This window comes from Rhipicephalus microplus, chromosome 2, assembly GCF_043290135.1.
Source record: "Rhipicephalus microplus isolate Deutch F79 chromosome 2, USDA_Rmic, whole genome shotgun sequence".
Classification (NCBI taxonomy): domain Eukaryota; kingdom Metazoa; phylum Arthropoda; class Arachnida; order Ixodida; family Ixodidae; genus Rhipicephalus; species Rhipicephalus microplus.
Window position 1 is genome coordinate 250,534,553 of NC_134701.1, and position 122,664 is coordinate 250,657,216.

The 122,664-nt window shown below is 46.5% G+C and overlaps 3 protein-coding genes and 1 long non-coding RNA gene across 12 annotated transcripts in view; 1 reads left to right on the top strand and 3 right to left on the bottom strand.

The window, feature by feature from the left end:
• LOC142776142 (uncharacterized) overlaps positions 1–8 on the bottom strand; it is a 12,359-nt gene extending 12,351 nt beyond the window's left edge. Inside the window, exon 1 of the mRNA XM_075879243.1 lies at positions 1–8. This exon is cut by the window's left edge and continues 282 nt beyond it. The gene's annotated coding sequence lies outside the window, so the exon portion shown is untranslated.
• Positions 9–44,413: 44,405 nt separating this feature from the next.
• LOC142776154 (uncharacterized) lies at positions 44,414–76,609 on the bottom strand. 2 transcript variants are annotated; one of them, XR_012887352.1, is made up of 3 exons: positions 76,470–76,609; positions 73,929–74,267; positions 44,414–44,689 (listed from the first exon to the last, which is right to left on the bottom strand). It is a non-coding gene; the product is annotated as an uncharacterized LOC142776154 (long non-coding RNA). The 2 variants fall into 2 exon arrangements; XR_012887353.1 differs by lacking the exon at positions 44,414–44,689 and adding an exon at positions 69,515–71,057.
• Synd (protein kinase C and casein kinase substrate in neurons protein Synd) lies at positions 73,980–101,684 on the top strand. Of its 7 annotated transcripts, none has more exons than XM_037421205.2 (9): positions 73,980–74,309; positions 76,443–76,685; positions 82,086–82,312; positions 83,042–83,162; positions 86,138–86,248; positions 89,011–89,228; positions 96,049–96,117; positions 98,391–98,551; positions 98,872–101,684. In XM_037421205.2, the coding sequence occupies exons 1-9, from the start codon at positions 73,980–73,982 to the stop codon at positions 98,982–98,984; spliced, it is 1,593 nt and encodes a 530-aa protein (XP_037277102.1). In that variant the 3' UTR covers positions 98,985–101,684. The 7 variants fall into 7 exon arrangements, with proteins under 7 accessions (XP_037277102.1, XP_037277103.1, XP_075735373.1 ...); XM_037421206.2 differs by having other exon boundaries at positions 76,443–76,664; XM_075879258.1 differs by lacking the exon at positions 96,049–96,117.
• A 6,096-nt stretch (positions 101,685–107,780) lies between these two features.
• On the bottom strand, positions 107,781–117,041 carry LOC119170146 (DNA repair protein complementing XP-C cells). 2 transcript variants are annotated; one of them, XM_037421203.2, is made up of 6 exons: positions 114,632–117,041; positions 113,541–113,766; positions 112,571–112,739; positions 109,224–109,317; positions 108,808–108,901; positions 107,781–108,071 (listed from the first exon to the last, which is right to left on the bottom strand). In XM_037421203.2, the coding sequence occupies exons 1-6, from the start codon at positions 116,794–116,796 to the stop codon at positions 107,976–107,978; spliced, it is 2,844 nt and encodes a 947-aa protein (XP_037277100.2). In that variant the 5' UTR covers positions 116,797–117,041; the 3' UTR covers positions 107,781–107,975. The 2 variants fall into 2 exon arrangements, 1 of the variants encoding a protein (XP_037277100.2); XR_012887342.1 differs by lacking the exon at positions 107,781–108,071 and having other exon boundaries at positions 109,224–109,328.
• Positions 117,042–122,664: the final 5,623 nt, after the last annotated feature.

Sequence of the window (122,664 nt, forward strand, 5' to 3'; positions counted from 1 at the left end):
CCTCGTTCTTTTACCTCTTTACTCTAGTTCTAGAAAGGCTTCAGAGGTAGTAGTGCGCGCTACCTGCAGTTTTTTTTTATTTGATAATAAAAAGATATTTCTGACGTTGAAGAGTTTAGTTACGCCAACTGCATGTGCCTTTAAAAGAAATGAAGGCAGCGCAACATAAAATTAGCACATATTTTTTAGTAATTCCTTAGTAGAGCCGATCTCCTTCATCATCGTATTTGTCTTGGAATGTTGCTGTTGCTGTGATGGTATGCTCAAGCTAGTTGCCGTGGCTGACGTTTTATTGTGCTGTGCTCCTCTAGTTTCGGGCCCAGTGCGCGCAGATTGTTCTGCGGGAATGAATCGCCGTAGTTTGTGTGAGTGAAACAAATTCACGCCATGCATACGTGCCCACGGTGCCCGTTTTCGTCGGCAAAGTTTTGCAAGGTCATATGGCACATCAGAGATCATCGCCACGATACGGATTTTTCTGTCATGTGTGGTGTGCAAGGGTGTGCAAAGACATATCACGAGTTCGAATCGTACCGGAGACACATTTACCGCTGCCATAGAAGCTACGTGGAGCTCGACGAGCCTCAACAGGGGAACGCTGCAGGAAGTGTTACACCGCGGCTGGATGCTACAACAGATGTCACTGCTTTCGACGACGCAGAATTGCCTTCTTCGAGCTCATTTGCCGAAGATACGAGCAACGGACAAGAAAGTACCTGCACTGTGACTGCACACGGTTCTTCTAGCTCTATTCACGACTTCACACTAAAAGTCAAGAAGCAGATGTGTTTACTTTTTTTTCGCGTAGCTGAAGTGCACAAGCTGCCGCACTCTATAACAGAGAGCATTTTTGCCGATTTCAAGGACACCTTTTTTGACATAATGAAGGCATTTGCTTCTCAAATACAACAAAACATCCCCTTAGATTCTGCTGGAGAAGATGTGCAAAAGTTGCTTGCTTGTGACTTTCTGGAAGATGTGTTCCAAAGTGCCAGCACGAAGTCACTCCGGGAAAATTTCGCAAAGGAACATCTTCCTTATGTCAAACCCGAGGAGCACATTCTTGCTGTTGGCGAGACATTTCAGTATGTGCCTATACCTCGTGTCCTCCAAAACCTGATGTTGTCCGAGACTTTTCGTGAACGTTTAGACCAAAGCTTCACAATTGGGCAGCCATCACCAGTTCTCCGAAGTTTTTTTGATGGTGTATTCTTCAAGGAAAAACTGTCGGCACTTCTGGAGAACGGGGCACAATACACTCTGTTTCTTGTTCTTTACAGCGATGAGCTCGAGATTGTGAACCCCTTGGGGTCAAAACGAGGCATTCATAAAGTAATTGTTGTGTACTTTAGTGTGCTCAACCTACATGCTCGTCACAGGTCACAGCTACGCTCCATACATGTAGCTCTTGTTGCGCCATACAGGCTTGTTGACAAGCATGGCATGAAGGCAATCTTGGAACCTGTTGTTTCAGACATTGTGAGATTGGAAGCAACCGGCTTTACAGTGCACATAAATTCAGCTACTGCTAAAGTCAGAGCAATTCTCGTTGCATTTAGTGGCGACAACCTTTCTATGAATAGGCTGGGTGGATTTACCTGTTGTTTTAACAGAGGGCGCCCGTGCAGGTTTTGCACTGCACCATATGCAACTTTTAGCTCTGTATTCCATGAAATGGATGTGCGAATTCGAAACAAGAGTTTGCATGAAACTCACATTGAAGGTGCTAGGGTGAACCAGCCACTAAGCACTGCACTTTATGGTGTGAAAGGTGAATCGCCCCTTTTAAACATTTGGTACTTTGATGCAACACTGCAGCTACCGCCGGACCTGATGCACGATGTGCTTGAGGGAAGCATACCTCACGTTTTAAAGCATGTTTTGCAAGGCCTCATCAGTACCAATGTTATTAGATATTCAGACCTAGATTGCATCACAGCATTCAGTTTTGGTGCACATGACAAGAAAAACAAACCACAAGCTGTCGAAAAACACTTTCTTACTTCGAAAACTCCATATAAGGGCACTGCATCGCAGAAGTGGTGCCTGTTTAGGTTTTTGTCCCTTATGATTGGAGACATTGTTCCGGAACTCAACGAGCACTGGGAAGTGTACTTGCTTTTCAAAAGGATTGTTGACCTCATATTTGCTGACAGCCTTCCACATGACCACCTTGCATGTCTGCAGGATGACATTCGTTACTTTTCATCTTCTTTTGAGATTCTGTACCCTGGCCACGTAATTCCGAAACTTCATTTCCTGGTGCATTATCCAAGACTAATCAATGAACTTGGCCCACTGAAGCAATACTGGTGTATGCGCTATGAGGCCAAACATCAGTATCTCAAATCCATTGCTGTGCGTAACCAAAATTTCAGGAATATTTGTAAGACAATTGCGGGGCGACACCAGTTATTACAGAGCTATGAACTCTGTAATTCAGAGTTTCACAACTCTATTCAGACAACTAAAGCCAGGCCTTTAAAAGAGAAAGATTTGCCCCCTTGCATGGCTGAAGTTTTCTCACCCGGCGTTCCTGTGTGGAAAGTTAATTCTGTGACTGTCGATCAGATAACGTACAAAGTCAAAGATGTGGTCATTCTGCAGAAAGCCATACTACCTAGTTTTGGACAGATCTCAGAGCTGTACATATATTGTGGAGATGTGTTTTGTCTTGTGAATGTGCTCGGGAATACAATGTTTGACAGACATCGTTGGTGCTATGTCGTCGAGAAAACATCAGAACAGAAACTTGTCAAACCGACAAACCTTGCATCATCACAGATTCTCGACCTCTACTTTGATTCTCGACTTGTGTTAAGGCCTGAAGTAATGCTGACTGGTTGAACTCGCAACACTCATCGTATGCAAGCTCAAAAGCTTGAGAAACTACATGCAATACATCGTCGTGCAGAACGTAGATACATACGGACAAAGTGCATGGATGATTAGAGGCTGGCTAGACGATTTGATATATATGTGGCGTTTAACGACCCAAAACCACCATATGATTATGAGAGACGCGGTAGTGGAGGACTCTAGAAATTTTGACCACCTGGGGTTCTTTAAGGTGCACGCAAATCTGAGCACACGGGCCTACAGCATTTTCGCCTCTATCGTAGGCTAACTAGATGCACTCAAAAGAAAATACGACGGCACATGAATAAACTGGCTTGGTGACGTTGGGCATCCTTCTGCGAGTCGTCGGATCCGTGAAAAGCCCCTATTTCTGATATGGAGAACTGTCCGGGCTCTTAGCACAACCTTTGGTCAGCGAGACCCATTCACATCTCTGGCACTTCACCTACAATGTAGATAGATTGACCTCGCAGAATCCTTCTGTCGAAGAATCGCCGTCAAGTCCAATTTCATGAAAACAAGAATAGCAATACTCGACAACCCGCTTCTCTCACGTGATCCCCGCATAGAATGCCCACTTTCTATGGATGAGGTAGAAGTGGCACTGGCACTGTGCAGACGTTCTTCAGCACCCGGACCTGACTGCATTGTGTACCCTTTGTAACCTTGGAGACGAATCTCGGAAGGCACTCTTATGCCTATACGATGACTCCTGGCAGACTGGTATGGTTTACCAAGCATGGAAGTCAAGTCGCCTCATTCCGCTTCTCAAAGCTGGTGAATCTCGTGGATATTGCCTCATACCGTCATATTGTGCTTATCAGTTGTGTGGGAACAACAGTGGAAAGAATTACTTTAACACAAATGAAGTGGTATTTAGAGCACTATGAAATTTATCTAGTATCCATGACTGGATTCAGGCACGGCCATTCATCAATTGACAATGTTGTTAATCTGGTGACATATGTTGAACACCAGAAAGCCTCTAAGAAACTGTGTGCTGCCCTGTTTCTAGACGTTAAGGGAGCTTAAGACAATGTCGCCCATGAAGCCATCCTTAGTGCTTTGGAAACAGTAGGTCTTGGTGGAAAGGTATATGTGTGGGTGTACAGCTACTTACAGCTGAGATCATTCTACGTGACGATGGTGAATGGCCCAACACCTGAGTATTGCAGTAGCCGAGGAGTCCCTCAAGGAGGAGTGCTAAGCCTTACACTTCGCAATATAACCCTCAGTGGACTAGTCGAGCACCTACCAACCACTGAAGAATTTTCTATCTACGCTGACTTCATCAGGTGTGACAAGGCTACAGCTTCGAGACTGCCTTCAGAAAACTGCCACAACGACGTCATGCTACGTTCGTAAACAAGGTCTCGAGGTGTCCTGCGGAAAATGTGCAGTGGTAGCATTCACGCGGAAACCGATGCCTGCTTACAGCATCTCGATTAACGGAGAACACATATCGTTCAGCAGAAGCCACAGATTCTTAGGAGTCATAATAGACAGAAACCTGTTGTGGACTCCGAACGCGAACTATGTGAAGAAGCAGTTGATCGCAACATTCACATGTTCAAATTCCTTGCAGAAGAGAAATGGGGAGTGCCCGTACCGTCCATGCTACAACTGTACAGGGTGCAGTTTATCGGATTCTTATGGTAGAGTTTAATTACAATATCTAACACAGGCAAGACTAACCTGCATAAAATTCAGAGCATTCAAGCCCAAGCACTCAAGATATGCCTTGGATTACCCTGCAGTGTTTCAACAGCTGAAACCATTGTCATTGCCCGAGATCACTAAATCAAGACACATAATATTACCGAGACAACGCGTATGCACCACAGGCATTATACCAGGACCCCTTCCCACCACCCGGGGAGCCTCGCTGCTGAAAGGCCCCGCACGACATACGGTGCCACTGTCTGCAAGCAATGCTCATCATTTACTGAGGCGTATGCACCTGCATCAAAGCCACTGCTTCCTCCTTGGGGCTTGAGTCGGCCACGAGTTTACTTAATGAGCCCAGGAATGCGGAGAAAATCTGACCTACCGACACATGCCCTAAAACAACTGAGTCTATTAGTACTGGACCAGACCTGCAGTAACCACGTGCACATCTACAGAGATGGCACGTCTACATCGTCTAGTTCATGTGGAGCAGTGGTTATACCATTACAAGAGGTAACTCTGCGTTTTAAGACTTCGCATGCGACGATGTTCACGGCGGCAGAACTCGAGGCTTTGCGCAGTGCACTAGAACTCGTCAATTTTGAAGAAAGACCAAGTAAATGGGCCGTGTTTTCTGACTCAAAACCAGCGTTACAGTGCGTGCCATCAGTTCACCGACGCGGATGCCACGGGCAGTTGACTTATCGAACCGTGAAACTTCAGCACCTCTTAATACAAAAAGGCCACGACATCGACTTTCAGTGGTTACCTGGGCATTGTGGCAGCAATGGAAATGATTCTGCAGATCATGCTGCTCACACATCAGATCAGGAAGTAAACAGTGTTTTGATTCCGCTTTCAAGAGCGGACGCTGCGAGGCAAATTCGCCAACTGGCTCGCAGTCTCACATTGACTGAGTGGAACACACCAAGCATACGACGTACCAGACTACATGAACATGACCCTTCACTACAACTCTGACCTGCACCCGGCCTACATCGACGTGACACTTCGCTTCTCTATCGTTTTTGACTGGGACTTGCTTTCACGAAAGCTTGTACCACGTTAATCGGAATGACTGATAGTGCAGCATGCGATGTTTGCAACACTGATGAAAATATTGAACACCTGCTGTTCTCGATTGACCTCAGAGAGACAAGTACTTGCCAACGCATTGCGGCGACTGAATGATCGGCCTCTTTCTGTGCAGGTGCTAATACAGCACCGTCCACATCCCTCGACAGCCCACAAGACAGTGAAAGCCCTCTTATGTTTTTTGAGGACTACGAGTTTGTGTGAATGCCTCTGACTTGCGGTAGAGTTCTACACGCCACAGTGAATTGACTGTCTGTCTTTTCCTTTTTCTTTTTCTTCTCTCTTTCTCATCTTTCTTGTCCCCTTCCCTAATTCCCCAGTGTAAGGTAGCTTACCTGATGTCTTTCTGGTTAACCTCCCTGCCTTCTACCTTTGGTTGCTTCCTTCCTTCCTCACTGTACGCAAAATGCTTGCAATGACAATAAACTTATTAATTTAAAATCATGTTTATTTGTTATATACTACCTACACATTACTTGCCACAGTTTGATACATATCCAACTGGAGGAAAAATTTAGGCAGAAGACATTTTGATATGAGTGCCAGGGTTTAATGTTGTACATTCATAATCAGTTCACCACGTTCATTATTTCTATCTATAAACATTTTGTAGTCCTCTCATAGAAAATTTCAAGAAGCATTATATCACATTGTGGACATGAACGTTTTCATAAAGTGTCATGCCAGCTACAACAAAACTAATGTAAAGTAAACTTGCTTTAAGTGAGGACTGCAATACTAGTCAACTGTTATTTCAGAACTTGAAGCAGAAATATAAGATGCACAGTGAATGCAGTTTCATAATTGCATACATGCCCAAGCTAAATTTAGCCAGAAAAAGTAACAAAAAATTGCATACAGACTATCACAATACAACCAAAATAATGCTTGTGGTTATTGCATGGAGAATATTGCGCTATTTCGTTGCTTCATTTAACACTGATTAATTAGGCAAGAATTATGTATCAGCTTTTGAGGCAATGAAGCTGGCCGAAAAAGTTTTAAATAAGATGTAGTTGATCGGTTTGTGAAACATCCCATTTGACTGTTTCTAACTTATTGTGCTTGAAGTATTGCTGTTCTCTGATTATTGCAGATGCCCGCGAAATAAGAAAAAAGTTTAAGTGGCGTGCCCGCTTACGCACCTTGAATACAGTGCTCCCTAATGTTCCGCGCGCAAACGACCCCTGTATTTGACCGAACGTTCTGCCACCGCGGCCGCTCTGCGACGATGGCTGTGGCTCTGCGACGACGCACCTGGTGGTTGCGAGAGCAAAAGTGATAACCGCTGCGCCTGCCTATCGCTGTTATGAGCCGCCGTGAACGAAGCATATAGCTTATACGTTAAAGGGCCATTAAGGATAACAACAATTTTATCTCATTAGTGAATTTCCAAAATCGGCGCGCTTGCCACGAGAAGACCCGCAAAAAGGAAGTGCGAAGAGAAAACACCTGAAGTTCCCGAACCAAACGCCTTGACGTGATAGAGTTTGATCGCGTCTACGAAGTCCTATGTAGTTCGTAATCAGTGAAAATGAAGTACATTCTCCACTGAGGGGGCCATCGGTATTACTTACCAAGTTTAATTGAGAATATCGTTTATCATTCACGCGAAAGTACAAAATATATACGTGGACTTTGCGGCGCAAAATTTAAAAATGGAACAGTGATCAAAATTTTCTCTTTTAGTAGACTCTTAATAGTGAAATTACGACATTAAGGTTCTCAGAGAGCAACTTATCAATCGAAACGATTTCATTGTTTCACTTCGTGAAACACATCGTGGCGCGAAAGTGAACACGTCACAATTTTTTTTGTAATTCACGGGCTCCTCATTAAGCTCATTATGGTGAAACAACGCCTTACTAAACGAAGGACGAGAAAATGTGCACAGGGCGCAGTAGCGAGTTCAGCGCAGGCAGTGTTTGCAGCATAAACTCGCCTAGCAATGACGTATACACCACCATGCGTTCCCTAGCAAGGTGTTGGAGGAAAGAAAAGTGGATAAATGCAGAGAAGAAGAAAAAAAAACTCATAGGGTCTCATGTGCTTTCACGTAAGACGAGTCGAAGACGAAAGCCATCATCTTGTTCATCTCCGTCGTCGTATTGATCCCTCCGAAAGCTTCTGCACCTAACGTGCATGGTTTTGCACATCATCCGTGATAGATCTACCTTTGACCAAGCTACAATGTCGTGTGATGACGTTATTTTGTAACGGGACGTGATAACGGCATAACGGCGTCACATATTTTGGCGATTTATGACGTAACATCAATAGTGACGTCATCACGACATAATTTCTCGCTTCACTTGTGCTTTGCCCGACGCCGCGGGACGCTGACGGTAACTTTTCAGTTCGATAAATCATCTAAGGCTATTTTGGCTCAAAAGAAAAAAAAACAAATTTCTGGGCATAGTGGGGTTCAAACCCAGGGGCCCATGGTCCGAAGAAGAGCGTCGTATCCAGAGGAACAAAGATAAACACGACAGCATAAAATTTCGGGTGACATGCAGTTAGACTCAAATATCAATTCCTCTAAAAATGTTGGCCGTATAAATTATATGCATTCAACCTATGATAAAAAAAAGTGAATATACGGGAAGGGTTTGAGAAGGTACGAGGGGATAAATGGCAAAATTTATTAAAATCTTTCACTCAGTGAGTGAATGCGTGTTTTTGCAGCACTGTGAAGGGTTATAAGCAAGGTAGCTTTTTGTTACTAACTCGAGTTAGTAACTAGGCGGTTTGGGTAGTAACAACACGCCTGTTGCTTTCAAGTTTGTAAAAGGTTAGTAACTGTCTCAGAGAGTTAGTAACAGTGGCTGTTACTAACATTTTCCTTCCAGTTACTAGGTTTTTACGAACTTTTTTTTAAGAGTGTAGTTGAGTATTACATGCGAAGCATTTCTTAGCAAACTTTGGCGTCTTTGCGCGTATCAATCTATATCTATCTATCTATCTATCTATCTATCTATCTATCTATCTATCTATCTATCTATCTATCTATCTATCTATCTGCCTGTCTGTCTGCCTGTCATCCGCTTATGTTTCGGTGCTCTCGTGGTCACCCCCCTTGACTTGGCGCGAATCAAAATTAGCATGGGAGGGTAAGATGGTTTGACGAATATGACGCGGTAGTCAAGGCAGGAATACTGCCACATTCCCGTCGCGTACGTGGTCAAACACTTCCCGCCAGGCAGTGACGCATACGCACGGGCGTGTATCTGCCGCTGGTATGCGGGTATGTGCCACAGGTGATTGACATGGTCCATTTTAACACGCGAGCGTTAAGAAATACCCGACATTGGTAGCGTCGACCCGACCAATGCAAAAATAAATGTCAGGGTCCCAGCTGGAATCGAACCCAAGCATTGTGCGTAGCAATAAAGCATTTTACCACAGAGATACGCCAGATCTCGGAACTACTTATCAAATATACGCTAATCGTTGTGAAACGTCAATAGTGGTTGCAGTGCTGCCTACCCAATTTAAAAAAAAAATACGTACGTACGCTTTCGACACAGCCGTCACGTCGGGTTAACGTCTATAGTGGTTAGTTGCCATGCGCTGAAGTTGATTTATGCAGCAGTGTCCAGGGCCAGCATTCTCGCGAGCATGAGCGGTTCATATCGGCTTCTGGTGTTGCTAATACGCATGTTCCAGTTTTCATCGTTGCAACTTTCCAACTTATGTCTGGCCCGTGTGCTCAGATTTGGATGCACGTTAAAGAACCCCAGGTTGTCGAAATTTCCGAATCCTTCTGCTAAGGCTTCTGTCATAATCATATTGTGGTTTTTGGACGTTAAACCGCACATATCAATCAATCATCTTATTTATTTGCGTGCAAAATTCGTACATATATTTATTGTCATTTCGTGATGTGTCGCTCAATAAAAAAAATACAATACGGTCACCTTCCCTATGCATGGTTCCCATAACGTCAGATTCCCAGGTACGTGGGATACCGATTTTTTATTGTGCATTGTTTCAGCAACACCAACAAACTTCGAAGTCACGTTAAGAACCGTAAGCAGCTCGAAACTTGCAACTGCACTTCAAGCAGTAAGCAGGCGGAACATCAAGCAGCAAGCTTGAACGAAATTAGCATATACACAGGACCAGTGCAGACTAACAACTGTCACAGCTCGATTTAAAGTGCTGTTCAAACAGAAAGACGTACGAAACGAGCGTACAAGTATACACAGAACAAGCGCGAACTACTGTCACACTTCTTCCTGCGTCGTGCGTCAGCAGTGGGCTCCTTTCGTTAACGCGGCCGCGGCAGCGTGCGAAGTGACTTTCGTCCTTTCCCGAATTACGAGTCTGATAAGCGCGCACGCGCGCGAAAGAGACCACGCTCCGTAGAGGTGGTGCTTCGTGGAGGCAATGACCTTTAGAGGGCGCCCAATGCGAGCTCGTCGCGCCATATCGCCACTGATAACGGAAACGCGCTAAAGTTCCCAAGTCCTGAAGACTGCCGAATGGTGTATGCTGTATATAAATGGCTTGCGGTTAGCAGTACAGATAACGTACGCACCGTGACGCGCCGTGGTGTAGTGGTTATCGCCGCGCGCTCAGAATGGAGTTTGTTGGTTCGATCCCGCGCTACATATGCTTTACCTCGGGGTTTTTTTTTTTAAGACGATAGTGTTTCTTGGGGACCTTCAACGCAAAAAAATTCAGTCTGTCTGTCTGTCCATTTGTCGGTTTGCCTACTCTTAACCGCATCGGGTACTTGAAACGGCCGACCCCATCCGCAGCGCCCACCAATGTTGCTCAAGATTCAGCGTTCATACCTGTGCAATTGTCAATTAAAAAGCAATTATTGAGCATGTCTGGGGGCACCATAACAACACGTATATATTCTGCATGTGTGTCTTTTACTAGAAAAGGCACATATAAGTAATTTTAAGGACCGTAGGGCTCATGCTGCGCTGACCATGCAATGCTTGCACGAAAATGCGAGTGTTTCCAACGCTTTGCTAAGACGAGATGGTGGTGGCACCTACCCGTCGCCTTCCGTTCTACACCTTATCGCCTCTGAGATGGGCGCGCGCACCCGTCTCAGAGCCATGCGCTTTGTTTTCTAAGAAAACTGCCAAAATGGTGCTCATATCTCACGTGTGACGTGACTTGATACGCTCGTTCGCCTCCGCTGCACGATGGAGGCATACTAACGCAGCGCCTCCAGAATAACATTCACCGATTTTCTTGCGCAGAACATCAAATAAATGTTTTGTTCACTCTCTCCACATGCAAGACTATCGTCTTTAGACGACATTTGCAGATTAACATGCAGATACGGGGCCAATTTTTTTCTTTGCAATCTCTTAGTATATATCTTTCAACGTCACTTCCGTCATGGAAGTACGTCAGCGGAGCCGTGGTGGACCCCGGCATGAAACACTTTCGTGTTAAAAAAAGCGCGAACGTTCTCAAGCGACTCAGCCGGCCGGTGGCACTATCTACTGCGAAAAAACAGTTTACACCGTGCAGTGTTACACAGCGCTGTGTCCTCTGTGGTTCGCGGTCCCGTATTTTGCGCTGTTCAGCCATTTTGTTTATGAGCACGGGCTTGGGTTAGGTTCGAATATCGGCGTCGTGTCAGCTATCTTTTCATGTCCTGCTTACGAAATGCTGGTTCAGAGACATATGGTTATGGCACAACTATGCAGTTAGACGCTTTGCTCCTGCCGTCATCATTATGCTTAAGATGTCCCGTCGGCCAGCGATTAGGTGTAATGACACGTGGTGGCCATAATGGCATGCTATAGTGATTACTTACGCTCGTCAAGGGCTTGTTCCTTGACGTCGTTAGTATCCGCATTCTGTATACAGTTGCGAGCTTCGCGCACCACATTCTTGCTAAAAAGGATCTTCCACTCGAAAGACGAATTAGTACTTAAGTACACAATATACCGAAGGTTTACGCTTGTATACTAAATCTTAGTTTCGAAATGGAGCACCTTTATATCGTTTATTTTATGATTGCCTAATATGTTTGGAATCGTGCCGTGTGCATTTTTGTCAAAATTGTATCGCTCAAATGCTTGTGCAGTTTGTCACCTGAGCCATCGTGTTCTTTGCAGCCGTATACTAATATCGAAATGCATGTGCAGAAATGCAGGCCTCCGTCTGGCTGCCATAGCAATAGTATCTGTAGGTGGGCTTGTTGGTGCTTAATTCTTACCGTAAAAGAACCCAATAGCTCAGGAAGGATGACAGACAGAATATTCAACGTCACTTCCGTGACGGAAGTACGTCAGCGGAGCCGTGGTGGACCCCGGCATAAAACACTTTCGTGTTAAAAAGGGCGCGAACGTGGCGACTCGGCCGGCTGGCTGCACACTCAAAGCTGCCTAAAGCAAACGCTCAACCGTGATATAACATACATATAGTTCTGTCATATGTCACTTCGTCGAACATTTTCTATACGGTCCGAGCGAAAGCTTGCGATTGAATTAGTGCCGCGGAGAAAAATTTTAACTTGCAGCTTAAGTGTGGTTTAATTGACACCGAGTGGTCCAGCCGAAGTGCCGATGTTAGTTCGATGCAGTGCATGAAAGCAAATTTACAATTTTTAGCTGCGCACTTTATAGAATATATATATATATATATATATATATATATATATATATATATATATATATATATATATATAATATTTCATTTTGCTGGTGCCGTGCTATTTTTGTTTTCTCGCCACTGTATGTACAGTAGCATTCAGTATGAGATACAACACGTTGTCTGTGGGTAAAGGGACCCCAAGCCTGAACAATGTCCCTGGCAAACGTAAATTTGGTTCAGAAAGTAACTGAGAGAGTTCAATTTACTATGGGTTTTTCTATGTGTAAGTGCTGGTTGGCAGTGTTTGCGCCATTTTAGAGCCCGTACAGACATCGTGTTGCAAGCCTTATTGAGCGCGACTGTACGCTTTTCAGAGTTGATCGTAGTACCCAGACCATTTTTCTGTATACGTATATACGCTGTCCACGTATTTTTCGACGCAACCCCCCCCCCTCCCCCCGTATAAGCTTGAACGTGCTTTCCGAGCGTGGGAATGTCCCCGTCCTTTTATAGCGCGTGATGTCAACGCTGTTCTTCGCCATCGTGCGGGCGTATGACGGACGGCACGTCGTCCCTGGCCCCGCCCTTGATGATCGGGGCGCGCTGCGTGGGCCTCGTCGATGGCGGCGCGCTAACGAACGCGTGTACTTGGCGTCCTTCTCCTCGCCGCTTTCTCTTTCAACGACGGCCGAGGGATGCGTGCGCTGCTCGTGCGTCGGTGTATTCTCTGTACGCACCTTGCCACCGCCCGGAAACGGACGCTCGCCCGCGTTGTATACGTGGCAGACCGGGTAGAGGTACACAGTGCACAGTATGTATATATACGTGCTGGTGCGTTATGTCACGTGATGCCTTTTTTTTTCTTCTTTTGCGCGCGTTCGCATTGTTTGGAGCCGTGCGTTACGCTCATTGAAAGCAGCATGCCTTTCGTGAGAAGCTTCTCGTGTGAAACAAGTGCATGATGGGCCGTGTTACACGCTTTTTCTCGCGCATTCGGGCCGTGATGGTGACACGTTCGCTGGGATGCGCTCGTCGAGCTGGAGGGCGGGCGGGGCGGTTGCTTTCTTTTTCGACACTACGGTATGCGTTGTTTATGGCGGCGTTTCTTTTTTCTTTCATTCAAATGGTATTGATTTTCTTGTTGAACGCTGTGCGCGTTCTCAAGGGACTATTCTTTGAGGAAATGGCGTCTGAGAGGGGATAAAAAGGACGGTTGCCGTTTTATAGTGAATAAAGGGACTGTCACTGTATGTGCAGTGCCTGTAAGATGCGTTACGTGTCGCGTCCGCCTTTTATACAGGGTCGGGCCTTAAGGCCGCCCCTATCTCTTACTTGTAAATAGCATGAATAAATGTTTTTCACCACCACGCCACCACCTTCTTCTGTATGTCGCTGTCAACCGTGCACTGCGGAGATCATGCTCGTTTGTACTTGCCCATACGCCGCTGCCGCAGAGAACTGGACTGTCACTGGTGATCGGTCGGCAGTCGAGTTTATCGCCGGTTGGCAACGCGACAGGGTTGTCAATCAGACACGCTGGGCATGTCGCTTGCAAAACAGACAATGCGGCTTCGCGGCGTATAGGTGGGATTGCATGGCGGACCTATGCGTACAGTTTTGTGACATAATGTTGTATATACATTAATTCTGTTAAAAATATATGGCGTTGGACTTCTCTCGTGGGTTCTTCCATGAATGATAGATTGTGCTTTGGCGTCTTGTTGTATTTAAGCGTCTTTGTAACGGCGTTCGATATTTTGAAAATATTTCGTTGTATTTACAAGTTCCTTCGTCTTGGGGAAAGTCAAGTGCCGTATAATGCTGGAAAATATCCGGCACATAAGGTATCCTTCATTGTATTCAGGTTGTATCGTTGTAGAGGTGTTTACTTCAAAAACAATATTTTGCCTACAAATTGTGTCGCGAGTCATTCTCAACGGTTCTGCCTCTTGATGAATTCTCACGGATTTCAGATTGGAGGCACGGTGTTCAGAGAAGTGTGCGCGCCACGGTGGGAACTGGACTTTTCTTCGACGTCATTGAACATGTAAGCGATTATTTTTAACATTGAAAAACTATTCGCAGTATATCATTCTTCTCGTGCGCCTGTCATTTAGAAACCATGCATACATGAATGGCTGGCTTTTCGTCTCCGTAACTTGGTACATGCCAAAGTCGCCGTAGGATGACATGAGTGTTTGACGAAAACGATGAACAGGCCGTCATTCGGAAATCGCACGTACATGAATGACTGGCTTTGCGCCCGGATTCACGCGCATTTTGCCTAACACGTCGGGTGCCTCGACCCGTTGCCCTGCAGATGGCTTACCCGCGTATAGCGTGAATAAACGTGTAGCAGGTGCGAAGCGCCGGAATATAGCGTTATTATTTCAACAGCTCGTACGTCATAGCTGCACAGCTGTACCTCTGTTACCGTAGCTTTGTTGGCACAAAGTGTGTATATCCTTTCTTTCGTTTTTGTTTTATTATTGTTAATGGTGGTAGGATGTAAACATTGGCTTCATGGAGGCCACCACAATGAAGTCGTCCATACATCCATCTACATTGCTGTGCAGCCTAGCCTGCCCCGCCGCGGTGGTCTAGTGGCTAAGGTACTCGGCTGCTGACCCGCAGGGCGCGGGTTCGAATCCCGGCTGCGGCGGTTGCATTTCCGATGCAGGCGGAAATGATGTAGGCCCGTGTGCTCAGATTTGGGTGCACGTTAAAGAACCCCAGGTGGTCAAAATTTCCGTAGCCCTCCACTACGGCGTCTCTCATAATCATATGGTGGTTTTGGGACGTTAAACCCCACACATCAATCAATCAATGCAGCCTAGCCGGGAAAATGCGCGCTTTATTGGAAGTGGAAGGTGCTGATTCTAAAACGAGGTGACGCGCGCTGATTTGTCGCGGATGATTCTTTCGTATATGTCAAGGGAACAGGCCACGATTTGGAGGCAAATCCAAACAGATTCCTTGCCCAGCCATCATCTAAAATTTATCCAGAAGAGATTACACCAAACTGCCGACGTTGCAGCTGCGTGAAAGCTACCCAATATCGCATTCTTTGGGAATGCGAGGGTAACCCGCCACCAAGAACAATGCTGCCAGCTTCCACCCTCGAGGCGTGGGAGTCACTCCTGTCGTCAGCTGACTACCGTCTTCAGGCAGAAGTGGTTAACTTGGCCGAAACGGTCGTGGCAAGCTTTTGGCCACCACGCTTCGAACCACCGGCAAATTAAGTTTACCGACCTTGCTATGCCATCAATAAAGTTCTCTCTCTCTCTCTCTCTCTCTCTCTCTCTCTCTCTCTCTCTCTGTAGAGCAATTTGACCTTGACTGCCGACAACTCCACGTGACGTGCAGTTAACAGGGTTATTGGGCGGGGCCAAGTGACGCTCCCTCGAATATATCGCTCTACGAACCAACAGTGAGGCATTGTCGTTGATAGTGTTCTGAGGTTTGAAGATGAGCTTATTTTTCTGTAACCCGCAGGGAAACATTGCTTAGCGTCGTTGCTTCCATACGATAAGAACGAAAAGACAGAGGAGATCATGCACCTTGTCGATATAAGTGTCCACGCCGCTGAGCGCCGGCCAGCTCTCCCTATTAGAAGTACCGGTCGGTACACGGCAGCACTGGCAACCCAACCCGTACACTAGAAGGATGGGTGTAGGCGAGATGGTGATTGTATTTGGCTGACTTATTCATTCATCTATGTGTATTGCGTATCTGTTCTTTTTCTGCGTCCCGTGTGTTTTTGAGGTTATATTACCGAAGCAGAATGGGTGCCTCACCTACAGTACAGGCGGTCGCCATATCACGGGACCTCTGTTGCCGTATTATGACCGCCTCTGTGCGTATGTAAACGGTTCCTTTCTTTTATCTTCGTGTTCTTTACCTCCGCTGCTGACCGCAGTGCAGGTGAGGTAAATATCTGATTTCTGATTTTTGTTCCCATATATATAATATATAGTAACCATTCGCAGTCTAAATAAAATAGATCAGGAGAAGATCAACTGAAGAGAGAAAGAGATACCCTGGTCAACAATTTTCCATCTCTGCTATTGTAGCAGTAGTGAACAGTTCCATAGTGAAACATGACGTATCGTAAATTCCCTGTACGGCTGTGGCATCTTGCCCATACTTGCATTGTAAGCGATCGCAGAACGCTAACCTCCGCTAAGTGAAAAAAAAAAAAAGAAAAAAAGAACCGGGCTTACTATATAGCGAGACGCGTCTTGTTTATTTCTATTTGCTTTCTGCTTGCGGGTCGGGGCAAGAAATTCTCTTCTACCACCTCGGCGATCTCTCTTGCCCGCAACCGCATTTCGCGCGCGCTTAGGAAGCGGTGAAAGGCTTCGCGGAGCCAGCAAGCGGACCGAAATCACGCAGCCGCGCCAAAGAAAGGGCCGGCCCTTCCGCGCCCGGCGCCTCCTTTTATGAAAGCGCGCTGGCCGTTGCTCTGATTTGCTTTCTTGTGTGTGCAGGCAGACACGCATCGCGGGAGACGGAAGTGCACTTACCAAACGACCTTTCCTTCAAGTTAGGCTCTTTCTTCTGCTGACTGATAAGCTGTCCTGGTCGACCTCTTTTCTTTCCCTCATTTGCTTACGTTCGTTCACGTTTTTTCCCCGCAACACTTTGGGTGTTTGTCGAAGTGCCTTGTCTGGGGGATGGTTGTGTTCGAAAGTCGGCGCTGGTATACGTACAGTTTAACACCCGTATTCCAGAACGCTTCGCCTTCACTTGAGAAAGCCGATGGGAGCGCCGTCTATAGTCAGGACAAGTCCCTGCATGTCAGCGATAGTCTGCTGCGATTCTTGAGCAGCGCAGTGTCATTTTCAGCCGAGTGGTGGCGCAGTGCTCAACTCCGTCAAGTGAAAGGTGGAAGTAGAGTCGAGGAGCGTTTGTAAATACGGGGGTAAGGCTTGTTCGTCGAAGGTCTTGTCGTGCCCGTAATGCGAATTCGACAAGGTAATTGGCGTGATAGACCTATATTGCGGAGCAGGTCTTTGGGGGCGTTCAGACAGGATACTTACGGTTTTTTTTTTTTCGCTTTTTATACTGGCTGCATCCAACGTGTATGCGTATACCACGCCGCGGCTGGTGTCCTCTCTGTTCCTCGCGCGTTCTCTACGACCCCGTACTGCACCTCAAGTGCCCTCCGTTCTTGAAGACCTTGCGCATTAAGTCGCTTACTCGTCAATGTTTGAAGGGGGGCTGTCCGCAAGTACATGCGTATAGGCGTGCAACGCACTTATTCAGGATCATGTGTATACGTATAGTTCAGGCTGGCTGTTACTTTGTCGAAGAGGCCTGGGAACTGAAGCCCTTCCATGTGTATACGTGAAGCGTAGCCTTGTTAGATAAGTGGATTACACTTCTCACTTTGTCTTATATTGGGTTATTACAGTGATCAGATCTGTGGTGTTTAACGTCCCGAAACCACCATATGATTATGAGAGACGCCGTATAGTGGAGGGCTCCGGAAGTTTCGACCACCTGGGGTTCTTTAACGTGCACCCAAATCTGAACACATGGGCTTACAGCATTCTACTAATATGCAGCCGCCGCAGCCGGCATTCGATCCCGCGACCTGCGGGTCAGCAGCCGAGTACCTTAGCCACTAGACCGCCACAGCGTCATTACGGCGACGGTGGTCTATTACGCGGTGGTCTATTACGGTGCGGTGGGTTATTACAGGGTTCAAACAGCCTAAGGTATATGTTTAATTTCTCGGCAGCTGCCGCGACTTCGAAAGGGAATGTTATTCGTCTTGGTGGAGTGACATGTTAGAAAGTATGTTTGCAACTCTGCAACGTGTATGTAATCTTTATAGACAGCCTTGCGGATATTGCTGAACGACAAAGAATAAATGAGATGCGTGTCTACGCAATGGACGTGATTTCTGTACCGGTACAAAAAGAGGAAGCGCGATCTGGCAGATTTCCTTGGATAAAATGAAATGCTCTATAAACCTCATTTGCATAAGAGCTCGTTATCACGGTTGACATCGGTGCTTTCCGCCGCTACTTCTTTCGCTAAACTGCCAGGGTGGTCAGCTATGTGTGTGCTCGGCGAAGTGCATCAAGAGTGAAAAGTGCCTCTGTTGATTGGAAGGACAACCATGCGTCTTCGGCGCCCTCGAAGGCATCTGTCTGGTCCTCCTCTTCAGCCTCCGTCGAGGTCGTTTTGAAGTCGCCCACCGCTCACGCCGTCACGTCCTCCTCCGCCAGCGGTCGTGCGTGCCTGCGCGTGACAGCTCTCGAAAAACGAACCGCGAGCTAGAAGACGTCGGCTGTTCGTAAAAGCGTTTGGAAGGAGTGTCACAATGACGTCTCGCTCGCTCCTCGCGGGAGCAGAAAGGCTTCGTGGCATCATCGATGGGCCTTCTCTCACTCCAGGCGCTTCCGGGTGAAAGACCAAACGTGAAAGAAGGTAAAAGGGGGGACTGTCTGCCCCGCGGTCGTGTTCACGTGACGCGCCTGAACGTTGCCGGCTGACCCCGATTGACGGGCACGTCGACGTCTCTTCCGGGGCGCCGCAATGGGATGTCGTCTATCAGGCGACGGTGTCCTCTCTTCGTACCGTATAGCCCGCTAAGGAGGTTGCGGAGAGTGTCGTGCACCCACGTATGTGTCGAATCGCGGTTGCTACTGCAGCCCCGCGCGGCATATGATAGCGGGCGAGCAGGCTGGCCCGGCGCGATTTATAAACGCCACATCGACGATAGGGACCACCGCTACCGAGGGACCGGCGGTCGCCGCAGCGCGCGTGCCGGGACGATTTATGGCGTGGCAGGCCGAATTCGATTCGTTTTGCCGCTGCACGTGGCCTTTGCTTCTTTTTCTTTCTTTTTTTTTTTTGGCCATGTGAGCGGCGCTTAGCGTAAGGTACACCGTGTGTGTAGCGAAGGGGGATTTGGTGCGTCGGTGGAAAAGGGTGCGTTGCAGAGGCCGGGGACAGGCCGTAAAAACGGAAGTTATCGTATGCGGTGTGAAGGACGCAAAGTGAAAACGTGGTTGTGGCTATGTAAAAAAAAAAAAAAACAAGGTAAGGCGAATGTAGGTGTGGACCACGGTATGCCTTGTTGTTTGTCAGTGGTTGTAATCATATCGCGATTTCTAGACGGACGCTGCTTTGTAAATTATATGCAAAGAGGCTTGAGGCTTAGGTCTTCGGGCAGGCTGCAGAGAAATATTGTACACCCTGTATACATGAGCTTGATATGCCACTTCGGTGTAGACAATTCTGACAAGAGGTTCACTGCACGTTTAAGTAGCGGGGATAGCTCACGCGTGGCTCGGTGCATTTGTGCAGTACGGGTAGCTTCAAGCGGCGTTTCGTTGTCGATGCACACGTACATTCTCCCGTTCTTTTCGTAAGCTCGCAGCTCGACTTACAACAGTATGGAGTCTGAGAAAATAATCCCGAGGGCTCGTGTTGCACGCTTTCTTCCAGTGTTGAAACCATCTTTCGGCGCCCTGATAAATGATAAGTAATCCGTATCCGTGGAGCCACCCTGCGGTGTTTTTTTTTTCTTCTTTTCACCTGACAGTGCTCTGTACCTATAAGTATGCGACAAGACTACTACGGTGCATGGTCTCGGTAATTATTGATGTGATATATTCAACCTCTCTTCTCTGAATGTACGAAGCCCCGCCGCGGTGGTCTAGTGGTTAAGGTACTCGGCTGCTGACCCGCAGGTCTTGGGATTGAAACCCAGGCTGCGGCGGCTGCATTTCCGATGGAGACTCAAATGTTGTAAGCCCGTGTGCTCAGATTTGGGCGCACGTTAAAGAACCCCAGGTTGTCGAAATTTCCGGAGCCCTCCACTACGGCGTCTCTCATAAATCATATGGTGGTTTTGGGACGCTAAATTTCACATATCAATCAATCAATCTGAATGTACAAAGTAAGGAAGGTGCAGTTTAGCATAACGTTTATTTTTATGCTCTATATATTTATTAAGATTTAGAATGCACCATGTAGTCTCTCATGGGCATTAGTGAAAGTCGCACGCCTGCGTCCGACCGTTGCGCAGCGTCATCATTCGCAGCCGCATGCGTGAATAGCTGGCGCATAGCACAAGTAAGCAAAGATGTATATATGGCACACGCCAGAGGGGACTCGCTCTCTGGATTTCGTGCCGACCGTTTGTGACCCCGTGATCTCCGACGACAGCGCAGCTCTGGTCGACTACTGGCTCGCCCTACGCCATCTCCTGACGCCGACAAGAGCTCTCGCCAGTGGTGCCCCGTCCTCGGACTCCTGCGACCGTCTCCATCTTTCCTATCTCCTTCTTACTTCCGTCGTTTTCTGTCGTTCGCTGTCCCTGCGCCTCGCTCTCTCCTTCCTCTCTCTCTCTTTTTACCTTTTAATCCTATTCTTTTAATCTCTCCTTCACCCCCATCCCTCGTGAGCTACTGTTGAGGTGTCGCGCTCTGATGCAAACAGTTACGGGGCTCTTTTTATCTTTTTTCTTCAAGAATCGCTTAAGAAGAAAAAGCACTCGCCAGAAAAAATGCAGTTATCGAGATTACCCAATTTCGTCGCTATAGCGCCGGCGTGCTGTGCGCGCGACTCCTTGGACACTGTCCAGCGAAGGGTGATTGTCCAGTCGATATCTATGTAATGTCCGCGCGGACAATTTTCTTATCTAAATGCTCCCTTGTTTTGTTAGCACATCGTCCGTCGACTCCTCTATACAGAAAGCAACGCGCGCACGTCACCGCAGGTGGTAATGTAAGCGGCAGAGCAGCGCGAACTTCTTCGGGAATCCAGCCGGAGGCCTTTTATTTAATTCGACACGTCCCATTACACGCTGTTTCGAAACGAGCGAGTTATCGGCCCCGTCGTCGTGTTGCGGCAAACGCGTGGCGTTCACTTCGTTACGCGCAATGCGCACGCTGTGTGCGGCGTGGCCGTTTCTCCTCGAAGCCGAGTCACCACTTGCAAGGGCGTCGCGATATTGTGTGTGCGGAATGGAATTCCAGCGGGGATCGGGCGCCATACCACTGCTGGATTAAGGCAGGCTCTAGGATGAAAGACGACGCCTCTACGACTAAACAGCACGCACACACATTCGCGACTCTTGCACTACTCCCTTCGTGGGGGGAGTGATTTTAAAAGAAGAGAAAAGTGAGCCCCGTAACTGTCTGCATCAGAGTGCAACACCTCAACAGTAGCTCATGAGGGATGGAGGTAAGGAGGGATTAAAAGGATAGGATTAAACGGTATAAAGATAGAGAGAGGGGAGAGTCGCGCAGAGACAGTGAATGACGAAAGTAAGGAGAAGATAGGAAAGATGGACACGGTCGCGCGAGTCCGAGAACGGGGCACCACTCGGCGAGAGCTCTTGTCGGCGTCAGAAGACGGCCTAGGGGGAGCCCAGTCGGCCAGAGCTGCGCTGTTGTCGGAGATCGCGGGGGCACAACCGGTCGGCACGAAATCCAGAGAGCGAGTGCTCCCTTCGTGTGTAGTGTGACGTGTTAGTAGAGGCGCACAGTGTTTTTCGCGAGTTTACGCGTGCGACGCTGATGAGTGTGAACAGAGCTTGCTCCTGGCTCGTCTAACGTATGCGTCTTTACTCGACGTTTGCTTTTGCGAGCGTGGACACCCGATTTGATAAAGTGTGCACAGATTTTTTTTTTTTGTGTGCGTGGAACGCATATAGCGTGAATGAAGGCAGCCGTATACTGCAGTGAAATTAGCGGTTGCAATTACCGTAAAGACGTCTTTCTGCAAGTTTGAGGCGTTATCATTTCGCGCGTCGATCTTTCCGAATGCGTTCGGTAATATTTGTTAGTCTCCGCTTGTTTTCGAATTTGGTCTACGCAATGTATGCAACGTTCGCCTGTCGTCGTGCGGGCACTGCACTTCTTCCCCGCTCGGTTGAAATGCGAAAGAAGGCGAACTGCTTTGAAACATGACATGCATAGAGAGCGATGCAGAGGGAGAGGGAGAGAGAACGTTCTTCGATTATTTTGAATATTCTGAGAGAGAGACTGTTTATTAGAAAAGCAGTGATTTTTGCCGGCGTATATATATATATATATATATATATATATATATATATATATAGAGAGAGAGAGAGAGAGAGAGAGAGAGAGAGAGAGAGAGAGAGATGGGGAAAAGAATGAAACGATTGCAGAGGACAGGGAAGCAAAATATGAAAAAGTAGTGACCAAAGAACCTGATAAAACTGCTCGCAATAAGGGTGGCAGGTAAACCGAGGCTTTTCTCTGTGAGATATCCTGTCAGTATCCTTCCGACAAGGCAACTTTCGGTGTAGTAATTGACTAGTGAGAGTACGACCCGACGCTGTTTTGAATGACCGCTCCATAAGCCTAACATGTTGCGCAACGTTAATTAAGCCCTCTATATATATTCCCTATATCGATATATTCTGTATACCTTCTATGCCCCATCTCTCGCCTTGTTTCGCATTTCGCGCCGTGTTTCTATCTCTCCACGAAACCTTTATTCACACCTTTCTTACCTTCCTTCTTCTTGTACTCTTCTTTTGGCTTTGTTTTTTTGTTTGGTTCGTTGTTACTTGCTTTGCAACGTCAGACGTGCAAATAGATGAATCCGTCCTCGATACGCACCGCTTTTCTTTGCTTTGTTTATGTACTCGTCTCGGTCTTTCGAGTATAATATGCAAGTCTTTCACGCGTGCGTGCCTCGCCGAGTGTTCGCAATTCGAGGGCGGCCCCGCTCAACCATGCTGGGCGGGAGGCTGCGAAGAACACCCTTCATTATTATTTTTATTAATATTACACATTCTCTCCTTTCCGTGTTTTTTTTCCCTAAGGTGACTGTGGGTGACCTCTCCTACATGTACGTTGCCACCTCCGGTCAAGACGAAGAGAGAGAGAGATGCACGTGCTCGGCCTTGTCCATTGTTCCCGCCGTCGGTCTCAGGAGCAGCCGCGTCGTGGTTTCGCAAGGAATGCGGCTCCCATAGCTCAGCGTCCGTGTAAACGTCGAGCCGTTCACCACCCTTCGGGGGTGGATGCGTGCACTCTGTGCGGGCTCGTGTCCCGAATCGCGATGATAGCCGTGCACTGCGGCGGTGACGGCGCCCTTATTATGTGTTGCACCTCCTCGTGATGTGCGGAACCGTTAGTTCGGGAGCTCGACTTGATCATTCTTTCACGTCCGTTGGTCGCGGCTAGTGTACTATATTTTTTTACGGTAAGGTTTGTATTGGTTTTGTATATTTAGGTTCGTATATGAGACCGAGCTGACGCCCAAGAAAGGGTACTTTAAATATGTGTCTGTTTTGCCAAATGTTGCCATAGCAACAGTATTTAGTAGCGCCAGTTTACCGTTTAGCGTAAACGGTGTGGTTTACCGTCAATGCTGAAACACCCTAAGTAAGTACCTAAGTAAGTACCGGTAAGATGTAGCTGTTGTATATACTAAAGTGCTTATTTTGGCTGGTTGGTACACGATCAACGAAGCCAAAAACGGCGCCAAAGACACGCCACTGAAAGAAACCAACAGTTGTAAGTCAGCGCTTCGTCCGTCTCTTTCACTGCAGCTTTGTTTTTCGCTTCTTTAGCTGCTATATAGCTTCCTTTGAGGGATAATGGCAATGTACCATTCATGATTTGAGAACGCTTGCCAAATGTTCTCCACCCCATTCTTATTCTTCTAGTTATTTCTAGGGGCTATCTTACAGTGTACTTTATATCACGGGAACGCGGTCTCTTCTTTTTTTTTTTTTTTTTGAACGCTCGACATGCGCGCCCCGAGCCACACGTGATGCCGCTTTTCGCTGAAGGTCCTGTTCGCCTGGCAGATGCAAATCCTTAAAGGAACACTAAAGTCAAATAACAATTTACGTCAGAGTGAAAGGAGAATGTTGGACAACATCTAAAATGACGATATTATCAACAGCAATGTCCTACTTACCGAGAAATTAAGATAGATGCACAAGAATACATGCACCGCAGTAGGATCGACATTCTCAAAATAATTCCGATGACGTCAGATGAACCGCCTACAATTTATCTCTAGTGATCGATCTAGCTGCACTAAATAAAGAATTTTCCGTGCATCAAGAGACGCAATAAAACGCTGATTTGTTCGTGTCTCTTTGATTCATGGGGGAAAAAAAAATGAACCGCCGGACGTTACTATGGGGAATGGCGCGATTGGTCCAAAAAATCAATTTTCGCGTGTTTACACTGTGTGTTTACACGCCATCTAGCGGGGCTCGGTATAGCCAAAACACCTCTGTGATCTCGGAGCCAATGGCAGGAAGTTGATGAGACTGTTGTTGCTGCTGTGGCGCCCACAGTTTTTGTTCTGTCTGCCAGTGTCGGCGACTGCGCAGTAAGGCCGGGCAACGTTGTGCACGGCAACAGTGACGTGAGTTGGTCCGCTCCTTGAGGCGGGCAATTTGAAGTGCGCCAACCCGATGCGGACTACTGAAACGTGATTTTATTTCAAAATAAGCCCTTCCTTGGCACAAAAGTGCCACTACGAGGTTTCTGGACAGCTATTTCAACAATCAACGTCGACTTAACGGTTGCCTTTAGTGTCCATTGTCCCTTTTAGTGTCCAGCCCTGTCCTTTAGTGCCCAGTGCTGCTTAACAAAGCAGCCCTGCCACCGCCTGCGCGTGTCGCTGCCGGCATTACTTCGAATTCAAGAAAGAATCGAAAATCACTGTAATATCAGATGGAGTGTTTTCTGATGTGAAAGATAGTCATAGTTTCCTGCGCTTGCTTTTTTCTTTTTTTGCCCCGAAGCGAAAGACCTTCGTGTAACTCCGCGAAATACCCCCTTGGGAAGTTTCTTGCCAGTTGTGCGTGCGTATGTAATGTGAGCGAGTGGTTTCTTAAGCAGTGTGCGCGTGGGTGAATATTTTTTTTCTTTGCATTTACGTTGTGGAGAGCGCCAGTTCGAGTTTTTTTCTTTTTTTGTTTTTGCTCCTTATGGCGGTCGGTGCTTAGTTTGCAAATGCGGCTTTGAAAGCGTGGCTTCTATATAGTTCCAGGCTCTCCCCACGGTCGTTTCACATGGTCCTGTAATTTATGGGCTCATAAAATTTGCGCTTGCTTGCTTGCGCGCGTATGTAGAGGTTTTCGTTGTCCATTAACTTCCGCGAGCGTAAATCGTGCTGAAGTATCATTTTTCCTCTATGTGCGCGTGGTCGTTATAGTTTGTCTAATTGTGATGGTTTTCGGTGGTGAATTTCTCAGTGGAGGTGCGTTTTTTTTTTTCTGCCAGGCCTCCCTCGGCTACAAAAATATGTTGCTGCGACTGCACTTGAGGACCGCGTGTTTAACCTAAGCGCACTTTAAAGGACCTCAGGTTGTGGAAATAATCGGTTGTCGCGTATAGCCTATAGCAGAGTCGTCTTGGAACGTTAAACCTTATGCATAGACCAACCAGCCATTCGCGACTTTAAAGGGGCACTGACACAACATTTTGCGGCCAAGATCGCTTGTGGGGTCGATTCCCAGGAACATTTGTATATCACCTGCAAAATATCAACTGCGAATATAGCTGGGAAAGTGTTTTAAAAAGAATTTTGAAGTTTTCGTCAGCGCTCGACTCCGTCGTGTCATTCGACACTCTCGAAGGGGACCCTTTGGGGACCCCGTATACTTCCCTCACGTCACCATGCTGCTGTCAACAAAACACATTATGATTACGTCATAACCACCATTTTTCGTTTGCCCCGTTTGTTCCCGCAGTCTATATTTGTCGGCGGCTGGTTGCTAGTGCGTGGCTGTGGCGCACGCTTAGAAAGTATTGTTTGGCGACATTGCAGTCCCGTTTCCTGTTCGAAAGTAATTCTTGATGCGGACCGTGTAGAAGTGTGGCGCAGTTCTGTGTGCTGACGTGGTCAAGGGCTGCACACGCTATGTGGAGACAGTAGCGCCCATTTTTTTTAGCTCTCTCAAACCGAAAAGGCTGATCGATAACGAGGGGCTTGTAACTAATTATCTGTCGCATGCTGCAGCAAACCTGTCGTGTCATGACTAACAGGCCCACAGCAACTCATCACATCACAACAGAAAAACGCCAGGCCAAAGTTGTTCTGTCAGTACCCCTTTAACTGTGGACACTGCTCTCAAAATAACGGCCTTTAATGGGACGCTGCTGAGCACAACGATTTTTGGGGTATTATTAGTAGAGTACAATTTCGCAATCCCGAAAGCGCCACTCTTACTGCGACACGATGCATGGTAAGCGAGAAAATGCGCTAAAACAAAACGCTGCTGGCGACGCCACCTTGCGATTCCTGCACCAAACATCGTGACATATCAAATTTTGACTGCGTCTACTGGGTCCTACGTAGCTTCCAGTCGAGGAAGTACACTGTAATCTTTTTGGATGCCGTAGACTTTGCATACGAAGTTTCGGAAAATTTCATCCAGCCAATGCCATCAAAATCCCGAAAATACATTTTGAAATTTTCTACGTCACGCGCTGAATCTTTGGCACGAAATTTAAAATTGAAACTTCAACCTTTATTTCTGCGTAATAATAAAGTTATGATAGTGAAACATATGACACCAGAGTTTTCAGAGTGTAGTTTGTCGATCTCCAAGTCAGTGTACCTCTTTAGTGCCCCTTTAAATATATATATATATATATATATATATATATATATATATATATATATATATATATATATATATATATATATATATATATATATATATATATAAATCTTCGCAGTGTTAGGAGTCAAACAGAATACAAGGTCTGGGGACTGGGATCGAGAATCGTGCAGGAATTTTCGCTGAAGACAAGGTTCTGTTGCCAAAAAAGTTTAGTGCCAGCGGCGTATTCTTCTCAGCGATTTCTCATCTTTTCTCAATACATGTATACAGCCGCGTCCGCGTCTGTGTAGAGCACGCGAGGAGCCTGTTTTCGCTCTGCGGGGCGAAACCTCGAGGCCGTTTCGGGCTCTGAAGTGCTGTATCAAAGCATGTGCGGCCTATAGCTGTGTCAGGCTGACTACATCAGAGCCCGACACTGCCTCGAGGTTTCGCCCCGCAGAGCGAAAACAGGCTCCTCGCGTGCTCTACACAGACGTGGCAGCGGCTGCACCTATAGCGCTGATTAAGTGCGGCCTTTACCTAGTTTGATGATTCGCTTTCGTCTCTGCTTAGTTTAATGTATTCGCGACTGCGTTTGCTGCCTAAATACATACTGTATAGGCATTGGTAAGTGTGAAGTGCCGCCTACATAGTGATCTACTCTACACCGACTTCGTGACCTGCTGCTGATGTCCAGCAAGCGCTTTTATCTATTTTTTTTCCTCGAGCACCAACCAGCACGCGGTGAAGCGCGCGCACTTGGACTTGGCACAGATTTTGAGCTGGCATTTATGGCCTCATTTGTGCTTGCATTATACGGTGGCCTGTGCAGTAATTCGCTCTCGGTTCGACCGCAGTATCGATGCCGCTATCTAAAGTGCGTGTCGTTATAGCTCGAGGCCGTTACCTGCGTGTCAAGACCGGAAAGTTAGTAAAGCATCTGCGACTGGACCTTGTCCAGTCAACATACGGAGTTAATTGTTTTCTATGTTTTCTTTTACGTATCATATTAAAAAAAAACATCCAAGATGGTTCTTGCGCGTCGCTTGAGCCAGTTGAGTTGCACTATTATAGTAAACCAGTTCAGTTGGTTCATATTAATTTCTCATGTTTTGTCTAACTAGAATAACTATACGCTCCGTGCGTTTAATGAAGAGCTTTAGCGCAGTAGGATTCGCATTGCACTTAGTTTGAGATGAGCTGATCCAGATATTAGCCTTCGCGCGTTTCGAGTGCCGTTCGAGAGATCATTCACTTTTCGTCTAAGCTCTCAGAGTCGCGATTTTCTCGGAAAGGACGGAGTTCCCCGCGTATACGCTTTTACGCGCGCGTATGTGGAAAGCTGAGGAGGAGGAGGAGGGTAAAGGCTGCGAAGTTACGACACCCCGAAGGTCGAGAAACCCGATCACCTTGGGTAATTGGCGCAGTTCTGATCTGTACTACTACTATACTAAACAGCTTCCTCGCTTCGAACGGTGTGACGGCCGGGTCGGGTGTTCTCGTTGCCCTCCGATTACGGCTTCATCTGCGAGCCTTGCTGCTGCAAATGCCTCACGGTGCGCCCGTTCTCTCTCTCTCTCTCGCTCTGCGTCTCGTTCGGACACTCTTTATAAGCGCAGTTTGGTCAAGAGGAAAAGGTGAAGGCTGTTTTTGGTCACTGAGCACGCACGATCTTTCGCGGCGTATCCGATTTTCAGGCTTGTGCAGGGATGGCTTGCATGGACGCCACTGAAACCGTCGCGCAGGAGCAGCAGCAGTGCGGGGGACGCGACGTTTGCGATGTCGCAATAATAAGGAGTTTTCGAATACGTACCCGTGTTGTATTTGGGGCCCCAAAGAAATCGCGCCGAGGCCACTGTGCGTGCTCGAGACTCAAACGGGGTTTGAGTTTTTGCGTGGGGTATACGCTAGTTCTCGAATTTAGTGCGTGAGAAAAAAGAAAATTTTAATGAACCTGTTCTCGTAAAAAAACTCCCAAGCATTTCCCCGAGTGTGAACATGGTTAAGTGCGAATACACGGGGTGATGCTATGAGGGGTATTTATTAATTCGCACTATTATATTTATTAATCACACTATGGTGCCTTTATGGTGTAATGGTTCCTGGGAATCGCAATTTGATCACATGGGGGAGTTTACGTTAACTCACTGGCGAATGCCAACGGATTTTAACTTTACTCCCCCTCACGACCCGCTCTCGACGGGAGACTGAGAGAGAGAGGGCGGGCGCGCGAGAGAGAGAGGGGTGCACGCGCAGCTGCAGCGAGCGAGGAGAGCGGAGGAGTGAGCGAAGAGGGAGGGGGTATAAGGCGCGTTACTGACACCGATATCAGCGTCGCGTCCGTGGCTTATTCGGTAGAGCGTCGCGCTGCGGCCCGCCAAGTCCTCTTTCTTTTAAAGATAGAGAGAAGACTGCGGACGCCGCCGACGGCGGTGGATGGTTTGGGGTCGCTTATAAAGTGTATTCAACACTTAATATAGTGTCAATCAATTAGAATGGTGGTGAAGAGTAAGTCTAGGTGTTGAAGATGAAAGATATGGTGTGGGGTTAAGTGCTAGTTTCCGATTCTAAAGCAGGTAAATAAATTTCAAACGTGCAGTTTTCCGTCTTAAAGCAATGTTGTTAGCCTTTTCACACCGTATACTCGAGAGCCGGTGGCTGCGACATCACAAGATACGTATAACTCGATTGAAGTCGAGGAAACAAAAGAGTGGCAAAAAAGAAAGCCAGGTAGCAAAGACTTTTTTTGTTGTTGTTTACCGCAAAACTGCCCAGAAAGGTATTCAAATTGGCGCAAGCTATAGCAAAACCCCGCAACTCTGCTCCAAATCGCTTTCACGTGCGTGAGCCAGTATTTGTGTTACGATAAAATGCTCGATCTTCTGAACGGGCTCTGTATAAAGTGCCAGACGATTCGCGCCTTCCATCCTCTCTATATAAGTAATCATCCACCGGTGGTTTTAGATGCCTAGACATATTCTTATCGCCGCTCCCATCGCGGGCGGAAGGGGGAGGGAAGGGGGGAGGTGCACGATTCATCGCGTTTTGGGCAACAGCGCAACTTTTTGACGAGGGCAAAGGAGGACGAACACACAATGTCGTTTCTTCCTTTCTTGTCCAATGCGCGACCAATCTAAAACCAACTCGCTGAGTGAGTGAGTGAGTGAAACAACTTTATTTGGTCCACAATAGACGCGAGTAAACTCAGCGTCACCTGGCTAGGCCCACTCGGGGACCATTAGGTTAAACCTGACGGCCCTCGCGCGGGCCCTCTGGACGGCCAGGATTTGAGAGGTCGCTGCGAAAAATGATTGAGCCGGGAATCGTATTGCAGTGCGTCTCTGTCACGGTTACACATTGCGTGTTTTCGTTCGTTCGTTCGTTCCTTTGTGCGAGACTTAACGGCAGATTTGCGAGCTTCACTTTCGTGCTTGCTGGCACGCGAATCCTTTAGCCGAGCGCCGTAATTGCGGCCGTCGTTTGTACGCGAGTCGTCCCCATCCTTTCCCTCCCTCCCCCAGGCAGCGACTAAGGGCAATCGCTGCTTTTCAAAAGGTGGTTCGGGTGGGGTGGGGGGTTGATTGTGTGAGTGTGGAATGAAACAAACAGCAAAGGAAAACGCACGTCCTAACGGCGGCGACCTCTTTTGTTGAACCTCGAAGCAGCAGTTTCGCCGCTACCTTTCTTGCGCGCGACGTGCAATTACGCGTCGCGTTGACGCAGCGCGACGGGACGATCATTTCTTGCCCCGCGTTTCTCTACGCCATCCTCGTTCCTCGCATTTGTGAGATTTAAGACCGTGCTCAGCTGCGCCAGCTTGCAGCTGCGCTCTGCGAAGAAAACGCCGCTTCGAATGTCGTGTTGCGCAGAGAACGCTTTTTTTTACAAGCTGCTTCTCTCCTTCTCTCCGGTCTTTCTCACAGCCAGATTTGATACTTTTTTTTTTCATTGCCTATATAGTTCCGCTTATGGCCGTTGTAACGTAAGGTCGCTCGTGAACTTGTAGCTACAGTACGTACATCTACGCAGTTTTGCGGACATATTTTTTTATTTCGCCCGCATGATCCGTGTCACTATGACCCCTCGCGTGTACCAGAAAAAGCGCGTCGTCATTTCTTATAAATTTTAGTTTTGCTGTTCTGGCTCTTCCGCTGATCTTAACTTAAATTGAGCTGTCTTTTGTTATAAGGTTGGCGTAACCGGTAACATTGACAAGCGTCGTCCTGCTGATTTTATTTAGGTATTTATTTATTTTAATGTCGCGGTGGTTTACTTGCCGCTTGCAATGGTGAGAAATGTTGTCCGACTTGACGTTGGGTGTAGACTGCGCCTTCTTTAGTCTGTCACGTACCGCGAACGCTTGTCCTCGGTGTCCCTGACGTTAAATTTCGTTGTCGAAAAGCGGACCAGTTTAATATAATATAAAACACCAGTTTTTATGTTTATGCGAGAAATTCTTTGAGGAAAGTAATACAGGTTCATGAGTAAGGTATACTGCTTTCTATATTTATACACGTTTTAGTGGAAGATGCTGTGCGCTTAGGGAAATTGAGATTTAGTAGTTACCCCATACCAAAGTATACTTACCAAAGTGTGAAAAAAAGGGGAAGAAATGCTCTTTTCTCGTGTTCATTCCCAGCGTACCGTGTGTGCAATAAAATTTCATCGCGCATTAGCGTGATCAGATTTTGCTGCACACGCAAAATCTCATTTCCCTGTAGGTATGGTGTTTTGCTGGTACGTCTAATACTGGACTTGATAAAAAAAAGGTATAAAAACGAATTTTCGTGTGTTAGTAATACACATTATCTTTTTTTTTTATGGGAGGGTTCAGGAATCACTTCTTTAGCTATATCGCTGAGTCGCTAAGCAGCAGGAGAGAGAGAGAGAGAAGTATAGGGGCATGTTGTGGTGAATCAATGACTGTGACAAGACGGCCGCACACGTGGACTTTCGCTGCTTTCGACTGCACTGTCAATTTTTTTTCTTTTCATTGATAAAACATAACGCGTAACGTGGTCGCACCGTATGACTTCTAACGGAGCTCGCACGAGAATTCGAGCAGTGACGTTTAGGCCTCGACTGTCTTCGCATTCGTTATGTGGCTTGTAGGCGAGGCTTAGCTGCCGTGAGCTCGTCAAAAGTCGCATGAGCTGAAGGCTTGCGAAACCCGAGTAACTTTTTTAGCAGCATACTTTAAGAAGCACCATTGAATTTTTTTTAACCCACCATATAAGCCTCACAGCTGGTATGTAGCGGTATTAAGCTCGAAGTCACAGCTTCGATTCCCAGCGGCGACGGCCGCGTGCAGGATAACTCTCTCGCGCGCACAGTTTAAACCCAGGCAGTCAAAATGTCACTTAGTCTGCCCCCACCCCCTTTAAATCTGTTTATTGGCTTTATGCCGATGTCCATGCGGTTAATAATAATAATAATAATAATAATAATAATTATATATATTATGTGATAGTGTGTGTGTACATGATATATTATCACGTAGTGCTTCGTTAACCAGTAGCTAAAGCATTCGCTACGGAAATATTAGTGCTATATAGGTTCATTTGTCGAATTCGTGGTGTGTGTAAATGATAGTGGTTTCTCACGAAGTGGGTGGATTTTATCGTGGGAGTCGGAGCTGAAGTCCCTACGCGCTGTTCTTTTTTCCTATCCACGCACATGTGTTGTTTCACCCAGCCGTGGCCTGCACTAGCACATTACACAACACATGCGAAAGCTTCGCGTCTGCCGGTTTCTGGTTATGTGTGGTTTTACAGGTGGCGATGATTTTGATTTTCTTCTGTAAAGCTCTTACGCCATCTCACATCGGTGAACCATTTGTGTCCGCGAAGGGCATGTCCATATAAAAAAAAGAGGAAAAATTAACGTTAGCTTTAGTATAGGGCAGTTGGTTTTCTAGCCTACCTGCATCCGTAAAAACTGTCTCAGCCTACGAAGCGTAAACATAAGGCTATATGGCCGTTTGCCCCGCCGCGGTGGTCTAGTGGCTAAGGTACTCGGCTGCTGACCCGCAGGGCGCGGGTTCGAATCCCAGCTGCGGCGGCTGCATTTCCGATGGAGGCGGAAATGTTGTAGGCCCGTGTGCTCAGATTCGCGTGCACGTTAAAGAACCCCAGGTGGTCGATATTTCCGGAGCCCTCCACTACGGCGTCTCTCATAATCATATAGTGGTTTTGGGACGTTAAACCCCACATATCAATCAATCAATATATGGCCGTTTACGACAGGGTCCTTAGGCGTATGATCGAGGGCGTCTTAATGTTTACAACGTATACTTACAACTGCAATGTATTCTGTTAACGATGAAATCGGCGTGTGAGATGGCGACCAGTATTGCGGGCATATATTGTACTATCAGCGTCAAACGAAACCCGAACAGCGGCAAGCTTTCGCGACAGTGTGATGCGCGCCGTCCAGTTATTACGCGTTGATAGGCGCGCGCATACTGTTCGGCAGCTCTGCGCATATACGCGCGTCTGTCCGCGGTGATAGCTGCATACGGCACGCACTGTATACCATCTCGAAGGCTTGCCGCTGTTCGGGTTTCGTTTGACGCTGATAGTACTCTTTCTACACATTTACCGTCGCGCGCCTCTGCATATTTGCACGTTGGCCTCAACTCGTGTACCAAGTGGAGTATCGCGTGTATGTCATCGCGTTTATTTTTTTGTTTTTCTTGCGAACTCGCTCGATTATATAGCCCCTGCAGTGCATGGGAAATCGGCGCCATCATCGACAACGCTGCAGTCGCACTTTAGCCCGTGTGCTCATGTTTGGGTGCACGTCAAAGAACCGTAGGTGGTCGAAATTTTCGTAGTCCTTCACTACGGCGTCCTTTGTAATCGCATAGTGGTTTTGAGACGTTAAACCTCGCATATCGATCAATGCAGTCGCACTTTCGCGTTCGTATCAGTCGGTGCCTCGCTCCGTATATCCAGTATACACAAGCAGGGCTCCTCGAGTTTATCTTCGTTGACCAAAAAATATATCGCGCGATAAGCGCCACAACGACGGGCCCGGGTGTGCATGGAGGAGCACGCGTCATTGTGCCGGCGTTCGTCCGACCTATACCGTTGTAGCGCAAGTGCCTACGCGTATGTACCATACTTACTCCTGTACAAGCGGGGCAGAAGTGGGCGAGCACGTGCCAGTGCTCCAGAAGCGGTGCATGTACAGGGCCGCCATTGTTCGCGGCCGAGACAATGAGCTATCTCTCTCTCTCTTGCGTGCGTGCTGGCTGCTCCACTCATAAACGCGAGCAGCGCAGTGGCAGGCTTTTCCGCACGGGCGTCACTTGCAGGCGCCTTCTCCGCTGCGTACTTTCTCTGGATGGCCACTGCTGCCGATACTGCATGCTGCGCTCGTGTGTAGCACGGTTGCGCGCGCGGCCGCATGCCGCGTCTCGTTTGGGTTTCTTGTCCGTTGTCCTGCACCTATGCCCCTCTCCCCCCCCCCCCTTTCCAACTGGCCGCGTTGTGCTCGCTAGGACGATACGTACTACCTTATTTGCGCGTGGCTTCTGCGTGGTTGATCGCGTTGTACGCGTCACGCATACGCCCACCTATACAAGCGCCTCCTATTCATGGTATAGGCCTCCGCCTGCTCTCGCTTCTCCTGGGCCTCCCTTGGAGCTGCATCCTGTTTTGTGTCAAAACCCCGGAGGGACGATTACGACGAAGAGGCGATCAACAGTTCCCTTCGCATCAACGCCCTCGCTTTTCTCTTCCTTCTCCATCCGTAAGACAGTGAGCCGCCTTCTGTGAAAGCGTCCATAAAGCAGTCTCATTCGCTCGCCATAGCATTGTTTGTTTTTCATCCGCTCCGTTTACTTTGGGAGCAGTGAGCTGCCGTATATTAGCAGCTGCTTCATTGAGTGCGCCTTGTATCGATTTTTTGTTTGTTTCTTTGCTCGGCGTCGGTTGTTTATTGAAAATTGAAAGGACCCATTGTAAACGTCTGAGAACGATGGCTCACACCCGGCAGCGTCGTCCGCTGTTTTGTGACGTAGCTTGGAAACGGCGATAAGTTCCGAACGCTTCCGCCGTTGTTCTGACGAAGCGTCGCGGTATGTTTACACCGCGCGATGCCGAGCGTTAACCCGGGAGCGGCCAATCGCCACCGCCTGCCTGCCTCCCTGTGTGCAATTTTCTTCCTCTCAGAGTCGTTTGATAGAATCCCGCGACAGAGTGGCTTACGAAGTTTACGTCCGAAGCGAAAGCATTGGTGAGTTTTCGCACTGATACCTCTTTTCGTATTAGGATATATTGCAATTGATTCTGTAGCCGTTGCTGCGATGTGGCGGGCTGAAAGATTTACCTCATGCGGCTAAGCGTTCCTCTTTGATAGTGAGATGGCTTGTGTGAAGTGAAAGGGCAGATTACAATAATATACGTGACTGGCATAAACCTTTGAAATTCTTGTGCTCCGCTTTGTAAACAGAAGTCTCAGTCTTAGCCGGAAATAGTTACGTCAGACCTTTGTAATTTAAAGGTATACACACACGGTTACCGCATATTCGTCAACTACGGTAAATCCAAGACACTGTCGCTCTGTATAGGGCTGACCTTTCAACCATTCTGGGAATTTGGTCGTGGCTCTCGGCCGCTGTTGCTCGCTTCGCCTCAATACTCCGGCAGGACTTACAAATGCGACGGTGCACGCATTTATCGCCCTTCGTCGTCTTCTGCACTCGGTTGTTCTACGTTTCTTCCGACATTCCGAGCTCTCGTGGAATGATTCGCTCCAAACTCCGGGCCCTCGTTTTTCGATCGGCCGTCTTGTTTATGCGCAAATGCGCGCGTGCGTGTATATGCGTTCACACGGAGAGGACGCGATTGCAGTGCCGAATATTCCGAGCAGCGCGGCTTGACGTATGCGCGGGGGCTTTTCTGCTTTTTTGTTGCTATTATTTTGCTGATTCTCTTGCGTTTTTTTTTATTTTATTTTTCCCTCTGAGCAGCCTCCTTGACTTTTTCCTCTGTGTGTTTGTGCCTGTGTAAAGGGACCTTCTGAATGCGGGGGACCTCGTGATTCTTATGCGGCACGTCCGGCAGGGACGCCGTTGCCACGAAATTAGAATAGGTGACAAGACGTCCTCCTTACGTTATTTTTCTTTCTCCTTTCTTTCCCTCTCTCTCTCTCTCCCCATGCGCAAGTCTCTGCATTTGAAGGCGGCCACGTGCCGTCTGCGTGCTTTTTTTTTTGCCGGCGTTTTTGTGTGTGACGCTGTGGCTACCACCAATGACGCACACGCAGCGACAAGAATCGCGGCGCGCAGCATATCGCTTCGCGCACAGCGCGAGAGCCGAGTCGCGCGACAGCCAACCCAGCAGTACTACTATATACTATACTATATATATACTATATACTATACTACTACATAGCAGTAGCATAATAGTATTATACTACTATAGTAGTATAGTAGCAGCATACTACTATACTACTATATAGTATACTACTATATAGTACTACTATATAGCCAAGAAGCCGTTCGATAACCCGGGCGCAAGGCTGCCCTCGTCTGTTACGTATGCACACGGGGGTGTGTGCAGGGTGGTGCGCGCGAATTGCGTCGCCGAAGGCCGCGCAGACTATATCGCATACATTTCACCAGCTTCGCTCGGACGCGCTCCGCAGCGAAGGAATCTCGTCGCAGGAAACGGTGTTTGTCGCGCTGCGTGAAAGTATGCGACTTTTTTTTTCTTTTTTCCCCTCTTCGTCGAAAACCCGTTGCGGTCAGTGTGCGCATGCGCGCGTTGCGTTCGCTCCCGTTTTTTTTTTCTCTGCTCGAACTCGTTGACGCGTTCTGTCCTTCTATACCTGGCCCCCTACCGGTTGGCACACTTGAGTCGTATAATTCGACTCGGAGCGGTATACAGAGCCGGTGAGGCAAAGATTGCAGGGGAGTATATAGCGTGTCCTTGCCGTTTTACGGCGCGAGCACGATCAACGAACGCGACCCGTGTGTGTTCCGCCGACCGTCGATTGCTTGTCTTGCGAGGCGGCCAGTTGACCGTCCACGCTCGACTCGCTTGAACCGTTAACTTTCTTTTCTTGGGCGTTGCCGGAAAAATAGCCCCTCGATACGCACGTGGTCCGTTCAAACCTATTTTACCGTTTTTCTTTACTTACTTTTGCTGGCTGCGAGCTTGGGTTTTGGAGTATATAGGATTGAATTGGCGACGGCGTATGCTCTTGTCTGCGTCAGCATCACCTCCCTGCTCACGTTGAAAAAGCGATGTTTGGCAAGTCGGCCACATGGGCAGCACTTTCTTTGTACCAACCCGACAGCCATATCTGTGATCGCAGTTTGTTCTCGTTGTATTGTTTTCGAACTGTTTCCGGCCACGCTGAAATCTGGCTTCGGGTTCACCGTCGCATCAGTTTCGCAGCTTTATTTCCCTACCTGATTACTCCGAAATCTTACATTTTGATCTCTGTTTGATGCCGCCGGTAACCTTTAATCAGGAAAGAACTGCTATACATGTGTTCTCAAGCATACGCGTAGGGTACTTTAACTAAATGTACAAAAACAAATCTAGGCATTACAGCAGGTGTGTGTGTGTGTGTGTGTGTGTGTGTGTGTGTGTGTGTGTGTGTGTGTGTGTGTGTGTGTGTGTGTGTGTGTGTGTGTGTGTGTGTGTGTGTGTGCGCCTACGAAATCAACATGACTGCGGTGACGCATAGGCGATCGAATACACGGATTCACGTGTGTCGGTAGCGTTGGTCTTTCGAGGGGCGAACCCGCGTTGCATCGCTGCACGGGAGGGTGAGGGTAGCCGCGGTGGTCTAGTGGCTAAGGTACTCGGCTGCTGACCCGCAGGTCGCGGGATCGAATCCCGGCAGCGGCGGCTGCATTTCTGATGGAGGCGGAAGTGTTGTAGGCGTGTGTGCTCAGCTTTGGGTGCACCTTAAAAAACCCCAGGTGGTCGAAATTTCCGGAGCCCTCCACTACGGCGTCTCTCATAATCATATGGTGGTTTTGGGACGTTAAACCCTACATATCAATCAGGGTGAGGGTAGCCCTAACGCGGCTTCAAAGCCAGTGCTGGCTTCCTTTTGGGGGGTGGGGTTTTTGCACCCCAAACCCCCTGCCAATGCCCATTCGACCCCTGCCATAACATTCGACCGTCTGATTTATAACGACCTTGTGGATGCTTCTGTCAAGCGACCATAGACTCGCTTTTACTTGCGAATGCCGGTGTTTGTTTTCTCGCCAATAATCCCACGTTCCCACTGAAGGCCTCAAGATGGTAGCGTGTGCTGTCTATACAAATTCCATTCAGAATGTATTTTTCCTTAATTATGAAGGCTTACGAATCACATGCACCCTTCCTCATTTGCCTCCGTGTTATATATGCACTGTTCAACCGATGTGGTAAACTTGCGTCTACACTTCCCCTACAAAAACGCTGTGGCCTCACACAATGCCGCGTCCTTGAAGAGGCTGCATTTATCTCCTCAAATCGGAAGTGGGAGAAGGCGTCGTTTCTCTTTCCGCTTCACTCCGTTTTCCGGCGCATAGGCATCTCCCCGTCGTCTTTCCGCCGAAAACGTACGGGTCAACTTCCTTGTGTTTTCAACCGCACATATATGGCGCTTTGGTCACGTATATTTTCTGCGGACACGTGCCGTCTACCTTCTTCATCTGCCACTGCGGCTCAATGAATATGACGTCCGTTTCGGCGAACACCTGGATTCAGTTCGTTGGGCTGTTGCACTGTGATAGGGTGCAATTCAATAACACCGGTTGGTGGAAATATTCGACAGCTGCTGCTTCGGGTGGTGTATCTCGGTGTCCTTTTAGACGGTATAGACTGTTTTCCGGGAGACATCTGAACGCCGCCATTTTGGACTGTTAAACCGATGTTTTCTTTTTTTGTGTGCATCGGGACGTAAATTAATAAGGCCATGGAATATTCTATTCACCAATCCAACCAATTTCATGCGTTAGCGTCTACCCTAACACTGTTCGTTTAGTTGTTAAATATACAAAACAAAAAGTTTAGCTACCCAGTATGGCGGCACTCAAACCCATTCGTAAAGTTTAAACACATAACCTGACTCATTTAATCAGTCACCTTCACCTGCCTACGTTCTCTTTCAGTCTAAGTATATATCTGTCAGTCACCATGAACATGACTGTATCTATCAATAACAATGAATCAGTGACTCTCACTTTCTACCGATTCATTCAGAGCTGCTCACGCGGGCTACCTGTCATCATTTGCCCCGACATCCGCACAAAGTAGCAACCTATAATGAGCCTTCCTCTTTCTTATCTTCTATATCTTACGGCGAGCCACTCCGAATCAGTGAAGAGTGAACGTTTCAACAACAAAACCGGCATCGTTCACTTCCATATAGCTTGTCGTTTGCGGCGGCGGCTCATTCGATTATCGCCTCGTTCCCGCATAGAATTCGGCCCGCCCCGTAATTGACGAGAGCACTGTTGCAACACGAACGCGAAAGAGGCCTGGTCGGCAAATTGCCGACAGTGCATTTGTGCACCGAGGCAATCGCTGCAGCATCTCCCACCTCGTTACTCTGTCTATACGCATCGGTGTAAGAACAGCGTTTGAATTCGCTCGAACGAATGAAACATATATCGCCTATTCGAGTACATAACCGAAATTGTGCGCTCCTCCCATCTTCCCGTGCTGAGTTATTCTGCAGCGCGTCCACGGTCTTTCTCAAATTCTACGTATCTCTCCCGGCTTCCGTATACAGCTGCACATTGTTCGCTCAGTTCTTGTGTACGTATATTTCTGTGCTCGTTTGGTGGGGATGCTGAGACCACTGCGCAAGTAACGGCGTACATGTACGTATACGCGAGTACGTTTCGGTAAAATATGGGGGCATAAGTCTCCGATTGCCGAGGAAGCAACATATATATGGATGTATCGTACAGAGAGTCGATGGTATTGGGACTCAATAGCCACGTGTGCTTCATTATTATACACCCCACTGTTGGGCGCCGAGTGAGACATTACGCAGCGTTCCTGATTGCATTCGGGGACGCTGCTCTGGACTTGGTCAAATGCTGCACTCAACCGTCCCCGAGGCATGCCTCGTCCTCGGCCTTTGTTATGCGGACTGCCGGCTCAATCCGCAGAGACCGGGGCACTCGTTCTGATCCCGCGGACCTCCCTATGGCCTCGGGGAGAATATACGTACGTAAAATAATAATAAGAGACGGCGATAGTCCATAAGCGCGATCTGATAACGGCTACAGCGGCAGCACGCGGAGGCTATTTTTACGGATGATCGACCGGGCGAGGCGAGGAGTCGCGCTCGTGCCCGCCTTCCCGCCGGCGTGGAAACAGTGGGCTTATTTCGGACGGCTATAGCTGCAGGTCCGCCAAGTCCCTCTTGTTTCCTCCCCACCCCCTCCTCTATACTTCGCCATTCACGCCATTCGTGTGCACCAATCTCTCCTATAGTGCGCGTGTGTGCGTGTCTCTGGTGTGTCCGTTTTGCCCTCGGAATGCGGAATTTGATGAGGACGAGATTGCGCTCGGTTCGGTGTGTGTGTGTGTGTGTGTGTGTGTGTGTGTGTGTGTGTGTGTGTGTGTGTGTGTGTGTGTGTGTGTGTGTGTGTGTGTGTGTGTGTGTGTGTGTGTGTGTGTGTGTGTGTGTGTGTTCATTCGCTTTGTCTCGCATAACGTATACGAGGGGGAGCGCTGCGATGAGCAGATAATTCGAGAATGAAATGGCGGATGCCCCGACTGTGTGGCGCGGAAAGTGATTTTCTTTTTTTTTTTATATTGATACTGCAGTCTCGAACAGAGACTATAGCAGGTGCGCGACAGAAGTACAGAGTATTCTGAAAGGGCAAAATAATATACACGCAGAAAATGCATAACGCGGACAATATAATGCATACAGTTAAAGCAACACAAATAGGGATGTGAAACAAAATTCGAAGTAATTGGTGAAATGCCAAGTAGGGTATATAGAATATACAGAGGATACATCGCTGGAAAAAAAGATTCCGTTTAACTGATAATCGAATTTTACAAGTGACACACAAGAAGGAACAAATGCAACAAAAGATATAATCAATGGTACTAAAGAACTACTCTAAGCATTTTTCAAACATTGAAAGTGATTCTTGTGTTACAATGTTATCAGTTAGGTTGTTCCAATCAGCAATAGTTCTACAGAAGAAAGAGTATTTAAAGCAATTATTTCGTGGAAATAAAGGAGCTATCGTTAAAGAGTGTCTTTGCCTGGTAGCATAACCCTCAGAAAAAGTGATAATGTGGGAGGTATCTGTGTTGTAATGTCCTTTAACTATTTGGTACAAAAGTTTCAGTCGACAAATTTCATTTCTCTTCGTAACTGTGGGGAGCCCACTTCGTTTGATGACCTCAGTAACTGACGAACGACCATAAGAATTATAAATATAACACACTACTTTTTTCTGTATTCTTTCTAATTTGCTGATGTTTGTTTTGGTGTAAGGGTCCAAAATTGGCACGGCATATTCAAGTATGGGACATATAATTGACTGGTATGCAAGGAAGCGTACAGAAGGAGTTGCTAATTTTAAGGATCGTCGCAAGAATAATAATTTACGTAACGCTTTATTTGTGATGACATCTATATGTTTTGACCATGATAGATTATTTGTGAACCATAAACCCAGGTATTTTATATTCAGCAACCTCCGAGAGGCCTATTCCGTTAGCTCCGTAGTGAAATAAAAGTGGCTTCTTTTTGTGGGTTATTCGCATAAAGACCGTTTTGTTGTAATTAATAGTCATCTGCCACTGTTCGCACCATGAAATGATTTTTTGGAAGTTTTCATTTAACCTAAGCTGGTCCTGAATTGAATTGACTGTTTCATAAATCACGCAGTCGTCTGCATAGAGTTTAATCTTCACATTAATGTTGGTGGTGATGTCATTTATAAAAATTAAAAATAACAGAGGCCCAAGCACGGACCCCTGAGGTACGCCAGAAGCAACTTCAACTCGGTTGGAGCAGGTGCTATTTAGGGAAACGTATTGATACCGGTTTGTCAAGTAAGCTTTAATCCATGCTAATATCGTATGATTTGTTACAATAAGGCCCAACTTGTGAAGTAATTTATTATGAGACACTTTATCAAATGCCTTACTAAAATCCATATAAATAGCGTCTGTTTGTTTTCCTTTGTTTATAGCCTCCGCGAAGTCATGTGTAGTTCCAAGTAAATGTGTGTTAGTAGAATACCCACGTTTGAAGCCGTGTTGTGCATCTGTTAGGACTTCATGCTTTTCAAGGAAATCTACTATGTGCTTATAAATTATGTGCTCGAAGATTTTGCATGAAGTAGATGTCAACGAAATAGGCCGATAATTTGCAATGTTCGATTTATCACCAGATTTAAACAGTGGTTTGATTCTGGCGGTTTTCCAGTCCTGCGGCAATGCGCCGTCACTCGGAGAATTTTTAAATAATATGAGCAAATACTTTGCACACCACTCTGCATATCTTTTTAAGAAGGCGTTTGGGATATCGTCCGGGCCAGGAGATTTTTTAACATCTATATTAAGCAGAAGGTTAAAAATGCCCTGCTCGGAAATTTTTACATCCGGCATAGGTGGAAAAGACATACTAAGCACTGGAAGGAAATTATTATCTCTTGTAAATACAGATTTAAAATGATTATTGAAGGCATTGGACGCCGCTGTGTCATCACTTATGACTTTTCCGTTAAGAGAAAATGAAGTAGTGTTACATGAACTCGGTTTAATAGACGTCTTAATAAAGGAAGGAAGTGATATACCATAGTACCTTGCCTTGTCCTCCTGCATTTGTAGTTTTAGTTTTGTTGCTAATGTAGAAATGGCTTCGTCAAGTAGAGGACAAACCGAATTTCTGGCCTTTTGCTTTTTTAGTCTCCTAAGTTCTCGTTGTAGCTGTAGAGTTTGTCGAGTGATCCAAGCATTTTTACCAGCTGATTTTTTAGTTATTAGTGGTACATAGCGTGTTATACATTCCTGAACAATGTCTTTGAAAGTTAGCCATAGATCGTTTATATTGCTGGTGTTTTCTGAGAAAGCATTGAAGGAGAGGTCCAGAAAATCGAGGATTGACTCATCATCAGCGCGAGAAAAGTTCGGGTACTGGCGCTTGACCGTGGAATCAACATACGAAGCATCAGTTAAGGTTAATATGACAGCTTCATGATCAGATATTCCTGGTACAACATCACACAATACATGATTTTTTACAGTACTGCTAACAAAGAAGAGATCTAGGATTGAAATTGCACTTTGAATTCTAGTAGGTTGAGATACAATCTGTAGCAAATCATAATTAAAAATCATGTATTTTAATGTCACTTAGATCTGAAGACTGTGTGGAAAAAGTATTCCAATTTATACTCGGAAAAATTGAAATCACCCGCGAGAATTAACCTGTCATTTGGTTTTATATAAGAGCACATGTAGGGGGAGGCCTATAAATAGCTCCGAGAATGTATCGCATTTTATTTATATATGTAGTGCAAAAAATGCTTTCAACACCTGGAATATTAGGCATTCTAACGAGTTGTAAATATGCTCTAAATAATATAGCAACCCCGCCACCTCTCCTGTCCCGGTCTTTACGAAAGCAGACGTAGTTTTTCGGAACAAATTCGCTGTCGGATACCTCATCGTTTAACCAAGTCTCTGTAAGCACAGCAATGTCTGGTTCATGAGTAAGAAACAGGGCTTCAAGCAGGACAGGTTTATTAACGATGCTACGGCAATTTACATTAAGGATAGATAGATTACGGGTACTTGCTTTCTGGTGTCATTTGTTACGCTTTGAAATTTTATACCTTTTATTGTTGGTTTCATCCTAACCATACAAAATGTCGTCTACATACAGCTTATCATATACCAGCTTTACTTTTGAAGCATTTGCTTTTCCATGCGTTGCCGTTTGCCACAATTTCTTCCTGGTTTCTCTAATACCGGCAGAAAAGTCCTCAGTGACCGAAACAGGAGATTCCTTTAGCTTGAAACATGCTTTAAGTATGGACGTTTTCTCGCGATAGTCCAACAACCTTATTATCACAGGACGATTTCTAGCGGTTTTTTTTTTTTTTACCCAGTCTGTGGCATCGCTTTATGCCATTTACTGTAATTCCAAGTTTTTGTAAGAACAAGTTTTCTTTGATAGTAGTTGTTAGACTTTCAGTAGTTTCAGAGACGGCCTCTTCGATTCCATATATAACTAGATTATTTCTCCTGCTCCTATTTTCAAGTTCATTTCTTTGCGCTGCAAGACCTGCAGCTTCTTTAAGTTTAGCTACTGTTTTTTTTTTCATTTCGTCTACCTCATTTTTAAGTGAAAATAATGGGGCTAGTTGATGTTCCAAATTTCCAATACGGTCGTTTAATTTGATAATGTCGGTTTCAATTTGACCCTGTTTAGCTAAAATGTTAGATTGACTTGAAAGTAACTGCATCAACAGTTCCTTTTCTGTCGGGCCATGGTTAGGTTCAACGTCACCACATGACAAAAGGCTAACTTTAAATGTGTAAATATCTATAACAAGTTTTTGAATAATCGGTGGGCGTGGCAGCAGCAGCAAAAAGCGGTTATCGCTTCTGAAGCAATGGGTAGGCAAGTATCTACTGACCTGAACGATAAAGCAGAAGGGGCTTAGCATTTTGCTGGAAGCGCCTAGTGCGCTGCTGCCATGCACACTGGTCGCTGCTTGTGGTGTTGGTCTTCTTATAGCAGCAGGCTTGTCCACGTGATGAGATGTTATCCAGCAAAGAGCATGCGCAGATTCCAGTGCATTCGGCAGAGTGACTTCACATAGAGTGAAGATACGTGTGTTCGGTGAAACGTTGACGCTGCCACTGTAATCCACGCAGATGTTCAGCATCGGTTGTAGGTATAGATCCACGCAGCCGACACCTGAACGATAAAGCAGAAGGGGCTTAGCATTTTGCTGGAAGCGCCTAGTGCGCTGCTGCCTTTCGTTTTGGTGGCTGTGGGACATCCAGCTCGTATGTCCAGATACATGTCCTTTTAACTATACACTATTACCGTGGCTACGCGCGTTCAGCTCTATAAGCTGTCTGCCAAATTTTTAACTGGTCGTGCTTCTGAGAATGCTCATATATATATATATATATATATATATATATATATATATATATATATATATATATATATATATAATACTTCTCGACCTTCATTTGACGGGAAAAGCTATGGTGACTGAACATTTTGTGATCGCGAGTTCATATTACGTTCCTTTGCGTTCAGGTATTGTTTCTTCGCAGCTTCAAATATCAATGAAATCTCGAGACACATTTTCACTGTTATAGGGAATCGTGCACCGAACAGCTAGATTCAAACTCAACATTGCCAAACTTCGTCTTTGGATTTTAAAGCTACCTTGTTTTTGTTGTAGTTTCTTTAATTGAAGATATAGTTCGAGAGAATTATAGGGCAGGGAAGTGGAGGTTGCGTTGGAAAACTGCAGTCAGCCGTTTACCGTATAAGCATGTGACGATATATAGCCCATAAACGCGGGGTTCTTGCGCTGAGCAGTAGTGAGCGTTTGCGCGCATACTCGTAAGTCTAAACAGTTTCACGCGTCGGTGCAATATCCGCCGAAAGTGCACTAGGTCTGAAGGTAACAACTTCCGTTTTCGCAACAATATTTGCTCACTCACCGGAAAAGCAAAGCGTGCCAGCTGCGTGATACTCCCCCTCCCCCTCTCTTCTTCTCCCCCTCTATCTCGCGATGTAAACATTCAGTAGGTCACGCGTTTGGGCTGGTCAGTTTTCTGCTCGTAAACGTCCAGCGTCAGCGGAAAACGGGAGAAGAATCGTCAGTAAGACCCATGCTCGGCTTTGTCATTGCATTACATGCAGCTGTGTAGGAATCGGTGGCTTACGAGTTTCGCCTTCATCCGTCCTGCGAATGGATGAAGGGCAATTGTTCGAGAGGCTCGTTTCTTTGTTAGATACAAAACAAATTAATCCAACAGACAGTAAAGCCAAGCAAGACAAGAGTCGTTACTTTTCTATATTTCTATATATAGACAAGAGTCGTTACTTTTCGAATATTAAGTGACCTGCACTATATTTCGTGCATGTATAGGGAAGGGGGTGGGAGTGTTTATTTCGCCTCTTTTGTTCCGGGCAGACAGCGCATTTGTTCCGATGGCCGCCCACTATATATAATGGAGGGGGTCAAGAAAATTGCGAAAAGCCGGAGGCCCAACTATCAACGTAAAGCTCAAGTTGAACTAAAATTACCCTTTTGAATTACGCTCTTGGGCTTCTGAAACTTTCAAGAGCCCTCAGCGGTGTGCTCTCGTCTTCGAAAGTGGGAAGACCAGTGTGTCCACTACTAGATTTGACACCGCCGCACCTCATCAATAGCAACGTTAATGCTGTGGATAACTGTTTTGACGTGTGCGCGTGTCTCTAGTTGTCAGTGGTGTTCAACGCTTTTGTTCTCTACTCGCCTTGCGGTCTGTGCACTTCCGACAAAGACTGTAATATGGCTCGCAGGTTGAAACGTCAAGCGACGTGCACATTCGAAGTAGAGCGGCTGATCTGGCTCGCTTGCCCGTGTCGCCTAAACGATGAGCGAGTGCGTGTGCAATGGGCGTATGTGCGTGTCACGCGGATTTTGTTTGAATGCTTCATTAGCTGTTGAATCGTGGGTGTGTCTAAACAACCCCCGACTCATTATAGATGAGACGAAGTGTAATGTAGCTTCTACGAGGCAGCCTTTTTCCTGTTGTTCGGCGTGCGTCAGTCGGTTGCACGTCACTGTCTGCGGCTGAGACGAGCTGTTCAGAAACTTTAGTCAATTTACAATCGGTGCAATCAAAGAGGTTGACCTTAAGTAGAAATAACCTGAAACAATACAAGTATACGGTAGCTCAACATTCCCGGCGATTAGGCAGAGAACCTTGCCATTTATGTTTAGTTAAGCCTGTTCTTGAACGCGCTAACGTATACCGTAATAGTCATAGATTACTGGAAAACTGTAGAATTTCTCGGACTTATGGTCGCGCAACTTCGGACGGTGAGTGCACATCGGTTCAGCAAAACTTTTCGGCTAATCGGTGCATGCTACAAGAAAATTGGACGATGGAAACAACCAAGCAGAATACGCGAAAGGAAGAGGTTCTTTCCTTTCGCCTCTATATTTTCTTCTTGGTTGCTTGCGTCGTCTAATTTTCTCGTTGCACATCGCTTACTCACGTACTTATAATGTTGTATTACAAAAAAATGCGCAAGTCACAACGCGTTCCGCATAAGTTCTGTGTTTTTTTCGCGGCTGCATAAACGTTTTTGAAATGTGATGACACGACGCACCAACTGTCGACAACCTATATATCCTTTTTTACTTATGGACTATGGATACATGTGATCCCAGGACACTGTGTGTTGATTTTTCTCAACTGGATTCGCTCGGAGGATTTCAAGCTGGACGGTTGTGCCCTCGCGATCTCCGACTTCAGCGTAGCTCCCGCCGACTGGTTCGCCCTCCGCGGTCTCCTGATGCCGTGCAGCTCTCGCATTGTGGCACCCCGCCCTTGGACTGCTTCGACCGGATCTCCACTTTCCTATCTCCTTCTTTTTTCCTCTCGTTGGCTGGCGGCTTCTTATCCATCTATTTTCCTTCTATTCTTTTTATTCCTTCTCTCTATATCTTTTATTCCCCATATCCCATCCCTCTGCTGACCTGTTGAGGTGTCCTCGTAAGGAGAGACAGTTACGGGTCAGCACCTTTCTTTTCTTTTCTTCTGATATAACCACAATCTCTCTTTTCTCAACTGTGTCGCGTTTTTTTTTTTTAAGTATACTGTTTACATTTTCAATTACCCCCTTTTCACGACGATGTCTGCGGGCGTTCGCTACCGACTCTCTCTCGCGGCATGTCTTCTTCTTCTTCTTCGTGTGCTTGTGTGCGCATCATTCGCCATGCCGCATGGTATAGGGTCTATATCGGCGTCCTCTATCGTGGTGCAGCTCTCGTCGCACCTTCCTCGGCGGCTGCTGCGCGCTCCGCTGAAGCACGCGGATCACGTTCGGACTCGATAAAATTGGTGGCGGCTGCTGGCTGCCAGCTTCCGACGGCATGCCCGGGCGGCGAGCACGTATTACACCGCGGGAACTGCGTGTGCCCGCCGCTCTCATTTGGCGGTCTATGTGCCTCCGATGTCGGAATTGCGAGCTTCGACACCGTACCGCCAATGTACTCCCCTGGCTCACGCGGTGCGCACTTCCCAAGCTCCTGACCCCTCTGCTTCTTTCTTTCCCCTTCGGTCCGGTTCCTCTCGGCTTGTGCTTTTTGAGTAAAAGAGCGAAACTTGTGGAAGTGCCATGTTTCGATGGCCGTGCGCATAGGGTATATACATGTACACCCCCTGCTAACCGCAGGGCAGATTGTTTCGCACCGCGCACATTTCTGCGCGTCGTTCTCCTCCCGTCCGCCACGCGATTCGATTTGTTGCTGCGCGCGGCGAAGCTTTCTCGTTTGTGCCGCGTCAGCGACGCACCTGTGGCTCAGTTGTGGAGGACGTCCTCGCGAGGCCGATGAGCAGGGCTGCGGCTTCTCTGTACGCGCAGTGCATGCTGTGTCGGCTTCGCCCCGTTTCCTCGCCGCGGCTCCGAGCGAGCAACGTCAGGCGATCGAATGTGCGAGTTTTCGAGGTCTGCTGCTGTCGTCCTGTGTCGGTTGTCAGCTTTGTGGGTTTTGTTTGTTCCGTTGTTTTACGGTCGGCCGGATGTTTGCGGCCTGAACGGGCCAGATCGAATGACTGGCCTTGCGAGTTTGTGTTTGTGTGGATTGTAGATGAAGTTGTATTCTACAAATGTGTGCGACTGGCTTTGCGGGTTTGTGTTCGCGTGGATCATAGATGAAGTTGTATTCTACAAATTTTGTGCGAGTATACCGAAATTCGCATGACTCCTCAGTGTAACCTTTTATATGTGATTCCAAATTGGTGGTATGCGAAATCATCAACCTATAAACATCTATTCTAGTGGGTTGTTGCGAATTAGTCGGGAGAACAGCGCGGTTGCTGCTTAAGTGCACCCAGTTCTCATTTCCATTGTGTATACCGCATTACGGCAGACAAGTTTAAATGTACGAGCGCGACAAGAGAAGCGTACGAGTGAAGCGGTCCTTTCACGAGAGTGCCTAATAAACGATGCTGTACAGTTATGAGGAGGTAAATGAGAAACTCTCGCATAACTGCATGATACCGCCCTTCGTAACCCGGATCGTTCTTAACGCAGCCGCATTACGCGGCTCTGTTTACGTGTACTGTAGTGGCGCTGTCGCGCTGACTAGTTTTTCTTCTTTTTTTTTTTCGGCTTTCGGCAACCGCATCTCGTAACGCACGGAAGCCAGCCAGCGCGCAGTGGCTACATTTTTTCATGCATTTTTTTGCCCTCCCTTCCTCCGCCGGAGACTTCCCCGTCTGGCGCGGTGGCCTCTTCCTTGCATGGCTGCTCGTCCTCGCTTCCAAATGCCGCGCGCTGCCCTTGGTGGCCCTCTGTGTTTGGTTTATTATAATTTTCCGTCTTGCCTCCTCGCTCCTTGGCTCGGACTTATGGGAGAGACCCTTTTGGGGCCGTGCGAATATTTACAGACGCTGGAGAAAAAAACTGGGGCCCTCGATCCTGCGAGAGCCTCTGTAGTTGGTCACCGTGTTGTGTGTACAAGCGTATGTAGGGTAATGAGGCGACCTTGCACTTCAGCGACGCCATTGTGTGGACAGTGTTATGGATGGGCTTCAGCGCCACTCTAATGGCCGGGTTAACTTTGCCATGTTGTATATTTAACAACGAAACGCACGCACAGCGCTAGGGTAGACCCATACGCATGAAAATGGTTTGCTTCGTGCATTCGAAGTTTTGTGACCTTATTCACTTCGCGACAACCGAAATAACTAAATATTTGTTCAACAGCCGATGGTTACGGCGTCCATGCATCTTGGGTAGAATGGAGCGCGCGTTCAGGATCGACACACGTATTGCTACTTTGTACTGACTCAGCAGCCTTGGTCACGAGGTTGCTAGTTCGAGTCCCTATACATGCAGTACTATGCACATGTCGGTAGAAACTGTGTCTGCGTGGCGCTGGTCGGGGGAGTCACGTATGATCTACACGCACACGCTGCCAAGGACGGTCATCCGATGTGACCCGTTCCGGCCCAAAGTCTGTAGCTTTTAATCAGTGGGATCATTGCAAATTGTATTAACTATGTTTGTGCTTGCTTTGTTTTGTTGTTGTTGTTTTTCTTTTCCCTCACCCTGCTTGGACCTGTATAATGTCTACAGTATTGAATAAAAAAAAAACAGACCCCGAATCTCGCTGAGACCCACTCGAGAAATATAAATCTTGCGCTTTGGACTCTCTTGGACTCACTCAAACTCAGGCTGATGGTTCGACCTGAGTCTGAATGAGGCCTAGTAAGTCAAATCATGAGTGATCTAGTAACGTTGAGTTCGCCTACGTAGCTATGGAACTAATGTCGTCCAAATCTAGGGCCAACACCTCATTACTTCTCAAAACGTCGTAGACGCCGACTTTTCACAAATCGTTAGAAAAATAATTGTATTGTTTACCGACACTATAGATCATTCCGCCTCATACAATGGTCATTTCCCTCGTGAACTAGAAAAAAAAACATAGTTTCAATGGATTGTATAATATTGACATGTTGACCTTTGAGGTGGTCGACACTTCACAACGAAATGCGAAAGCGATGCATACCTCGGGGGGTTGTTTTTCTGTGCACGTTAAGGTTGTTTATGGGTATTGAAGTTACTCCGGGTGGTAGTCGAAGGATGAATATTATCAGTGTAGCTGTTCTTAGTCCAGGCTTTTCTGTACACGGCGATCGGAAAACGGTACGTGCCACGACCCACGATTGCCACCACTAATCCCACTTGACTCAACCGCTTCCTTCCCCTTTATTCAAATCCCCCTTTATTCAAATCCCCCTTTATTCAAATCCCCCTTTATTCAGGTTCGACTTTATTCAGGTTCGACTTTATTCAGGTTCGACTTTATTCAGGTTCCACTTTATTCAGGTTCCACTTTATTCAGGTTCCACTTTATTCAGGTTCCACTTTATTCAGGTTCCACTTTATTCAGATCCCACTTTATTCAGATCCCACTTCACTCAAATCACACTTCAGTAAATCAGATGAAATAATCGGCAAAGTGACTGTCCAGCTTGATGTACCGAATTGCCAGTTTATCATCTTTCTTCATAGGGCTCTACGCCGCCGATATCATCTCAAGTCTCGCATCTCAGTGTTCATCACACATGTTTGTGTCTATACATGATGCATGACACCTTCTGCTTTCTAGCCCATTCCTGCATTGTTGCATATAGCAGCACGAAAAAACTAAAGCACTGAAAGACACAAAACACTGAGAGCAAAGCTGTCACTTTCGAGTGAAGGTGTCGTTTCAGCGGCTCAGGTATTTTTAGTATGGCGTGGTATGCTGCTTGCGCGTCCCATGTTCACCTCCGTATACTTGACAACATTGGGAAAAACTACCAAAAAAGAAAAGGGGGGTGCGTTTTTTTTTTCCGACGCAGTGTTGCCAGAATCAGCAGCGCCTCTTTGCAAACATGCAGAGCATGCAGGGCCGGCTTGATAACGTATTCCGCTTTAACAAATTCAAAAAAAGAATGCTTTCATAAATTCTCGCGCGATTGCGGTCTCTAATTTTAACCGTATACCAAGGCGCGCCTATTTTGCAATGCTTCGGCTGTCGCCGTGTGACCGTTTTCGATGCGCAGAGCGCATAGCAGTTGGTGGTGGCGTAGCCATAGTGTGGCACACTTAGGCTTGTGCCACCCCCCCCCCCCCCCCACTTTTTTTTCCCTTTTTTTTGTCATAGCGTACAGGAGCACCGCAATGACACTCTACCACGTCTGTCTGCACTGCCTCCACTTCAGATCAAGAATGTGGTCCCCTCCCTCCCGAAATAAATTCCTGCCCGCGCCCCTCCCTGGCTGTTAGTACCACGTGAAAACTTCGCTACGTGTCGTGTGTTTGAATTATGTCCCGTAAAAGGACCGTATGCGCGTGACTATAGTTGAGAGGTGTACACGTTCGCCCGCCAGCTCATGCCGCGTGATTGAGTTGCTTTCCTTAGCGCATAAAGTAGTCAAAACAAGTATAGGCTCCTTCGCATTGCCTTCGAGGAGTGCAGATCGACGTCGTGGTGGCCTTTAAATGCGGCCTCTCACTTTCGCTCTGCCACCGGCTGTAATTGCGCGTGTCTGCCTCCAAGACGGATGATGCTCTCCTCGTCCGCATTGCGCGGTGGCTGCGATCGGATGGTTTTAAACCGCCCATAGCGCGCTCCTCCTTTACTGCGCGCTCTGTGCGAATACGGCACGAGTGTAAGTTGGTGGCCCTGCGGGCGTTCGATTCCATTCTCGCGCAGGTCTTAATCGAAGTGTAATAGCACAGACTGGCATTGGGTTGTATAGATCACGCTTCGATATCACGCTGTACGTAACTGAAAGCGGGTTACACGTTTCTTTAAACGCGCTCCGTGGGGGCCGGTATTCCCTTGGCGGATGTGGCACAGCATGCAGCCGCTGACATCAGTGCAAATGTACAGTCGGCCACAAAATATTAGAATACGCGAGTGGTGAGCGCATGGCGAAATTGTCTGCTCTCGAGAGCGCGCACAGCTCTGAATGCACTACAGACGGCTAGTTAATATATATATATATATATATATATATATATATATATATATATATATATATATATATATATATATATATATATATATATATATATATATATATATGGCGCAGACAGCAGTTTCAGTTTTTTCGTGCACTTGGGTAGACCTATATTATTTTGTGACCGACTGCACATGCGGGTTGCAGCAGCCGTTGAAGAGGACTGCTGCGAGATATATTTACACGAATGAATGCGCACACATTTTTTTTTTCACAAATAAAATCAATCGCAGAATTCCCACACGATAAGCCAGCGCGAGGCCAGCGGTCTTTGTCGATATATCTACGGTTGTCTTTTTTTTTTATCGCCACTTTTATTTTTGTGCCTCCGAGTCTATGCATAGTTTTTAGCGCGCCTGTATGCGCTCTCAAACCATGCGTGCCGCCTCTTCCGGTTCCGTCGCTGTTATTTCCCTCGAGGGCCCGCCTTTCTCCCTGCCTTCTCCTTCGTTTTTCCCCAACGGCGTACCTGCTCTCCCTAAACTGTCGTCTCGCATTCCGTTCTTCTTCTTCCTCACCTACTTTCGAAAGCAAACAAAGCAACACATAAGTCGGCAGCGTCGGCTCTCCGCAGCGCGACGGCTGTTCGCTCGCGTGGCGCGCGCGGCGCCGCTGATCAGAAATTCAAAGCTCGCAGAAATTCAAAGCGCGCCGAGTTTCGCCACGCTGTCAAAGCCAGTCGGGCTCAACCGGCGATGCAAAAGCGCAGCCGTAACAGCGGCGCCGACGGGGCCGAAGTTCCGCGATTGGTGACGGCCGCCGTCGATCTCGGAGTCGACGTTGCGCCGCCTGCACTAGCTGCTCGCTCGCGCCGCCGCCGCCGCCAACGCCGCTTGCCGGCCAGAACGGTCGTGCGCGCCGAGCCACGAAGAACGCGCGCGCGACGCTCTTTCGTGCGGTAGTCCTTGCGGCTCAAAGACAAAGCCGCTCTGTTCCGTGGTGCTCCGGAGGCTATCCTCGTGGAATTCTGCCGCTCAAGGAGGCCGCTTCTGTGACGGGACGGATACGAGTTCATCCTTGCTCCTCCTCCTCCTCTCGTTCGAAAACTCTTTCGCCGTCTGCGCCCCACGACGCGTCCGCACGGCGGGGTCGCACGTGCCGGCCGACCTCGAGTGGGTGGTGGCGGCGGCGTGTATCGCGGTGAGTGGGGTCCTTGTTTGCGGAACGTGCGAAGCCGCTCCCGCGTGGGCCCCCTGCTCGTTCTGTCAACATATTACGCGCACGAAGTGCGCGATTCTTCTCAGCAGCGTGGTTATAAATGGAGCTGTTTGTCGCAAAAGCTCGCGTGATGCGAAATCGGATAAGAACCGGTGGCGTGGGTTTTCATTTTTTTTTCCTCTCTCTTATTTTTTGTTTTATTGTACTTGGCCTTCCGCCGTGTTGTGGTTCGCTTTTGATGCGCCACTGACCCGTCTGTGTGGGAGGAGGTGCTGCGGTTTGAAAACGCGTTAACAACACGGTTATACGATTGTATGCCTCGGTCCATTCCGTGCTGCTGAACGTTTTGTCGCTTTCTCGATGCCTTTAACAACGTCCGAAACGCTGCTAGGACTACGCTTGGACGGAACTTCGCCGTGAGAATGTCACTTTGCTTTCACGTATACCGTTACTACTCTCAACACACAAACACGGCTGCGCGCGTGGGTGTGTGTGTGTGTGTTTGTGTGTGTGCGTGCTCTGGCTTGAGGCTGCAAGGCCATTCTCACACATTTATGTACTCATCATCAAATTGTGCATGGCTGTGTACATAGTTCTAATATTGATTATTAGCGGCCTCTTTTAATCGCAAAACAATTCAGATGAAGGAGTCGCGAGCTGTTTGCGTATATCGCCGGTGTGGTACATTCTCGGACTTGATACTCTTATTATTCCTAACAGCATCGGCCACTCAGCTAGATGCAATGTTCTTGATTGCGACTTGTTCTTTATCTTTGTAACGTCCCTTCTTTTTTTTTTTTTAGTGGCGCACGAATTTTCATGTTGACAATTTTCTTGTTGCGATGAAGAGGAGGAGATCACAGTGGAGCCATCTTGTTCGAAGCGCCCGCTCGACATACTATTTCCAGTTTCCTAACGAGCTCCTCTTGTGAGTTCATCCGATCTCTTGTCTCTTAAGCCAGCGTGCGTGCTCTATTTACTCGCTTTCCACACTGTCACGTTCGACGCGCATGACGTGCCGTCCCTTTGGTCCATTTCGCAACGCCGTGTTGCGTAAAGCCGTAGTCGAGCTTGGTTTTGCAGAATATTTGTGTGATGGAACTATGGAAGATTGCGTCATCAACCACCTTCTCATTTCCGTGCCGCAGCTATGGCAAGAGTTCTTCTTTTAAGGACAGTCGAGGAAATCAACTAGTTTAGGTTATTGTTGACTAGATCCTCGCCTACTAGTGTCTGTTCTAACGCAGCGCGAAAAAACGAAATCTCGTCTGTTCCTTGCCTCTTGCTTCCCCCTTGCTCTCTCTAACTCACTCACCCATGGATTCAATCACTCAATCAGGGATTCTCTCACTAACTCATTCACTCACTCACGTGCGCATCGACACTAGCTCTTTCTCTCCCAGCACATGCACCAAACACACTACTTACACTTTCCGTATATATAGCTGCGCGTCGCGCGATTCGACAAGCCCGACCCAACGGATCAGTGCACTAAGAGACAGTCTCGAAGACGTGGGAATGTGCGCACGTGTTCTGCCCTCGCCTGAGTCATCTCTTCATCCGGTCTATAGCGTATACGCTCTCGTACCGTCCTCACTCTGAAACCAACTACTGGCTATGAGTTGTCGCTTTACTATTCTAACAGGCGTGTACCCCGCAGCGTTGCTCGCCAATGTAATGAAAATCTGTGCGTACGTGTGTGAGTGCGAAATTAATGGGCCGGATGAAGTCGCTTTGTTGATTAGGTCGGATTAAACTGATTTCATTTACCTTCCGTTCGTTTTCATTTTTTACTATTTTTGAGGTACAACAGAATGGGGAGCTGTTGAGTGAGAATGGGCTTTACATATATATCCTGAAAGATTGTTGCTTTTATCCACGTCGTCATGAGAGCTCATGAAAAGCGATGAAAAAAATAAATCAGTGCGGGACTAACATAAGGTCCTGTTGCCTGCACGTTGAGACAAGGGCATTAGCAGTGTTTCCTTCTTCTTTTCTTTTTCTTTAGAAGGAAACGAGTGGTTTGAGAAAGCAGTTTGTTGTGTAGGAATTGTGATTGCTTTATGATGTGTGATATCAATCTCGCTACATCTCTCCCTCAAAATAGAAATGTGCACATTTGTTCACGAAGCTCCTGTTGCTCTGTGTTCTGTACCGTGGCTGCTGATTCATTGTCGTTTCCTTTCGAAGTAACGAATATATTTGCAAACAACTTTACAGTTGTGTGCTTCCTTGCCTCCAAAATGGCCAATATATGGCGTCGTGCTGCTGGTGTTACTTTCCCACCAGAAATTAATATGGCGTCGTGTTGGTGTTTCTTTTTTCTAATATATATTTGCTGTCCAGCCACTTGGTTTCGCAAACGATATAAGAAACTTTATTTGAAGTCCGCCTTGTCTGCGCCCTTCCATCTGTCAACTCTCGTTGATCAGTCCCGAATTGGCAGCCGGCCTATATAGTCGTGTGAAGGCGTCACATGTTTTTTTACTTTGTGACGCTCGCTGTGTTTTTGTGAGCTAGCCACCATCCTATGCGAGGTGGCGCGCATGCCTCACTCTGTAGTTGACTGCACCCAGTACACGTTGCACCGCACTTAACCAAGCTGTTTCACAGAATATGTACATGTCGGGAGCATTGCTTACGGGAATACGCAGAGCGTGAGAAAAAGTCTGCTTTGTTCCAAGACTTGTAAAAGTTACTCGTTGTTCTAGTTGACGTGCCACGATTGCGAACAGTCTTTGCCATTCGCTGGGTCAGCGCAGGCGAGTCTATATGCAAAATGTTGCTTCGATGAACGTCCGATGTCGGCGATGTCGGTTAGCTTGCCGGCATTAAAACAACACCATATAGAACATTACTACATGATAGGCTCAGGAATATTTTTTTTCTCTCCATCGACCGCACATCCCGTAGACATCTGAAACCTGCCTGTACCTGTATGTGCTGCATCAACGTCCTCGTACCAGCACCTACAGCGCCGGTATATGTAACCCACTTGTACAGCACATCACCTGGACAGTACATCAGGGATGATGTACCGAGATAGTTGTACTGTTGGTGCGCCTGCGTTGCATGCTGTAGGGTTATTCGACGAATTTGTCTGACATTTCCCGTTATCTGAGGTAATCATGTATATTTGTGCCTTAGTTATTAGTGAATGACATGTCCACCTTTCTTGTCTCAACTAGCTTGCCGTAGGGATGCCACGAGGCCTTCGCTGAGCTAGCTACCTCGCTGTGCTACTCGCTTTAGTAATTCCGTGCGACTCGTTACAACGTCGCAGAGCTTTCGCCACTGCGTGAAGGTGTCGACGTGCGACCCATGCGTGCGTGCTGCAGGACTTTCGACTGTGACCCTCTTGGCCTTTATTTACTGCGACACGTTTATGTGACCGTCACCCGTCCTCCGCCTTTGTTCCGGAATTCCATTGCTTCACTATCGGCGTGCGGTAGAAGGTCTGGCGGGTTGTTCAGAGTGGTTCAGATGCCGTCGTCGACTATATCAGGGTGTGTGTTTTTCAAGCAATACAGATTTTTCCTGAAAAAAAAAAACTATAATGGCTAGGCACTCGTCGTCTTCGCAGCACCGAGTGCTGAGAAACAACCGGCCAATGGCGTCGAAACTAGCGCACTCGGTGCATTATTTTCCGTTTCCCCCGGCACCGTGGTAGGGATGATTCGACGATGGATCTCTGCGACCGTGCGTGATATTTTTTGAATTTTTAAAAATTAAGATCGACATAATTTAGCACGTAGAACAACTTTGCCATATAAAAGACTAGCCAATACCTGATAATAAGAAAGTCAATTCAATTATTTTTGTCAATTAATCATTCCTAAGTGATATAATAATTAGGGGTAATAACTTTCCGCCTAGGCCTGAAAATTGGCTGTGAAAACGGCAAGTACCTACCTCTTATGCGCACCACCCTAACACGCTATCTGCCTGTCTCTCTTTTTTTTGTGCGTGTGTGCGCTTTGTTTTTTGTTTGTTTTTTTGTTCTGTAGGGGGTACACGAAGGAAACATTTCCATTGGCGTGCCTTCAAAACGCTAACCCAATTCGCCGTCTTTCTGAAACTTGTTCGCTCCTCACAAACTCCATTTGCCAAGAACGGAACTTCATCGTGCGCGCGTTGAATTCTGGCCATCTCGCCCGATTTTAGCGCCCCGAAGTTGTCTAGCAACTAGCGCGCTCTTCTTCGGTCGACAGCTGCTTGCCCCCCGCGGCTGGCCGCTGTTCAATAATCCTCCTCGCGAAAGGATGGGTGCGCGTGCATCTACTTATTAAACGCGGCCTGCGAGCCTCGAGATATCGGTGATACACGGTATATATATACACTCTCTCGCCCTGTATAGCGTATAATCCGACTTGTCGGCTGCGCGCAAACTTCTCGCGCCGTGGGCCTTCAACGACCGCGTCGACTCCCGTACGTACGCGCGCATTCTTAAATAGGAAGGGAGTGAGGAAGGCGTACAGAGAGGGCGTTGTCGGCTTATATACGCCCGTAGAAAGCGTGCGTGGAGCGCATATCTAGAGGCGCACAATTATGGATATGCGAATGTGCGGGGCCGACGACTGCTGTTCCGGTCGCCGTAATTTCTCCTGACCGCCGCCGCCTGCGTTGTTCAGTCGTTGGGGTGATCAAAGCCAGCCGAGCTATAGAAGCAACCCCCCACCTCCACTCCCCAGCCACCGTTGTGAAGAAGGATGTGCGATCCGTGGCTTCTGCTTTGCGGAGAGGAACTCTCTCTCCTTCTCCTTCTCTCAGCTGTGGCACACGCGCTTATTATCGGCTATAGCACGCACGCACGATCGGGGCGTAGAGCAGAACGATTGGTTTCGGCCTCATTAATCGATCCGTCATTGGCACCCAGAGCCAACCCCCCCCCCCCCCTTGCATTGCCGATTCCATGCGATCGCCCGTATTGCGCGCGGAGTGTTTCCTGTGTCACTTTTACTTTTTTCTTGCTCTTTTTTTATCTTTCTCTTCTCTGCATCGTCTGTCTGGGTCATCGTGCAGAAGTGAGAAAAAGAAGTCGTATTAATCTCGTCTCCTAATGAAGTGGTCCCGTAATTCATTTCGTAGCGTTGCCGAAACCGAAGGCGTCCATTAACGGAATAGTTTTCTCGTTTGAAATTGCGTGCCTCATTGGTCTCCCGTGCTTCAGCGTATAGTGTTTTAAAGGAGAGCGCCACGGATCCGTCTTGAGTAGGTGGTGCGACATTTTGAGTCGGTGAGTGGTACCGTGTTTTTGTGTGGCGTATACGGTTCGTTCGGTCGATATACCCGATCGATCGTTTTTTATTAGAGAGGGCTTTTTGAAGGCCTGCTGTATAGAGATAGGTACAGTACAGAAAATGCCGGTCAAGTTATAAAAAAATAAACCATTTTTATTGATATTGAGTAGAGAAAGTGTTGTTACAGCACAAGTTACTCCTACGTTAACCAACACCGGCTTATATTTAGCCATTATATTTCCTGCCCTAACACACGCAAAAAAAAGCGGGGGTGGAGGACAGAACGCGTGATGTATTTATATCGCATGTTCATTACGAATTTGCATGACTACGAGCTGTGGCAGCAGTGTATACGCACGCTTTTTTGTAGGCATAAATCAACATAACTGCCATAAGCTGTATACATGCCTCAGTTGCTTTCTGCACAGGTGGACGCCAGCGCCATGGCTGTGTTGTTTAACAATTTGCGTGTTTGCTTGCAAATATCCCAAGAAAACGTCTCGCTTGTGACACACCCACCGGCGCTGCGCAGCTTTAGGATACCGTGCGCTGCGTGTAAATGTTTTCAGTTTTGTCATATGCCCTCCCTGCATGATGAGCTTACGGGAGAAGATTCGCGCGGAATTTTAATGGGGGGAAAAAATTGACACGGCCCCTACGACGAGCACGCATCGCATGCGCAGTGAGTCGGTCGGTCGGTCATCCACGCGCGACACATGTCAATCCTGTATACAACGTTCACGCACCGCGGCCTTGGGTCCTGTCCAGGAATGCGACGGCGAGCAGCTGTCGCGTGTCATTCCGCGAACCTCGGGGTTCCGACGGACGTGACCTGCTGCCTTGTGCGAGGCAGTGACGCGCCGTAGATTCGAACCGCCGCCGGACGGTTACGCTGTGCACCAGAATAGTTTTTTCTTGATTATTATTATTATTATTATTATTATTATTATTATTATTATTATTATTATTATTATTATTATTATTATTAAATCGCACAGAGCGGCTCAAGGGCATGAGATGCTTTTGAGGTGAAAGAGTGACATGTTCGCCTATCTATCTATCTATCTATCTATCTATCTATCTATCTATCTATCTATCTATCTATTCATGTATCTATCTATCTAATCTAATCTAATCTTGCAAGCGTCGATTTGCTTGTTTTCTAATTCGCCATCAGTCTAGATGCAGAAGTGCTAGGAAAACGCTCGCCAGAGTGCAGCATCAGTGTACACGGCCAGCTTAACGCGCTGCATACACAATACAACCACCCTCTTCAGTGCTGTGATCCGGCCATCTTTATAATTAGTCTTATGCACAGTATAGTAAGTCATAGAGTTCCTGTATATATGGAAGACTATGCCGAATGGAGTTTAAGTAACTGTTATAGGTATGCTCCAGTTTACAAGAAACCTCTCGAGCATTCCTCGCCATATATATCTGCGTGAAAGCGTTGCATTAGATGTATATCCCTGAATAACGGATGACGGCAATAACGTGCCCCCGAGGCCCGTATATATATATATATATATCGTATTACTTGTTTTATCCCCTCTTTCCGAACGCAGCCTTGATTCAGCCTTCGATTTGGAGACTCCAAGGAAATCCTATCTCCGCATATCGGAGACTGTTACGGCGTGCGCAGGAACACTGTATACGACTACAAAAGGCCCTGGGATAGAGCCACGGGGTGGTATATATATACCTTCTTTCTATGCTATACTGGAAGGCACTTCACGTTCCGCTCTATACATGCAGCCTTGAAGGAAGGGCTATTGCGGGTTGCAGTGATAGAGCACGGCAGGGGCTCCTTTTGAAGTCGTGCGCGAAATGTTGTTCGATGTCTCTCCTCCTTGTTTTCTTCTTTTTTGCACTGCCCTTCCCCTTTCCAAGTTGTGGTCTGAACAAGCTTTCCGATTTTAAAGAGAGAGAAAGAAAAAAAATTGTGTGAATGAGAGTTCGATTCCCTGTAGAACGGTGGCCGGACAATGGCTTCGGGCGGTGGTCGAGGGAATGCGGTCGGCACGCCGCTCTGCGCTCATTGCTCTCTCTGACCTGCGGCTGCTGCCAAGGTTGCGGCACAGCTTGCTTCTCTTTCTCTCTCCCCCTTTCCTCCCCTCTTGCGACTGTGCGCGCGCCTCTCGAGTGAACGAGTATGTGGCAGACAATTCTCTCTCGCCATCTATAGCTGCCTGCCTCACATATAAACACCTATAGGGTGCGAAATTGCGAAACTGCGAACTTTTTTTTTTCGGTTTTGTACAGCGCCATTCAATTTGAAAGTGTTTTGGCGAGTGTGGAATGTTTCGTCACCGAGTTGAATCGGCGCTGCAGTAGGGAGAAGCGAGATACTTATCTTAAATAGATCAATTAAGCGACGTGTTGCGCCATACTGTCTGCCGCGAGCATTTTTGTTGGGTAAAACATTATCGGCAGGCGTAGTAGGCTAAAGGGTGGTGCTGGCTCGGGTGTTTCAGCGATTTTTCACATGTGTAACGCACACACGCACACAGATGTCTGGCTATATCTCGCCGAATCGGACCCTGGCTAGAGCCTTAGTAGTTTGTGGTGACAGTATTAATAGTAGTACATTGTGTGGTTTTTCAAAAAAAAATATAGAATGTTCTAGTGCACATTGCTATAAGCAGTCTATCTGCAAGGCCGGCTTGCATCCCGATCGTCCTAGCGTGACACTCGCTTTACTTGCCTCAAATGGGCGCAATGCAGATTTGGAAGGATCTGAGTGCACTTTTCCTCACAGCTGGAGGTGTGCTACCTTAAAAACAGTTACTTACACCCTTTGTGGAGTCTTTCTTTCACGCGATAGCCGCCATCTTGAGTTGTTCCTGACTTCAATATCTTGAAAAATCTTTATTGAAAGTCTCGAAAGTCCTTATTTGTCTTCGTTTATCGTGGCGAGTGTGTTGTAACGCCTTACTTAATGATCTGCGAGACACCGGCGTTCCCAATTCGCGGTGCCGCGCCCGTTCCCGAGGTTTTCCCTTCGTGCTCTTTCGCTTATCGCGAATCGAGCGTGTAAAGGTGTGGCTGCAGACCTCCTTCACTGTTACACATTGCGATGTGTCCATTTAAGCAGCTGTGCCAAGCGGCCGATATAACGATGTGTGCCCCGACCCTCGTCTCGCCAGCGTCGCAAATCCAGTTTGAGCGCCAAGGTCGACGAATAATCAAAAATAAAATACTGAAAAAGACTGCGTGGGGTGTTGCCTTTCTCTGCAGCTGTGAAAAAATCTAGCCGAGCGAGCAGCATATTGGAACGTGGCTAACGTCTCACTCGGCCGCGTCAACCTGCTAATTTCGGCGTCCGCGAGCGTGTGCATGATTACCGCGTTGCCCCCCCCCCCCCCCCACCGCCCTGCGAGTAAAAGGGCACGCGAACAAAGGCGACCTGCTTGTGGGCGGGCAGCCGTTCGGCCATATGGAGCAAATTGCCGGCTACGTGAACGCTGCCGAGGCATGCACTCGCGCCAATGCAAGAAAGACTCGCGGTTGTTTTGCTCTTGCACGCTGCTGTCCGCTCCGTTGACTCCGTGCGACCCGTACGACGCGAATGTATACGAGGGCAGATCACTATGCCCCGTTCCAGGAGAGTGCAATTTTAGCCCTCCCGTTTTGTTGTGGTTTGACCCGTTAGTTCGGCGATGTCTTGCCTATGTGGTGTGATCGCGCTGTGACTCGCTAGCTCGCTCGAAACGTGCTTCGTTTGTCTAATAATTTTGTACCGAATTGTCATTTTGGCTCTTACGAATCGGGGCTCCTTTCCGCTGCAGCACGTCCCAAACAAGGACGACACAGAACGTGTGCATAACGGCAAATACATGTGCAATTCAGTAATTACGGCGCGTATACATGGGCATCGCGTGCACCAGCCGGCATCACTTCTCGTAGGTACACGGGCTCATGTTAACTTGACTCCTGGGATAAGTGACCCGTTGCAAATTAAAAAAAAAAGACATTTTAATGCAATTAGAACTACTTTTTTTAGCTGTAATAAGTGTGTGAAGTTAAGAGACAATCAATGTACATCGAGAAGAGAACGTACTCTTCTGTCTAAGAGGCTAAGAACTTTTACAAGAAATGAAAGCGATATCTAGTTCGCAGTCCCTTTGTGTACCTCTGATTGATATGTGGGGTTTAACGTCCCAAAACCACCATACGATTATGAGAGACGCCGTAGTGGAAGGCTCCGGAAATTTCGACCACCTGGGGTTCTTCAACGTGCGCCCAAATCTGAGCACACGGGCCTACAACGTTTCCGCCTCCATCGGAAACGCAGCCGCCGCTGCCGGGATTCGGTCCCGCGACCTGCGGGTCAGCTGCCGAGTACCTTAGCCACTAGACCACCGCGGCTGGGCCTTTGTGTACCTCTCTTGGTGGATAAAAACTGAAAGAGCACCGGCGTTTTCCATTCAAGAAGTGGGTGTAATGACACAGCATCCATCTACGCAGTATATTGGCAATATATCGGTAACGGGAAAGCTCATTTCTGAAAATAAATTCGGTAATACCTGTCGCACCTGTTGCTCGTTCAGTCGTCTTTCGCTCGTGCTAGTGGCGGTATAAATGCGCGAAGAAATCGCATGTTGCCGGAAGCGGGTGCTCTCGCTACAGTACTGCATCGGGTCCCCCTCCCGCCATTGCCGAGGCCGCTCGTGTGCCCCCCGCTCCCCTCTGGCGCGTCAAAGCCCTCTCCCCCTCTTTCCGACAGGCATGGCGAGCGGGGTATTGAGTGGCCGCTGGGCGGAATCGCACGATTTGGGGGAGTTCGTGACTGGCGACTTGGCCCGGCATGGCCCTGCGGTCCATTTGGCGAGCGCCGTGAACATGCGCAGCGTGTTGGTAGCAGCCAGCAAGCGGACTGCTGTTTCTGCTCTTGTTTTTTTTGTGTTTTTTGTTTTTTTGGTCGCGTATGTGTACGTTGTACGCAGCCATCGCCGCAGTGGCCGGGTACCTTGACCCCTGCGTGCTCCTGCGCTCGTCTGGGGAAGCCCCGCGGTTCCTTAAAAAAAGCCGTGCCTCCGCGGCCAGCCTGTATACACGTGTGTACGCCGTGCGTAACGATCGCGTACGCCGTGCCGGAATGCACTACAACCCTGTCTTGTCTGTTTGCTAAGCGCTGTCCGTACAGGCCATTTTGCAAGTTCTTCCGACCGAGCGGACAACAATCGTCGTATTTAGCGCAAACGATGTATGTATAAGCGCATCTTTCTGTGGCAAAGAAGAAGTATAGCTTAATGAAGCATGCTGTTTGGCGGATAGTTGTTCGTACTGTGCAAACGGCAATAACGCAGCGCGAGGCGAAGAACTCGTACCTCTTGTCTCTTCGCCTCGATTTACGTTGTTACCTTTTGTGCAACAAAGAAGCAGCTGCAAACCAAAAACGCCCACGAGAGTGCTCTCAGAAAAGTTGTTCTCGCTCATTTGTGTAAGTTCAGGAAGGGAAAACGTGTGCACGCTGTTTCGGAGAGCAAAGTAAGGCTAATTATCCTACAGAATGTTTAGTTTGACCGATCGTTACGCTTATCTATCTCGCTTTAATGGAAAGGGCGAAACCTCTGCACACGCTCCATTTATTCAAGGCAGCAAAGGTGTACCCCGTGCTTAAAAGTTAAGGCAACCCATTTGTGAACGTTAGGGCTCGGCTTTCTCGGCTCCACCGGTTGCGACAAACGATTCATGTGCTGCCACCAAACAGGGTGAACCGTAAAAATACTCATTGGCTGTGTATTTGTTTCTCGATGAGATATTGCCACGCCGAGCCCTTAGTGGAAAGTATTGAGGAAGAGTGGCTCAGCCTCTCCCTCGAAGTGTCTCTCTCGCCTTGTACGCGCACTCTCAGCCACACGGCGTGCTCTCCTCTGCAGCCACCGTTACTTCGCTTTGAGGCCTCGCTCTTGTATACGGATAGGGGTGACCCTGGCGTCCCTCCATTACATTCTGGCGGCTCATCCTTTCATCAAGCCGCGGCGCCCCGAAGGCCGCCAGATAATCCGCCGACTTGGCGCACGTGATTCTCGACCTGCGGGTGGAAGCGTGCGGCGTCGCTCGACGGCCCCGGCATTGTTCTCGTTCGAGTAGGGGGTCGGTCGGCGTCGGAATTCCATTCCTTCTCGCGATTGTGAGCATGCTCGGGAGTGTAGCGGCAGCCGTGACGGCGGCAGCGCTGGCTCCCGCTTGAATCGTTTCTTTCGCGTGCGCAGTCGTCCGGTGTGCTGACGGGCCACCCGACACTCCGGCGGTCTCCTACAGTGTGGAGGGCGTAAAAGCGGGGATGCTGGTGGAGGGAAGGGTGCACGCGAGCGATCGCCGTCGCGTTTTCATAGCGGAAGCCGGGGGGGTAACGTGTGGAGCGACTGGTATAGCGGAGGCGCTGCCGCCTCCGGGGCTCATCAAATAGCGTCCTGCTTTGGTATACGGTCGCCGTTGCCAGTTAGATGACGACGCGCGCGCCGTCCTGCATGTGCCTCCCGAGCAGCGGCCGTTGTTATTTCGCGCTCTAAACTTCCACCCCTCTGCGGGGACTACTCCGCTGGCAGAATGTTGGCAACTTCGGGGCATTGATCGAACGCCCCTTCAGTTCGAGTTCCCGCGAGAGTTCTGCTTTCTGTCATTTATTTGCACAAAAGTTCTCTGGTAACTCTCGAAATTCGATGGAAGTGCCCTCGCAAGAAGCCCCCCCCCCCCCCCAAAAAAAAAAAGAGCCCATCTTTATTTTTGCACGTACATGGTACCCCCTTCCTCCCTCTCTCGTATATTATTTTAGCAACGAGAATGTGGTAATTATAATGCCCGCCGCGATGGTCTAGTGGCTAAGGTACTCGAGCTGCCTACCCGCAGGTCGTGGCATCGAATTCCGGTCGCGGCGGCTTCATTTTCGGGCGAAAATGCTGTGGGCCCGTGTGAGAATTCCCAGGTGGTCGAAATTTTCGGAGCCCTCAACTATGGCGTCTCTCACAGTGTTTTGGTGGTTTTGGGACGTTAAACCCCATATCTCATGATGTGGTTATTAAAAATGTGAAACGTTTCTTATTGTTCTAAAGCTTTGTTTTGTTTTCCTATCCAAGGCGGACATCGTCATATATGCACTGTTCTGGTGTAACCCGCCACAGACTGGGAATTAACATCGTGCTTATTTGGGTGTTGTGGCGTTTTACTCATTTGTCCGCGATCAAACGGACAATCTCATTGTAGTATGTTCTTGTGTGCGTGTCCGTGTGTGTGCGTGCGTGCGTGTGTGTGTGTGTTGTGTGTGTGTTGTGTGTGTGTGTGTGTGTGTGTGTGTGTGTGTGTGTGTGTGTGTGTGTGTGTGTGTGTGTGTGTGTGTGTGTGTGTGTGTGTGTGTGTGTGTGTGTGTGTGTGTGTGTGTGTGTGTGTGTGTGTGTGTGTGTGTGTGTGTGTGTGTGTGTGTGTGTGTGTGTGTGTGTGTGTGTGTGTGTGTGTGAATTGTCATTCGTTCCCATTCAACACACATTGCGGGAGCTGTTCATATCGGTACTGTGCGTCTATACACGGAATGAATGTTTTCATGCGCAATCTTTAATAAGTGGCGAATGTAAGTTCTGTTCCAAGTTTGTACAAGCAGTGCAGTCTGTTCAATCTTGAGACAACGGCACTGGAGGACGTCAGCAAACTTGGAACGACGACACGAAAACGGCGACCCTTTGCGTTTGGGCCTGTATACAAAAAAAAAAAAATAGCGCTTGGAATATTCCCACCGCTTGTTAGTTGGTAATTTCTTTTTTTTTAGCTGTATGCTTGTAGCGGGCAGTACCGAATGAATGTTTTAATGCGAGCGTTCATTCTAAGCCTGTTTAACGCATTGTTCAGTCAATTTCCTTTGAAGTTATATGATGCGAATTTAATGAATTGATTGGTGTAAGATATATATATATATATATATATATATATATATATATATATATATATATATATATATATATATATATATATATATATATATATATATGGTCCATAACGTGCGTATTTCCCTAGACGCCGCCCAGAAACATCTATCTTGTGCTGACATTAAAATAAATCATTGTCAGGCAAAATATTGCGTTACAAATGCAACAATTCGCAATGATTGTGCATTAGCGCAGAATGCTATTGCCTTTACGCGGTCTTTCCTTTTGCTCTCCCTCTCTTTATATCAGAAAAAAAAAATAGGTTGAATCATCGGTTGGTACATCTCAACCGTTAAACCGTACTATAATTCCGCACAAGAACATGCGATGCTGCGAGCGACTTGAATGCGAGAAACACCGTTAATGCGGAATAAATTTAATGTGCAGTAGCAGTTGTCTTCTTGGCCACATTTGTTTTCTTTTCGTTATTGTTTGCGTTATTCCTTATTATTAGTAGTGTTTGCCTTATCTGGTTTCTTTGTCTTTTTTTGTAAAATCGAGTTTGTAAGGTTCATTCGTTGCCGTTGCTAATCCCTCGTTGTTCATGATGCAGTAGGGGCGTAGCCAGGATTTCGTTACGGTAGTAGAGTGTCAGCACCCTACTCAGGCCTCATCCTTGTGTACAGTGTTGTAAAGGATTTCGGAAACGGGGCACTTAGTTTCTTCCTTGGCTACGCGAATGGTCTTATGAAGATAGTTATAGCGCGAGAACAAAATGACGACACAGAGACAAGAAGGACAGGAAAGACACTTGTCTCTGTGTCGTCGTTTTGTTCTCGCGCTATAACTATCGTCATGCCATACCAACTAGCCCAAGCTGCCACACTTCTAAGGTCTTATGAAGGTGCAATTCATTTCTGTCCCCCAGCAACCACGGTCATTCATCCGGCCTTCGCGTTGCTTCGCGTGTTGCGCACTCCCCTGCCAAGTTTCCCGCGCTTTGCACCCCGTTCCATTTGTCACTAACCGGAGGCGCGGCATGTCAGCGATATTCTTTCAGACGTTGCTGTAATGAGGCCATTGTTTCTTTGTTGTTGTTGTTGCATCGAGGCGCGTCTGCCTACAATTAGAGCTCTTACGATGAGACGCGTTATTCGTAACGCCGGTCAACACCTTCTTTCTCTCCCATCGTGGTTACCGCCCGTTCCAGAAAAGCAACAGTCAAGCCTTGCCTATTGTTGCGCCTTTGGGTAGCGTGGTGCGGACTCGGGCCATCCGAGTCCCCGGAGAGGACGAGTAGAGAAGCCGGAGAAGGAGAAAAAAATGTTTATATACAGTATTTACATGGTAGCGTGGTACAACATGAAAAGAGAATCACACACGAGCGCCTCTGCGCTAGCGTTTTTATACATCGTCCGCCTTCCCAAGATCCCTTGCAAAGAAAATTTATGCGCAGGATACTCCAATGAGATCGTCGTCTTCCTCTCCGTCCCCGAAGAGGGAAAGCCAAACACCGCCTCCCTCTGAACCTAGGAAAGGGGGCAAGACATGCCCAGTTCGCTGTTTGGTGAGGGAGACCCCACGCGCCAGCGTGGCACCACAGTGAGATGACGTGGAATCCCATGCGCAAAGTCGCTCCCTGATGCAGCCAGGTTGACTCAAGCAAGGCAGAATACCCCGTACAGCTGCTGGGTCGACGCTGCTTCGGAGTGTTGCTCTCGGCGGCTGACAAAAGCTTGGCCAACGACTTTTGTGTCAAGAGGAGCCGGCGACGTGGTTTTTCCAGATTGTCCGCGTCCGTCGCCGTCCCGGTGCAGGGTTGACTCATCAACAGCTGCCAGGTGCCAGCAGGCCGCGAAGACCACGTGGAACTTGGGCGAGGCACAACACTATACAATAAACCACGTATTTAGCGCGACAGTACAAAACAGAAGCTAGAAAAAGGCGTCCCCGACTCGCGTGTGAGGATCCATTAGGTTCGTGTCATCGTAGCGCTCCTCCTTTTCCTTTCCTCCCTCCTGGCCAGCCGAAACCATTATTTTTTTTTTGTTCTGTAGGTTGCCTCGGCTGCTCTTGTCCACCGCCGAAACGACGCCGATTAAAAGGCAGCCGGTGCCGCGACAATGGCCTAATTGTTGCCGTGTTGAGAGGCTGTGGGGGTGAGCATGTGACGTTGCTTAAACCTGAATGCGTCTTTTCTTTTTTCAAGACGCGTGAAAGAAAAACAAACAAACAAAAAACAAGTGCACGAAGTCCCCGCACTGACGCTCCGCGGATAACGTGATCCCGACGGTCGTACGCGCGCTTGCTTTTTTTTCTTTTTTTGTAACTTCTCTCGGGATGACACTTGTAGCTGCTGCACGGATGCCCAGCATTGGCGGTGACGTTTGACGAGCGTATATAGAAATTCTTGGCGCGTTTTGCGCGTGCCTCTCTCTAGGTATCTCGTTATCACGACCCGCTGCCTACGTATGTGCGGCTGTGTTTGTTTTCTTTTTTTCTTTCTGGCATTGGAATCTCGAGAGAGTTGCCCTTTATGCCCCTTTCGCCCGTTTCTTTTATTTATGTGTTGTTTTCGACCTGTTGCTGCTGTCGCGCTGAACCCTCGACGGAGGGGTTTATCTCCGGACAGCAATACGCACCTTGCGACAGTTCTTGCTCGATTTATTTATCGCCGTTCTTTCTGTTTGCTCGTTCCAGAGTGGCTCTATTCCGTCGTGGGTGTACAATGCGCTAAGGATCCGCATGGCAGCCTGTCTTCAACGGCTATCTTGCGTAAGTACTTCCCTCTCTGTTCACTTCAGCACGTTACGCTGCAACGGCAGGCGCACGTGGGAACTGAGGACTACCACAGTAAATCGATCAGCTAGTGTATGAAACCTTGAGAACAGCCGCGGTGGGCCTGACTGCTGACCCAAAAGTCGCGGTATCGAATCCCGGCTGCGATGTTTCGCTGTTAGCAAAGTACAAAAGCAAGTGTGTCTCTAAAAACCTTTCTGTTTGCGGTCCTGCATGCGTATGCCTGAGAGGGCACGCATGCATTCGTGGTGTTCGGATATGGTGTTCTTGCGTATATTTGTCCAGATAGAAGCTAACCTTCGTGCTGTAGCCGATGTACGGACGTCTAAATTGATTTCGCGGAACCGAATGGCGACCAATGTGTCTCGTGCGCGCCGAAGGGTTTTTGGCTAGACCCTTTATTTGCGGATCGCATGCCGTACGCGAACGATTCAGCAGGAGTATTCAGTTCGATTTGAATCCACTACTCGCTTTTCGTGCGAGTACACCTTAACGCGGGCTCTTCGTACAGCCTCGACCTTGCTTTGTGTCCATCGCATTCGAACATGCACGAACACACAAAGTGATGAGTGGCTAGAATCCTAGCTGCGTTGTGCGACCGCACGGGCATCGACGCCAGCGCTCGCGGCAACAGCTGAGGCTGACGGCGCGTGCATTGTGTTGTTGTGCGCCTGTCTCTCCCCGTCATCGTCGCGACTGCTCCTGTGCGGGCGCGATCACAACACTGCGAGTGTTGTTCGCTAGTGCGCATATTAAGCAAAGTGGACCACCCGCTGTGCGTGTCACTTTTGTTCTTTTTTTTTCTTTCTCGTCGCTCAGGACATGAAGGCAAATGGGTGGGGGGACGCTCGTGGGAGCTGACGATGATGGCCCTTGTCGCTGCTTTTTCGCTTACATAAAAGACGCGGTCTTGATCGACTCTCGCACGGCATCTCACTGCGGCGCACGACACGACTGGAGGAGGGGCATAATGCCTAACCTGCCAGCTTCCAACACTCCGCTACACCTTCCTTCCTCACCTCCCGGCGGGATCACCGACCAACTCCTTTAGCGGACGTCGCTTCGGTACTGCTTTCACGAGAGCGCGGTAAAACACAGCCAGCGACGACAACGGCGGCTGCTGGAGAAGTGCGACGCGCCTGCCGATGGCGTGATGAGAAGCGCGGCCAGCGCCCCTAAGTTGCGCCAGCCTACCGACGCTTGGCTCGCCTCCTCCGCCACAATCGCGTGCACTCAAGAGGACCTAGCGCCTCGGACCCCCCTCCGCCTTCCGCACTTTTGTCGCCTTCGCGTGTCCGCAGCTGTCGAGGATGGATGGCCTGGTGCTCGATCCCAGAGCGCCGTCGTGGCGTATAGGGCACGTTTGGTCTTTCCCTCTCCTCATGGAAAGCGCTGTCGGCCCGCGTGTATTTGTTGTTGCTTTTGCTCGTGCAACTGTTTGTTGTGGCTTCCCTTTTCGGGCCTGCAGAAAAGCAGAATGGCGAAATCACGGTGCGAGGAGCACAGTATGCAAATGTTGACAAAGTCGTGTAAATGACAGTGGTAGAAGGGCGGAGGGGGGGGATGTTTCCCGACCCTGAATCATTTCAATTTTCCATCTGTGAAACGCCTACACAAACATGCGTAAAGAACGGTTACCCGTAACCCCCCCCCTCCCCCCTGCCCTACTCCCTACTGGTAAATAACTAGTTTTCAGGGGCTACATTATTATCTTCCCTCCTTTTCTCACCTTTCCCATTAGTTCCCTGTCCAACCCATACCTCCGCGGTGTAGAGTTGTGCAGCCCACAGAGAGGAGAAATATGGCAACAAGGAAGATTTTCTAATACTTTGCAAAGCGGCAACAGCCTACATTGCATAGGTGCCCATCAGTTTCGTTGTCTCTTTAGTATTGGGCCTCGAGTGCAAGCTATGCTGATTTCATTTCCTTTACTGTTTTCTTTTTTAAATAAATGTTTCAATCGCTGATTCACTTTATATGAGCTTACAGAAAATACGTCTTGGGGCACAAGCCATCTTGTTTCTTCGTAATAGGGAATCTATGCCACAGGTCACTAGGATGTCCTCCTTCTTTCTGTAGTGATCAAAAAATAAATAAATGTAGCGTCTATAGCCTTCTGATAAGCTATTGTGGGTTTTATCTGTAGAATTCTTGGCGTTTGCTCTTTGTCTGATAAGGAACCTGCCTAGCCAGGCATCACAGGTTGAGGTGCCGCTCTTTAGAGTGGCCTGCGTAGGTACTTTGTGTGGTTACGAGGGGAGGCTAGTGGTGACCATATTGTGAGAGTCTTCTTGATTTGCTTCTCTGGTGCTGCGAAGATGGGAGGTTTCCTTTGGTACTGTATGTCGTCCTTTTACCACTCTTGATGTCCTAGTAGTCATATATTCATGCTGCAGTTTGTTCTAACTAATGTTGATAATAGTGCCCTTGCGTAACATCGTCACTCCTCTGCTTTATATGCACTTTCAACTGCTTTTTCTTTTGGCAGCAAGAAAGCTGAAAACTCTCAGCGTACACATATTACTAATCTACTCTGTTGGATCATAATCACTTCCATTATAATTTTTTTTTACGATGTGTACATCTCTGAGGGCTGGCAATTTCACATATAGTAACACAGCTATGCTTTTTAAGAGAGTCGGTGTGCCATTTTATTCTGCATTATAGTCTGAACAGATGAACAACTACTGTGCTAGAAAACATGCTTTTGCTTTCACATATATTAAAACAATGATTACGTGTTAGTCATTGTTACTTATAGCGCTCTAAAATAATCAAAGCTCTAGTGTTTGTGGCACTTCAGAAGTACAGGAAGTATTTAAAGCCACTTTATAGGAATGCTACACATGTCCTGCACAGTTGACAGGAGCTGAGAACAACCCTAATGCAATGTCATTTATTTTCTAATGTTATGTATGAGTGTTATTTATGGCAAAGATTATCTTGGCTTTTTTAAAAGTCTACCTTAAAGTTGCAAAATTTTATGTCAGAATGCAGGTTTTTTTTTCTTTTAGGGTTTCTTAGCGTATGGTATGCTAATAAAAAAAAAATTCATGAGCCCTTGTCTTAATGAGGAAATGGTGGCAAGGAGAGCTTGGCATTGGCGCGCCTGACATACTTCTCTTTCTGTGTAACGCATTGCACATTCTTCTCGCCTAACTCTTAACTTGAAGGTTGTGGGTTCGATCTCTGCCACCGTGGTCATGTTGCAATGGAGATGAAATGCTAGAAGCCCATGTACTACGCGATGGCAGTGCACGTTAAAAAACACCAAGTGGTCAAAATGTCTGGAGCCATCCACTAGGTCGTCCCTCACAATATCATGGTTTCGAGAAGCCATACTCCAAATATTGTCTTCCTGCATGCCGGCATTCGGACCGTCACCCACACACACGTTTATCAGTGCAACTCCTTGGTTAATACAGGCAGCCACGACTGCCGTGCATTCGCATCTAGGCAACAGTAAAATGCGGAAACGTGAATGACCAGTCACCTTGATGAAAGATCCGATTGGCATTTCAAGAACTTCTAATCTCCGAAAAGCCCATGATCTAGACAAACATCACTTGTTTGGATATGATGTTTCCAAATCTGCTTGTGACTGGTACACCCTTGAGAACCTTTTTGTGTACAGTCGCATTTCTGTAGACTCAGGGGCACAAGGATTTATTGTGGTCACCCCTACAATGCCAATTTATGAGGCATAAAAGCTTCACTTAATAGTGTAACTTATGGTTCTTACTTTACAGAGTTGACTTTTTACTGAGGGACTGGCAAAGCAGATGTTGCAACTGTTTCTACTGGGCCGTTGTCGAGAACTCTAAGAACTGGTGAGAAAATATTTACTGTTTTGTCACTGCGAAGACACCTTTCATATATATCCCAATTGACTGTTTGTGTACACAAGAAATTGGTCCGCAACAAATGATAGATAGGAAAAAGTACTGCGCGCTGCTTTTCTTTCTGCACTGTCTCCTGCTACCCTGCTCTGCTCATAGCACGGTTAAAATATGTGCAGCTTGTTACACAAGGGAAGCTGGGGTACATTCACATCAAGCTACTCAACCTTATTTTATGAGCGTGGCAAGCTACTAAACCCGGCAGCTCTGCATGTATCTTTCCTTTATATAAAAAAAAATAGAAAATGGTAATTCCGGCAAGAGATTTGTAAATTATGTCTCGATCGATGGGTTCAGATGGTACTCAATCTTTAGTGACACTAAGAAAAAACGAATGTGTGTGTTTGTGTGTGTGTATGTGGAGAGAGAGAGAGAAAAAATCGTATAGCTAACAAGGTAACAATATGAGTGAGTTTTCGTATCAAGATCCTCACCGTCTCAGTATGTTGTTTCGATACGTGTGAACGTAGGGGTCGGTGGCCAGCATGTCTCAGCACAGTGACGAGGCGCTGCTGGTGGCTGGCAGCGACAGCTTCTGGGAGCCCGGCAACTACAAGCGAACCAGCAAGCGCACAGAGGATGGCCACCGGCTCTGCAGCGAACTTATACAGCTGGTGCAGGAGCGCTCGGAGGTGGAGAAGGCATATGCCAAGGGACTCCGGGCCTGGTCACGCAAATGGGCCGAGCAGATCGACAAGGGCCCCGAGTACGGCACCACCGAGGCCGCCTGGAAAGGCGCATTGCAGGAGGCCGACCGGACTTCCGAGATGCATCTGCGCGTGCGTGACAAGCTACTCAACGAAGTGGTTCCACAGGTACGACACCCTTTCTTTCAGATTCAGGATGGCATAGCTATACCTGCCATGGCAGTTTAGCACTTTACTGCTGACTCGAAGGTTGCAGGATTTAATCCCGACCATGGTGGTCGCGTTTACAATGAAGGCAGAATGGCAGAGGCCCGTGGGGTTAATGTAGATGCACATAAAAGAACCCTAGGTGGTCGAAATTTTTGTGGCCCGGTACTACGGTGTCTTGCATAATCATATTTTGTTTTTGGGATGTTAAAATGTCAACAGTATTATTATTATTATTATTATTATTATTATTATTATTATTATTATTATTATTATTATTATTATTATTATTATTATTATCATCATTATTGAAGGCGTAGCTGATTAACACTGGTAAACAGAGGTTTGAAGGAAAGCAGAAAGGTTTGAGTAATTGTCTGGTGTGGTCGGCTTTTGATCGAAAGGTCTAACAAGACTATATTTTTGTTTTTGAGGAAACTGTACCATTACAATCATACCTTGATTTAATGAACCCAGATATAACGAAGCAAGTCAAAAATAGTCTTGCAATAGTGTTAGAAATTTATCTCTATAACAAATTTTTGGTTATGTTGTAAAACCTCACGAATTCAAACTTGGTTATTTTGAAATTCCACTCAATTCAAAATATTTCTCCGCAGTCCCGTATTTTGCATTGCAAGTCTGAGCAGATTATTTAAAGCGGCGGTCAGCACTGGTCTGGTTAATTCGAAAATTTTGGGTACCGTGTGCCAAATGCCCTCCTGCGGTGGTCTAGTGGCTAAGGTACTCGGCTGCTGACCCGCAGGTCACGGGATTGAATTCTTGGCTGCGGCAGCTGCATTTCCGATGCATTTTCAACGGAGGCAAAAATACTGTAGACTAATGCGCTCAGATTTGGGTACATTTTGAAGAACCCCAGGTGGTCGAAATATCCGGAGCCATCCACTGCAGTGTCTCTCATAATCATATGGTGGTTTTGGGATGTTAAACCCCCCTTATCAATCAATCAACCGTGTGCCAATTTTTGATCCTGATTTCGCTGCGGATCCGCGGAAAGAACTGCTCTGCTCTTAAGAAAGCCACAGTGCAATGCGATGAGCGATACTAATGAGTGGCAGCTGAAGCACTCCAATCCTGCTACTTCCAGCGTGAAAAAAAGAATAAGAAACTCAGTGTTATGTTCAATCAAAACGTGCACTGGCGGTAAACACGACTGGCTTCGCTGCAACACAGAAGTGACGGGCAGGCAGCGTATTGCATGTTTCTCACTACGTCAGCACATTATAATTTACCCATTCTTTCTGGGATTATAAAAAAAAGTTCAATAAAGGACTGTTTTGGGTAATTCGAGATGTATGCGAACCTTTGATTGTCGGTTGCTCCAGCAATTAGCGCACTTCCACTGCTTGTGGAATTCTTGCTTGCTATGCCTAGTTAGAAAACTAAGCTCGAAAGCTTCAATGGTCATTTTTTTCAGCAAAAGCATATCACAAATTTCATCACACTGGCCATTATTTTCATGATGTGCTGATGCAGCGAGAAGCAGGCAACATAGTGCCCACTCGTCATTACTGCGTTGCAGTGAAGCCCGTCTCACTTTCCGCAAGCGTGCATTTTAGTTAATCACGACTGTGTTTTCTTCTTCTCTTCCCCCCCTTTTTTTGGTGGCAGCAGCGAAGCTTGCCGTTTCTTCGTGTTTGTGCAAAATTACGACCAAGTATTGCAGGAAAACAACTTTGGAGCCGCAAATTAGCTGGCAAAGTAAATGATCAACCTCGATTATTTTGAATAATTGCAAGTCCCTTGCATCCAACTTTTTGTATGTTGTGTTAATTCGAAAACTCGCTTAATTGGAAGATTTTCGGGGTCCCAGTGACTCGAATTAACGAGGTTTTACTCTAATTGACATATTTTGCTGTAAGATGCAACTTTGTTATAATGAGGTGTGAGTGTGTACGCTTGCTGTGGGTATTATAGTGTCACATGACCGACGCTAAGGTTGAGTAACGTTACTTATGAATTAGTGGAATATATAATCGCATTGAACGTATCTCTTGTAATCATATCTTGGTTTTCAGATGTTAAACATCACAATTAATATTGGATTAAGTTCCATGCTGTTTTTTCTTGCAGATAAAAACTTGGCAGAAAGAGAATTACCACCGGTCCATGATGCAACTGCGGGAACGGCGAGAGCTGGATGAGGCATTCAAGAAGGCCCAAAAGCCCTGGGCGAAATTGCTTGATCGGGTGAACAAGGCGCGTAGCGACTACCACACAGCCTGCAAGGCCGAGCGCTCAGCCACCAACCAGGAGCGGAATGCTGGCGCGGACAGCTCACTGTCGCCCGACCAGGTGAAGAGATCCCCTGATCCAGTAGGTGGACGCCAGTCTCGTACTGGTACTGCTGAGAAGCCATGGGAATACCAAATATCAACTGTGGATTATAATCTGAAGAAAAGCTAACATGAAAGAGTTGTTTCCCCGCCATTAGTTCGGAGAGCAGTGTGTATTAATAGGTGCTTGTCGACTGTATGGTCTGAACACTGTGATCTAGAACCTTTACCCACCTTCTGTCGAGTCCAGTTTAGAACTGAAGAAATCCAAGCTCGAGTAAAAAGTTGATATTCCCTTATAGATGATGCATAATGAAATTAGAAAATGCGTGCATGAATCAACCACGAAAGAACTTGTTGAGCAGTGCCCGACTATGAATTGCTGCAGCCGCATTGCGTTGTCAGCAGGGAATACTCTTTAGTGTGCTGTTCTTTAAGCAAAACATTTAAAATATATATATATATATATATATATATATATATATATATATATATATATATATATATATATATATATATATATATATATATATATATATATATATATATATATAAAATTGAGCTCCATTGGCTATGAATTCCTTTCTGTGGCAAAGCATTCCATTTATAACGCACCTCATCTTGAACTGTTGACATACCAGGATTTGTCGATTGGAAGCAGTAATTGCAATGCATCGATATTACGGGTTATTGCACATCATTTTAGTTATTTGATTTCATCATATCTTGTTTCACTTTACTAAAGTACACAAACAAAAAACTGTCAAGTACTAATTCTACATGAAGTTCCTTGTTTGGAATTACAATGAAACCATAATTACTGCACACTGCTGCAGCTTAGTGGCTGTGGTGATGCACTCGTGAGCATGAGGTTGCCGCTTCTAATCCACATGTGCCAACTGCATTGCACAATACTCATGTCCTTAGATTCAGGTGTATGCTAAAGAAACCGGGTAGTCAATATAATTTAGCATCCACCGTTACAGCATAATTATTAATTACATTGCAGTGCTGCATGCACGATCTCAGGACTTTCAATCAAATTCACCATTGCTGACAACCTGCAAGTTTTTAATATTAGTGATGTATCTGATTGTTACAAACATGCTGTAATGATCCTGCTCTCCTAGTAATGTGTCAGCGAGAGCTTTACCACCATGAAAATCTACTTAAGCATGCATAAGCGAACTATTTGCAACCTTGCTTATGTATTTCTCCCGCTGACTTCTTTGTCAGGAGCTCTTGCTTTGATTGCAGTAAACCTGCTGCTTTTCATACAAAAGCATTCTTTGTCTTTTGAATAATTCAGCGTCAGTTCTGTTTTAAGGGAGACGCTCCTCGAAAAAGTTTTTTTTTTATTTCTAGTAATAGAGACTTGAAAAGTTTGTTATTAGTATAGTTTTTCATGCAGATTTCAAATATGCAATCATTTTTTGTGTAGCTGCTATAATTATTGAGTTATGCCATAAACAATAGCAAAAAGTTACATTTTTTGCGGGCACTCTTTTATGTACTAAACTTTCAGTAAAAGCACTGTGTCTGATCTTATTTGACTCTTGGTAGATTGAAAAGTGCAAATATCTATATAGATATGTCACAGAAATATTGGAACCAAGAAAAAAAAATTGTATTGAATGACTTATTATTTTTAATCTCCCTTGAAACAATAAGCTAATATTTTCACAACTAATGCTGGTAGGCATTGCAATTTAGAGTAGATATTTTCATTCTGCATGTGTTGAAGAATATGTGTGCCAAGTTTTGTTACTATACAATGAATATGTTTCTAAAAGGCTGCCCGGAAAACGTGAAACTGTCAGAAAAAATTAAAATGAGAAAAACAAGTTTGAAAGTTCGCAAAGTTGGCATTTATTAGGAAATCATTCTTTTTGCATCAAATTGGGGCACAATGAAAAGTACCTTGCCTTGAATGCACTGCAAGTGTCTAGAAGTCCCCTGCACCATAGCTTGGTCCTTCACGGCTCTTGCGGTCAGTGTCCTCAACACGAGCTCTCTTCGCTGTGTTGCAACGGTGTGCCCTCGCTTCTGCAGTTTGCTTCAGGTTCATCTTCCTGATGCGCATGACGTCACAGTGGTCACCATGTGTGGCCAGATCTTGTGAGGGGAGAATTCCAATGCCTTCGAGCACTTCTTCAAAGCCCCTGTGGCCTTTGTTGTACCAGAGTACAGCAAGAGCGGTGGCTGTCTCCACAGTTGTTCTGGAGGCGAACTTTGTTTTTGGACATAGCAGCCATATCTTGCTGTTCAGCGATTCAGCTGCATTCTGTGTCTTGCCATGAAGGCACCGAATAAGGAGTTTCTCCTCTGTAAGGCGCTTGTAAATAGGCATAATTGCCAATCCTTGAGCCTTCGTCAACAGTGGGGTGTGGCGTGGTGCAGGCTCCCCCAGTGCTTCCGCACGCTTGTGCTTGCACCACGAATTTGGTCTCGCGGGGCAAAAGTTGTGGCTACTGGCACCATCACTGGAGCAGCAATGAAAATACGATGCCCATATGGCAGTGTACATATTTCGGACACTGTCCTTGTTGCTCGTGATGGCGATCTTGTAATATGTTTGTAGTTTTATTATTGTCGCATCTTTCAGTTTTTCGCCTCGTGGCAGTGGCGTTGCCAATTTCCGTAGGGCAGTTCCCAAGCGCTTTGCAACGTGGTTCGTGCACTCGTCTTTGTCAATGGGGGTGTCACAGTATACATTTGCCTCGCAGACTGCAGTGTAGGCCTTGCTCTCACCATCACTTAGGAAGCTGGTGAATCGCAGTGGAGTTTCATAAGACAAGGTCCTCTGCCATATATTGACAGCTGCCGCAGGTTCCATTGCATGGGATGAGCAGTCAGTGTTTTTTTGGCAAACTGGAAGATGAAAAGCTCGCCATATCTCTTCATCCTCCCCAAGGTCCCTGTGTATACTGCAAGCATGGCAGTAGTTCGAAAGAACTTCAAAATCGAGGCAGAGCCTCGTGTCCAGGGACACGACTGTGCCCGCTCCATTGTGGCTTTTATGACCTCTTTTCTGCCAGGTGCCATCAAACATGACTGGCACATCTCTGCTGCCGACTGCGTCCTTCGTGATGTTTCGTGCCTGGTGCAAGTTTTTGCTCACTGTTGTCATCGCCGCACCATGGAGCTTCTTGCAAATGCCGTTGAATGTCTTGTGATGCATCGGGCTCGGAAAACCGAGAATCGCACAAAATCGTGAAAGTTGGTCGTGGCCTGCGCCTATAGCGTGTGCTGCCAGAACTGCCTTCACGTTTACAGCAAAGCTGTCACGCGAGCTGCCGCTGTCAAAACGAGCGCTCGTTCCTTGGTCCCCGGCCGAAGCAGTACGTCTCGACGTGTGCGTGAACGAAAGTGCAGATTCAGGGCAATCAGAATTTTGACAGCACAGTTCGAGGAATGCCGAAAGTCCTTTGCGCTTTCCAGCTGCCTCTCGCACGCCGAGCTTCCGTTCGCGGCAGGTTGGGCATTGCGCACCCGCCACAAGTGCCGTCAGCGCATCGATTTCGCAAAGCAGCATGTTCGCAGTAGCAGCATCTACCGGTCTACACGTTCACTCTCGAAGAATCCAATCTTCCTTTGGGATGCACTGACGAATTCCACGGCAGCGGCTATTTCACAACCACTGGCGCAGGGTTCGGTGACGGTGTTAGGCCTATCCGAAGTCGGAGCGTCGGGGCGTTGGTCGGGAGCGACATCGTCGTTCGGTGTCGCTTTGCGAAGCGTCCGACGCCGTTTCCCTCGATACTTGTGGCGAGTTCTGAACTTTCGATTATCTGAACTGCACTTCTTCGGGCTTGCCATGACGCAAAAATGCAGAGAAACGCAGAAAAACTCGATCGCGACGTCCGAGGCTTCGCTCTTTTGCCGGAGAGATAGGAGGGGGAGGAGCGTGGAGCGCACTGCCGTCCAATGGCGGCCTCGCGCTGTGTGCCGCGATATTCAAAACGCGTGACGTACGTTTTGTTTTTCTCGTTTTTTGTTTATTCTGCGCGAAGGCACAAGACTGGCTACTAGTGGATTATGAAGGATACGGCCTTCGCAGCATGTGTGCACGATTGCAAATGGCGGCCAACGCGTCGTTTTCGCGACAGGACGACGCGAACTTCGCCGTTTTTCGCGACTTTCGCGCATTTCTCGCGTCACCGCTGCCCACTTGGAAGCATTTTTTGATAATTTCTCGTGCGAATTTCAGCTTGATATTTTCAGAAGTAATAGATTATAGTCCAAGGATGCCAATACAGCCGGAAAAAAAAAAAAAGCGTAAATTTCCCGGAAAACCGCGACTTTTCGACCCGCGTCTCCCCTTAACCGCATAACAAATCAATGCAAGTCAACTAAGTGGTTGCATTAATGATGCCACCATTTAATAGTGATGTCATCAGATTACGTCATGTGATGACCCGCTACAGTGATCCAGTGGTGCTCAACTCCTGACTTGAAGGTTGAGAGTTCGAATGCCGGCTGCTGCAGTCATATTTTGGAGGAGGCGAAATGCTAGAGGCCCACGTACTTAGATTTAGGAGCACGTTAAAGAAAATCAGGTGGTGGAAATTTTCAGTGCCCTCCACTATTCGTCCCTATGGCATCATATAGCAGTTTTGAGTAGGCTTGTGCAAATAGTGAATTTTAGGTTCGAAGTGAATGCGAAGCAATTAGCGGCTTTATTCGAGTAATTTCGAATCAAATTCAGATAGTGTATATGTCACATAAAGAAATAGGGGCATATTTGTCATGATGTAACTAACCTGCGCAATCTTTTTAAAAACTTGAAACAAGGCCTGTTTAAAATGCCATTTGGTAACATCAAAGAAAGTGGAAAAAACTTTATATAGTCACAGGATTTCACTTTTGGTAAAATGCTAGTGATAGCCTGTAAAATATGTTACTTCTCAAAAATTTCCTATAGTTGAAGTATGTAAGTCAGTATAACAACATTTTAAACTTAAAACTTCAAAAATGAATCGATGTCAGGGTAATATTCTCATTCAGCACCACTTCACCGCAGTGAAACTATTTTTACAGGGAGTTACATGCAAACTTGTAGGCACTTGTATAAATGTTTTCATGGCTTCGCGCATCTCTACTGCAATGAAAGGGCCTCTACAGGGTGTCACATGCAGGTTAATACGCACCTATTTGTCTATTTCGAATACTTCAAAATTTTCAATTATTTAAATTTGATTCAAAGCGAATTTGAATAATGCATTATTCTTTCGAATATTCAGAGCATTCAAATATTCAGAAGCCTAGTTTTGAGGCATGAAGCTCAACCAATTACGTTGTGAAATGCATGTCAAAATAGTATGCATGTCTGTATAGCCATCACACACAGACACAGTGTTTTCACCTTCAGTGCAAATTATCGAAGCTTTGGTGACCGTCTAACCATTTTTAATAACCACTGCGCCAACCTGCCCTGCAGGTGAAAAAGCTCCAGGATCGTGTAGCCAAGTGTAAAGAGGAGGTGCAGCGGACACGGGAGCGTTACGAGGCGGCCCTGCAGGAGATCAACGACTACAATGCCAAATACATGGAGGACATGACTGTGGTGTTTGATAAGTGCCAGGAGTTTGAGCAGCGACGGCTGAAGTTCTTTAAGGAAATGCTATTTGCCATTCACGGCTGCCTCAACATCTCCACAGACGCAGAGTAAGTTTGCGACGATTTCGCCCGACTTTCATCACATTTTGCAAAGCTTCAGTGCTAACTTATTGGGCTTATATTTCTTTCATGATCCGTCATTCGTGTAAGTGTATGAGCGCTTGTTTGTACAAGCAGCATGCAGCTGGGCGACTTTGATTTTGGTTTCATGTCTTAAAATCAACACTATACACAAGTTTGTACATAGTCTAATTTTGCAATTGTATTTTGTCCTCTGAATCATGTGTTGAGAAATCTAAATGGAATGTTTTTGTTTGTTTTGAATTGCAAATTTATGTTTGTACATCTGAATTTGTCCTTTAACGATGAGTCGCCTGTACTGCCTGTGAACCAACCAAGTGACATGCATGATACGTAGCTGCACAACATGCCACTTAGGTTGCATAATGCCTGTAGCTTATCTTAAGAATACGTTAATTGGCTGTCCTAGATATTGTTGTCAAAGACTGAAAGGTACAGAGAGCTGCTTACACATTAATGAACTTAGTCTCACTAGATGCAAGATGCCGATGTTGTGCACACATGGGGATCATTCTTTGTACGAATGGTGTGAGGATAAAAAGGCTGAAGTCACATTTAAGTGTCTATTACATCTGAAAGCTGTTGCTTGCAGCTGCATGTGTAGCGGACAGTAAGAACGTTTTCCGGTGATCACGCTTTTTGCTGGAAGCTGATGTTGCTAGAAGCCATATTCCTGTTTTTCTTCTGTGTCTTCAGGCTTCCCCAGATTTACGAAGAATACCGGCATACGATACACAATGCCGATGCATCAAAGGATCTCAAATGGTGGTCAAACAACCATGGTATTGGCATGGCGATGAACTGGCCACAGTTTGAAGTAAGGCTTGCATGCTTTTGAAGTTATATTGTGCTGCTGTAGAATGTTTTTTTTTTTTTTTTTCAGCGAGTATGTTTGTGTAGAACAGTGCTTTCTTTACGCTCATTCACTGCCCCCTCTCGCTGATTATAAGTACGGTGCTGACTTAAGGATTGTGTTCTTTTGCTCTTTTGGTTGTATGCCTCACTAATTCCGCATGTAGGTATAAACTAAGCTATGAACCATGAACAGTTTTCCTGATTCTTTACCGCTAGCAAGCAGCATCAAACTCTGTTTAAGTAAACTATGCGCTTCTATTTGCTCTGATGCACGTGGCACGAGTACCAGCTGCTAAGTAATGGTACCATTGTTTTAGCACTACAGTGGAACCTTGTACTGCCGTGTCGCTTTTTGAGCGAGAGAGTAGTCCAATAAACATTTATTGCTAGCTCACATATTCTGCTGTCTGCGCTTCAAATTTTCTCTCCTGGTAATGTATCATTTGCTTTACTTTTAACCCCTAGCTTCACTTTCCTGCTTTGTTTTAATGCTTGGTTAATGTTTTTTTGAATGCTAATGGTTGGAAAAACATTATGGTAATTAGCCATCGCATTAAGCTGTGGCAGGCCTAGTGTCATTTTGGTCATTTTGGTACTTCACTCAGTAGCCTTGCACGTATTTTATTATGTATATTACAGTCAACTGCCGATTTTTCGGACCCTCTAGGGAGCGAAAAACCGCCCGAAGATTCGGGCAGTAGGAAAAAATGAATGCAAGCAAAAAAAAAACACATTATTTTACTGATAATTTTAAATTCAAGCAAAAAAAACACCATTTTGCTATTATTTCTCAATGCAAGCAAAAAACACACCATTTCATTGATATTTCTCGGATCAAGAGGGTCAAGGTCGAAGTACCAGACTTCCGGAACTCTGCCAAAGCATCAGTGGGGTGGCTCTGAAAAGAGCCGTTAAAAAAAAATGCATGCAGCTGACAGCGGGTGCCGTCAGAACAGCCGGTGTTAGAGCTGCAGTGGCTTGAAAAACTTGTTGATCCTTGTTTGAACAGCGTTCCGCTTGCATGTGATCACATTCGCCTCGATCTGAGCAAGGGTCATGTCATCACTGTACACCGATGACAGCGTCATCAATGCTCGCATCAATTCGGCGGTCGTAGGTGGCGCAGGCGTCGGTTCCTTCCTTCGTGCCCTTTTTCAACATCGGAGTCGCCTGAATCTGCCATAACCTGACTGACTATTTCGACGCCGGTTAGCTCTGCGCGTAAGTCCAGCTCGTTGTCAGCGTCGACAAACGTCAGCCTGTGATCGGCCACTCTTCCCTAACTTAATAATGGCGGCTTTTTTCTTCATCGTTAACCGACGGTACTGTTTTCCGCGCTTCGATGTCATCGGCGAGGACGACGAAGGCGGAGTGGCGGCCATCGCAGGCAAGCAAAAATCTCACGATGTGAACAAAGGAGTTTGCTGATGAGCGTCGAAGCACCTAGGCTTAGCGTTGCAGAGCACACTTCACACGATCGTACAACCACGCACTAGGCTAGCCAAACACCATGTGGGCTGCGTAAACAAAACGGCGCGACGGCAGGCGACGGTGCCTCGGGTACTCCGGATAAAGCGTTGGTAAACATTCAAGATAACCAGCATGGCCAGACCAAATCTGTGTGTGATGGTTAGTTCTAGTTCGAAATGGTGAAACGCTTCATGAAAGCGCTGCGCGGGAAGCCAGACTGGCACGCACGAGCACAAGCGCTAAAGGGAAAGGAACTTTATTGGCGCCAAAAAATTTCCGGGTGGATAGTTTCGATTGTCAGCGAAGCACCCTTGCATGATAAGCACTGCCAGTGTTAGGAATCTCGAAGGCCGGGTATGTTTCTCCGCTAACGATTGAGTCCAAGCAACAGATACCGCCACAGTAGACCAGCGCACTCATTTATGCAATCGTAATCGCATGTGAGACAGTTAGGGTGGTTTCCACCGAAGGTCAGTGGTGGTTTCCGACCTTCCGTCGCGTCAAAAAGTCCGGAAAATTGGACTCCGGGGGGTTCAAGCGTCCGAAATTTCAGACTTCCTTATACATTGATTCTATGGGGCTCATGGCGGTGCCGCAAAGATGTCCGAATTATCAGGCATGTCCAAAAAATCGGTAGTTGACTGTAGTTGGTCTTGTACTGCGTCGCCATTTTCACCATATCTTCCTAAATATTAAAGTTTAATACTTCATGACTTTCTGCTAAATACTTGCATTTTACGTAGCACTACTCTCCTACATGACAATGAGATCATACAAAATCTGCACTAGACGATTGTTTCTGTCTTTATTTTGTATGCCTCGCACACACACTTCTTTATGCTCTGTGCTAGCAGTCAACTCGTCAAAAGCTGGCTAATCTCAACAATGACAAATTCACTCGAGCGTGACTTCTCTTCCATGCTTTTGTGTTGCGCGTACTTTCGATTTCACGTGGAAAACGCCTGAAACACTTGAGCACAATAGACTGAAGAAATTACTTGAAAACAAAATTCTATTTGTGTGTGCAAGCCTCTAGGCCGCACAAATAGGGCATTTACGTTTTGTAATTTGATGAACACGTAGACTGTTCAGACGCAGTCATCGCTCAGCTGTTTTGTGCAAAGTGCTTTGGCAAGTTCAACATGATAAATTTCAGCTGTTAGACAGCAGCACTTATTCGATGACCACCTCACTTGGGCACTTTCGTTTTCCTTTGCTTGTTAAATATTAGTACAAGTCATTTCCAACACAACAAACTTTCTACCTCATTGCACTTCATAAAATGCGTAACAGTGGCAATGTGTACAGCTTTGCCCATTCACCCCTGCATCTGTGTGTTCGTTTGCATAGTGCTTTTTTCGTCTCGTCAAAGGTAGCAAGAAAAAGTTGATGCGCTTTTTGTTGCCCGTCATGCACTCTTTGGCTGTCTGCTTCTCTGGCTCGTGCCCACCCACACCCCTTGCGTAGGAGTACTCCGAGGAATTCCGGGACATCGTAGGCAAGAGCAGCAAGAAGGCGGCGATACCCGAGAGCGGCATCACCCTCGTCAACCAGCACAAGATCGGCGAGGAGCTACCTGTAAAGCAAAACAAAATGCCTCTCTTGCAGCGCCTTGCTTCATTTTTTCCAGCCTCTCCCAACTCTTTCTCCTCCTTTACTTGGCTGTGGTCTCACACGCCATTGTATTGACCTGTTGCTTTTTCTACTGGCGCATGCGTTCTTGCTGACCTGTGGTGTTCGGTTGCGATAAGCTCGATGACTGCCAGTCACTCTTAACTCCTTTTATTATGTAATATATACCTTGCAGAGAAATCGTTAGCAATTCTTTTATAGCCAATAATCTTTGTTCGTTTCTAACACATACTTGTTCACAAGCTCTTTCTGTCGTGAAACTCTCATCAGCTTTGTGCAATTCACGGTATATAACAAACCTTGACTGCACAGCCCAAGTTGCCTGTGTGTTTCTGGTAACGCAGAGACCCCTCAAGTCTGAACGTTTCTTCCACTGCAGGCATTGCTACAAGCAAATATGATTGCTCAACAAAAATGCTAAGTTCAAGATGCAGTGGCTACATTCACTATTGAAATTCTGTGCGCTTCTTGCAGCAGAACTATTTCTATTCCTATCAATTTAATAGTAAGGGTGTAAATTCTGTATGGTGTAAAGGAGGCCACAAAGAACAAAACATGTTTACATGCAATTTTGCAAGGCATCTGGTGCACTCTGTTGTGTACTAACACGGCGGCACAACATTTTATTGCAAATTTTAGGTGAGCTTATGTCATCACTGTACAGACAGAGGCTATTTCTTGCCCGGTGAAAAGATGAGATGGCGTAATGTACTGCCTTTTTCTTTCAGTAATATATACTAACCCACAACAAAAGGACTAATTGATTTCTATGGATTTTTCATAACTTGCACATTATTCGTTGTGTATTTTTGCAAGAGAGCATTAATAATTCGTATCACTCCTATATTCGTACAAACTGTGACCATGTTTGCTCAGGGTCTCGCTACATTCATCCAGCTTAGCATGCCCGCTCACTGATGTTGAATAACACATTTCTGCCGGACCTCTGCTTTGCCGACTTCTTCTAAGCACTTAATGGTCTTGCTTTACACGATAGCTGGGCTTTATGGAGGCAGTATAAGTGTCCGTGACTGAACGAATAAGAGGCTTGGTGGTAGGCGATCTCATTTTTTCTAGCTGTAGCTAAGCCTCGTAGTGAAAGCTTTCTCGCAGCATCTTGTCGAAGCTTGTGTCGCTAAGCTTTGAGCAGTAAGCTCAGTTTAGGCTCACTCTTGTAGTTACAGCACCAGATACATTCATGCTGAGATACAGAGAATGGTATCTCTGTATGGCATACTTTCCCACTCCGAAAACGTCGTCAAAGGGGCCTCATTCGACACAGCCTCCACCTATATGAATTCATGATCTTCTGAACTGAAGCTTTTGTCAGGAATGCAAAAACGTTTTTGTAGCTGCTGAAGTCCCAATATAAACATTTACAAGGATCCCCTAACGAAAGATGTAGGTAGTGTTGTGCTTACAGTGTCACTGGTGAGCAGATTAGTAAAATCGCAAACCATTTAGGAAACAAAGCAAGTGGAAATGTGCTTCTCATCCCTCTGGCAGTGAAATCAACTTCCGACAGCGTGAATATGCACGCATTATTTTAAATTTTCACGCAACATTTCTAATGATTGTACTTCCTCACCTTGTACACTACGTTCTTTTAAATACGCAAAAGAGTTTGCTGCCGAAACACCTACATATTTCTGCTGATTATGGGTAGCGTTTTTCTTACTTTCTTTTTAAACAGCTTTTCGCTGTTTTAAGTTTTCTGTATGAAAACACTTGCTGTAGCAGCACGTTGCTCTGCTCTAGATGACATCTTCTTGTATTGATTTGTTGTCTGCTGTTTGTGGGACAGCTAACCCTTCTCTCTTCTTCTTTCAGATATTTCAAATTCTGACCACTGTCTCAAGCAACCCACTAACTCTTTTCCTTTAAGAGTCTTTTCATGCTATGCATAAATTTCCCGATTCTCTAGCTGTTCTCAGCTGCCAGAAAGTGTCCTGAAAAACATGACATCTCTTGTAACTCCTGCAAACGTTTCTGCATGCGCGTTTCAGCATGCTTAACAGGCTGCGGCGTTTGCAACATTTATGATGCAGTTGTCTTCAGTCACTAGAAATTAATAGCATGGCCTTTATTGAAGTCTGCAATTTTAAGACTCGTATGACTTTTCCTAAAGTAAGTGGATATCTTGGAGTATTGCTGTACAGCTGTTGTTAGACTTCACTCATTGAAAACATGTTTAGCTGCCTCAGTTAAAGGAAACCAACCTGAATCTTGCATAGATCAACAAGAAAACAAGGATGTGTTTATTTTCTCTTTGAATCAAGCATGGATATGACTGTGCCTACACTTAAATGAACATTCATGTCGGTGCCAGTGTTCAACTTTTTATTTCATGTTTATTTTTTTTTTATAATTACCATCATAGAAACTAAGTTTGCCTAATGCTAGGGTTAGGCTGTTAGTTGCCCCCATGCTGAAATCATTGAATCTCTCTTGCAGTGAGCTTCAGTTCCTGTACTGTGATTAAGATGAGGACAAAGCAGATACCACAGATATCCATAAGTTTTTATATAAAGCACAAAGGCATAGCCAGTGGTATTGAATATTTAAAAGGTTTTACCACGTTTCCTTTTAAGTCGTGCATTATGCCCTGTGTTTTTGTTGAGACAGTACGTTCAAAAATCTTGTGAGTGAGCAAGGGCAGTGACTGTCGTTCACCAACTAACGTGCTCTCGTAAACCCCATGTTTCCAGGAGTACACACCCGAGGTGCAGCACATTCACCGCAAGGAGAAAAAGGGCATCGACTCTGGTGGCATCACACTGACAAGCGTGAGCACGCGTGCCGATGGTGTGGTGGCTAATGCACCGAAAAACCAGAGCACCAACAAGGGACCCAAGGAGACGGGCACCAACCATTCCACCGTGGCTACAACCAACAACTCCACGCCGCCCACTGGCACCGCAAACACGTAAGCACTTTGACTGCATTTGTTGTCGTCTCTGCACGTAACGTCCAGACTGTGCCTGCGTTGTACCAGTGTAACATCAGCATTGTTATTTTATCCAAATTACGTGAGGGCTTTGTGATTAGTGCCGTGGTATAGCCGGCATAATGCCCACATCATATTGATGAAGCACATGCCATGGTTGTACAAGTTTCGCTGTCTGACTTTCGTCGGACCTTTTCATTTCTTGCACAAGAAGCATTTCCTGTAGAGCTGTCGGTCCTTTAAGTGAATGGGCACACTGCGGTTGCTGTGCGGCATCCTGCACTGGTGTAGCTGCAACATTTGATGCTTCTATCTTGTAACATGATGCTCTTTGGTATAAAGATAACCTGTGTACTGAGGACTTGTGCGTTTTGCTTAACGATTTGCATCACATAGGGTACAGGGACAAAGGTGTAACATAAGTATTGCTCCGCAAAAGACTTGTGGTATTGCTTACACTTTAACTCTCTCACTCAAGATTTTTATGTCATCCATCCACCCTCTCTTCACTCGACCGCTGCCACTTCGGAGTTGTACCATTTGCGGAGGTGTCATATTGTCACGATGAATCACAAGTACTGGGGGGGGGGGTATTAAACCACCGAGTAGCTAGCTCTAGGACGATGCGTCAGTCGTGGCTGGCTCTTGAGTCGAAAAGAAGCACGTGATCTTCTTTTCTTCTTGCATATTGAGAGCCGCTCTTGTCGTCAACCCACTACGTGTGGGTGGCATTATCCCCCCTTTCGAAAAGAAAAAAAATGTCCCAAAAGAGGGAAAGAAAAGTGCATAGCACCACTGCATTGTTTCGACATAGGCACGTGAAAAAAAAAAAAAGGAAAAATTGTGCTATCTCAGAAGCCGTGGCTCATGGGATCGCCTGCGTCTCAGCGTAGCGTGTCAAATAGTCGGTCGCGACAATCGCCCATTTGTTGCTGTCCGCAGACAGGGGAAATGGCCCGAGAATGTCCATGCCGGCTTGGTCAAACGGCGTGCAAGGTGCTTTAATGGACTGAAGCAAACCAGCTGGCTTAACAGATGGTTGGTTTCGGCGCTGACATTCCTGACAGCTCTTGACGTACTTCTTGACGCTTGCCGAAAGTCCTGGCCAATAGTACCTCTCGCTCGCTCTGGCAAGTGTCCAAGAGTAGCCCATATGACTGGATGTGGGTTCGTCATTGCTAGCGAAGAGGATGTCATCTCGCATATCTCGAGGAACCACCAGGAGGTAAGCACGGTTGTTCGAACGAGCGTTCTTCTTGTACAGCACACTGTCTCAAAGGCAGAACGACGTCAACGAGTGGAATAAATGACGTGGTATGATTGTGCACTGGCCCTCTAAATGATCGATGATTGGACGAATCTCTGCGTCATCTCGCTGCCGTTTGCTCAAGTCTGATGAGCTAATGGCGCCCAGGAAGCCTTCGTCTTCCTCTGCTTCCTGACTGACGACATGAAGGGGTGTGCGTGACAGTGTGTCAGCATCTTCATGCTTACGGCCGGACTTATGGACGATGGTGGTGTCAAATTCGTGCAGCCACAAGCTCCAACGTGCTAGCCGTCCTAAAGGGTCGCGCAGGCTTGCCAACCAACAGAGGGCGTGGTGGTCTGTCACTATCTTGAAAGGACGACCATAAAGGTATGGGCGAAGCTTGGTGATTGCCCACACGACTGCGAGGCACTCTTTCTCCGTAGTGGAATAATTCGCCTTGGCACGGGATAGAGAGTGGCTGGCGAAGGCTATCACTCTTTCGATGTCCTCTTGACGCTGAATGAGCACTGCACCGAGCCCAACATTGCTAGCGTCAGTATAGACCTCCATGTCAGCATCGTCGAAATGAGCGAGAACGGGTGCTGATTGCATGCGCTGTCGCAGCTCATCAAAAGCTGCTTGTTGCTCGTTTTCTCAAACGGCGTGTCGTCCCTTGTGAGACGAGTCAGAGGTTCTGCTATCTGTGAAAAGTAGTGAATGAACCGGCGATAGTAGCTACACAAACCAAGGAAGCGCCGGACGGCTTTCTTATCGACAGGAGCTGGTAATTTGGCAACAGCGGCAAGCTTGCCCGGATCGGGCCGGACTCCTTCAGTGCTAACTACATGTCCAAAAAATTTTAGTTCTTCATAGCCGAAGTGGCACTTCTGTGGCTTTAGTGTGAGGTCCGCCGATCAGATAGCCTCCAGCACGCTGCGCAGGCGGTGAAAGCGCTGCTCGAACGTGGCAGAGAAGACCACCACATCATCAAGGTAGACAAGACAAGTCTACCACTTGAGCCCTGTTAAAACAGTGTCCATCATTCGCTGGAAAGTTGCCGGCGCTGAACACAAGCCGAAAGGGAGTACTCAAAATTGGTATAGGCCGCCTGGAGTCACGAAGGCTGTCTTCTCGCGGTCTCGCTGATCTACCTCAATTTGCCAGTACCCGCTTTTGAGATCGAGAGAAGTGAAATAATGGGCATGACGAAGTCTATCTAGCGAATCGTCAATATGCGGCAGTGGGTACACATCCTTTTTGGTCACGTTATTAAGATTTCGGTAGCCGACGCAGAAGCGTAGCGACTAGTCCTTCTTTTTGACAAGCACGACTGGAGATGACCACGGGCTGTTAGATGGTTCGATAACGCCATCGTCAAGCATCTTGCGGACTCGGGTATGCATCGCTTCATGTTCTTTAGCCGACACGTGGTACGGCTTTTTGACAAGCACAACTGGAGATGACCACGGGCTGTTAGATGGTTCGATAACGCCATCGTCAAGCATCTTGCGGACTCGCGTATGCATCGCTTCACGTTCTTTAGCCGACACGTGGTACGGGTGCTGGTGTATTGGGCGTGCGTCCTCGTACCTGATGATCCTGTGTTGAGTGATGGACGTCTGGCGTATCTTTGAGCAACTTGCGAAGCAAGACCTGAACTCGAACAAGAACGCTTGCAGCGCAGTCTGGTTATTGGTGGACAGATCAGGATTTATGTCAATATTACTCATTGACGTGTCCGCATTATCCACTAGTTCTGACGTGAGACAGTTGATTACGTTTGCTACTGCGTGGGCAAACGCTATCGAAGTGCCACGAAAAAGGTGTTGATGCTCGTTGCTAATGTTGGTAACGAGCAATTCAGATCAGCCATCACGAATGTGTATTACACTTCTAGCTACACAGATGCCTTGTTGCAGGAGGTGTTCTAAATTTGTCTCGGCCACCACATCGCCATCACTCAAACCACAGCATGTTACGTCGACTAGAACACTTGCTCGGGGAGGAAGCGTCACGCTCTGTTCAGAAATACAGAGTACGTTGACACGCCTTCCGTCATCCTGCACGTTAATTGCTCGCTGGGCTAAGAACGTCACACGGCGCTCTTGCAGATCAATGATAGCTCCATTTTCCTGTAGAAAGTCAACTCCCAAAATGACATCACGGGAGCATTCACGTAGAACAAGGCAGCTTGCTACGAATGTATAACCTTGAATCTGTACTCTAGTTGTGCATGCGCCCAGTGGAGTAACGACATGGCCACCTGCTGTCCGAATCTGCGAGTTATGCCACGGCGTGATTACTTTCTTCAGTTGCGTTGTCAGTTTCCCGCTCAGTATGGAATAGTTTGCGCCGGTGTTCACTGACTCATTAACTACACAACCATCAATTGTCACTGCTATGTCGAGTGAAAGCTGGCTATTCTTTGCAGCAGCAGGTGATGTCGGGCCAGTTTCTGTACGGTTCTGCGTCTATAGGAGGTCTTCAGCGCTTCGACGTTCAGCGACCCCGCCCCCAGAGGTCGCTTCGGCTAGTTTTTCCGGCGGGGGCTGGGAGATCGTGCGGTAGAATACCGCTGGGGCATTGATGAAAATCGCCTCGGGGATGGTGAGCGTGACTGGCGCCCGGTAGACAGTAGTGCATGCTGCTGGGAGAGGTATTTTTCGATGTCGCGTGGTCTCTGGCCGTAACAGGGTGGCGGCGAGTACGCAGAGAAGCCGCAAAGCCCAAGACAGCGATATGGGCACTGGAGGTACAAGTGATCAGCTTCTCCGCAGTGAAGGCATAAAGGCCGGTGATCGGGTGTGCGCCAAACATCAGACTACCGAGGAGATGTGTACCGATCGTCGATGTACTGGACCGGTTGCACCGAACGATGGGCGACAGAAGCGCCACGGACAAAGGGCAAGGACGATGGCGTGTACATGCCTTCGTAGTATGGTATGTGCTGCGCTGACTCGAGCGAAACAGCAGGGACAGCATGAACGAATGATGGCGGCGATGCAGCAGGGTGTTTCAAGGCTTCTGCTTAGGTTGTCCCACGGCGGTATTCAGCAGGAGCTGGCGCAGCTGTATCAGGAGGCAAGGTGCCCCGGAGGGCCTGGTGCAGCTCATCCTTGATCAGTTGCAATAGAGCTAACCTTAGGATGAGGTGTTACACCAGCCTTTTGCAACTCTTCAGGTACGATATTATGGATGAGTTCCCGTAGAGAATCATTGCTGGTCCCAGCGGCAGTGAAAATGTCAGCAGTGGACATGCCACTGACTTGCCTGTCGTATTGGTTGGATCGCTGCTGCAGCATTTTTTCCATTGTCATGACTTCGGACAAGAACTCCGCGACAGTCTTCGGAGGGTTTCGCACGAGGCCGGCAAAAAGCTGGTCCTTGACACCGTGCATCAAGTGACGCAACTTCTTGTCCTCCGTCAACCTTGAATCGGCCCGTCGGAAGGGACGCGTCATGTCTTCGACGTACGTGGACACAGTTTCGTTTGGCGACTGGACGCGGACCAGAATAGCTCGTACAGCTTTTTCTTGGCGATCAGCGCTGGCATAGGTCTGCAGAAGTCTACAGGAGAATTCGGGCTACGTCGTCAGCTGCTCCTCTCGATTTTGGTACCACGTACGTGCCCCGTCTTCGAGATAGAAATAGACACGACCCAGTTTTGCCACGTCGTCCCGCTGATTCAAGGTGGCTACGCGCTCGAAGTCCGCCAACCAGTCCTCAACGTCCTCGTGCTCCGTACCATGGAACGTCGCCGGTGCCCGTAGGCTTTCCAACGTATAGCGGTTCGACGTCGTGCTTCTCGTGCCGGTTGGCGAGGTTTGCACTGAAGCGCTAATCATGTCTGTTGACGTGGTGGGAGCAGTATCGTCGACTTCCGGAGGCAATCTCCTGATTCGGCGGCTGGTCTGATGCACGGAAGTATTGACTGGCACTGGACTCGTATTACGTCTTCCTGGGGGGGTCTATAGCATCCGTGAGACTACCCTGCACCTTCCACCAGTTTGTCACGATGCATCACAAGTACTGGGGGGTTTATTAAACCGCCGAGTAGCTAGCTCTAGGACGATGCGTCAGTCGTGGCTGGCTCTCGAGTCGAGAAGAAGCACGGGATATTCTTTTCTTTTTGCATATTGAGAGCCGCTTTTGTAGTTGACCCACTACGTGTGGGTGGCAATATAAACGCCAGAAAGAAAACGTAATTTCTCACTGCAGAACTAAACTTGAGAACTCGGGGAATTCGCTTGATCCACCACGGCTGGTCTAGTGGTTTGTTTCTAGACTGCTGACCTCCAGTCTCTTTTGGGACTTGTTTTGGGATTTTAAACCCCAAGAACTACTATACGGTCAAACCCGTTTATAACAAACTAGAAAGTGTATCAGGTGTTCTTTATATTAGTAGTTCATTCTATAGGACACGCCCTTAGAAATGTGCGCTTAGCAACAGACTTTTTTCTATTCCGCGCATTTTTATAGAAGTGCTGACAGCCCGTTCAGCGGCAATTGTTGAACATTCACGTGTCTTCAAGCAATGTCGGCTGCTTGGTCACGAGTGAATTAAACTGCCTTGGCAATAAACTGGCCCCGTTTCACTGAAGCACTCAATGCCACAGGCAACAGATCATCACTGGCTAGTTGCATGCAGCGCGTTGCCTGCTCGGTTCATGCCATCGCGGCCTGTTCACTTGCTATGTGCGCATTTCTGCATTCATCGTGCCTGCTTCACTCCAGGCCATGCACTGGTGCAGCAAGTTGCCTATCCGTTCATTGCGACGAGGACAAGCATTTTGCAAGCAACACACACTCTGGTGTCGCTCACATTTTGCCGTCGACGAATTCGGCGGTGCAGAGAAATTTTATGGGTGTAAAGTTATTTCGCCTATTGCTTCTTGCGTTTCAAGCCATTGTTTGGTTGGTTGTAGGCAGATGTAGCTGCTGACAATGCATCGTTGGAAAAGGTCACTGTTCGAAAGCCGACTGCAAGGCTTCATGCTGCCTCCCGATTCTTTTTTTTTCTTTACTGCCATTTTGTCACTGAAGATGCGCCTGAAAAGCCAGCATCTGAAATCTGCGTGCGGTGCTTGTTGGTTTAGTATATTTTTGTCGCAGGAGCGGTGCACACGTGAGCATGTGCCTTTTTCATCCTTCAGAAAGCATGTTTCAGTCTCCTGTCCCCACCCCCAGTGTTCTTTTTTTTTGTATCTTATGGGGCACATTCTTAGCGTTACTGTGACCATTGTTTAAAGTAGGAGGCATTGAATAATGTTTGCTATACGTGGACGCTGTTTCAATGGTTAACATATGAAAATCGTAAGTGCACCAACATATCGTCGTTATAACTGATAGACTGTTATATCGGGTATCCTTGTAAGTGGGTTCGACTGTATCAATAGAAATTTGCCTTTTTTGGGAAGAGTCTCGACAGGTTTGCCATTGTATTGAAATTTCAAGCAGGAAGTATACTTCCTTTTTGAGTCATGTTCACACCCACGGATGTTCTCCAGTGCCCGGAAGCCGGTTCTGTGATGTTTCTTGCCGTTGGTGCAGGGCGAAAAAGGCTTACAACCCGTTCGAAGAGGACGACGACGAGAATGAGGTCGACCACCCGAGTGACATGTAAAGTGGAGTTATGTGGCCGCATACTGCTGTGCAGCAAAGAAAGCTTGTTTGGCCCCTTTGTGAAGCTTCAGCTTCTTGTTCCCTTTCGTACCTCTAGTTTTGCTCTTGCTCCTTCTTCACCTTCACTGCCACGTGTTTTCAAACACCAGGGTAGAAAGTCCGAGATTTTATGCATCAGTGTTAGTCAAATAGCAATTGCTAAAGAATGACAGGGACCAAAATTATTAGCTCCAACCAGTGTTAATTGAAGCCGTAACCAATTTTATGCAACCATTCATAATTAAATTGTGTTTAGTTTTTCAATACGCCAGTTGTATCGCTCATTTAGAGACTCTTAAAGATGACACGAAGGTTCACTGTAGTGTCACTTGAGTGCCTTTACATTCTTAAGATATAGTAAAATTATAACCAACTATGTTGTGTAGCTGTATCAGTAAAAATGGCATCTTATATTGTCATTTTTAAAGCACGTAAGACTCGGGTGTGCAACTTACTGATGTGCTACTTCTGTAACCCTCAGCATTGATGGCCTGTTGTCGGACACATCTAGACGGAATTCATGTAGATTACACGTAGAATGTGTTGCATCGTCTCTATACCTGTACGTAGCAGTTCTACACTGCACTTTAGGATCCCCTAGATGGTCTACCAGTAGTTGCTGTGGTCAGACCTCCTTCTTTATTTTGTCTAGTGCGCATGGATCTCAGTAGTGTATGTATGGCTCATTTAGTTGTAGTAATGCAGTATGTGCAGCTATTAGCTGTGTGGGAGTCACGTAGACTATTCGAACCAAGACATGCAACCTGCCTTGCTTTCCACTTTTGTTTTAGGTTGCTCTAGCCCTATTTTTCTTGTTTTGCTATGATCAATGACTACATTGATTAGCTTATTAGCAAGCTTTTGCAAAAGCTTTTTATGCTTTTTTTATATTTAGTTCCTTTTCAGCCACGCAACATCACCTTGTAAGAGCACTGTGAAGTACTCTGCCTAGACTGTAAAAGGCAAAACAATTATGCTTTTGTAGTTCGAATTACTCATGTTCACATCATAGAATAGTGGGCGCACTCTCTGCACAGCGACACTTGGTTTTACATTACACAAAACAATTTTAAAAAGCTTGACTTGTTAACCTAATCCAAATCAATAAGTACTATTGAGTCAACTGTAGCTAACGCTAGTGCTACGAGGGAAGCAGTAATATAGACTTCCAGATTCATTTTGAACCGTATGAGTAAGGAAGGCTTTTGAACAGCATATATGACAATTTCACTCCTGATGGACTGAATAGCTTCATTGAAATTAAGAACTCTCACTTCACATTTAGGTGCATTTCACTATAGAGGCCTCATTACCTATAGCAGATAGACAGCTTTGTTTGTTACAGCATGTGAGTACTTCCAAATCCATTTTTAATTCTGCAGATTCCGTATTCCACTTTTTATGACACATGTTAAGGCACCATTCTTGGCTCTGTCAGGTACTGGCCACATCTTATGGAGACTTCATGTGTAGAAGCCACGGTGTCAAAACCCCGAGATCTGATTGATCTATTAATTTTTTTCATTTTACCAGTGATAGAGATTATTTTCTACTGACTTCATGTGTAGAAGCCACGGTGTCAAAACCCCGAGATCTGATTGATCTATTAATTTTTTTCATTTTACCAGTGATAGTGAATATTTTCCACTGTTCACCACCCAAAATTTTTAAGCCCCGATATAGATGTATGTTAGCCTATTAGTTAATAAATGAGGCATAAACATTCACTGTTGCAAGTAAAATTCTAGCTGTGCTTTTGAGTGCTAGATAGTACGTAGCAGTACTTGGCTCTTGGCGTTGGTACTGATGCACTGTAGCTGCATTTGTGCAACACAGGCCCCATTATTGTTCACAACTTTTGTGGCATAATTTCTATTATTGGCAAGCAGTGCTTTCAGGATGATAGTTCTGATCACTCTAGTTTGTAAGCAAGGAGTAAAATGTTTGCAGCATCCTCTAATGGTTACACAAGACCCAAAACACATTGTATTCATCTGAAATCACACTTACACAAATTACTAGAGCACTAGCAGACCATTCAAATTTTGCCTAGTGTTAAATGTTGGCATTGGCAATGCTATGGCATATTTGGGACCGATGGACTAAATTAGTGCATAACATAGTCTTTACGAATGTCATGTAAATAATGACGGTTGCTGGCAATTTTCATTACTGTACAATAAGTGTACCAGCAGGCACTGACTGCCTCTTTTATGCCTTGTGATTTGCAGGAATGGGCGAGCAGGTGAGCCGAACCCATTTGAGGAAGACCACGAAGATTGGGACGAAGAGTCAAACGACGCACTTGTTGACAATGGCGAACCGGGTGTGCCCGTCAGGGCACTCTACGACTATGATGGGGCTGAAGCAGATGAACTATCTTTTAAACAAGGTAACCCGTCAAACTGCGATTTCACGTGTAAGCTGGAATTTGTGTTGCATTCTCTGTGCTTTCACGCTTGGAATATTTGCTTTTTGGTAGTGACTGTTCTTCATTGGATGATCACTTGACCACTCTTACAATCTGTCTCGGTGCAAGGCGTGCATACAGGAATGCAAAATTTTGTGGCTGTATTGAACAGTTCATTATTGAAGGCCTTGCGCAGTCATTGAGAGTCGCTGCGAGTCATTGATAGAGCATATGTATCAAGTTCAAAAGCAATTTGATGGAAGACTGTCTCATTGTTACACAATCTTTGTTGTGTCTCCTAGGGGACCAGTTTGAAAAGCTAGAGGACGAAGACGAACAGGGCTGGTGCAAAGGCCGGAAGGACGGCCGGGTTGGCCTCTACCCCGCCAACTATGTTGAAGTCATCGTCCCCTAGATGCATCGAGAGCCGAGCCGAGGTGGAAGCGGCTCACCGCTGTCACTGAAGTGCCACGCGCATCCGCAGAAGCTCGTGAGCTGCCACTGTCCACCTGGCGTGCTCTCTAGAGGCAAAACAGGTTGGGGTGAAAAAGACTTTTGCGTTGTTTTCGTTTTTCAACACCGGCAACTGTTGCCAAGGGGCGAGTCATCGTCTTCTCCACTTCTTCCAGCGTCTGTGCGCCATGTGCAAGCGGGTAGGCTGCACGGACAAACGCGGCCGATGCGTGCGTGTGAAAGGTGGTGCACGTTGTTAACGCGTCTACTGTCTCCTGGCGCTCTTGTTTGCTTCGTCACTACGGAGGATGTGTTGCACCTGTTGGTGTGTGCATTGATTTGTTTTTCTTGGTCTCGCGGGCACAGCGTCACTGAAAGGGACTGTTGTACAGTGGGCGCGACGTGTGCGTGTTGTGTGGTTTCACTGTCAAGGATATCTGCTGCACTTAATCCAGAGAGAACGAATGGTCACTGCTATGTGTTCTCTTCCATAATAGATGTAGACTGAAGGAGAGAGATAGCGCTTCGCGAAACTTGCGTCGCGCATTGGTCCTCTTGCCCCTGGTAGATAGCAATGCCATCCGTACATACTGGTTTTTCTGCTTTGTTACCACTGCTGACGCGGGGAGGTGGCCAGCGTAAAAGCTTTGTACACATCAGTGGCATTTATTTAACTGCAATGACCTCTCCATCACCTCCCCTTTCTCTCTGTAGTAATCTTCTGGTGTATTGCACAGAATCTTTACTTTATATTTTTCTTCCCCTCTTTCTGTACATACTGTTGCAGTGTCCATTTGCCTGTCGGCATGTTGCAATCGCATGTAAAGAGTTTAACCGAGGAATGTAGATTTCAACGTTAAAGGCAGTGTGTTTATTTTTCTATCTAAGTTTAGTGTTTTCTTTTATTTATAATCTGGTGGTGCCGTGGTTGTTTTTTATGGCTGGCTTTAATGGCACATTCTTGCAAACCATTCTTGCACTGCTCTGATGATTGTTTTCGCTGCCACAGTGAGACCATTTGCAGCCTTATCGTTTTTCTGTGTTTATGTTCACCGATGACTGTTTCGATGCATTCAGCCACGAAAATGTCTTGCGAGTACAAGCCCGCTAAAAGTGTTGGCAAGTATTCATCGGTGAGCGTGTTCTAGCCATTGCCCACTTTGAGCAACCACGTTCAGCAAGGAAGTAGTTTGTGAACTTATTTTCTTTAACCGGTCATTTTTTTTATGTCCCTTTCCTAGAAAGGGGCCTCCCGTCATTGCTAACCAACCAAATAATGTTGATCTTTCATAGTCATTTGATGTATAGCAACATACTTTTACTGTTCTGGTTAACTTTTTTTTTTTTTGACACCCAACTTGGGCGAGCCAACAGCATGGTCTCATTACTCGGTGTCGAGGACTGAAGTTGCTGTAGTGAGCTGTCAGATACCTCCTTTTGTTTGTTTATTTTTCTGTACGGTTTGCACAAGAAGTGCCTTGTATCTATACATTTTTTTACTGCACTCTAGTTACTTTTATGCTGTTTTATAAGTTTTCTACTACTGGCTTCTTGTGTTTCGGTGTGTTGTGCAATTTTGCTTCCACAAGATTTTTCAAAGGATGTGGCCCTCTACGTACCGGTGTTTCTTTCTTCTTTGTTTGTTTGTTTGCAGTTACACTCCTACTGACCTGTTGTAATTTTCAAACATTAGCTGCTAGGCGCACCTTGAGTCCCGCAATTTTCATTACACGAAATCATGGAGGTTTCTTTCTATTCTAATGCTGTGTGGTTGCACAGCGGATGTATGGGACTTATCAGTGAGACAACTTTATGCCAAGGCCCCGTAAAACAAACGAGCAAAAAAACACTTACAGGGGTGCGTTGGATAACCTCTCTTTCTTCTTGCCTTCCTTTTTAACGAAGAGCATCTGACTTTAGCCTACGCCATTGTCGTGTTCAATGTTACTGCCAGCAGCGATCTCCGAAGTGAGAAATTTCTTTCTTCTGTCTTGTTTCTTTTTCTTTTGCTGGGTATCCTAACCTGCGTTTGGACTTTACTTTAACAATAATAAAGCACGCTCTGTAAAAACGTCGTGGAAAGCCATACTAAAGGTTACGCAGTTGACCCTGACGTTTGCCCACTGAACTCCGGCTGCAACGGAAAGCATAATGCAGTTTTAACTTCGCAAATGGGTGCCTGAATGATATTTTTATGTACGAAAAGTAGGTAGGGTAAGGAATGTTGTGTCTGTAAGACTTGTACATATGCTACACACTCTTTAGTTCTGTGCCAAGCAAAACTCAAGAGTTGTTTTCCTTTCAGCTAGAGACATATTTTACGCAACTCGTTCAGCCAGCACCTTTTTCTTTGTCGCAATTTTCAGACGGGTTTTATTTGCAGACAGGATTGCCGTTCACTGGTGTGCTTTTCCCTGAAATACCACTGATAGCCAAGGAACGTTTGCATTCTGTTGGAACTGTTTTTTTTTTTGTTGTTGTTGTTGTCTGCAGTCCACTCTTTAAGCAGACCTAGCAAAGCTGCTTTCCGCGTGGTCCTGTTGCAATGGCTAGCTTTATTCAAAGCTGAGTTAAGTGAAAACTCTGCTTTGTATTTGTTTTACTTGAACTTGTGAAGTAGTAACACTTGAGACTTGAATACAGTTCTACTGTTGAAAATGAATGCTTTTGGTGTGTGTGCAAGTGAAACTATTGATTGGCTTAGAACACTGTAAATAAAAATGTCTGCGAAAAAATGGTGTCCCAGCAAGATTATTTGCTTGTTACGTTCATCCTTGATTTAAACTCAAACTAGAAATAACTCAAGAATTTTAACTTTCGTGTTTTATAGCGGTTGAAACGCTACACGAGAACTGAAGTTCAGCCTTTTCCCAAGCGATTAATTCCGTAGGTACTACTTCTACTCAGAGTCGATGCCTTTAAGGTTCTTCATTATGATTTCAGCAACGATTCTGTGTGCAATTCCATTTGTTGCTTGCAAAGAATGCTACAATACCAGATTTGCGCTTCCACCCTTATCTATAAATTACCAAGTTCGAGGACTGTGCATGGCAGTAGCAAAGCTGGCTAGGATATTTTGAAACACCTCATTGAACTACAGTGCGCATGAACAATTTTCATGTTGGGGTTTCATTATCAAAGCAAAAGATCAAAAGAACTCCAAATTAACTATTGCTTTGACATAAGAGCTTTATGAGATCTTTTTGACAGAACACGATCGTACTTCCAGCACTTCAAACCTCTGTCGTGACCCAGAACTCCAGAAATGTTGTACTAGAGCTGTGCGGATAGTAAAATTTTGGTTGTAAAGTGAATTCTAATAATAAAATATAGTAGAAATCGAATCTAACATTTTTTTAATAGTCAAATACTTTAATATTTTTTAAATACGTATGTCGGAGCTAACATGAGAAAGATCCAGCCCTGACAGCGTTAATTTTTCAAACCGATTTTTTATTATCGCGCTGCACCTGCCGCGTGGCATGCCCACTTCTTCTTCCTTGACGAGCGCCCCATTCTGAGGCGCCACAGGGCTCCCCCCCCCCCGTAGCGCTTCGCGCAAACGAGAACATATGTGCAAATAAAAAAAAGATGCAAAGCGACGGTCCGCAAAGTGTCCGTTTGGGAAGTCCATGTTGTCAACGGGAAAAAAACATTGGGTGTCTAACAGTTCCGGTGGGCGACACTGGGAGACACGAAGTGGGCGAGGTGCGTGCCGAACAGATCTGGATACTTCAGTGAGGATGGTGTGGAGCGTGATGATGCCTCGTGAGGGCAGGTGTCGCAAGTGTTCATGAACGTTGTAGGCACGAGTGTTGTTGAGAATTTGACGCTGTCTGCATGAGGTGCGGCAATGAGCACGCTGGTCGATGGTCCTTGAAACGGCATGCCGGAAGAAAGGCTCTGCGCTGGACACTGCAGTTTCCGACGGGCTGTGGACACGTCGGCGGACAAGTACGTTGAATAGCAACGGGCTGGTGGCACGAGCACAAGGTGTGCATGGTTTGCAGCGACGCTGGTACATCTCTGGCGTGTGCTGAAGGAAAAGGCCCCGGACTCGAGCAGCACTGATCAGAACCGCTGTGTCGTCTAATGTCATGCGGAAAGTGCTGATTGATTTCAAGCTCTTCAGCGCTGTTCCCAAAGATGGCCGGCAGCAAGTCGGGATCCACAGGAGACTTAGTCTGTACCAGACCATGGCACGCTACGTATGTGGCTACGTCACCATCTATGTTAGCCGCCACAGGGGCTCTTGAGATGGGGATGGCATGCTGGCCACATGATTGCGTAGCCGGGGAGTTGCAATCGGGTAACTTCGCCATGGTCATAACTGGAGCGTCATTCGCAGTCGTTGCAATGCTGGCGGTAGCTTTGCTGCTGGTGTGGGAGACGGCAGCTGGTTCGGTTATGGTGCCGCACGTGGTGTCGGTGAACAGGTTACAGGTAGCGCAGGTTTGGGTGTCGCACACGACGTCAGTGGGCGCTGAAGTCGTCGTGTTGAACGACGTGTCCACAGGTGCCAACCGGTACCAAAGGCCGATCTTTGGGCGGTGTGTACTGCGATACGTCAGTGGAGTCGGTTGGGGTAGGAAGGTCGCCTACCTCGTTGTTGTAGCGTAGCCCTGGACGGGATGAGGTCGAGGGGAACCGCGAGGAAGGTTTCATCAGCGTAGATGAAGAAGCACCTTCCGTGTGGTTGGTCCCTTGTCGGAGGTGGTGTTTAGCGCCGCAAAACTGTAGGACGGCATCTTGTAGTCTGTTGGAGTCTGTGGGATTGTAGGGTGGAACGTACGGCGTAGTCCAAGGTCAAGTGTAATAGAGCATTGGCCGTATGTGCGAATGGCGGAATAGTTGATTGCTTGGAGCTTTGATGTCTGTTCGTTGCGATGGCGATCTGCACACATGGCCAAGATGACGCTAACCTAGGCTCCTTTGTTGACTAGGAAGCAAGCGTCGGTGATCTTATCAGAAACATAGAAAAGGCGGCTTAATTTTCTACCAGTGTCACCTGCAGCCGTCAGTGGCCGGTCCTCGCATTTCCTGACCAGGAGCACGGGCGAGTGCACTTGTGAGCAGAGGCACCGAATTGGTGGTGGTACCAGCACATGGTTGAGGATGAGACGTCCCGCAGCGCGTCGGTTGGCCGAAGTTCCGGAGAATGTGGGGGTGTCGAGGAGCGACTGTGTATTTGGAACCTGGATGACAGTCGACGATGCGCAGGTACCAAGTCATCGAGGCGCCTGACAAGGGCGTCCAAACGGTTCTCGATACTCGCGAGTGCTGGGTCTGCAGCGGTGGCCGGTGGCGGTGTGGTGACGGCGTTGAGGCTATGTGCCCGCGAGTGGTCCGCCACTCGGTCAGCCATTTCAGCAAGTGTGTCTACTGGGACATCTCCTGCAGCTACGAGGACAGGGACCATACTCTGCGGTAAATGCTGGAGGAACAACTCGCGTAACATCTTCTCCTTTTGGGGCGTAAAAGAGCCGCCAAGGAGCTAGCGCATGCGTGTCGCAGGAGCTGTGATGGGCGACGGTCACCGAGCTCTGTAGCCGTGATGAGCTGTTGTAGTCTGCTGTGTTCGGACTCAGACTTGCGGGAAATGATAGCTGCCTTCAACCTGTTGTAGGGATGGCTTGGGTGTGGCGACGCTAAAATATAGGCTAAGTCGTCGGCTACGTCCAGAGGTAAGCAGGACACCAGATGCCAGTACCTGGTCGTTGTCTGGTGATTTGCCGTAGACAGAAGTGCGCCTTGACCTGCAGAAACCATGTGCTGCGGCTGTTGGGCCAAAATGGTGGCAGGTTGACATGTTTAATCACAGCCACTGCAGCACCGCTAGGTCTGGCGTCTTCTTGGGCGTCTGGACCGGTAGGATTGGTGGCAGAGCCGGCGGGATCCATGCGGGATGATCGGGGCTGTGTGTTCTTTATCGGGTCACCATTAACTGTTGGAGCTAACATGAGAAAGATTTAGCCCTGACAGCGTTCAGTTTTCAAACTGATTTTTTATCGCGCTGCACCCGCCGCGCGGCCCAATGCCCACTTCTTCTTCCTTGACGAGCGCCGCATTCTGAGGCGCTACACGTATTTCAGTGTGAAATTACTGAAAATAAACATGTTGCAGAGGATCTCTAAGCATACTTTTATGAGATGGGAACATGTGTTTCTTTTGGCTAGGTTGAAGTGCTGAAAGGAGAGTTGTTTTATCAAAAGATGTTGCAATGCAGAGACCGAATTGTATTTATTTGTATCATTTGGTGCAGCCAATGTGGTGTCGACAACACTTTACACATGACGGGTAAGAATTATTTCCTCCACCTTCCCCTCCCTCTTCAACTTCTGTGGAGGCCCAACTGATTTGGCAAGCAAGAGTGTGCGCTCTTCAAATTCTGAATTTCTAATCTCCCTGTTGAAATCAATGTACAAGAACATGTGGTATTTCGGATGCTGAAAATCGTCATACAATTTTTTTGTACTTTGTGGTCCGCAACAACATTAAAAGTGACTGTATTTATCTTGGGCAAGTTTGAATAGTTCATATGCATAGTAAAAGTCAGGTGTGAATTGAATTGAATGGCATACAATATTAGAAAAATAGTGGAAAGTTTGAATATTCACATACCTTTAGTTTTATTACACTTGCATACCAAGTCTATACTTTCCAATGGTGTCTCTGTAGATGATTGATAAGCACAATGGACGAAAATAATTTTTTGTACCCTCCAACACCAAATTTTCCGATCAGATCATTACAGAAAATGTTGCAGAGCATTGTCCTATCACACTTTGCAATAGAATAGGTGGGATGAAGAGTGCTGTACTCTGGTAACAAGTAACATAGCTCAACTCTCAAGCACCAAACTCGGACAGATCAGAGTCTCTCTCGAAATAGAAGGTATTGAGGACATGGAGGTAAGGGCACAGAGCTCTACTTACAGGGGCCCTGCAACACTTTTTGAGCATGGTCGGAAAACGCTGCCGATCGATTGCAGAGGCTCCCGACAACAAGCGAGCCAAATATTATAGCGCAGCATGCGGCCTGGAATTCACAATAAATTACAAAACTCTGCTAAAATTTGCTTTCTCTTCTCTCGACAAATGTCAAAATAAGCTAAAAAATGGCACATATCAAACCCATCTATCGGCCATTGGCTGATTCGAACATGGCACACGCGGTCGTTACAGAGATTGCCGCGGGAGGCTGTGGCTTGTCCATGCGTGCACACGTGATCACCCTGACAAAGCTGCGCATTCGAAGAAAAAAAAACAAAAAAGTACTCAAGGTCATGAGCCTTCAGTGACGTAGTTTTTTTGCCCCCGTCATACCTCCCTGCTTAGATTTCAGCGCTTTCGGCACGATGAGAGAATGCGATTGCAGCGAGCGATAAATATTTGTAACTCCACTCGCGCTGGACGGTTTCTTAAATTTTTTGCGGCGCTCAATTGGTAAGGAAATCAGCTCTTCCAGTGAATTCATTCCATAGTTACTTGAAAAAAGAGTTTCAGGGCCCCTTCAAACAGTCACTAAAGAAAATGAATTTTCTATATATCAAAGCACTCACTTCTTCCACGAGTTTCTTTTAAAAGCCAGAAAGACATGAAAAGAAACAAAAAAAGCAGTGATCAAGTGGCTAGAGCATCCACATCCGATGCAGTAAATACTGGGTTTGATTCCTAGTGTCATTGGGCACCCATCCATTTTTCTAATGTGGAGAGGGGTGTCTCGGCCTGGCGCTCGGTGTTGTGGGTATTCGTTTCTTCTGAGAAGGTGGCCATTTCCCCCAAACGAAGCTGTTCCGCACTCTCTCATTGGCAGAGATCAGCATCTTGCCTTTTGTCAAACTATACAGTGATTTACTGAAGAGTAAATAAACTTGCCGTAAAAAACCTAAACAAGCGCCTACGTCCCTTTAAGAGATTCCAAATACGTGGCATTTTCTACCCTCCCACTATTTTCACCGTTTCCTACCCTGTTTTTAGTCTCGCAACGAGGGCGAACGAAAGCAGCAAATGCATGTGTATTCACTAAAGCATTTCATTGGAAGCACGAGTGGGCATTCTTTATTGTTAGCAACTGTTTCGCCACCATATTGAACTTAGATTTTTGACCAAGCGAGGGCCACTCCTCCAGATCTTGTCGAATTATTGGTCATCATGGAGGGGGCAGGGGGCTTGCTCGAGATTTTCAATAGTTGGCTGATCTATTACACTGTCATGCTTCAAGCACACAACTCTGACTTTTAGTGGCATGAAATATCAAATTCAATAAGAACCTGATTATCCCTTTACCACTATCCCTGGAGGGGAATATTTTTAGAAGTTATGTGTGCTGGAAATGTCGGTGACAGCTCTCAATATAAGCAAACACTTCTAGAAACCTATTTCTATAAAAGAAAAAACACCCTTGGGAGAGAACATTGGTTGTGACGATACTTGGGTCACATTTGTTGTTCTACCGTGCAATTTAATATGGAACACAGAGGTCATTTGCACACCCGTGACATTAGGGACCTGCAAACTTGGGCCCGTGCAATGCCTTTCCATGTACACACTATTTCTGAAGAACTCTTTTGAAACAACTGACTGAAGTATTGTGCTGCCCCCTCCCCCCCCCCCCTCCATTTTACAAGGACAAAATTCAGATTTAGTTTAGAATATACACTTTTACCGTATTAAAAAAAGCCCTTAAAACTTTATTGTCGCAGCTAAAGAGTGCTTCATGTAGTAACTTTATTGTACCATGAAGCTGCTCACACAACTAGAGCTGTAGCTTTATATTTATTGTGCATTCAGATATGTACATAATTTACAAGAGTATAGTAGCAGTGATTAATGAGAGCATAACGCAAAGTGAATACACGTAAATAATTGAGGTAATATGGCAGTTAAGTAACAATGAGGAATTACTGAGGTACATATGGCAGCCAAGCAAGAGAGAAAGTCTTGGTGCCGTTTTAGTCATCATTCATGTACTTCATCCGCAACTTATCTTTGATGAGAACTCCTTTGATTAGCTTCTTCCAATTTCCATATATCCTTTTCAGCCGTTTCTGAAATGATAAGCCACATAAGAAACACGTTAGTTTCAGCAATTTAATATCCCTCGTAAAATGTCTAGGAACTGAATGCCATATGTTCACAGTGCCACAGAGAGAATGGTACAGTATATGGAAAGGCTTGTAGCCCTTAATTGCCCTACACTGTACTGGTAAATAGAATACCTAAGCGACTGCCACACATTTATGCAACATGAAAAGTAAACTTAAAACATAAAAAAATTGATGCTATATCGTTTCTTATACGGCACTGGAGAGGAAACAATGGATGCCGAGAACTGTTTGACTCTTGTTCGTCTCAATGATCGACACCTGAAATCAAGCTTGTGCCTTGCACACTGCCACCACCACAGCACAGCATCAGACATGCAGTTGCTAGACTCTGAAGACAAAAATGTTTTAATAAGTGCAGTATGAAGAGCTTTCCCCTCATAGTATTATTCAACTGCCAGCATTATTTGTGCTGCTTCTAGGGACATTTGCGGGGGCGAAGTGGGTTGAGAGATGTGGATGATGGCTAGCATGGTTCACACGTTTGTTTGGCAAGTTAAACATCACTTCTTCCAGTTGACAGCATGTCCGCTAGATGCGGCGTTTTGAGAAAATTACAACAGATTCATTACTTTTTGCCAGAAAACAAGGCAGTGTCAACCAATTCTGGCACCCAAGCTGAAAATCTCAGCAGGAAAAGTTTTGTTTAGTATTCCTTGAAGGAAACCCCAACACATACCTCTTCTTCACGGTTGCTGATGTTCGCTTGTTCCTCTTCCCAAGCAGCCATCAATGTATCCTTGAATTCTTCGCACACAACCCATCCGTCGAACCTAGAGAAACAGCAGTCACTTAGCCTATAGTTCTTGTCACTCATTGGGTGAGTGAAAGATGCTTAAGAAGATAGTGGATGGATGGACAGGCTGTTCATATTAGTCTTTCAGCAGGAAAACTTGACGACTAACATTAATTCAAAGAACGAAAAGATAATGTTAAGCAACTCTTTTTTTTTTTTGTGCATCCGCTTCGCCTGCTGAATTACACTAAATTCCTCTAAGCATGAGTCTGCAAAGTGCTCCACTGTTTAGGAAGCAGCATAACGCAAAATGAGCTTCAAACTAGTTTGTGACAACTTACATAACGCACGACACTTACACGGGATGGACGCCACGACAGTGTCCTTCGAAGCCAACGACAGCAGGAACACAATCAATGTTCAGCTTGGAAGCTACACGAGCCAGCCCAGGTGCTGCACGAGAACTGTCGTAAGTATGCCATAAGCAGCAGATGCTTGAATGTACAGAAGGCAAAAACAGCTCATCACGTGCAAGTATCTGAACATTTCTATGGCCTAGGTCCACAGCCTGGAATCCAGATCTGCAGTCTGCACTAGCACAGGTGCCCAACATAGTTATCCATGACTATATCTAATAACCAAGACGAAGCAGGAATACTGCAGCTTTATTTTTAGTGCTTGCATTCTTTGTTTTTACCAATATGATCAGTGCAAATAGAAAGTTGATTTTTTTTAACACAATTTCTAGCTACTTGTGATGCTATATTTATTCTGCTTTTCAAGATTAAATTTACCGCTCTATAGTTTGGGAATACACGCCAGCGGTAAGAAAATGGTGCAAAAATATTTTATTACGTAACATGAACTTGGCCAGAATAATGCCATGGGCTCAATTGTTTCAACTATATAATTTATTAACTATAGACAAAGCAGCTAAGAAAACTCTTCTGTTTTCTGTTATTCCCCTCCTTTATCCAAAGAGATACTGTATTTACTTGCATAGCGATTGTACTCGTGTATTGACTGCATCTCTGAATACTGTCAACAAAATTTTGTTTTTTATTCTTCCCACATCCAAACTTAAGTGATGGCAGTTCATATTTCTGTGATGAAACCACATGTACCATCGTGAACAATATGAGTGCGAACATGCGAACGCATGGCGAATAGCCTCGAAATGTACATCGGCTGATTTGCAGCGGCTGCTGTCGGAAGCAAAGTGGAAAGGGCGGCGAACTTCTGGTATCTGTCAACACTTCTGCCTAGGCATCGTCAATGCAAAACGGCGGCTTAATGCATGTTAGTGGCTGCCAGCGGTGATGTGAGCTCGCATAACGCACACAGTCGCACCGAATCGCCTATGTAGCTGCTGAGATATCGGCTGTGACGTAGGCTGCAGTGATGCCATGCCTCTATTATATGTAGGTGGTGTTGGATGCGCATGTTGGTGCACGTCTTTCACCTACTTTGTTTTTCGTGCATTTTTCTTTTTGTCATCATCGCAAGCGGCAGATTGCACGCAATCATCTGCCATTCGCCCACAGTGCTGGAGCAAGAGTGCCAACGGGCAGAAGAAGAGCACCGTTCATTTCCTATTCGGTTTAGGCAGCACCATCCACGTATCACATTATCTTGGTTTTGAGGCTACTTTCCACGTGCTCACGTGTTCTAGCTCATATCGCTCACAATAATACATCATAATTTTGTGAAGTGGCCATAGTGTGGTTGCACCTTGCTTCACACTATTGTGCCATTCAGTATATAATTTGCACATAAGCCATTAAAGGCCACTGAGTGTGCACTCAAAAATGGGAGTGTCCTGCATAGCTTGTATACCGGTAAAACTGGATGCACCGTTTGATGCAGCTGCATGATGATGATGAAAAAAATGTGGTTTGTCACCTAGCTTATTACCGTGGTTTTCGCAATCACTGGCATAGGGATGTGGCATCCCTGAAGCAGTTCATGCAAAGCAAAGTGAACGTGTGCCATCAATTCAAGAATAGGCCTGACTTAGCCTTATTCATCTGTCATGCATACAGTAGCCATAATAAGAATTTCGACTAGCACTTTAAGTTTCACATGACACTTCTGTCCCACGTGTGCTACGGTACGAGGAGTGGTATGATCGTTTAGCCAGATTGGAAGCTTGAACACAACAATGGTACGACTTCCACTGAAGGTGTTGCCTCCACGCGTACCATGTAAGAAGGGTTCCGAGTTAAACCCTTGCGGGTGCGCCCACTTAGCCTTGCAGGATTGATTGTTGTTGGACTTTACATTTCGGAGAAAGTCTCTTCGGCATCCACAGATGTCACTGAAGACTCATCACCTTCCCGACTCTCCTCCTCGTCACTTGCGGAAATCGTATCTCAACTAAGCCTACCAATCACACTCTCTCTCAAAGAGCGAATTATTAACATGGTCTTTGACCATGCAGGTGGTGTCCATTGCCACATCCACTGGTAAACATGAATCAACGGCCACCACCTCAATGCTTTCCTTATGGCACTCACCTTCATCACACGGGTAACTTTCAATCACTGGAGCAGTTGAACAACAATCCTACCTATTCTTCATAACGTGCTTGGCCTCTCAGACGTGTTAAAGCACACCTTATTGTCAATGAAACTACCATTTTCCATGCTTGAGAAGCTGTCCTTCACTTCATCAACCCCATATTGTAGGCTCGTGTGCTCGGATTTGAGTGGACGTTAAAGAACTCCAAGTGGTCCAAATTTCCGGAGCCCTCCACTACGGTGTCTCATAATCATATCGTGGTTTTGGGACGATAAACCCCACATATCAATAAATCATTTCATCAAGCCCTGCAAGACTCCTGCTTCCTTGGCTGCCCACCTCTTTGTGATTCTTTACTGAGCTCCTGGCTCTTAAGTGAGGCTATCGTGAGGCTCAAGTCCAACCTTGCAGCAATCCAATTCGCTTCAGCAAACACTGCTATCGGAGCAAATGCTACCACCTGGTTACCCCTCTGTATCTCTAACTGCATCTTTCTGACCATAGGAAGTTTTAGTCGCCGCTCAAGTTCTCGCCTTTCTAATTCTCATTCCTGTCTCTTGACCATAAGCTCAGATTCCAGCTGCACTGTCCTAGCTTTTAGTCTTAATTGTAACTGCTTTTTCTTAGCCTTTAACATCATTTCGAGCAGCTACTGCTTTATTCTTGGTTCTGCAGCCCTCTCCTCTCGCTCCATCTACTCCTCATACCATATCATAGCAAACAGGATTGCATTCCCAAATTATGGCCAACTTAAAAAAAAAAGTGCCATCATTATGCAAGTGAATGCAGTATCTGGCTTGACAGTGTGGGTGAGAAGTTGAATAGTACTACACAGACAAACATGATGATAAACGGCTGCAAGCCATGGACTGTTTCAGATAGTCCTTGCTCGACATTTGATGTTTTTGTAATTAAGACATACATCTTAGGCATAAGTGTACTTAGTTACTTATTAGAAGTGTACTTAGGCATAAGTATGTACTTATGAGATTGATCTGAACCTTGCCGTTTTGCAATTCTTGTAGCAACCAAACACTAGCAATACCCACATTCATTACATTGATATTTGTCTTAAATCTTAAAAATAGGTGACGCAACTTTCCAGATAGCAAAAGTTTTTGTTTATAAACTCTGAGTGACTGTCAAACCATGCACAATTAGCAGAATGAATCAGTATGTCACTGACCCCTGAGGTGCACAGTGCCAACAGGAAGCATGCAGCTCTTGAAGAGTTCCACATTGCCCCACTCGTTGCGGGGCACTTTGCCGTTGAAGGCAATGGGTGGCATGTATGGCTCAGTCTGCCAGAGGCCAAACAGTTCCAGGGGCTGCTCCTTGAGTATCTGCCCAGACAACTGCATTCCAAGAATATTACCACAGTTTAGCTTACGTGTGTACATTACTAAAAAGCATGCCAGAGACACAAGTGACTAATCTTGTCAGCTGTGCCTGATTCATTGTTACTGAACTACGTTGCATCAAAGGAGCTCAGTATATGCACCTCAAAAAGCTGACAAACCTGTGCTGAAATGAGGCAACATTGTTTTGGGGTAGGATAGCCTCAAGCATAGAGCTGCCCATAAATACATTAGACGGAACTCTGGCGCTAATCCCTATGGAAGCTGCGGCACACGGTGCTGCACCTAGCCTGGGAATTATAAGTAGAACACAAATTTGTCTATCTCCATTCTTTCAGCTTCATTTGGCTCCGCATGGTCTGAATCTGCTTTGCTGCAGGACAAAGTTCAGCAAAAGTTTAGCTGTCTCACTTCACCACCTTGACCTTTTTAGGCTCACCAATTCAATTAGGTTCATGTAGCTTTATTAGAAAGAAAACCAAAACACAACATTCAACAATGTCACAAGCGCATTCAAAGCCGTCAGCATGAAGACTAGGCAAATTTGTGTACTATACCCATCACTTCCATGGTGGCTGAACGATTGCAATGGCAGAGTTCCCTCTAAGAAACTCTATGGCCTCAAGGACAAGAAAGTTCGTGCTATCTTGTGTTTACTGTAGGTATGCATGAAGTGGCACAGATTGCCATTTAATTGACTGTAACATATACTGCTGTGCTTTAAGTATACATCTTAGCAGTGCTTTGCTTGATATCTTATCAACCTGCTCATGGTTCTAAACGGACACATCTCCATACCTTGTCGTACTTTGGCCTGGCCTTGACAATTTTGTATGGCTGCTCCTTGACTCGCACCATGCGTGCTTCTCGAAGCCACGTTTCCCTTGAGCGCAGCGTGTGGATGCACTCTCTCGCATAAACTGGCTCTCCTCGTACAAAACCAAGAGTTGGGGCATCTGGCGGATAGATGGCTTCAAACTTCAACAGGTGACGCTTCAAGGCATACAGAGGGTGGTTCTTGAACCTACATGAAACACAAAAACATATTTTACTACCCAAATTTCTTCTATAGATGTATACAAGAGCAAACTGATGACAGATCATTCGTTACAATACTGCCTGACAAAGCAACACAGGGCAAAGGATTAGTGCATCTGAGAAATGATGGTAAAGGTGCTCACTAAGTGTCCATAACTTGAACAGCGCTTACATATGCTGGTCTTCTGAGCGAACATTGAAGCCCGCACTGCAGAACACACATAGTGTGAAAGTAAACCTTTAAGTTCTGGCACTGCACGAATAACTGCTTACACTTAGCAACATTTCTGTGCACCAAGCAACATTGCTGTGCAATCAATACCCTACTGTAGCAATAATATTGATGCTATAACGACGCTACTACATGTTTAGTCTTTGAAAAAGCAAGGATAGTGGCTATGGCGACAACATGCACTTCTAAAGAGCAATTTAAACTGATTTATATCAGTATTTACTTCAGTGTACTGAAACTAGCGTCTTAACCATGAAAAATAAAGATAAAAATCTACATCCAGATTTTATACATGAAATCTTCCCAGGTGACCCTAGGAAGGTCTCTGCAATTCTACGTTATTCCCATTTTATTTGACCAGACTCCTGCAATAGTGAAAAAATGAAATATTTCTACAGTACAAGTACCTAGGTTTTATTCATGTACAACTGAAAATAATAGGTTTCACATTGAATATTTTAATAGAAATAAAAAAAAAACAGCACAGATAAGATCCGTAAGGTTTGAGATTGCCGTGCCTTAAGAGTGAGGCAAGTTTTGAACAAGCAATATTTTAAGCTAACAGCATTTCCAAGGAGTACAGCATTTTTACACGGCATGAAACCGAAGACAAACTTACTCAGCAATGCTTGCAGGCATTGGCTGTCGTTGAAGCTTTGACTGTATTTGGATATTTTCTACACGCTCTCGCTCACAGTCACTGGGACTGAACGGCTTTAAAGACTCCTCCCACCATTTCGTATCAATCCTCTTCTTCTTCACTGTTGTTAACCAACCTGAGGCATATTTCCTTGTAACGTCTTTCACCTTGTCATGGTTATCAAAGCTGAGAACATAGTACAACGGCTCTCTAATGTTGCTCTCCTTAACGCTGCCAACTGATCCATGGACTACGTCAACTGCAATCCATTTTGAATCCTTTGGGGTAAACACTTCAACCCAGTGCTCGATGCTGTCGCTTATGTCTTGTGCAAGTTTTTGTGAATTTTCTTCAGCAGTCTTTTCTTTCTTCCCGGATTTCTTCCCAGATTTCTTGGTTGACGAATCGTCGCAAACCTTTTTTTTGCTCATTGCCTTCTTTGGTTTTACAACTTCGAAGTCACTGTCCGCCTCATCAGATTCGCAGTGCTCTCCTTTAGCCTTTTTTTTGGAAGGAGTTTCGATCTCGGTGCTTTTTTTCCCAGGTTTTACGTCTGTCTTCAGCAGCTGAACAGCATCGAGAGGCACAGGATACAAAGACATGCACAAACGAGCTTCAATCTGCAAGCACCTTACAATCACCAGAAATAGAAGAGCATAATCTCTCGCGTTTTGAGCGATCTTGGTTGTTAGTGCCATTTTAAGGTCATTGTAAAGGGCACGACAACTAGTGTAAGGACCTAACTTGCACACAAATGCTTTGATAAACAGCCTAGACATGCGCTCGATATCCAGAAGCGTGACTGTTTTGCCAGTGTACATCATGAACTCGGAAGGAAGCAAAGAAAGTGCCACCCCGTGCAGAGTTTGGTCCAGCATAAGGCTGTTCAGCCTCATCCCATGTGCCAGGAGACAGAGAAGATGCACCTTGTGTTTCAGGACATGGATTTCCTTGCGCACTCTGTTAATCCGACGCCTCATCTCTGCCACCGGATCAAACTTTGATTTCTTGCGTTTTCCCGTCATCACGGGCTCCTTCAGTGTGATTGTGATTCCATCTTCGGGAACAACAGGTGCATAGTTGTCGAGGTCTGCTCCTTCTGGAACTTCTTCCCAGTCAGATTCACTCGAGCTATCATGTTTCTCGGCCTTTATTCTTTGTGGTGTGGTTTTCTTATTTTTCATGTGCTGTTTCTTTACCTCTGGCAACGTTATTGATGAATCGTTTGCTTGACTTTCCGCCATAAGGCTAGTTTTGCCAGATTTCTTACCACTTTTTGCAGACGACACTGAAGACTTAGCGGTCTTCGCAGCTTGAAACTGCTTGCTTCTAGTTTTCACTGGAGACCTACAGTCCAGGCTAGAAGCAGACTGTTTTGCAGGCGGTACTAATAAATTCTTGGCAGCTTTTTTAGATTTTAGCAGTTTGGACTTTGGCGCGTCATTTACAGTGTAAGAGCAAGAGGCCTGTGGTTCGTTTTCAAGCAACATAGCACTGATGACGTCTTTCAAGGATTCAGAAGAGTTGTCGTCACCCATACCTTTCTTCATCATGACATGGTCTACCCGAGTTGACTGCAGTGCTTGATTGGTTGAGTCTGTCGAGTTGTGCTTTTTCGACTGTAATAGGAGACTCTTGCTGAAACCGGGTAAACTTTCAAGCTGAACCCTTCTTTCAGAAGGATTCTTATCGGAACTAAGCATGTTCAGAGTCGTGTTATTGGCTCTTTTGATTTGCGACAGTTTCGGAATCTTGACCGCCTGTATATATTGCTTCTTAGGCGCGGTCGACTTTTTGCGTCTATTTTTGGTGTCAGAACGAGAGTCGCTATCGTCATCGCTTGATGTACCACCCTCAGACAAGTCAACTCCTAAGCACGCGAGCTCAAAAGGCTCATCGGCAGAACTGTCCGAAACATGCGTAAGTTCAAGGCCGATGTGCTTACTTTTCTTCGCCGGGACGTCATCCTCAGACTCATCCGACGAGTCTTGTTTCTTCGGGGGCCTGTATTCGTCCTCTGACGAAGAGCAATCCGATACGTACTTTTCATCGCTGTCAACATCCATATCTTCATTGCTCGATTTCGGCACAGATGCTGGGGTAACATTCTTGTTAAGCAGCCTAGACGATCGCCTTGTGGCCATTGTGTAAGTTTCCGGCGGCGACACGCTCCTTTTCACACCAGAACACTTGTGGAGATGAGACAGGTCAGCTAGATTGCAGCAATTATCGGAAGTTCACGCAGCAGTTAAAGAATGTCTAACATTTGTTCCTCGCGCACATATTCAAATGTGAAAACAAATAAGCACGCACGCGCATAATCTTGGCATCAGTCGGATCACGCTGCCCGTTTCGCATAGCAACAACCGAAACATGTTTCAACTTGTCTTACATTGGTGGATTGGATCGGCTACTATCAGCTTTTTTTACTAAAAATATCTGCGATTGTTTTTTAAGAGAGACAAAAAATAACAAATTTTATACTTTTAAACAAACTGTTAGGTTTTTAAATATTACTTACATGAAAACACGACCAAAAGCTTTGGACCATTCGCCATGACCTCAAGATCTAAAAACATGTTATGGCACAACTGTCTGCTTCAGTTTCGGAACTGTACGCAAGTGCATGGTGGGGCTTCTCTGGACTGGCAAAAAAGGTTGTTACACTGTGATATAAAACCTGTGAAAGACGTCGGCAACGTCGGTAATGTGCACTTATTGCACTTATGCTCAGCCGTAGCATCACCACGCTGAGAATTGTTCAGCTAGCTTTCACGCCAGCTTCTCTACAACTGTTGTTTGGATGCGCTAATTGTTTCCATTGTTTGTTCGGTGAGAAAAACATGACATCCGTGGCATTATTTATTGATTTTCAGGCGCATGGTCTTGTAACCGGGTGCGCGAATCAATGACTGCCCGAGTAAGTAAATAAACTCTTATTTGGTCCAGCAAAACGTGATAAAACGCGTATCTAGCTAATCACACAACGGGATTGACAGGTCTAGCATGCCGGCGCGCGCCCGCTGGAAGACCGAGATTTGGTCTCCATAGATGTTAATTCGCAGGACTATGCCCACTCTTCTTTTAGTGAACTTTGCCCGACGACTCGCATTTCCAGATGGTGTGGCTAGAAGCCTCGCCACAGGCCACGCAACAACTTAGTGGTTAGAAGATGAGAAAAGGCACCTAATTTCTGCAACCCGGTCGGGAGCACGGCGCAGTGCCTCACGCAACAACTTAGTCTGAGTGGTACCGCGTGTGGCCTGCATATAGCTTGAAATGCGCGTGGTAATCTAGAAAACGCAAAAAACAAAAAAAAAAACAGGTAACGACGTCACTTTAAATTTCCTGCCATGGCCTCCGAGACTGCACGCTCTCGGAGGTTATGTTTTCGCGCAGGTGGCTGTGACGGCATCTGCTAGTGCATACGTTCTATCTCAATCGGTAAATATGAAGTGCATTGTGACCCTTAAGAGCCAATGGCTTAAAATACCAAGTTTCAGGACACTTCGTTTATCCAATAAAACCATAATACGAAAGAAAAAAAACGCAAATGGTTTAGAATTTTTGACGTCACCATCAAGGATATCAGTGAAAAATTTAACAGTGACTCTTTCGACATTGATTTTCTCACCTATTTGAGAACCTATAGGATGGCGAAATTACCTATAGTAGCATCTACAGCCTATAATTTAATAAATATCTCTAGTGTCCCTTTAACGTTGTACAGGTCAATTATGGTGCTGTGTGGCGAGAGTAATTAGCCCTTTCTTAGTCAATGATGTAGATATATACCATGGTGTGTTAGTGTGAACAGCGCGCCTTTTTCGCTCATTAATGGATAGATGAATGAATGAATAGATATGGTTGTACCCTTTAGATCGGGCGGTGGCTAGCGTCACCAAGCCGTAATACTTAATGAACCAAAAACTAAATTTATTTTTTTTTCTTTAAAAAATGAATTTGAGGATTCGTACTTCGCAGTGAAGGGTTAAATTTTCACTCGTGTTTTGACTTTGGCTACCAATCTTACTTGGCATGTGCTGCCACGTTGCGGAAATACATAATACTTTTTTCTTGCAATATAAGCTGAGGCGTGTTTCTAAAGGGGGAATGCAAGTTTAATGTGTGTGTGTGCGGGTGGGGGGGGGGGGGGTAATTAAAGCGCGGGATTTTCGTCGGCAGTCGCTGTCTCTCAAGACCAGTGCTGCACGCGTAGTTTTTTTTTTTTTTTCAGTTGGCATTACGCGACTCCTCGCGCGGACACCGCCTTTGCAATGCTTCGCGTGCGTTCATTTTTGAAAGTGGCGGCGACACTTTCAATGTGATTGCCTGCTGTGTGACCCCCACCTCCTCTTCGCCGCTTGTCTTAACGACTCTGAGGGTACTGTAATAAATGAATAAATAAAGGGCAGGCCTCAATATGCTGCAACTTCATTTACATGATTATGCTGTGATTAAATGTTCTAGCGCCCCGCAGCGGTGGTCTATAGGGGCTAATGTACTCAACTGCTGACCCGCAGGTCGCGGGATCGAATCTCGGCTGCTGCGGCTGCATTTCCGATGGAGGCGGAAATGTTGTAGGCCCGTGAGTTCAGATTTGGGTGAACGTTAAAAACACCAGGTGGTCGAAATTTCCGGAGCCCTTCACTATAGCGTCTCTCATAATCATATGGTGGGTTTGGGACGTCAAACCCCACATATCAATCAATTAAATGTTTTTGCAGACATCCAGAAGAAACAAAAAAAAGCATTTCAGTATCTGTATTGCGGTGCCTGTATTTTGGAATACTTTTTTTTTAACCGAAAGCATCTCCGAAATGTTTCGCTACTTCAAATGCAAAAGTATCTTAGTATCTGTATTTTTGGCTTCCAACGAATCTGTTGCGGTATATATCTGTATTTCGGAATACTTTTCCGAGTGTTTAAGCCCAGCACTGCATTTTTGTTACTGTATTGTGTTTTTTTTTCTCCCCGGGGCACGATTATGCCCGGTTTCGTGAAGACGCTGACTCATGCAAACGATGCCGATGTGGAGGCGTTTACTGTTGGAAGGAGTTCGTCAAAACCGCTTCCGCGTCGGTAGCGAGAATACAAAAGACTATTTTATAGTTTTCCGACTTTTCGCTTGTCGGACGCACCCGAAACCATAATTTATTTTTTTTCAGTGCGACCCTCGCGCAGTTCGCTTGCGCTGTGGAGGTGCAGCCCGGTTTTTCTGCTGGAAAAAAAAAAAAGCCGGCAGTAACGACGCAATACACGTTTCCAGTTTGAGAACGGCTTTATTATAAAACATATATAGAGGCAAAATGGTTTTAGTATTGAGCTCATTTTATCACAGCTTGTGCATTAAGCGAACACAAAACGACAGCACGCATCAGCGCGGGTTTTGTGTTCGGGCAAAACGCATTTCATAGTTACATCTGGCTGCACGAGAGGCTGCGATACATACATTGAAGGGAATACAAATATTTCAGTGAGGTAAAAAGACCGGCGAGCGCGCAGAACCGAGAGAGTGCAGGCACTTCGCTTAAGTCACGTGAACAATTATGGGCGCAGATCCAATCTGTCTCGTAATCAATATTGCACGAACAGCCATACTCAAGAAGCTTATACGTCTTTATATGTTACCGCGCTATCAAGAGGAGACTATCCCCCGTACTCACAAACGCTCCTCGACTCGAATTTCACCCTTCACTTGACCGAGTTGAGCACTGCGCCACCACTCGGCTGAAAATGACGCTGCGCTACTAAGAACCGCCGCAGACTATCGCTTATACGCAGTGACTTGCCGTACCTAGAGATGTCACTTCCATCGGCTTTCTCAAGTGAAGGCGAAGTGTTGAGTGAAGGAAGGTTCTAGAATACGGAGGTATGGTACAAAATAAAGTCATCAGAGAATACTTGTGTGCCTAAAATATAGCCTAACACACCTTAAGAAACAATATGAGGTCGCAAGTAAGGCGTGTAAGCGTGTGGAATAATTGGAGTTGACTCGCTCGCTGGATTCCGTGCCGTCCGGTTGTGCCCTCGCGATCTCCGACGTCGGCGTAGCTCTGGCCGACTGGGCTTGCCCTACGTCATCTCCTGACGCCGATCTTCGACGACAGCGTAGCTCTGACCTACTGGACTTTCCCTACGCCGTCTCTCGACGCCGACAAGAGCTCTCACCAGTGGTGCTCCGTCCTCGGACTCCTGCAACCGTGTCCGTCTTTCTTGTCTTCTCCTTACTTCCGTCGTCCGCTGTCCCTACGCCTCGCTCTCTCCTTCCTCTCTCTATATCTCTTTACCTTTTAGTCCCTTCCATACCCCCATCCCTCTTGAGATACTGTTGAGATGTCCTCCCCCTGAGAGACAGTTGCGGGGCTCACTTTTCTCTTTTTTTACACTTAAAATCACTCCTCCCCCCTCTCCTTGTAATTGGAGTTTTACGACCCAGAACCGTGATATGGTTATGCGGGATGCTGCAGTCGAGAGCTCTGGAAATTTAAAATAATATGAGCTTCCCTAACGTGCTCCTAAATCTAAGCACCAAAAATGCATTCGCCGTGACCGGGATTCGATCCCGCGACCTTCGGCTCAGCAGTCAAGTGCCATAACCACTACACAGTGGTTGATTGCACACAGACGAGCACCCTCAAGCAAAAAAGAAAAAAAAAAGTCGTTGCATACACAACGCGCCAGGTTAAACATACTCCAACATGTCATACAGCAACCACAATAAGGCAAAAAAAAGTGTATAAGCATATGAAAACGAACTCGCGCAGCGATAAATATCACCGGTCCAAGGCTTCGACGAGCCTGTAACTGGATGAGTTAACACACGATACTCAGTTCGAACACACTTTGAAATCGCGTGGCACGCATATTCAGAACTTGGGTGCACAGGATATGCCACGTGGCTGTGACATATACGTATAATCGCAATAGAAATGTAAAAGGTGCTCAACAGTCTCATCCGCCGGGCCCAGTCAGTGTAATCAGAGGTATCGGCCTCTGTAGTCATAAGTGAATATGCATGTTGGTGAATGATATAGTTAAAAATTGCAGAAGTTACCCATGCACCCGAGCTCTCTCACGATCAGTTGCATTCTGTAGATCCATCGCTGCGACTGCAGCTGTAGTCTTGCCCAGATCGTAGAAACTTGTGCTGTCTGCATTTAGAGGTATAATGGAAAGACATCCACAACATGAGCGGGATAGGTCAGACGAGAGTTCTGCAACGACGCTGTTCAACAATCAACAGTCAAATGGGTTAACACCGGATAAAAAAAAAGTATGAGCTGAAAGAGCGACCATATGTAGTTTGCGGAAATTCTTTCTTCACATTAAATAAACGTCAGGAATGTACAGCCTCAACGAAAAAAAAAAGACCGTTTGTGAAATGCGGCGCTATTTTTTTACCCGAGCAAGCCGATACTGAAAGTGCATTCCATTTTTCAAAGCAGGGTTGGCGAGTGGAAAGCACAAACAGCCTTTGCAGGTAGGGTCAAGTGATGATGATGATGATATGTGGGGTTTAGCGTCCCAAAACCACCATATGATTATGAGAGACGCCGTAGTGGAGGGCTCCGGAAATTTAGACCACCTGGGGTTCTTTAACGTGCACCCAAATCTGAGCACACGGGCCTACAACATTTCCGCCTCCATCGGAAATGCAGCCGCCGCAGCCGGGATTCGAACCCGCGCCCTGCGGGTCAGCAGCCGAGTACCTTAGCCACTAGACCACCGCGGCGGGGCGTAGGGTCAACTGAGATAAAGATACGGGTTTATGAATGTCCACTTAAAAAAAAAAATCACAGCGTATCCACGGCGTCAATGATAAGTGGGGTGAAGCGTCCGCCAGCCCGTCCGTGCTTCTGTCCGTCCGCGCGACCATCCGTGCGTCCATCCATGCGTTCGTCCGTGAGTCCGTCCGTCCGTCTGATAGTCTGTCTGTCCATCCATCCGTCCGTCCATCTAGTGAACACTCCAAGTACCACCATCTCCCATCTGGCATGCCCTGTGGTACA

Coding starts and splice junctions, on each gene's coding strand:
- Synd (XM_037421205.2), top strand. CDS start 73,980: ATGTCTCAGCACAGTGACGAGGCGCTGCTGGTGGCTGGCAGCGACAGC. Junction 83,163..86,137: donor TGAACTGGCCACAGTTTGAA/GTAAGGCTTGCA, acceptor CCCCTTGCGTAG/GAGTACTCCGAGGAATTCCG. Junction 96,118..98,390: donor GTCGACCACCCGAGTGACAT/GTAAAGTGGAGT, acceptor TGTGATTTGCAG/GAATGGGCGAGCAGGTGAGC.
- LOC119170146 (XM_037421203.2), bottom strand. CDS start 116,796: ATGGCCACAAGGCGATCGTCTAGGCTGCTTAACAAGAATGTTACCCCA. Junction 113,767..114,631: donor ATGCCTGCAAGCATTGCTGA/GTAAGTTTGTCT, acceptor TGTTTCATGTAG/GTTCAAGAACCACCCTCTGT. Junction 108,072..108,807: donor TCAGCAACCGTGAAGAAGAG/GTATGTGTTGGG, acceptor TTATCATTTCAG/AAACGGCTGAAAAGGATATA.